The 121288-nt window shown below is 44.7% G+C and overlaps 1 protein-coding gene and 2 non-coding genes across 3 annotated transcripts; 1 reads left to right on the top strand and 2 right to left on the bottom strand.

Annotated features, from left to right (window-relative positions):
• The first annotated feature begins 23153 nt into the window (after positions 1 to 23153).
• On the top strand, positions 23154 to 23228 carry Trnat-ugu. The gene has a single exon. It is a non-coding gene; the product is annotated as a tRNA-Thr (tRNA).
• Positions 23229 to 36707: 13479 nt separating this feature from the next.
• Positions 36708 to 95834, bottom strand: LOC124716827 (luciferin sulfotransferase-like). The gene is made up of 6 exons (XM_047243380.1): positions 95633 to 95834; positions 68069 to 68168; positions 62953 to 63094; positions 50914 to 51034; positions 46030 to 46124; positions 36708 to 37019 (listed from the first exon to the last, which is right to left on the bottom strand). The coding sequence occupies exons 1-6, from the start codon at positions 95832 to 95834 to the stop codon at positions 36708 to 36710; spliced, it is 972 nt and encodes a 323-aa protein (XP_047099336.1).
• On the bottom strand, positions 82599 to 82673 carry Trnas-cga. The gene has a single exon. It is a non-coding gene; the product is annotated as a tRNA-Ser (tRNA).
• Positions 95835 to 121288: the final 25454 nt, after the last annotated feature.

Here is a 121288-nt window from a genome sequence, read left to right as displayed (position 1 = left end):
GTTATATGAGTATGCCTCCATGAATGATCTAAATCTGCACTACAGTACTTCATGCCATAACTAGGTAATGACGACAGAAAACATTGTCTCACTATGTGCAGGAATCCCGGTAATATAGCGCGAGCACAAGGGCGTTAAGACAGTAGTACAAATGATGATTTGGGGCACTCCTGGAGGTGTGATCGGATAGCCGAAGCGATCAAGGTGACCGCTCACAACAAGTAAGCTGTATAAATTTTCATTTGTCCTGAAATATTCTACAGCGAATGTGGAACCACAATCGCAATTTGGGAGTTCATTCTTAACGTTTCCTGAAGTTGTAGAGATGTGTGTCCTGAGAATTGTTGCTCCCCAAGACTTTTCACCTGGTCATCTTCGGGCACCTTGGCGTCGATCTGTAGTATAACTGCAGCATACAGACTAGTTTTCGGGTAGTTCCTTACAAATGTCAACAAAGTCAAATTTTGAATGACTTGATCTACTAATCACAATAACAGGACAAACAATAAGATTTATCATAGTGACAGAAGGGCATGACAGTGACTGTTACCTGTAGCAGAAAAGACTGTTTCCACAAGGATAGTTACTGTGTTAAAACGATGTCTTGGGAGCATGGTTTCAGGAAAAGTTGTGATGGGATCTCAATGAAACACAGCATTCATGGTGTTGCTACTACTTCTAGTTCTATTATGAATCAAATGTTGATGAACAACTAGAGCTAATGCTAAACTACCTATTTAATATGTACCAATGAGTCTACTTTGACACTGTCCACCACAGAAGGACAGGTTTACGTATGGAGAACACGTCCCTGTGCGTAATTCCGCCCACACCTTTGCAAAGTCTATATCATCGCCATCTTAGATTTCCTGCAGTCAGTTTCGAGCTTCAGGTTTCGACTGCACACGCAACTAGTACCACAGAGCTTCTCTTCAATGAGTGATGATAGGGCTATGGAGGTGCAAGTTGTCTGAACTTATATCATTTTTCTTATCTCTGTTCTGACTGAGGAATGACCATCAAAATGCGAATCAGTTCTCTTTCTGCTGATACCATCAATAACGAACTACACTACTGGCCATTAACATTGCTACACCACGAAGATGACGTACTACAGACGCGAAATTTAACCGACAGGAAGAAGATGCTGTAATATGCAAATGATTAGCTTTTCAGAGCATTCACACAAGTTTGGCGCCGGTGGTGACACCTACAACGTGGTGACATGAGGAAAGTTTCCAACCGATTTCTCATACACAAACAGCAGTTGACCGGCGTTGCCTGGTGAAACGTTGTTGTCATGCCTCATGTAAGGAGGAGAAATGAGTACCAACACGTTTCCGACTTTGATAAAGGTCGGATTGTAGCCTATCGCGATTGCTGTTTATCGTATCGCGACATTGCTGCTCGCGTTGGTCGAGATCCAATGACTGTTAGGAGAATATGGAATCGAGGGGTTCAGGAGGGTAATACGGTACGCCGTGCTGGATCCCAACGGCTTCGTATCACTAGCAGTCGAGATGACAGGCATCTTATCCGCAAGGCTGCAACAGATCGTGGAGCCAGTCTCGATCCCTGAATCAACAGATGGGGACGTTTGCAAGACAACAACGATCTGCACGAACAGTTCGACGACGTTTGCAGCAGCATGGACTATCAGCTCGGAGACCGTGGCTTCGGTTACCCTTGACGCTGCATCACAGACAGGAGCGCCTGCGATGGTGTACTGAACGACGAACCTGGGTGCACGAATGGCAAAACGTCATTTTTTCGGATGAATCCAGGTTCTGTTTACAGCATCATGATGGTCGCATCCGTGTTTGGCGACATCGTGGTGAAGGCACATTGGAAGCTTTAATTCGTCATCGCCATACAGGCGTACCACTCGGCGTGATGGTATGGGGTGCAATTGGCTATACGTCTCGGTCACCTCTTGTTCGCATTGACGGCACTTTGAACAGTGGGCGTTACGTTTCAGATGTGTTACGACCCGTGGCTCTACCCTTCATTCGATCCCTTCGAAACCCTACATTTCAGTAGGATAATGCACGACCACATGTTGCAGGTCCTGTATGGGCCTTTCTGGATACAGAAAATGTTCGACTGCTGCCCTGGCCAGCACATTCTCCAGATCTCTCACCAGCTGAAAACGTCTGGTCAATGGTGGCCGTGCAACTGACTCGTCACAATACGCCAGTCACTACTCTTGATGAACTGTGGTATCGTGCTGAAGCTGCATGGGCAGTTGTACCTGTACACGCCATCCAAGCTCTGTTTGACTCAATGCTCAGGCGTATCAAGGCCGTTATTTCGACCAGAGGTGGTTGTTCTGGGTACTGGTTTCTCAGGTTCTATGTATCCAAACTGCGTGAAAATGTAATCACATGTCAATTCTAGTATAGTATATTTGTCGAATGAATACTCGTTTATCATCTGCATCTCTTCTTGGTGTAGCAATGTTAATAGCCAGTAGCCTATATACATGGTCTGATCACATTAACGTGGCCACCTGTCAGAAGCCTGAATAACCACATCTGGCAGCACCGACGTGAATGGAGAGAGTCAGTGACGTCCTGGAAGGTAGTGACAGTGATGTGAAGCCAAGCTGACTCCAGTGCCACGAACAACTACGCTATATTTCACGGCTGCTGATCTATGACACGATCAGTGAGATAGAAGTGGCCTCACGGATTCTCTAGTGGGTTTTAATCCGGCGGGTTTGGTGGCCGAGAGAGCTCATCCTGGTGCTCATCGAACCGCACATGTACACTGCGAGCTAGTTGCATTGTCATTCTGATAGATGCCATCGTGCCGAGAAAAAAATCAATTGCATGCACGGGGAACAAGACCCTCACGGATAGATACATAATTGTGTTGATCCGGTGTGCCTTCCAGAATGCCAAGATCACCCAATGAACGCGAGGAAAACATTCCCCAGACCATAACGTTGGCTCCTTGGGCTTGGATTCTTTCTGCGATTGGTACAGAGGCGTACATGCCAATAGTCATCTGCCTGATGGAGCACAAAACGTGATTCAACTGAAAAGGCCATGTGTTGTACCAAGGAAGACAACCAAAGGGGTCCTGCTATGAAAATAAATGGTATGCCAGACCATAATTCCTGGTTGTCAGACCATATGGCGGGCGACAATCATGATGGAATCCCACTGCTGCCTAGGGCAATTCCAGACGCCTCTTCCGTCTGAAATCTCACTGAGTGGAATTTATCTTCAGTGATGAGTCCAACTTCGATATGAGTTCCAATAAGCAACGAAGACGTGTCTGGAGTCGTTCTGGACAGTGGTGGGCTACCAACCTGAGTGTGTCAGCTGTACTGCCCAACAACCAAGAGTTACTGTCTGGGGTGCCATTACTTTTCATGGCTCTGAGCACTATGGGACTTAACATCTGAGGTCATCAGTCCCCTACCTAGAACTACTTAAACCTAACTAACCTAAGGACATCACACACAACCAAGCCCGAGGCAGGATTCGAACCTGCGATCGTAGCAGCAGCGCGGTTCCGGACTGAAGCGCCTAAAACCGATCGGCCACAGCGGCCGGCCATTGTAGGACCCCTTTGTTTGTTGTCCATGGCATCCTTATAGCACAGCGGTACGTCGACGATATCCAAGCCCCGTTTGTTGCCCTTCATGCCAAACTATCTTGAGTTATATTTCAGCAAGATATCGCCCGCCCGCACACGGCAAGAGTTTCGACTCCTTGCCTCCGTGCATGCCAAACGCTACCTTGGTCTCCATTTCAGAAAGTTTGGAGTATTAATGGCAGGGCCCTCCAAGCAGCTCGGAATTTTGTCGATCGAACCCGTCAGTTGGGCAGAATTTGGCAGGAGATCCAAAAACTCTGTCGATCAATGCCAAGCTAAATAGCTGTTTCCACAAGTGCCGGAGGTGGATTAACGTGATACTGACTTGCTCGATTCGTGAAGCTCCTTCCTTGAACAAATCACCCAATTTTTCTGAAATTATAATCATTTGCTTGTCTGTACATGTCTATCACATTTGGCGTTTCCGTCCCATTCGGATAATTCCTTCGTGGAACGTCGGTGATATTTTTCTTAGATTGTATTGTTCTGGAGTGCAGCCTTTTACCGAATTGAAATGTGTGCAATAGATGATCAAAACAAGGAGAAAAGAGTCTTTTGAAATGAGGTGCTGAAGAAGAAATTTAAAGATTAGATGGACAGATCGAATAACTAATTAGGACTTGCAGAAGCGAACTGGAGGAAAACTGAAGTTTATGGCGCAATTTGAGCAAAAGAACCGATCGGTTGAGAGGACATTTTCTGAATCATCACGAATCGACAGTCTGTCCGTGGAGAGAAGTGCGGAAGGAGGGAAGGGCGGGGGTATAACAATTGTATACATCGCAAACGAATGAATACAGTAAGCAGGTTCAGAAGGATGTAGGCTGCGGTAGTTATTCGGAGATGAAGACTACAGAATAGAGCAGCTTCGAGAGCTCCATCAAACCAGTCTTCGGACTGAAGGCCACAACAAAAACGTGTGACCGAGAAAAATCTTTTCGATTTTAGGTTTACTCGAGTTCTAGAATAATAAACTGAACTGGAGATTTTCCTACATACCGCTTCTTTCAGCAAACAAGTGTCGCTATTTAGGAACCTAATCTGACGTACGTGCCCTAGTTCTCTTCAGCAGTGTTACGTCTACAAAGCGCGAGATAAGAGGGCCCCGTTCACTGGCGCACACAACCCGATGCGCTCTGAGACGAAAACATTCCGCGCGCCGCTTACTTACTTTACGTGGCGGAGAGGTAGCAATCTGCGCGCTGCTTCACAGGGATCCGAGTACCGTTCGAGCTATAATACCTCGGCCATATTAGCGAAAACATTACGTCGATGTTGTTGTTGCTACTGCTGTTGTTGTGGTCTTCAGTCCAAAGACTGGTTTGTTGTAGCTCTCCATGCTACTCTATGCTCTGCAAGCCTCTTCATCTCCGAATAACTACATTAACGCACAGCCTTCCAAATTTGCTTAATGTATTCACACACGCACATACACTTCCCTCAGATACTAAATTTGTGATCCTTTGGATTCTCCCTTCTTCTAGACAGGTTGTGCCACTAATTTCTCTCCTCCCCAGTTCTATTCATTACCTCCTCATCAGTTACAAGATCTACCCATCTAATCTTCAACATTCGTCTGTAGCGCCAGATTTCTGTTGTCTTCTTGTCTACGCTGTTTATCGTCCTTGTTCCACTTGCATAGATGGCTACAGTCGATACAAATACCGGGTGATCAAAAAGTCAATATAAATTTGAAAACTTAATAAACCATGGAATAATGTAGATAGAGAGGTAAAAATTGACACACATGCTTGTAATGACATGAGGTTTTATTAGAAGCAAAAAAAAAAAAAAAAAGTTCACAAAATGTCCGACAGATGGCGCTGGACTGCTATCGTGACGGGTGAGAGGTACGCCGATATGTTACAGAATCGCATCATCCCCAGCCTGGCTGATGAACACATGCTGGAACGTACGATGTTTATGCAGGATGACGCGTGAAAGATCTCCTGCGCGCGTCGTTTGGTGATGATCGTGTGTTTGGCCGCCAGTTTCGTCATGCTTGGCCTCCCAGGTCCCCAGACCTCAGTCAGTGAGTTTATCGGCTTTGGGGTTACCTGAAGTCGCAAGTGTATCGTGATCGACCGACATCTCTAGTGATGCTGAAAGAGAACATCCGACGCCGATGCCTCACCATAACTCCGGACATGCTTTACAGTGCTGTTCACAACATTATTCCTCGACAACAGCTATTGTTGAGGAATGATGGTGGACATATTGAGCATTTCCTGTAAAGAACATCATCTTTGCTTTGTCTTACTTTGTTATGCTGATTATTGCTATTCTGATCAGATGAAGCGCCATCTGTCGGACATTTTTTGAACTTTCGTATTTTTTTTTTTTTGTTCTAATAAAACCCGACGTCATTCCAAGTATGTGTGTCAATTTGTACCTCTATATCTACATTATTCAGTGATTTATTCAGTTTTCAAATTTATACTGACTTTTTGATCACCTGGTACTTTCAGAGAAGACTTACTAACACCTAAATTTCTATTTGGTGTTAACAGATTTCTCTTTCTCCGAACTGCTTCCCTTATCATTGGCAGACTTCATTTTATATCCTCTCTACTTCAACCACCATCAGTTATTTTGCTGCCCAAACAGCAAAATTCATTTACTACTTTAAGCGTCTCGTTTCCCTCAACATCGCCTGACATAATTCGACTACGTCCAGTTACCCTCGTTTTGCTCTTGTTGATGTTCATCTCAGGTCCTCCTTTCAAGACACTGTCCTTTCCGTTCAACCATCCTTCCAAGTCCTTTGCTGTCCCTGACAGAATTACAGTGTCATTGGCAAATCGCAAAGCTTTCATTTTTTCTTCCTGAACTTCAATTCCTACCTCAAATTTTTCTTTGACTTTCTTTCATGTTTGCCTAGTGTGGGACTGAATAACTTTTGGGATAGGATACAACTCCATCTCACTCCCTTCTCAATCACTGCTTCCCTTTCATGTCCATCTTATACCTGGCGTCTGGTTTCTGTACAAGTTGCAAGTAACCTTTCTCTCCGTGTACTTTATCTCTGTTACCTTCAGAATTTCAAAGATAGTGTTCCAGTCATCATTTTCAAGAGCTTTCTGTAAGTCTAAAAAGTAAAAAGAACACCATGACCACTTACATAATAACGTATTGCTCCATCTTTGCGATTCCGTACAGCAGCTACCAGCATGCCATGGGTTCGACAAATCATTAGGAGGCTTTCGATGTCATACAGCATCAGATGTCTACATACAGGTTACGTAATTCCCGTAAATTACTTGTCGACATTTTACGGGCGGAGTTGGTGGCTGGTAGACGCCCAGATGTGTTCCATCGGTCTTGACCCGGCGAATTTGTACGAATGCATGCTTTCGCGGCGCTATCCGTTAATAAAACATTCTCGGGTTTCAAGACGCGTCTAGTGGTTTACTGCCCACGGTATCTGCACGCCAACAGCTTCCATCAGCCAGCACAGAAACAGTCAGGTCTGAGGACCTAAGTACATCGAGCTGAAACCGTCTCAGACGCTGAAAACTTGCCAAGAGAATCGAGCCACTTACGCAGAATTTTTAAGGATAACAGTTACAACAACAAACAGATCTTACAAGCAGTCTCATCCAAGCCTCAAAGGAAGAAGACCTCTGAAGAAGACATCCAGCAGGTTGCATTCTTACCGTTGTGGCTCGACAACAGGGAATATTAGTCGCCGGCCGAGGTGGCCGAGCGGTTCTAGGCGCCACAGTCTGGAACCGCGCGACCGCTACGGTCGCAGGTTCGAATCCTGCCTCGGGCATGGATGTGTGTGATGTCCTTAGGTTAGTTAGGTTTAAGTAGTTCCCAGTTCTAGGGGACTGATGACCACAGCAGTTAAGTCTCATAGTGCTCAGAGCCATTTGAACCATTTTGAACAATGGCTGATTTGTTTATTCGTTATGCCAACTTCTGAGACGTAACACAGGCATCAAAGCAAGGCAATTCACAGTCTTCTAGATAATGTGGCTCCCAAGATGACTTTTCAACTTTGGCGTTTATACGAGGCAGTGAAAATTGTCAACTGTGTGTCGGATTTAAAAATATTATTTGAAAGTCTTACAACTGTCTGTTTCTACTTACGATATACCAAAATCTTCAGAAGGGTCTAAAGTACGCTACAGAATAGAAAACAGAAAACGTCAAATTTTCTCGTATTTGACGTACAATCACCTCTTAAATTTTGTCCATTAACTCTTTGTTTGGCACATACAAAAATATTATGCAGAAAAAGTGTTAAGTTACTCAAATTAGACGTATACGGTCACATGAAAAATAATACATGCGATTTTTTTTTGGCAGAATACACTGTCTTGCGTCTTAAGTATCATCAACCACAAAAGGTATACGGGTGCTACTATATAAATAATACATTGTTTTTCCTGTGGCTGAAAAAATGGTTGCATTTTGCAGCATTTTATGTGAAATGTCTTAAAACAATTCCTTTTAGGTAAAAGGCGCACTTCACAGATGAATACCACAGACGGCAAAGCTTACGCCTACCCTTTTATGCCATACTCTGGCCAGTGACCAAAACTGTCGTATCGTACATTACTCACTGGCTCAGTTGCGGCTGTTCCGTTCTTATTCTGGACTTCCTGTCCATCGAGTAGTGAAAGCCAGGCTTCCTCTTCCCAGGAAAGATCATTCCATCTGCAACGTCGCAAGTAAAATTCACTAACATATTTGTGTAATAACTCACTTTAAAGACTTCCTTTTTCCATTTAAAATCACTTTTAGTTACACAAGAAAAGACCAGCGACACGGAACAGGAAGAAACTGCTGCATCGGTAGCTGAGTCTCAAATAACCCTGAACGGTATCTGCTAAATTTCCACACTATTCGGAAACATTTCAGTAGAGAGAACAGAATATCGCTGTATTGAGACCTCAAACGTTGCTTGTAAATGTCATTGCCCATCCGAAGTCGAAATTTTAAACATGTTGCAGAAAAGAGTGTGCGGTTTTGATGTAGCTCGAGAGCAACATTGCTAAATAAATGGTTGAAGTAACAAGTGTTTTTAGTACATAGACATAATTTATTGATTCTAAAAGACAACTACACATTTAAGTGGTAATTTGTGATTGATTGCACAATGCCAATAATAACTGCAATCGAAATCTGGTTGCTATTCAGACGATTGTCCCCAGAATAATACACTACTGTCCATTGAAATTGCTACACCAAGAAGAAATGCAGATGATAAACGGGTATTCATTGGACAGATATATTATACAAGAACTGACATGTGATTACATTTTCACGCAGTTTGGGTGCATAGATCGTGAGAAATCAGTACCCAAACAACCACCTCTGGCCGTAATAACGGCCTTGATACGCCTGGGCATTGAGTCAGACAGAGCTTGGATGGCGTGTACAGGTACAGCTACCCGTGCAGCCTCAACACGATACCACAGTTCATCAAGAGTAGTGACTGGCGTATTGTGACGAGCCAGTTGCTCGGCCACCATTGACCAGACGTTTTCAATTGGTGAAAGGTCTGGAGAATTTGCTGACCAGGACAGCAGTCGAACATTTTCTGTATCCAGAAAGGCCCGTACAGGACCTGCAACGTGTGGTCGTGCATTATCATGCTGAAATGTAGGGTTTCGCAGGGATCGAATGGAGGGTAGAGCCACGGGTCGTAACACATCTGAAATGTAACGTCCACTGATCAAAGTGCCGTCAATGCGAACAACAGGTGACCGAGACGTGTAACGAATGGCACCCCATACCATCACACCGGGTGATACGCCAGTATGGCAATGACGAATACACGCCAAACACAGATGCGACCATCATGATCCTGTAAACAGAACCTGGATTCATTCGAAAAAATGACGTTTTGACATTCGTGCACCCAGGTTTGTCGTTGAGTAGACCATCGCAAGCGCTCCTGTCTGTGATGCAGTGTCAAGGGTAACCACAGTCATGGTCTTCGAGCTGATAGTCCATGCTGCTGCAAACGTCGTCGAACTGTTCGTACAGATGGTTGTTGTCTTGCAAACGTCCCCATCTGTTGACTTAGGGATCGAGACGTGGCTGCACGATCCGTTACAGCCATGCGGATAAGATGCCTGTCATCTCGACTGCTAGTGATACGAGGCCGTTGGGATCCAGCACAGCGTTCCATATTACCCTCCTGAACCCACCGATTCCATACTCTGCTAACAGTCATTGGATCTCGACCAACGCGAGCAGCAATGTCGCGATACAATAAACCGCAATCGCGATAGGCTACAATCCGACTTTTATCAAAGTCCTAAACGTGATGGTACGCATTTCTCCTCGTTACACGTGGCATCACAACAACGTTTCACCAGTCAACGCCGGTCAACTGCTGTTTATGTATGAGAAATCGGTTGGAAACTTTCCTCATGTCAGCACGTTGTAGGTGTCGCCACCGGCGCCAACCTTGTGTGAGTGCTCTGAAAAGCTAATCATTTGCATATCACAGCATGTTCTTCCTGTCGGTTAAATTTCGCGTCTGTAGCACGTCATCTTCGAGGTGTAGCAATTTTAATGGCCATTAGTGTAGATGCCAAATTGGTAGAGACTGCGAGGGTACACTTGGATGTTGGATGGGATGAAATAGTCCCGAATTGGTGCAGGACAAAGAGTGTGCAGGTTTGACGTGGTTCTGGACAAAGCTGGAGCAGGCTGGAGACGAGGCGTAACGGAGCTGCCAAATTCTACGGTCCGGTTCCACACGTCGACTTTGAGTAATGAAGTCATACCTAGGACAAAGGTGCTACGTATAGGCAATGTATGAAAGCAACATATCATTCTCGTAAGCAAAAGAATGTAGCATACGGTAAAATTACTATCACATTCACGCAGTTATTTACTTACTGCTGAATTATACCGAAACGAACAGAAGCCAACGAAAATAATTAAGAACAAGAATTAAAAACAAATTTTTATGTCTGGTAAGAAGCATTCTCCTAATTTACGCGACTATAAAGGCATAGAGAATGTTTAAATTGCATTACAGTATAGCCCAAGGTGAAGTCATACTGTTATAAAATAGCGTTAATTTTCTATTAGTCACTGAATCCAACGGGAGAAGCGCAGGAAAGTCAGGGTCTTGGGCGGGGAGGAACTAAAAGTATCAGAAAAGCGTAAAAATTAAATGAACGACAACAAATACGAAACAGTCGCATAAAATGTGGAGAAACCGACACACTAAATTCTAAAAGAAAAGCCAGTACGTGACAAACCAATATCTACAAAAAATGAAGAATATTGGAATTGCTAACTAGAGTTAACCTATGTAGATAAATTCCAGTTACAGACTCCAGCCGTTCCATGATTCATTCGTAAATTATTTTTGCAGTTGTATGCACTGAAATGTAATACCATTTCTACATTTTTAATTTCTCTCTAAAAGTACTACGGTGTATAACAAAAATTGGAATCGGTAACAGGAACAGATCCTCTATATAGGTCAATTCTAGCTACCGATTCCTATGTTAGTGTTTTGCAGTAGTTCAGAGAGCAACTGCACATGCAGAAATCATATAAGGCTTCATTTTAGTGCACACACGTGCTGAAAAAACGATCTGATTAATTAATGATCGAATGGCTGGAGTCGATAATTATATATGATGTCAATTCTAGTTACCGATTCCAACGTTTCGGTGGTTCGTAATTTTCCACATATTTTTTTAGTAAATCTGAGAATTATGTTCTTGTTGAAGGATTTCTTATTGATCTCAGAACTACTACGGAAAACTAATAAATATTGCAGGTACAGTTTCCAAATTTTTCTCTTTTTCGTTGTAATGAAGATAGCAATACCATATGTAGAAATCCTGTAACGTTTTAATGCGCACACTTGTTCTTGAAATTATCTAAATAACGAATAGTGGAATGTTTGGAGTCGGTAACTAGAATTAACCTATATAGGTCAGTTCCAGTTACCGATTCCAGTATTCGTTAGATCCTACTTTTTGTCAACTTCCGTTGCTTATGTACTCGTACCGTTAAATGGTTCAAATGGCTCTGAGCACTATGGGACTTAACTTCTGAGGTCATCAGTCCCCTAGAACTTAGAACTACTTAAACCTAACTAACCTCACACTAACATCACACACATCCATGCCCGAGGCAGGATTCGAACCTGCGACCGTAGCGGTCGCGTGGTTCCAGACTGTAGCGCCTAGAACCGCACGGCCACCCCGGCCGGCTCTCGTACCGTTAGATTTAACAATTAGTATTAAGAGTTGTCGCTGATTCATTATATATGACTTCACCATGCGCTATATTGTACTGTATTTAAAAGATTCTCTGTGATATTCTTACTCTCATTAATTATGACGATAATTTATTTCAGACATGTGTGCTTCTCTTTTTCTGTCCTTATTTATTTTCGTTACCTTTAATTCTAGTCGGTATAATTTGTGGCTAAGTAATTAATCACGTGAACTGCTTTTGTATGGTCGGCCGGAGTGGCCGAGCTGCTCTAGGCGCTTCAGCCTGGAACCGCACGACTGCTACGGTCGCAGGTTCGAATCCTGCCTCGGGCATGGATGTGTGTGTGTGTGTGTTGTGCTTAGGTTAGTTAGGTTTAAGTAGTTCTATGTTCTAGGGGACTGATGACCTCAGATGTTATGTCCCATAGTGTTCAGAGCCATTTTAACCATTTTGTTTTTGTAATTTTATCGTGTGCTACATTCGTTTACTTATGGATATGATCAGTTGCTTTCAAAGACTGCCTCTATGTAGCATCTCTCCCTCATGTATGACGTCATTGTTCAAAGCCGACGACTGGAATCGAACACTAGAATTGATCCAGATTTTGATGTAGCTCGAGGGCAACATTGCACAATAAATGGTTGAAGTAACAACTGTTCTTAGTACATATACACAATTTATTGATTCTAACAAACAACTACACATTTTAAGTGGTAATATGTGATTAACTGCACGATGTCAATAATACTGCAGTCGAAATCTGGTTGTTATTCAGACGGTTTTCGCCAGAATAAATGATGTCAAATTGGTAGAGACTGCGACGGTACACTTGGATGTTGGCTGGGATGAAACAGTCCCGAGTTGGTGAAGGACAAAGAATGTGCAGGTCTGAGGTGCTTCTGGACGAAGCTGGAGCAGGCTGGAGACGAGGCATAACGGAGCTGGAGCTGCCAGAGTCGTTGCCAGATGGAGTGTACATCAGACTGGTTGTAAATGGTGTTACCATTAGTGATGCAGCCAGAGGTATTTTACTTGATTTCAATATCATTTGGTGTACATACCATGCAACCAGTAGCTACTGATGTTGTTGGCCGTAGACGCCGAAGGCCTTAGACGGCGTAGACCAGAGAGCATGTGGCCTGTGGTGACGTGATGGACTCGCTACATCATTATGGGTTACTTCCTTCTGATGCCCAAGGTCAAACAGTTGAACTTATGTACTCCTTTATCGGAGCAGCTGTTCTTCCTGGAAATAATGCACTGTCGTGCTTTGTTTACCTTCTGTTTCCCACACCATTGAACTGGTGTATAACGTACACTGTCGAGCACAGTATTTTAATAACGCTTTGAAGCTTGCTGACATGTTTGTAGTTTGCGCTGGTGTGACAGCCCCCGACGATCATTGGCTTCAGCCTGCTCGCACAAGATTAGAAGTTTATCCTTGCTGCAAATAATTTTGTCTTCTGTCTTCTTTGTTTATCTACTGCATTTCTGTCCCAAATTTTCTGTGTTGGTTCTATTGCATACGCCATTAGACGGGCTGCTAGCAAATTTTCTTGTATAACAGCCGTGACAACTTTATGTGTAGCAGGGCACGGTTAATTGTACTTTTGTAGTGCAGAATTTGCTAATGAACCCAGTCTTCGATGTTCTGGAGGCGGAATGAAAAAGTTTTTGAAACTTGAATAGAGAAAGTGTATAGCGGTATCTTCAGACGAACACTTCGGTGGTGCGGTCGGTGACAGACATCTTTCACTTTTTGCTTTACTGTTCGCAGAGTTTCTCGTCGGCGATGCTACAAAGATGATTTGGTCCTTATTAGGTCGAGACTCAAAGAGTTGAGAATAAGAAACAGCGTGCACAAGCCACTCGGAAAATTCTGCCATACTGTGCAACAACCACCAACTGGTTACTGTAGTAACGCACCCCGTTGCCAACAGGGCTCTTCTGTCGTTGTTCATCTTCCTCATAGGTCGATATAGAGCCGTACTGTCTATCGGCATGAAGTACACTGCCTGACAAAAAGAGTCAATCACCCAGAAGTTCCAGTTTTGACCACCAGGTGCGAATTTGGCGCCGTGAATGCAAGAGAGATATACAGAAATGTTTCCATACGTAATGGATAAGGAATGGGACGTAAAGCATTAGGAATGGGAAGTGAACAGAAAAGATCAAACAAGTGACAAAGCCATAATGTTGTTTTAACGAGGGTAATCCCAAAAGTAGGGTCTCCTATTTTTTTTTATAAGTACATAGACCTGTTTATTTCTACAATGGTTTACATTAGTTTACAGCTTGAACATTTAGCTATTTTTCGACGTAATCACCATTTCTGTCAATGCATTTTTGTAGACGCTGTGGCAGGATCGGAAAGGGGTATTTTTGGTCGACTTTACGCCCACTGGGACCACAATTAACGCTGACAGATACTGTGACACTCTCAAAAAACTCAAACGGGCAATTGAGAACCGGAGAAGAGGAATGTTGAGCAAGGGCGTACACATTCTCCATGACAACACTCGCCCACTCATCGCTCGGCCCATGTCGTACCAGTTCGTCGCCATGCTGTTCAGAATGAACCTTTTCTTTCACCTCGTCGTCGGAGCTGAATCGCTTTCCGGCCAAATGTTCTTTTAACCTAGGGAACAGGTGATAGTCACTGGGCGCCAAGACAGGACTATAGGGCGGGTAGGTCATTATGTTCCACTGAAACTGTTGCAGGAGAGCAACGGTTTGCCGAGCGATGTGTGGGCGAGCGTTGTCATGGAGAATGTGTACGCCCTTGTTCAACATTCCTCTTCTCATGTTCTGAATTGCCCGTTTGCGTTTTTTTAGAGTCTCGCAGTACCTGACAGCGTTCATTGTGGTCCCAGTGGGCATAAAGTCGACCAACAATATCCCTTTCCGATCCCAGAAAACGGTTGTCACGACTTTACCGGCAGACTGTGTTTATTTGAATTTCCGCGGCTTTGGCGAAGAAGGATGCCGCCACTGGCGTGATTGTTGCTCGGTCTCAGGTGTAAAGTGGTATGCCCAGGTTTCATCACCCATGACAGTTGAGTCCAGAAAGTTGTCCTGTTCGGCTGCAAGGCGGTGAAGAAATGCGCGGGAAGCATCAACTCGTTGCCGCATGTGGTCCTCAGTCGGCATGCTTGGCACCCATCTTGCGCACACCTTCCGGTAGTTCACTGTTTCCGTTAAAATTCTGTGAGCGGTGCTTCGGGAAACCTCAGGAACCAACGTGCAGAGATCATCCAGGGTGATCCGCCGATCTTCACGCATGCTTTGCTCAACCTTCAACACTGTCTCCTCAGATATTGACGGTCTCCCGCTCCTTTGTTCGTCGCGAATTTCCGTCCGACCAGCTGCAAACTCTCTACACCACTTACGAACATTTTTGACATCCATGCACGATTCACCGTACACTTCCATCAATTGGCGATGGATTTCAATCGGCGCAGTGCCCTTTGCGTTCAAAAACCGAATAACTGCGCGTAATTCGCACTTGGCGGTAACATCCTACGGGAGCTCCATTCTCAACGGCTGCCAAGCCAAGACTGAGCGCCTCAGATCGGCGTGCGAATGTTTACACACAGCGCGTGAAGCTCTCTTCATAACAGTTGTGACCAACTGCCACACAGAGTTCTCTACCTATAAAAAAATAAGAGACCTTACTTTTGGGATTACCCTCGAATTATTAACCACCTCTTTCACAATTTGTTCAATATGAGCACTAGAGATGTCAACGAAATGCTGTAAGAGTGGCAGATTTGTACCTCGTGGCCAAAAATAGAACTAATTTTTTTCCAGCGTAAATCGGTTCCGCATTAATGCGTTAGCACATCTACCAAGTTTCGCTGCCATACCACAATTACAGTCCACACTGGATCTCTATGACTACATGCATTGTAATTTTAGCCACCCAGTACATTACACGTATACATATCAACGTTCAAGTGGTAGCATCAATATGTTCGATAATAATGTTGTATGAAATTGTAGTTTGTTTTCTACACCCTCTCCACCAGCCACAAAACTAATATGAGAGCCGCTTTCCTTCACCTCCTCCCTCCCCACCCTCAATCACATCATGCATAAGCTATTGCCATTAACATCGTGCTTTAATGCTTACCATTTTTTGTGGAGTAAAACAACTCAATGTCTCTGTTTTCATGTTGTGATTTTGCCAGATATAATGTTCCTAGGGCACTGACAGCTAACAGACAACTAACTCTGGACCATGAAACAAAGATGATGCCGACATGTTATAAATACACTGCCAACAAACAAACAAATGACAAAGCCATAATGTTGATTTTATTATTAATCACCTCTTTCACAATTTGTTCAATATGAGCACTAGAAATGTCAACGAAATGCTGTAAGAGTGTCATATTTGTACCTCATGGCCAAAATTAGAACTACTTTTTTCCAGCGCAGATCAGTCCCTCATTAACGCGTCTCATACCATTATATACAGAGTGTTCAGACGAAAATGCGGAAAGAGTAAAACACCCAGAAGCGGAGGAATAAGTGGTTGAGAGGCTATGTGATGTTATTTCGTGATAACAAAATCGAGTCCAATTTAAAAAGAACTTGGCAGCAGGAAGCCACGTTGCACCACCTCTGGCCTGGATGCGTGCACTGATTCGGTTGGAAAGGGTGTCATAAAGCCGCTGTACCCGCTCGTTAGGCAAGCTGACCTACAGCTGTGTTTTATATCCTGGATACTTGCACCAGGACACAACTGTCGTCCGAGTAGATCACACGCATGTTCTATCGGAAACATATCTGTGGATCTTGCTGTCTACAGTAATACCTCAACATTTAGCGATTATTCATAGAGACACGTTGAGCCATGGCGCTCAATGAGAGAGGTCGCTTTGAGTCAGCAAGAAGATCTTCGCTAGAATTAATTAAACAAAAACTTAGTTTCTACAGGGAATCATACAACGCTCTCGGAAAATGTCTTTCCGAGATTGATGTCTGAAATACTCCTCCGTGATACTGACATGGGGGAGTTTGGGTCAATAATTAAATCACTGAAGACTAAGGAGTCTCATGGGTATGATGGAGTACTAAGCAGAATATTAAAGTACTGTGCTACGCATGTTAGCCCTGTGCTCAGCAATATTTCGAAATCTTCCTTTAAGAATGGTCAGCTTCCTGAAGCCGCTTTATAAAAAGGGAGAAAGGGATAACGTAGACAATTTAGACCTATTTCTATGCCATCAATGTTTGCTGAAGTTATTGAAAAGGCTATGTATGTAACGATAATTAATCATTTTATATCACAAAATTGCTATCAAATGTACTGTTTGGCTTTAGATGTAGTTTAACAACTGAAAATGCTATATTCTCTTTTGTCTGTGAGGTACTGGATGGATTAAACAAAAGGTTTCGAAGAGTAGGCATCTTTTTTATTTAACTAAGGCATTTGATTGCATTGATCTCAAAACATTACTCCAGAAGTTGGACCATTATGGAATACAGGAAGTAGCTCACAATTGATTCACCTCTTACTTTAACAACAGACAGCAAAAGATCATTATTCACAGAGTTGAGAATCGTTGTCATGTGGGATCTGCCCCAGGGATCAGTGTTGGGGCCACTGCTGTTCCTTATTTATATAAATGATATGTCCTCTAGTATTATAGGTAATTCTAAAATCTTTCTGTTTGCTTATGACACTAGCTTAGTTGTAAAGAGTGTCGGGTACAACATTGGTTCTCTTTCAAACAGAGCAGTTCATGACATGAGTCTATAGCTTGTAGAAAATAAACTAGTGCTAAGTCACAGTGAGACTCAGTTGCCTGCCAGAGTGGCCGAGCGGTTCTAGGCGACCACTACGGTCGCGGGTTCATATCCTCCCTCGGGCATGGATGTGTGTGATGTCCTTAGGTTAGTTAGGTTTAAGTAGTTCTAAGTTCTAGTGGACTGATGACCTCAGATGTTAAGTCCCATAGTGCACAGAGCCATTTGAACCTTTTTTTTCTTTTTTTAGCTCAGTTTTTACAGTTTCTAACACACAATTCAACAAAACCCGACGTTCTAATTTCACAGAATGGACATATGATTAGTGAAACTGAACAGTTAAAATTCTGGGTTTTCAGGTAGATAGTAAACTGTCGTGAAAACCCCACATTCAGGATCTTGTTCAAAGACTTAATGCTGCCATTTTTACTATTCGAACGGTATCTGAAGTAAGTACTCGTTCGACACGAAAAGTAGTCTACTTCGCTTGTTTTTATTCGCTTATGTGGTTTGGTAGTATATTTTGGGGTAATTCTTCACACTCTCAAAGGATATTTTTGGTAGAGAAACCGGCGGTCTGGGCAATAAGTAGAGTAAGTTCGCGAACATCCTGTCGACCCCTGTTCAATAGTCTCAGTATTCTGACATTAGCCTCTCAATATATATATATATATTACTGTCGTTTCTTGATATCAGTATCAGCCTGTAACCAAGAATTAGAAGCCTTCAGTCAGTTAATACTAGGCAGAAATCCAATCTGCATTTGGATCGCACTTCCTTAGCTCTCGTGCAGAAAGGTGTGCAGTGTACTGCTGCATCCATTTTCGACAAGCTACCACAAGAATTCTAAAATCTTAGCAGTAATCCACGCGCTTTCAAATCGTAACTGAAGAGTTTCCTCATGGCTCACTCATTCTATTCTATCGAGGAGTTTCTTGAAAAATTAAGCTGATTCCTGTATTATATCGTTGATTGTCTTTACATAAATTTACAGCTTCTCTTTTTTGGGTTCATAAAGATTTTATTTTAGCTGTTATTACCTGCATGTTGTTATTTAGTGTACTGACACGTTCCATGATCTTGGAGATTTGTCCGTCAATTTGGTCCTAAGGAACTAGACGTGTTGTTGTTGTTGTTGTTGTGGTCTTTAGCCCTGAGACTGGTTTGATGCAGTTCTCCGTGCTACTCCCTCGCTGCCCCCTAATGCTAAATTTGTGATCCCTTGATGCCTCAGAACATGTCCTACCAACCGGTCCCTTTTCTTCTTGTCAAGTTGTGCTACAAACCCCTCTTCTCCCGAATTCTATTCAATACGTCCTCATTAATTATGTGGTCTACCCATCTAATCTTCAGTATTGTTCTGTAGCACCACATTTCGAAAGCTTCTATTCTCTTCTTGTCCAAACTATTTATCGTCCATGTTTCACTTCCATACATGGCTACACTCCATACGAATACACTACTAGCCATTAAAATTGCTACACCAAGAAGAAATGCAGATGATAAACGGGTATTCATTGGACAAATGTATTATACCAGAACTGACATGTGATTGCATTTTCACGCAATTTTGGGTGCATATATCCTGAGAAATCACTACCCGGAACAATCACCTCTGGCCGTAATAACGGCCTTGATACGCCTGGGCATTGAGTCAAACAGAGCTTGGATGGCGTGGACAGGTACAGCTGCCCATGCAGCTTCAACGCGATACCACAGTTCATCAAGAGTAGTGACTGGCGTATTGTGACGAGCAAGTTGCTCGGCCACCATTAACCAGACGTTTTCAGTTGGTCAGAGATCTGAAGACTTTGCTGGCCAGGGCAGCAGTCGAACATTTTCTGTATCCAGAAAGGCTCGTACAGGACGTGCAACATGCGGTCGTGCATTATCCTGCTGAAATGTTGGGTTTCGCAGGTATCGAATGAAGGGTAGAGCCACGGGTCGTAACACACCTGAAATGTAACGTACACTGTTCAAAGTGCTGTTAATGCGAACAAGAGGTGGCCGAGACGTGTAACCAATGGCACCCCATACCATCATGCCGGGTGATACGCCAGTATGGCGATGACGAATACACGCTTCCAATGTGTGTTCACCGCGATGTCGCCAAACACGGATGTGACCATCATGATGCTGTAAACAGACCCCGAATTTATCTGAAAAAAAAATGACTTTTGCCACTCGTGCACCCAGTACATAATCGCAGGCGCTACTGTCTGTGAAGCAGCTTCAAGGGTAACCGCAGCCACGGTCTCCGAGCTGATAGTCCATGCTGCTGCAAACTTCATAGAACTGTTCGTGCAGATGGATGTTGTGTTGCAAACATCCCCGTCTGTTGAGTCAGGGATCGAGACGTGGCTACACGATCCGTTACAGCCATGCGGATAAGATGCCTGTCATCGCGACTTCTAGTGATACGAGGCCGTTGGAATCCAGCACGGCGTTCCGTATTACCCTCCTGAACCCACCGATTCCATATTCTGCTAACAGTCATTGCATCTCGACCAAGACTAACAGCAATGTCGCGTTACGAAAAACAATCGCGATAGGCTACAATCCGACCATTGTCAAAGTCGCAAACGTGACGGTAAGCATTTCTCCTCCTTACACGAGGCATCACAACAACGTTTCACCAGGCGCCAACCTTGTGTGAATGTTCTGAAAAGCTAATCATTTGCATATCAGAGCACCTTCTTCCTGTCGGTTAAATTTCGCGTCTGTAGCATGTCATCTTCGTGGTGTAACATTTTTAATGGCCAGTAGTGTACTTTCGGAAACGACTTGCTGGCACTTAATTCTATACTCGATGTTAACTTATTTCTCTTCTTCTAAAACGCTTTCCTTGCCATTGCCAGTCTACATTTTATATCCTCTCTACTACTTCGACCACCATCAGTCATTTTGCTCCCCAAATGGCAAAACTCCTTTACTACTTTAAGTGTCTCATTTCCTAATCTAATTCCGTCAGCATCACCCGACTTAATTCGACTCGTTTTGCTTTTGTTGATGTTCATCCTATATCCTCCTTTCAACACACTGTCCATTCCTTCCAAGTCCTTTGCTGTCTCTGACAGAATTACAATGTTATCGGCGAACCGCAATGTTGTTATTTCTTCTCCATGGATTTTAATACCTACTCCGAATTTTTCTATTGTTTCCTTTACTGCTTGCTCAATATACAGATTGAATAACATCGGGGAGAGGCTACAAACCTGTCTCTCTCCCTTCCCAACCACTGCTTCCCTTTCATTCCCCTCAACTCTTTATAACTGCCATTTGGTTTCTATACAAATTGTAAATAGCCTTTCGCTCCTTGTATCTTACCCCTGCCACCTTCAGAATTTGAAAGAGAGTATTCCTGCCAACATTGTCAAAAGCTTTCTGTAAGACTACAAATCCTAGAAACGTAGGTTTACCTTTCCTTAATCTTTCTTCTAAAATAGGTCGTAAGGTCAGTTTTGCCTCACGTCTTCCAACATTTCTACGGAATCCAAACTGATGTTCCCCGAGGTCGGCTTCTACTACTTTTTCCATTCGTCTGTAAAGAATTCGCGTTAGTATTTTGCAGCTGTGACTCATTGAACTGATAGTTCCGTAGTTTTCACATGTAAACACCTGTTTTCTTTGGGATTGGAATTATTATATTCTTCTTGAAGTCTGAGGGTATTTCGCCTGTTTCACACATCTTGCTCACCAGATGGTAGAGTTTTGTCAGGAATGGCTCTCCCAAGGCCGTCAGTAGTTCCAATGGAATGTTGTCTACTCCGGGGGCCTTGTTTCGACTCAGGTCTTTCAGTGCTGTGTCAAACTCTTCACGCAGTATCGTACCTCCCATTTCATCTTCACCTACATCCTCTTCCATTTCCATAATATTGTCCTCAAGTGCATCGCCCTTGTATAGACCCTCTATATACTCCTTCCACCTTTCTGATTTCCCTTCTTTGCTTAGAACTGGGTTTCCATTTGAGCTCTTGATGTTCATACAAGTGGTTCTCTTATCTCCAAACGTCTCTCTAATTTTCCTGTAGGCAGTATCTATCTTACCCCTAGTGAGATAAGCCTCTACATCCTTACATTTGTGCTCTAGCCATTCCTGCTTAGCCATTTTGCACTTCCTGTCGATCTCATTTTTGAGACGTTTGTATTCCTTTTTGCCTGCTTCATTTACTGCATTTTTATATTTTCTCCCTTCATCAAAATTCAATATTTCTTGTGTTACTCAAGGATTTCTATTATCCCTCGTCTTTTTACCTACTTGATCCTGTGCTGCCTTCACTACTTCATCCCTCAAAGCTACCCATTCTTCTTCTACTGTATTTCTTTCCCCCATTCCTGTCGATTGTTTCCTTATGCTCTCCCTGAAACTCTGTACAACCTCTGGTTCTTCGGGGTTTTTCCAGGACCCATCTCCTTAAATTCCCACATTTTTGCAGTTTCTTCAGTTTTAATCTCTAGGTCATAACGAATAGATTGTGGCCAGAGTCCACATCTGCCCCTGGAAATGTCTTACAATTTAAAACCTGGTTCCTAAATCTCTGTCTTACCATTATATAATCTATCTGAAACCTGTCAGTATCTCCAGGATTCTTCCATGTATACAACCTTCTTTTATGATTCTTGAACCAAGTGATAGCTATGATTACGTCATGCTCTGTGCAAAATTCTACCAGACGGCTTCCTCTTTCATTTCTTACCCCCAATCCATATTCACCTACTATGTTTGCTTCTCTCCCTTTTCCTACTTTCGCATTCCAGTCACCCGAGACTATTAATAATAATAATAATAATATAATAATAATAATATAGATATGACGGTAGTATCTGTTCCCGAAACAACAGTTACCGTGGATGACCATGCAGCTTTGCTAGAAATGAAATGATAATTAAATGGACACCCTAGCTAATTAAATGGACACAGGCGTTGATGTACTTCATTGGGGACATGTTGAAAATGTGTGCCCCGACTGGGACTCGAACCCAGGATCTCCTGCTTACATGGCAGACGCTCTATCCATCCGAGCCACCGCGGGTATAGAGGATAGTGCGTCTGCAGGGGCTTATGCTTTGCACGCTCCCCGTGAGATCCACATTCCCAACATGTCCACAACACTACATTCGTAGTGCGCCTAATAGATGTTTACCCATCATACTCATTACTAGTGGCAGATTAATCTACCAAGTCCCGTACGAGTTCGGGCATAGCGTGTGCTTTCGCACAAGAAGGTCAAAGGCCGGGAAGCCATATTTTAACTATATATGACGGTAGTATCTGTTCATTTCTAGTATCTCTTCATTTCTAGCAAAGCTGCATGGTCATCCACGGTAACTGTTCTTTCGGGAACAGATACTACCGTCATATATAGTTAAAATATGGCTTCCCGGCCATTGACCTTCTTGTGCGAACGCACACGCTATGCTCGAACTCGTACGGGACTTGGTAGATTAATCTGCTACGAGTAATGAGTATGATGGGCAAACATCTATTAGGCGCACTACGAACGTAGTGGTGTGGACATGTTGGGAATGTGGATCTCACGGGGAGCGTGCAAGGGATAAGTCCCTGCAGACGCACTATCCTCTGTGCCCGCGGTGGCTCGGATGGATAGAGCGTCTGCCATGTAAGCAGGAGATCCCGGGTTCGAGTCCCGGTCGGGGCACACATTTTCAACATATCCCCAATGAAGTACACCAACGCCTGTTTGCAGCTAGGGTGTCCATTTAATTATCATTTCAATAATAATAATAATAATAATAATAATAGAATAATAACAGAATAAAAATAAATTTCGAGAGGTCCGGGGTGTGGCGCGAACGAGAAGCCGCCATCGGACGGCGGTTGCGAGAGGGAATTGAAAGGAGTGCTGACTCGGGCCCACACGGGGTGTAGAGACCGACCCGGAGTCAACTGGCGGCTGCTGCCCTGGTCGGCTGCGACTGTCCTTCGCTGAAGTGGCCCGTGGGGCTGTGAAGTGGTCTCGTCTCTATTGACACCATTGTGTAGGCTGCCCGATGGGACCAGTTCCTGCGACTGAAAACGGTAGACCTTGCTGCGATAGGACAAACCTGAGTGTAACGACTGTTTATAATGTGGCGAGTTGGATCTGACGAATCGAGCTTAATGCTTGGAACTGTCTAACAAGTAAAGTATGCTCAAGCATACGTTTGCATGTGACTTTGTGGTACAGTTTGGTCAGCCGAATTGCATTATCTAGTCGGTTAGTATTCACAACTGCAAACGCTCCCTTGCCATGTGGAACTTGCTGTGATTCCCCATTACACACATTGAACCTTATTGATGGAGATTGGAAGTAACTTGGTACAGCGCGGAGTGGCTGCACGGTTTGAGGCGCCATGTCACGGATTGCGCCCCCCCCTCTCTCCCCCCGCCAGAGGTTCGAGTCCTCCGTCAGGCATGGGTATCTCTGTTGTTCTTCGCATACGTTAGTTTAAGTCAGGGAACGATGACCTCAGCAATTTGGTCCCTTAGGAATTCACAAACATCTGAATTGATTTTAAACTGGTACATTCATGTTTCATTCTGATCAGATAACGGAGTTTAACCTTGTGTCAATTCTCATATGCCAAGCGCCCCTTTAAGCAATATAAGCTTTCGGTGTGGACAACTATTGGTTTTAGTGTACTACACCTCGGGTCCTGTAATTGGCCGCGTTTCCCTCCACGTTGTTGGGCAAGCAATTCAAGTTGTTTATGACGGTCCAAGTGCTCTGAGCCTATCAGTTGATGGAGGAAGGAAACTGCACAATGCACTAACTGTATTTGCAATATTGCTGTGACAAAGGAGAACGGGTTGGCGCCTTCGACTTGGTTTCTTATGGACTAAGTTATGTACATAACAGCTATGTTAAAGTTATTATGTTTAAAGGTTTGTTAAAGTGACTCGCTTAATTTGCTTGCCACTTGGCAACTGAGCTGCGTAAGAGCGTGCCTAGCTGTATTTTCTTACATTCTCTGCGAGTGCACAAAATTCATTTAATCACTTTTTATTCTCTGTCAATTATTACTATCCAGTTACTGAATGTGGGTTTTACGATTTTAGCCAGTTATGTGTCTTGATAAGTGATTGTCTCTGAAATGGAGTGACTAATGGCCTTATTTGTGTTGGCATTCTTGATGGTATAAATTTAATCAGTCATTTTCTTAAGGACAGTATTTGTAACCCTCCAGTTTTGGCACGAATTCGGGAACTTGCTAGTAGTTGCCTAAATAATGACTAAATACATTATGTGATCAAAAGTACCCGGACACCTGGCTGAAAATAACTTACAAGTTCGTGACGCCCGACCGACCCTTAGTCTTGAAGACAGCTTCCACTCTCGCAGGCATACATTCAATCAGGTGCTGGAAGATTTCTTGAAGATTGGCAGCCCATTCTACATCTACATCTACATCTACATTTATACTCCGAAAGCCACCTAACGGTGTGTGGCGGAGGGCACTTTACGTGCCACTGTCATTACCTCCCTTTCCTGTTCCAGTCGCGTATGGTTCGCGGGAAGAACGACTGTCTGAAAGCCTCCGTGCGCGCTCGAATCTCTCTAATTTTACATTCGTGATGTCCTCGGGAGGTATAAGTAGGGGGAAGCAATATATTCGATACCTCATCCAGAAACGCACCCTCTCGAAACCTGGACAGCAAGCTACACCGCGATTCAGAACGCCTCTCTTGCAGAGTCTGCCACTTGAGTTTGTCAAGCATCTCCGTAACGCTATCACGGTTACCAAATAACCCTGTGACGAAACGCGCCGCTCTTCTTTGGATCTTCTCTATCTCCTCCGTCAACCCGATCTGATACGGATTCCACACTGATGAGCAATACTCAAGTATAGGTCGAACGACTGTTTTGTAAGCCATCTCCTTTGTTGATGGACAACATTTTCTAAGGACTCTCCCAATGAATCTCAACCTGGCACCCGCCTTACCAACAATTAATTTTATATGATCATTCCACTTCAAATCGTTCCGCACGCATACTCCCAGATATTTTACAGAAGTAACTGCTACCAGTGTTTGTTCCACTATCATATAATCATACAATAAAGGATCCTTATTTCAATGTATTCGCAGTACATTACATTTGTCTATGTTAAGGGTCAGTTGCCACTCCCTGCACCAAGTGCCTATCCGCTGCAGATCTTCCTGCATTTCGCTACAATTTTCTAATGCTGCAACTTCTCTGTATACTACAGCATCATCCGCGAAAAGCCGCATGGAACTTCCGACACTATCTACTAGGTCATTTATGTATATTGTGAAAAGCAATGGTCCCATAACACTCCCCTGTGGCACGCCAGAGGTTACTTTAACGGCTGTAGACGTCTCTCCATTGATAACAACATGCTGTGTTCTGTTTGCTAAAAACTCTTCAATCCAGCCACACAGCTGGTCTGATATTCCGTAGGCTCTTACTTTGTTTATCAGGCGACATTGCGGAACTATATGGAACGCCTTCCGGAAGTCAAGAAAAATAGCATCTACATGGGAGCCTGTATCTATTATTTTCTGGGTCTCATGAACAAATAAAGCGAGTTGGGTCTCACACGATCGCTGTTTCCGGAATCCATGTTGATTCCTATATAGTAGATTCTGGGTTTCCAAAAATGACATGATACTCGAGCAAAAAACATGTTCTAAAATTCTACAACAGCACTGAGTGCTGCACTGGGGAGAGGTATTGATGTCAGTCGGTGAGGCCTGGCAATGAAGTCGGCGTTCCAAAACACCCCAGAGGTGTTCTATATCATTCAGGTCAGGACTCTGTGCAGGCCAGTCCATTACAGTCGTGTAACCACACCACCACAGCCCGTGTATTGTGAACAAGTGCTCGATCTTGTTGAAAGATGCAACCGCCATACCCGAATTGCTCTTCAACAGTGGGAAGCAAGAAGGTGCTTAAAACGTCAGTGTAGGCCTGTGCTCTGATAGTGCCACGCAAAACAAGAAGGGGTGCAAGCCCCACACGATCACATCATAACATCACCGCCTCCGAATTTTACTGTTGGCACTACACACGCTGGCAGGTGATGTTCACCGGGCATTCGCCGTACCCACACTCTGCCATTATATCACTGCATTGTGTACCGTGATTCGTCGCCCCACACAATGTTTTTCCACTGTTCAATCGTCCAATGTTTGCGCTCCATACACCATGCGAAGCGTCTTTTGGCATTTACCGGCGTAATTTGTGGCTTATGAGCAGCCGCTCGACCACGAAATTCAACTTTATTCATCTCCCGCCTAACTGTCATAGTATAAGCAGTGGATCCTGACGCAGTTTGCAATTCCTTTGTGATGGTCTGGATATATGTCTGCCTATTACGCATTACGACCCTCTTCAACTGTCGGCGGTCTCTGTCAGTCAGCAGACGAGGACGGCCTGTGCGCTTTTGCGCTGTACGTGTTCTTTCACGTTTCCACTTTACTATCACACCGGAAACAGTGGACGTAGGGATATTTAGGAATGTGGAAATCTCGCGTACAGACAGGCGTATGACACAAGTCACATCCAATCACCTGACCACGTTCGAAGTCCGTGAGTTCCGCGGAGCGCCCCATTCTGCTCTCTCACTATGTCTAATAACCATTGAGGTCGCTGATATGGAGTACCTGGCAGTAGGTGGCAGCACATTGCACCTAATATGAAAAACGTGTGTTTTTGGGGGTGTCCAGATACTTTTGGTCACATACTATATGTAAAGAAACCATGTTACTTAAAATACCATTTTCTTGGGATTTGTTAAAGCTTTTTATAATAGTGTTTTTAAGAAAATTTTTCTCTTTTTTCAAGAGATCAGTATTTTAAATATATCTGAGACTGTTGCAGCTGGGACCTAAAAAAAATCCTTAAGATTTCATTATCATAAATTCATGCTACCTCAAATTAAGCTTGCCATTTGTTAAATAAATTTTCTCTTAAAATTTTTTTTATGTTACTGTCGTTTCTATTGTTACCCGTGGGCTCCTCTTCCACACGAGAGCCCTTGTACTGGCCTTTATCTTCCCCCTGGTAAAGTTACGTGAGGACAGAGGACATCCCTGACGTACCGTTGTTCTGTCAAGAGTTCCCTCACCCACTACTAGCCCCACACTATAACGCAAATTGGGTGAGAATCCCGAAAAAAGTGGCCATAATTTTAAAAAAGTTCTGAGTTAATAAGTTTCGTTTAGTACATTGGCTAGAGTAATATTGGAACTATTGAATCCCAGTTTTAGAAGCGACCAGCTGTTACCTTTGATGGTTGAATTTCGTTTACATAAAACATTTTTGCTCAACGAAATCAGACCGAAATTCTTTTAAATGTGAGCTATTCCAGAACGTATTTGCTTACTTACGAATACTTCTTTCATTATTAATCAGTAATTAACAACCGGAATGCAAGCAAAAAAATTGTGAAATGTGAGTGAAAGAAGGAGATAAGTTTTAGTTTGCACGACATTCCGTTTCACGCCATTTGATTCCGCCCTTAAGTATGTACTATTATTTTCGCAAATCAGGCTTAATCACCAGATACTAGCAACAACTCCGACTTTGAGCCATTTTTAAGGCGAGAGTTGCAAAATACCGTTACTGAATCTGAGTAAATAGAATTAAAAATTTTACTAAAAGACGAATATAACACATACGCAAACATAATAACACAACATTTACTTTTATAACATTGCTAATAAGCTATTGCAAAATAAATATATAATTACCAACTGTATAAATATGTTTTAATATAATTACCAACTGTATAAATATGTTTTAAATAGATTAAAAATATGTAAAGTACTCTTTGCAAAACAAGTTTATTGTTTCGTATCCACAAGCTTTTCCTTGATAAATTTAACTTTGTTAAATTATATTTTACTATCACACACTTCTTCTTTGCGGTAACCATCTCCGAGGATAGTGAAAACTTCGTCGACGGAAGCTGTCGCATGCCGGTACCTGCTGCAGAGGATTACAAGAATCAGATGCTGAGTATTATGAAGAGGATACAAATGACGTTGAGGAAGAAGGAGAAAATGAAATGAAGATTAAGAACAAGAAGCAAAAGAGGAAGAAGATTAAGAAGACTTACACATCTGCCACTTTTTGTTATTAAAATATATTTTCTGTAAAATAGTAATCAAGGCGGTGTTGTAATAAAGTTCACCATTAAAATTGTAAACGTTCGCCGAAAACATTTTTGTCCACTTCATTAATTCTTTACAGATTTCGTTCACCATACTGGGTCCGCCATTTTGAATTTTTCAGTTTTGACGTAATTCCCTCCAGTACTACTTTATACATTAGTCGAGTCGATGCCATGTCGTGTTACGGCACTTCTGCGTGCTCGCAGGGATCCTATACAATAATAGGTAGGTGTACCACTTTCTCTGGCTCTTCAGTGCGGTTTGCTACCGTTGAGGAGGTTACACTTAAAAATTATCGAAAATGACCAATGTTATTGTTGTAGTCTTCAGTCCAGAGACTGGTATGATGCAGGTCTGTGCAAGCTTATTCATCTCCAAGTACCTCCTGCAACTTACATCCTTCTGAATCTGCTTAGTGTATTCATCTCTTGGTCTCCTTCTGCGATTTTTACCCTCCACGCTGCCCTCAAATACTAAATTCGTGATCCCTTGATGCCTCAGAACGTGTTCTACCAACCGATCCCTTCTTCTAGTCAATTTGTGCCACAAATTCCTATTCTCCCCAATTCTATTCAGTACCTCCTCATTAGTTACCCGATCCACCAATGTAATCTTCAGCATTCTTGTGTAGCACCACAATTCGAAAGCTTCTATTTTCTTCTTGTCAAAACTATTTATCGTTCAGATTTCACTTCCATGCATGGCTACACTCCATACAAATACTTCCAGAAAAGACTCCCTGACACTTAAATCCATACTCGATGTTAAAAAATTTCTCTTCTTCATAAACGCTTTCTTTGTCATAGCCAGTCTACATTTTATAGCCTCTCTACTTCGACCATCATCAGTTGTTTTGCTCCCCTAATAGCAAAACTCATCTACTACTTTGTCTCATTTTCTAATCTAATTCCGTCAGCATCACCTGATTTAATTCGACTACATTCCATTATCCTCGTTTTGCTTTTGTTGACGTTCATCTTATATCCTCCTTTCAAGACACTGTCCATTCCGTTCAGCTGCTCTCCCAGGTCCTTTCTGTCTCAGAGAAAATTACAATGTCATCTGCAATCCTTAAAGTTTTTATTTCTTCTCCGTGGATTTTAATTCCTACTACAAATTTTTCTTTTGTTTCTTTTACTGCTTGCACAATACACAGATTGAATAACATCGGGGATAAGCTTCTACTTTGTCTCAGTCCCTTCCCAACCACTGCTTCCCTTTCCTGCCCGTCGACTCTTATAACTCCATCTGGTTTCTGTACAATTTGTAAATAGCCTTTCGCTCCCTGTATTTGACCCCTGCCACCTTCAGAATTTGAAAGGAAGTATTCCAGTCAACATTGTCAAAAGCTTTCTCTAAGTTTACAAATGCTACAAACGTAGGCTTGCCTTTTCTTAATCTATCTTCTAAGATAAGTTGTAGGGTCAATATTGCCTCACGTGTTCCAACATTTCTACGGAATCCAAACTGATCTTCCCTGAGGTCGGCTTCTCCCAGTTTTTCCATTCGTCTGTAATGAATTCGTGTTAGCAATTTGCAACCGTGGCTTATTAAACTGATATAATTTTCACACCTGAAAATACCTGCTTTCTTTGGGATTTGAATTATTATATTCTTCTTCAAGTCGGAGGGTAGTTCGCCTGTCTCATACATCTTGCTCACCAGATGGTAGAGTTTTGTCAGGGCTGGCTCTCCTAAGGCCATAAATAGTTCTAGTGGAATGTTGTCTACTGCCAGGGGCTTGTTTCGATTTAGGTGTTTCAGTGCTCTGTCAAATTCTTCATGCAGTACCATAGCTCCCATTTTATCCTCATTTACTTCCTCTTCCATATCCATAATATTGCCCTCAAGTACATCGCCCTTGTACAGACCCTCTATATCCTCCTTCCACCTTTCTGCCAGCCGTTCTGTGCCTAAAACTAATATTCATACAACTGGTTCTCTTTTCTCCAAAGGTCTCTCTAACTTTGCTGTAAGCAGTATCTATCTTACCCCTAGTGATATATGCCTCTAAATCCTTACATTTGTCCTCTAGCCATCCCTGTTTATCCATTTTGCACTTCCTGTCAATGTCGTTTTTGAGACGTTTGTATTTTTTCTGTCTGCTTCATTTACTGCATTATTATATTTTCTCCTTTCATCAATTAAATTCAATTTCTCTTCTGTTACCCAAGGATTTCTATAAGCCTTCGTCTTTTTACCTACTTTATCCTCTGCTGCCTTCACTATTTCATCTCTCAAAGCTACCCATTCTTCTTCTACTGTATTTCTTTCCCCCGTTCTTGTACATCGTTCCCTAATGCTTTCCCCAAAACTCTCTACAACCTCTGGTTCTGTTAGTTTATCCAGGTCCCATCTCCTTAAATTCCCACCTTTTTGCAGTTTCTTCAGTTTTAATCTACAGTTCATAACAAATAGATTGCGATGAGAGTCCACATCTGCCCCTGGAAATGTCTTACAGTTTAAAACCTGGTTCCGAAATCTCTGTCTTGCAATTATATAATCTATCTGAAACCTTCCAGTGTCTCCAGGCCTCTTCCACGTTTGATTCTTAAACCAAGTGTTAGCTATGATTAAGTTATGCTCTGTGCAAGATTCTACCAGGCGGCTTCCTCTTTGATTCCTTACTCTCACTCTATATTCACCTACTACTTTTCTTTCTCTTCCTTTTCCTATTATCGTATTCCAGTCCTCCATGACTATTAAATTTTCGTCTCCCTTCACTATCAGAATAATTTCTTTTATCTCGTCATATATTTTTCAATCTCTTCGTCATCTGCGGAACTGGTTGGCATATAAACTTGAACTACTGTAGTAGTTGTGGCCTTCGTGTCTGTCGTGGCTACAATAACGCGCTCACTAAGCTGTGCGTAATAGCTTACCCTCGCTCCTATTTATTTATTCATTATTGAGCCTACTCCTGCATTACCCCTACCCGATATTTTATTTATAACCCTGTATTCACCTGACCAACAGTCTTCTTCTTCATGCCTCCGAGCTTCACTAATTCCCACTATATCTAACTTTAACCTATCCATTTCCCTTTTCAAATTTTCTAACCCACCTGCCCGATTAAGGGATCTGACATTCCACGCTCCGATCCGTAGAACGCCAGTTTTCTTTCTCCTGATGACGACATGCTCTTGAGTAGTCCCCGCCCGGAGATCGGAAGGGGGGACTATTTTACCTCCGGAATATTTTACCCAAGAGGACGCCATCATCATTTAATCATACAGTAAAGCTGCATGCCCTCGGGAAAAATTACAGCTGTAGTTTCCCCTTGCTTTAAGCCGTTCGCAGTACCAGCACAGCAAGGCCGTTTTGGTTAATGTTACAAGGCCAGATCAGTCAATCATCCAGACTGCTGCCCCAGCTACTACTGAAAAGGCTGCTGCCCCTCTTCAGGAACCACACGTTTGTCTGGCCTCTCAACAGATACCCCTCCGTTGTGGTTGCACGTACGGTACGGCTATCTGTATCGCTGAGGCACGCAAGCCTCCCCACCAACGGCAAGGTCCATGGTTCATGGGGGAAATGACTAATATAACCATTTAACCCAAAGCTATGTCACTATTCTGATTCATATATTTTGGCAACATAGTCCACGGAGAGCAGCGACCTTATACTATATTTAAAAATGAACAGTGGAGATCGCAATAACATTTCTTTAATGACCGGTTTCGGTTTACCCACAAGCCGTCTTCAGAATTTTTGGGCTCCCTATGGCTGGTGCTGGCGGCTCCTCAGAATTTTCGTGATAGTTTTTTTATTACAGAGGTCAGCTAACCCTCTGACCAAGCATGCTGAGCTATCGTGCCGGCGACCACTGAGCCATCTGGGACAGAACGTTGTCGTAACTGAGCGGAGTATCTCGGAGCGCATCATGGCACACCCAAACTCCCACCGAGCGCCAGCTAACCTCAGTCATTATCCATTTCCTCCATGCTCGCTACTGTGAGATTCACGCAGGAGATGGGACATACTTGTGCATCCACACTGAAGAAGGTGGACCCATTGCCCATCTAGGTTCGTCAGTTATCAGAATGTGTAGTGTCTGATCTTTTGGACTAACGATTGGAAATTTGTGGTAAGTTCTATGGGACCAAACAGTTGAGGTAATCGGTCTCTAGGCTTACGCACTAATTATTATAACAAAATAACTGACGCCAAGGACAACACACACACCCATGCCAAAGGGAGGACTCGAACCTCCGATGGGGGAGCCGCGCGAACCATGGCAAGGTGCCCTAGACCGCACGGCACTAACGACTGAATTTTATTCTAAGATGTAAATGTACACTCCTGGAAATTGAAATAAGAATACCGTGAATTCATTGTCTCAGGAAGGGGAAACTTAATTGACACATTCCTGGGGTCAGATACATCACATGATCACACTGACAGAACCACAGGCACATAGACACAGGCAACAGAGCATGCACAATGTCGGCACTAGTACAGTGTATATCCACCTTCCGCAGCAATGCAGGCTGCTATTCTCCCATGGAGACGATCGTAGAGAAGCTGGATGTAGTCCTGTGGAACGGCTTGCCATGCCAGTTCCACCTGGCGCCTCAGTTGGACCAGCGTTCGTGCTGGACGTGCAGACCGCATGAGACGACGCTTCATCCAGTCCCAAACATGCTCAATGGGGGACAGATCCGGAGATCTTGCTGGCCAGGGTAGTTGACTTACACCTTCTAGAGCACGTTGGGTGGCACGGGATACATGCGGACGTGCATTGTCCTGTTGGAACAGCAAGTTCCCTTGCCGGTCTAGGAATGGTAGAACGATGGGTTCGATGACGGTTTGGATGTACCGTGCACTATTCAGTGTCCCCTCGACGATCACCAGTGGTGTACGGCCAGTGTAGGAGATCGCTCCCCACACCATGATGCCGGGTGTTGGCCCTGTGTGCCTCGGTCGTATGCAGTCCTGATTGTGGCGCTCACCTGCACGGCGCCAAACACGCATACGACCATCATTGGCACCAAGGCAGAAGCGACTCTCATCGCTGAAGACGACACGTCTCCATTCGTCCCTCCATTCACGCCTGTCGCGACACCACTGGAGGCGGGCTGCACGATGTTGGGGCGTGAGCGGAAGACGGCCTAACAGTGTGCGGGACCGTAGCCCAGCTTCATGGAGACGGTTGCGAATGGTCCTCGCCGATACCCCAGGAGCAACAGTGTCCCTAATTTGCTGGGAAGTGGCGGTGCGGTCCCCTACGGCACTGCGTAGGATCCTACGGTCTTGGCGTGCATCCGTGCGTCGCTGCGGTCCGGTCCCAGGTCGACGGGCACGTGCACCTTCTGTCGACCACTGGCGACAACATCGATGTACTGTGGAGACCTCACGCTCCACGTGTTGAGCAATTCGGCGGTACGTCCACCCGGCCTCCCGCATGCCCACTATACGCCCTCGCTCAAAGTCCGTCAACTGCACATACGGTTCACGTCCACGCTGTCGCGGCATGCTACCAGTGTTAAAGACTACGATGTAGCTCCGTATGCCACGGCAAACTGACTGACACTGACGGCGGCGGTGCACAAATGCTGCGCAGCTAGCGCCATTCGACGGCCAACACCGCGGTTCCTGGTGTGTCCGCTGTGCCGTGCGTGTGATCATTGCTTGTACAGTCCTCTCGCAGTGTCCGGAGCCAGTATGGTGGGTCTGACACACCGGTGTCAATGTGTTCTTTTTTTCCATTTCCAGGAGTGTATTTGGTAAATGTCTCAGTTTTGTGCCCTCAGTAATAAATCGTTTCTTACCTACTTGACGAAGTATTTTAGAACCCATGCTCATATGAACTTTTTGCCACGTTTTGGTGACAAAAATTCGAGGGTTGTCCAGAAAGTAAGTTTCGATCGGTCGCTAAATGGAAACCACAGTGAAAACCAGAAAGGTTTATTTGCAACAGTTAGATACACCTTCCACGTACTTATCTACATAGTCGCCGCTCAAACTTCGAGTTTTATCGCAGTGTTGTATCAACTTTCCAATATCCTCATCATAGAAAGCAGCCGCCTGTGCTTTACTTCTCTTCGGAAACGCTGCAGGAGCGTCTTCATTGCCCCTGCAGTGTGCAGCCGAGAACTGGCATGAGGAAGGGACCGCTCGACAGTTGTGTTATGTGGGCTGCATGCCACAGGCGAAATCTCTAACCAGGCCCTCTTGGCGGGAGACGCTACTCCCTACACATCTTTACGTGCTCACTGTTCACTGAAAACTGTAAAGACCGACGCGACACGATCGACGGGCATACTACACTCATGCTCATAAATTAAGGATAATGCTAATACATGGTGAAACAACGCACTGGTGGGCGGTTTGCGCGTTTAAATCACCTCGACGTATAATCATGCGGCGCATTTGACCTGCGGTCGTCGCACGGTGGCGCTAGCAGCAGTCCACATACGCAGAGGTGTGTTGGTGCATGTCAGAGTATGGTGCAGCGAGTAAGTGTGCAGTCGTTTTCAGATGTGCTAATGGTGACTGTGTGTTGAAATGGCTCAAAGAACACATACTGATGACGTTATGAGGGGTAGAATACTAGGGCGACTGGAGGCTGGTCGAACACAGCAGGTCGTAGCACGCGCTCTCCGTGTGCCACAAAATGTGATCTCAATATTATGGCAACGATTCCAGCAGGCAGGAAACATGTCCAGGCGCTGCAGTACGGGGCGCCCACAGACTACAACACCACAAGGAGACCGATATCTCACCATCAGTGCCTGCAGAGGGCCACGGAGTACTGCAGGTAGCCTTGCTTGGGACATTACGCTGCCACTGGAACAGTTGTCTCCAGACACACAGTCTACAATCGACTGAACAGACATGGTTTATTCGCCCGGAGCCCTGCAAGTTGCATTCCACTGAACTCACAGAAGATCCCGTAAAACCTTGTGTCGAGAACACAGTACATGCTCATTGGAACAGTGGTCCGAGGTTATGTTCACGGACGAGTCCAGGTATAGTCTGAACAGTGATTTTCGCCGGGTTTTCATCTGGCGTGAATCAGGAACCAGATCCTTGAAAGGGACCTGTATGATGTTCATGGTTTGATGGTGTGGAGCGGGATTATGATTGGTGCCCCTGCATATCTTTGACAGAGGAACTGTAACAGGTCAGTTGTATCGGGACGTCGTTTTGCACCAGAATGTCCGTCTTTTCAGGGGTGAAGTGGGTCCCACTTTCCTCGTGATGGATGATAACGCATTGTCCCACCGAGCTGCCATCGTGGAGGAGTGCCTTGAAACAGAAGATATCAAGCGAATGGAGTGGCCTACCTGTTCTCCAGACCTAAACCCCATCGAGCACGTCTGGGATGCTCTCGGTCGACGTATCGCTGCACGTCTTCAAACCCCTACGACACTGCAGGAACTCAGACAGGCACTGGCGCAAGAGTGGGAAGCTGTACCCCAGCAGCTGCTCGACCACCTGATCCAGAGTATGCCAACCCATTGTGATACCTGTGTACGTGTGCATGGTGATCATATCCCACATTTATGTCGGGGTAAATGCACCGGAAACAGTGACGTTTTGTAGCATATGTGTTTCGTGACGGTTTTCTCAACTTATCACCAATACCGTGGACTTACAAATCTGTGTCGTGTATGTTCCCTGTGTGCCTATGCTATTAGTGCCAGTTTTGTGTAGTGCCACGGTGTGTGGCACTACATTCTGCAATTATCCTTAATTTATGAGTATGTATGAGTAGATACACTGCCCAACACATCTGTGCAAAGCTTTACCGGATTTTACCTGTGGTTTCCATTTCACGACCGATCGGAACTTACTTTCTGGACAACGCCTATAGTTTCTGACATGACTTTATACATCAGTAAATTCGCTCAACACTAGCCTTTCTTTAGAGATTTTCCACAAAAGTGTGTTTAATAGCCAGTAGTGTGTGTGCCCATCTACGTTGTACCGCTTAAATGGCGGAGTGCCCAGCGCTCCAGACGCTCCTGGAGAGAAGTGGGTGCCAGCCCAGCAGTCAGCGGGGCCCCGTGTAGCCACGGCCCTGGAGGCGCTGCTCGGTCCAGCGCTCCAGGCGTCGCTGAACGCCCTCGGAGAGCCGCTGCCCACCCTCGCCCACGACGCCGCGCCTCATGAAGGATCTTCCTGTGGAGGCAGCTGGCTCCAGCTGGTGCTCCTTGCGGATGTGCTCCACGGCGGAGCTGTTGTTGACGGCAGGGTTGTCTCGCATCCTGTCGAAGCTCAGATGGTCGACCAACTGGGCCACCATCTCTTCTGTGATCGGCTTCCCCAAAAAGGCAGCCGTTCTCCGTACCACCAATGCCAAGTCCTGTGGGTCAGACACACAGCTCAGTTACTCGTTTTTTATTCCAAGACCGTAGCTGTTTGCAGTGATGGTTCCTCCAAAATTTTACCAATGTGCTGCAATCCTATGGCCTGTCAAGAGTAATAATCGTAACTAAATTAAACATATTAATTTTGTGAATATGAACTGAACTAGTTTATTACATAAATTTCATAATCAGTCGTTTAACATTGCAAGGAATAAAACTCCGTCTGAACAGGTCTTGGAAGGCCCAACGGCTACCGACCGGCCGCCGTGTCATCCTCAGACCACAGGCGTCACTGGATGCGGATATGGAGGGGCATGTGGTCAGCACACCGCTCTCCCGGCCGTATGTCAGTTTCCGAGTCCAGAGCCAATAATTCTCAATCAAGTAGCTCCTCAGTTTGCCTCACAAGGGCTGAGTGCACCCCGCTTGCCAACAGCGCTCGGCAGACCGGTTGGTAACCCATCCAAGTGCTAACCCAGCCCGACAGCGCTTAACTTCGGTGATCTGACGTTCAAAAAATGGTTCAAATGGCTCTGAGCACTATGGGACTTAACATCTGTGGTCATCAGTCCCCTAGAATTTAGAACTACTTAAACCTAACTAACCTAAGGACATCACACACATCCATGCCCGAGGCAGGATTCGAACCTGCGACCGTAGCAGTCGCGCGGTTCCGGACTGAGCGCCTAGAACCGCTGGGCCACCGCGGCCGGCTGATCTGACGTTAATTGGTGTTACCATTGCGGCAAGGCCGTTGGCCTACGAGGAATAACGAAAATTAAAAAAAAAATAAAAAAGCATGGTAGCAGTCGGCACACTGCATCACTGTGCTATCGAACAAGCCCATAAATTGCTGCTGAAAAGTCGGTCGTACTCTACGTATAAATCTTTAAAGAGTGATTTACCTTTTCCTATGGCCTATTCAGGCGAAATATTCTAGGAACTTGAAAGGCGTATCTACCTGCTTCTGCTCGTATAATCTGAGACAAATCTGTGAGCCTATAGCGCCTCTGTTGATTCGCTCGATTTGATATTGTTAGCTGGGATATCAATAACTATTCTCCTTTTCGTTGATGTACTATGCCTGGTAGCTGAAAAGATGGACTCTTTTGTGTTTTGATTTTCATGTTGCCCTCCCTTTTTCCTTCCCTCCGTATCGGTCCTGGTTTGTTGGAATGCATGAAGGTGAGTTTGGGGTAAGGATACCGAGATCAGCACTGACGAGACATAGTGACGGTAGAGTTTGTCGTAACTTAACACTCTGAGCGAATTCAGCAAAGGGAAGCTAGAGCGAAAGTTAAGGCAAGTTAGTGTCAGGTTGGTCACTACCAAGGAAAACCTGACCACTGAATTTGAACAGAGAGCTGTTGCCCATCTAGTTCCGTGATATTGAGCAGACTTTGGCTGGTTTGCGAACTATGTGGTCGTAGTTCGATGCAGCTCCTCACATTATGGTAAAATGAAGGTATTAGAACGTATTGTTTCCTCGCGCACAACTCTAATAACGTTCTTTTCGCAGTCAACTTAGTCGTAAAAACTTTAAATGATGTTTTAATTATCTTTAGTTTGGTGAGTTAGATGGCAAAACAAGAGAGTTCATATGCAGTTTGGACCATCAGCTCACTTTCTTATTTCGATTACAGGGTGTTTTCTAAATGTCTCGTTGGGTGTAAAATTTCATTCCGTTGCTGGAACAGTGTATTACCGAGCGAGATGGCGCAGTGATTAGCACACTGAACTCGCATTCCGGAGGACTGCGGTTCAAACCCACGTCCGGCCATCCTCATTTAGGTTTTCTGTGACTTCCCTAAATCGCTTCAGGTAAATGCTGGGATGGTCCCCTTGAAAGGGTACGGCCAACTTCCTTCCCCATCCTTCGCTAATCCAGTGGGATGGATGACCTCGCTTTTGGTCCCCTCTCCCAAATCACCAACCAGCAGTGTATTTTTGTTTCATTACTTTAAGAATTTCAGGAAATTGGAAATTTGTGGTAAGGACTATTGGACCAAACTGATTAGGTCATCGTTCCCTAGGCTTACACACTACTTTACTTAAACTTACGCTAAAGACAACACATACACCCATGACCGAGGGAGGATTCGAACCTAGGATGGGGGGAGCCGCGCGAACCGTAAAAGTCGCCTAAGACATCACGGCTACCCCGCGCGGCAAGAATTTCAGGCTCATCTTTGTATGTATTACTTGGCCATATTCTGGCGCTACTTGCCACTAACTTGCTTAGTTACGCTGAAATTTCAGTGTAGTGTGATTCCGATTGTGCCACAGCACATCTAGAAGTGGTGGAAGTACAAAAGGACAAGAAAGTATCATTTCTAGATGTGCTGGTCGCAAGGGATGGCGAAAACCTGGGACACAGCGTGTATCGAAAACCGACACACACGGACCGATACCTGCACAGACTGTCAAACCACCACCCGAGCCAGAAAAGAGGCATGATTAACACGCTCGTAACGCGAGCAGGACGAATATGTGAGCCGCAGCACCTCAGAGGCGACATGCAACACCTGGAAAGTGTTCTGAGGAGCAATGGGCACTCCACAAGTTACGTTACAAATGCAACAGAGCCAAACACTCAGCGAAGCGACAAATCAGAAAGACAAATGTCGGGTACATCCTTGGTGCCATACATTCTGAGCCGTGTGCGGCTCGCGTTCATGCCGTTTGTTCTTTGGCATTTTTTCACATCAAGTGGCGTCTTGTTTCTTCCTTACTTACTGGCGTAACGAAGTTGTTGGCTTGCCTCCTTGAGTGGTAGCAGCAGCGCTTATCGAGACTAGTACTGTCGTACTATCTTTGGTGTGACCGCTAGCATTTTTGCGTGGTGGTGGTGGTGTGGGTGGTGGTCAGTCGGTTGGGACAGAGCAGCGAGGAAGTCTCTGCGGCGCAAAGCCAGGCCGGGACCGCTGGCGGCGGGCACGCGCTGTCGGATCGTGAGGCGCTAGCTGCGAGACCGACAGAGTTCGTTGCCCACCGAACCTGGACGCTGAAGTTGAGTGACCAGTTAACCTGTTATGAAACCTCAACTGCTGCGACATCTCGTCGTTCATTTGCGGGTTGTTACTCCCTGGGTCGTTTGGGCTAGCAGAAACGTATGACGTGTTGGAGTCGGTGAAATCTTGCAGCCGTCTTCCTATATTGTGATTAATTATTAAACTGACTGTTACTTGTTAGTGAAGCGCACCAGCGGTATTTTCTACCCTGTGGCCTTTAATGCCCCAGTTACCTGCCCTGGTCGTTAGCGTGGTTTTCTGGTAGTGTGCCTTTTCCTTGTCGTGCTGATGCTGTCCGGCACAGCGTGTAGTTCGGCAGTCTTTTAAGTTATTTGGTTCATATTTTGCTTAGAGTGGTTATTGTTTCCTTGGCTGTTTTTAGACGCCAATTTATGAAAATGTAGTGCTGTTCGTATCCTTGTCCTCGGCCAATATTTTCCATCGTTGTGCCATTAGTCGGATGAAAGGGAATTGGTTACATTATTGGTCAGTCCTTGGGCCGTCCGTAGTTTGGGTTGCCATCCGATTATTTAACTTCAACTCTTGGCTGCCTGTCTCATCTCACCTTACGTTTGAGCTATCTTCTCAGGCCGACCCTTGGAACACTTCTGAACACCACTTATTCTGTTTGTTTTAGATTGTGATTTTCGTTTTAGTTTGAAGTATTGTGTGAGGCCTTCGGCCGTGTATTAATTCAGTTCTTTTTAAATATTACATAAAAGCCTTCAGCCATCTTAAATTAATTTTAATTTAAAAAATATTTTTATTTTAAAAAATATTTTTTGCTTAAAATTTGTTCTATCTGAAATAGTTTGTAATCCATGCCCTAAGCCGTTAGTTGTTCGATCTGTTATGTGTGGCTTTCAGCCGAGGATATACGTGAACCCCTTTTAATAAGGCCGTCAGCCCTGTGTATTCTTTAAAGGAGAATTTTTTATAAGAAGGAAGGGGTTTATTTTAAATTGCTTGTCTGACTTGGTGTTCAGGCCTTTAGCCGTTGTTTCAAATTTGTTTGTGGCCTTCAGCCGTGCAATAAGTTAATATTTCATTATTAGGCTGTGCTGTTGTAAGTTTAAAAAGAAATTTCTTGGTTAGAAAAAGTTGTTCATTAATGCTTTTTAATTATAGTTATTCTTCGAACATGTAGTGTAGGCCTTCAGCTGCTAATTGCTTTCAATTGCATTTTTTAAAATTTTATGCTCTAGTTTTAATTGCTTTTGATTTCTAAGCCAGGCCTTCAGCCGTTCTTGTTTTTCGTGTGGTTTTGGGCCTTCAGCTCAGAAAGCATCTCAAGTTTACTTTAACTAGGCCTTCAGCCGTATTGTCTAATTGTGATATTTTGAAGCAATGTGTAAATAAGTGGTTCTTAGAAAAATAAAGTTATGTGTTTGATTGTGAAGAAAAATAATGTTATGTGTTTGATTGTGAAACTCACAGTAACTGTTTAAGCCCCATCCTCAATCGTAACCTTACCCTGTGCGCTCTCTGAGTACCTACCAACGAGGTTTCACATTCCCAGACTGACGGACAGAATCGGTCGTATATTGCGCAAACACGGAGTAAAGAAGAGTTTCAAACCGACAAAGGAGGTCAAAGAGCGTCTTAGATCGGCAAATCAGAAAAGGGACCCACTTTCAATGTCGGGAATGTACCGTATACCACGCACATAGGGAAAAGTTTATGTCGGAATGACTGGACGATCAAAAATGGTTCAAATGGCTCTGAGCACTATGGGACTTAACTTCTAAGGTCATCAGTCCCCTAGAAGTTAGAACTACTTAAACCTAACTAACCTAAGGACATCACACACGTCCATGCCCGAGGCAGGATTCGAACCTGCGACCGTAGCGGCCACGCGGTTCCAGACTGTAGCGCCTTTAACCGCTTGGCCACACCGGCCGGCTGGACGATCAACACCAGGATCAAAAAACGTAAGCGACATTGCAGGTTGGGGCAGGTGGAGAAATCGGCCGTGGCAGAGCACGCACTGAGTGAGGCCGACCACGTAATAAAATTCGCCGACACGGAAGTTCCGGCTGTAGAGAAGCACTATCACACCCGCTTGTTCAAAGAGGCTATGGAAATACAAAAACACGGGAATAACTTCAACAAGAAAGAAGGAAGCCTTAAGGTAAACGGATCCTGGCTTCCCGTGCTGTAGCGAACGACCGTCCCAGGTGGCAAGAGGAGAACCGCACCGGAAATGACCGCCGAGAAACCCTCGCCAGCAATGGAGAGTGAAGCTTTGAGAATACCACTGAATAACACTCGTGCTGCAGTAAAATCATCAGATGAACGTCGCAGAAGAACGCGAGACAGAAGCCAATAGGCAGTGTCACTCTGAGCTCACAAAACTGGTCTCGGACAGTGTGGTGTTTGTGACCTGTTTTCTTAGAACACAGCATCACCATTGGGGAACAAACATCGGACCATTGTATGGACCTGACCAGCCTACATAATACTTAGCTTTAATGCGACCTTGCTTAAAATCCGTTCATCACAAGAATAAACCTGATGTAAACAAACACAAACGCGATGATTGGTCAGAAGCCATAGCACACGTACACTGATGTTACGCTATTGCAAGTAGGTCCTACTTATGTATTACATATCTTATTACTAAGTTACATTAAATGGAACTTTAAGATAATCCAATGTATTAAGAGACATCAACGTTTTTCTTAATCACGCTTTAGCTACATAGTTTTTATTTCAAAAATGGTGTACAGTCACAGCCTCTGCAGCGTTGTAGTCTGATTCTCGCGCTGTTAATGCGCAGTATGAAAATGGCTGAGGCTGCTTTTTGTTCCGTAGTGAAACATGCGCATGGAACACGGTTAAAAAGTGCCGAGAAATAGGCTATTCTTAATGTTTTTATATATTTTCAGAGATAATCGGCTTTGAGGTTTTCCCAGCGTTGTATATACTTCAGCTGGTGAAGAAACACGCATTGAACATGTAGTGCCGGCAGCGGTGGCCTAGCGATGTTATTCAATCTGTACATTGAGCAAGCAGTGAAGGAAACAAAAGAAAAATTCGGAGTAGGTATTAAAATCCATGGAGAAGAAATAAAAACTTTGAGGTTCGCCGATGACATTGTAATTCTGTCAGAGACAGCAAAGGACTTGGAAGAGCAGTTGAACGGAATGGACAGTGTTTTGAACGGAGGATATAAGATGAACGTCAACAAAAGCAAAACGAGGCTAATGGAATGTAGTCGAATTAAGTCGGGTGATTCTGAGGGAATTAGATTAGGAAATGAGACACTTAAAGTAGTAAAGGAGTTCTACTATTTGGGGAGGAAAATAACTGATGATGGTCGAAGTAGAGAGGATATAAAATGTAGACTGGCAGTGGCGAGGAAAGCGGTTCTGAAGAAGAGAAATTTGTTAACATCGAGTATAGATTTGAGTGTCAGGAAGTCGTTTCTGAAAGTATTTGTATGGAGTGTAGCCATGTATGGAAGTGAAACATGGACGATAACTAGTTTGGACAAGAAGAGATAGAAGCTTTCGAAATGTGGTGCTACAGAAGAATGCTGAAAATTAGATGGGTAGATCACATAACTAATGAGGAAGTATTGAATAGGATTAGGGAGAAGAGAAGTTTGTGGCACAACTTGACTAGAAGAAGGGATCGGTTAGTAGGACATGTTCTGAGGCATCAAGGGATCACCAATTTAGTATTGGAGGGCAACGTGGAGGGTAAAAATCGTAGAGGGAGACCAAGAGATGGATACACTAAGCAGATACAGAGGGATGTAGGTTGCAGTAGGTACTGGGAGATGAAGAAGCTTGCACAGCATAGAGTAGCATGGAGAGCTGCATCAAACCAGTCTCAGGACTGAACAACACAACAACAACAATCGGCTTTGAGGTTTTCCCAATGTTGTGTAAACTTCAGCTGATGAAGAAACACGCATTGAACATGTAGTGCCGGCAGCGGTGGCCGAGCGGTTCTAGGCGCTTCAGTCCCCATGTGTTGACTCAGGGATCGATACGTGGCTGCACGATCCATTACAGTCATGTGGATAAGATGCCTGTCATCTCGACTGCACGGTGTTCCGTATTACCCTCCTGAACCCACCGATTCCATATTATACTAACAGTCATTGGATCTCGACCAACGCGAGCAGAAATGTCACGATACGATAAACCGCAATTGCGATAGGCTACAATCCGCTCTTTATGAAAGTCGGAAACGTGATGGTACGCGTTTCTCCTCCTTACACGAGGCATTACAACAACGTTTCACCAGGCAACGGCGGTCAACTGCTGTTTGTGTATGAGAAATCGGTTGGAAACTTTCTTCATGTCAGCACGTTGTAGGTGTCGCCACCGGCGCCAACCTTGTGTGAATGCTCTGAAAAGCTAATCATTTGCATATCACAGCATCTTCTTCCTGTCCGTTAAATTTCGCGTCTGTAGCACGTCAACTTCGTGGTGTAGCAATTTTAATAGCCAGTAGTGTATAAAGGTGAACACTTACACAACAATAGTGCGAACCATTCTTGACTACCGATAGAGTGTATGGGATACCTACCTGGTCGGATTAAGGGAAGACATCGGAACAATCCAGAATTAGCTCAGTAGTCATTAGACTTCGTGAGAGAGCAGAATGGGGCGCTCCGCGGATTTGACGGATTTCGATCGTACTCAGGTGATTGGGGGTCACTTGTGTCATACGTCTGTACGCGAGATTTCCACACTCCTACATATCCCTAGGTCCATTGTTTCCGATGTTATAGTGAAGTCGAAACGTGAAGGGGCACGTACAGCACAAAAGCGTACCGGCAACTTCGTCTATTGACTGACAGAGACCGCCGACAATTGAAGAGGGTCGTAATGTGTAATAGGCAGGCATCTATCCAGTCCATAACACAGGAATTCCAAACTGAGAAGTGAGAAAACTTGGATTTCATGGTCGAGCGGCAGTTCATAAGCCACACATCACGCCGGTAAATGTCAAACGACGCCTCGCTCGGTGTAAGGAGCGTAAACATTGGACGATTGAATAGTGAGAAAACGTTGTGTGGAGTCACCAATTACGGTACACAATGTGGCGATCCGATGGCAGAGTGTGGGTATGGCGCATGCCCGGTGAACATCGTCTGCCTTCGTGTGTAGTGCCAACAGTATAATTCGGAGGCGGTGGTGTTAAGGTGTGGTAGTGTTTTTCATGGAGGGTGCTTGCAACCCTTGTTGTTTTGCGTTGCACTATCACAGAAAAGGCCTTCATTGATTGTTTAAGCACCTTCTTGCTTCCCACTGTTGAAAACCAATTCGGGTAGGGCGATTGCATCTTTCAACACGAGCACCTGTTCATAATGCACGGCCTGTGGCGGAGTGATTGCACGACAGCAACATCCCTGTAATGCACTGTCCTGCACAGAGTCCTGACCTGGATCGTATAGAACACCTTTGGGATGTTTTGGAACGCCGACTTCATGCCAGGCCTCACCGACCGACATCGATACCTCAACTCAGAGCAGCATTCCGTGAAGAATAGGCTGCCATTCCCCAAGAAACCTTCCAGAACCTGATTGAACGTATGCCTGTGAGAGTGCAAGCTATCATCAAGGCTAAGGGTGGACCAACACCATATTGAATTCCAACATTACCGATGGAGGGCACCACGAACTTGTAAGTCATTTTCAGCCAGGTGTCCGGATAATTTTGATCACATAGGGTATGTGTGGAGCAGATGAATCGTTGCAACTCATTGGTTTCTTTTCAATAGCTTCTAGAACCCACCTTATTGCTTTTTCTCCCAAAATGTTTACAGCATTACCAATGAATGTGCTTCGCTAAGAAAGTAAATGCAACCGATGACAGATTTTCCCTATTCACAATAGCTTAGCATGCAATAAAAATAGAAAGTATCCTGTTTGTATCCTTTGTTTTCTTTGATATGTTACTTTTTAGGCAGATTTGGTATCAAGCACAGACGAAACTTTAAAGCGTAACCACAATTGTCTTGCGGAACGTATACGTACCTCTTTCATTTCCTCGTAGCTGTAGAACAGGACGTGGGGCTCCTGGCGCATGTTCCAGAAAGGAACCACGTGTTCCCAGTACGGAAGGTACATGGCTGGAAATAAAATAACATACATTGTAATTCTGTCAGAGACAGCAAAGGACTTGGAAGAGCAGTTGAACGGAATGGACAGTGTTTTGAACGGAGGATATAAGATGAACGTCAACAAAAGCAAAACGGGGATAATAGAATGTAGTCCAATTAAATCAGGTGATGCTGGGGGAATTAGATTAGGAAATGAGACGAAGTAGCAGATGAGTTTTGCTATTAGGGGAGCAAAACAACTGATGATGGTAGAAGTAGAGAGGCTATAAAATGTAGACGGGCTATGGCAAGGAAAGCCTTTATGAAGAAGAGAAATTTGTTAACATCGAGTATAGATTTAAGTGTCAGGCAGTCTTTTCTGAAAGTATTTGAATGGAGTGTCGCCATGTATGGAAGTGAAATTTGAACGATAAATAGTTTTGACAAGAAGAAAATATAAGCTTTCGAAATGTGGTGCTACAGAAGAATGCTGAAGATTAGATGGGTAGATCACATAACTAATGAGGAGGTATTGAGTAGAATTGGGGAGAAGAGAAGTTTGTGGCACAACTTGACTAGAAGAAGGGATCGGTTGGTAGGACATGTTCTGAGGCATCAAGGGATCACCAATTTAGTATTGGAGGGCAGCGTGGAGGGTAAAAATCGCAGAGGGAGACCAAGAGATGAATACACTAAGCAGATTCAGAAGGATGTAGGCTGCAGTACGTACTGGGAGATGAAGAAGCTTGCACAGGATAGAGTCGCATGGAGAGCTGCATCAAACCAGTCTCAGGACTGAAGACCACAACAACGACAACAACAACAACATAAATACAGGGTTACTAACTACGATTTTAAAGAGATTACACGAAAATAACTTGGTCTACTTTTAGCAGTAATTAAGGGGACGTCCCTTACTTACGTCAGCTCAAAATGGGGTGCGGGAGGAGTGCGGCAAAATCTCAGCGAATCTCATTCAAAGGGGGGCGGTCAATAAAAGCCTCAAGTCAGCCTTTAATTAAGAGACTATACATTATTATAATGGATCAAGTTTCGTTTTATAAAATTAATCCAGAGCATTAACAATATTAAAGTGACAGCAATCTTTATGGCCTGAAATGAACTGAAGAGCGGTGGCAAAATATAACTTTAATTATACAAATAACCAGTTACTGAGAAGTAGCAGTTACTGTAAAAACCGCTCATCTGTGCCTAGCAGTTGATTTGATGACTGCCAATAGTGTGTAGTGCCACCTGTTTATCCTAGTGCGTACTATGCCTTGGCGTTATCTGAGATCTGACCACCGACAAATGAACAAAGCAGGGGGACCGACCATCTATGATGTACTCTACAGCTCATGGAAATAACTGCCAGACTGGGCGTCATTTGTTTATCGAAGTGTGTGCATTCGATTCATGCTATCTAATTGTGTAGAGTGGCCATAAGTAATTTGTGGGACTGTGAGAATAACCATCAGTAGATGAGTATGCCTATAAGTTATTTTTTTGTGGCAGTTACTTTTAGCTCACAGTTATTTTTCTCTGGCAGTTACGGGATACCACTACGTTTAACATGGAAGCTGATAACTGTATCCTGGACTCCGGTTTCTTTTTAGCTTACAATGAAATGACATAAATAAGGTGACAGAGAATTGCAGCCATAAACTACAGCATTCCTAGAATGAGGACTAATATTCCGTCTTTAGCAGTAGCTCACATTTAGCACCTTCACTGTCACCTTCTACTGGTGGCAGTTCAGCATGCACATTTTCTTCTTCTGCAGCCTGAGGTTCCTCATCATCATTTTCCAGACTCAAATTAATCATTCAGTAAATCCTTGATGTGTGTTCCTTTCAGGGTAAATTACGTGGACAGAAGATCAGTCCCGAACAGCGACATCGCAGAAACGTTCACTGCCTTGTTGTTTTTGTCAGTTCCAGCCTTATAAACGCATCCTTAGGGAGTTCAAGATCTTCCTTTAGAACAGACACCAGATGTTTGCCGTCATATTCTTGTATCTACTGCACTACTATTTATCTTTCATGTGTGGCTTGCAGGTGAGATTAGGGTCGGGAACGTGACCCAACCCATCCACTCTCCACGAGAAATCCGCGTGTTCCTAACCTATACCCATTCTGTTGAAGACATGTTACTGTATTTATTGTTGTGATTCTGATACTTAAGTGTTTTCTCGAATTCATTTTCCATATACATCTTATATTCAATATATTCATCGCTCCCAATATTGTCAAAAATGTAACTTGTATGTTTGCCCATTAACTAACTCACTGTGTTATTTTTTGCCTGAGGGTAGTAAATTTCTTCTGGTCTGAAGAAAATGTTATTTGGTACATTGCTTGCTGAACTTATTGTTATTTGAGCATTTTTCTCCCTGGTCCACCTCCAGTTGATAATCTTATCTCCACATGTGTACCGACGAGGCACACTTAAACCGATGGCAAAGAGACGCTCATTAGTGCCGATGATGTTATTGACTACCTTGTACCACGCTGTTCTCACGTTAGACGAAAGAACATCACTACTGATGTTTTTCCAGACCACATTCCATGCTATTCCAGCATATTTATTTTCTATGTTATTTTTCCTTTCAGCTAAAATCGTCTCTGTTGTAACGTTTTGGGAGTTCAAATGTTCAAATGTGTGTGAAATCTTATGGGACTTAACTGCTAAGGTCATCAGTCCCTAAGCTTACACACTACTTAACCTAAATTATCCTAAGGACAAACACACACACCCATGCCCGAGGGAGGACTCGAACCTCCGCCGGGACCAGCCGCACAGTCCAAGACTGCAGCGCCCTAGACCGCTCGGCTAATCACGCGCGGCTTTTGGGAGCTTTTTGCTGTGATAGCTTAGTTTAAGATAAAACTCCCTACTATGTTTTAGTTTAAAACTTATTTTTTGTATATTCCCAGAGACTGGAGTAAAACAAGTATTTTCATTCCTTCACGGAAGTAACCGCCGGCAGTCAGGGGGTTTTACTGAGCTCACAAATAACTAGATTGGTATTGTCCTTAATGTGATCCACTCCCTACCACTCTTGCAGTTGCCGTTAACCTGTATGCAGTAGCTGTTAGCCAGAATCAACTTGCGTGGCTACCAAACCAAATAAAAACAGTTAAATATCTCAACGTACGTTCGCATATTTAGTTACAGCATCACAATAACACAAAAAATTGAAAAATATTAAGTAACAAAAAAGTTCCGAAATGGGCTGTGATTTCACACAGCAGGGTCGACGCGCTACGAGGCATTGCTAATTGGCTGCCTTAAGAGACCGGACTGCCTAGAGATTAAGCAGCGAAAGTCCCAGCCATAAGAAATACATCAGTACATCGGAGGAAAATTATTCTAAGTAGGAGTTAGCGGGTATGCAATCAGGAAAATCTAGTAGCTCTTGTTCTGCGGGTGAAGGGAGTTGACTGTATCCCCATTTGGGGCATTCGGTTTTCTTTTCTTTTTTTCTTAAACTAACTACTACAAAAAAATAGCAGTTATCGCCATAACCGATACTCTGAAACAATCATTTGCCCCATCTCTAGAACTGAATGCTTTACACTTGTGCATGCCGAGGATTCCCCAATTTGAAACAAGTGTCAGATTTCATTCGGCGAGTTCCCTGCCACGCCGGTCTGAATCATTGTGTGTTAGTCAGTGAGGCAGCCATGATGCTCTGCGACGCGTATAAAGCCGATGTTACTGCGTGCAACATGAATTTGTATCAAAACTTTCACAACGTGCATGTTCAGCAGCATGTGGACACGTGGAAAGACACGTGCGAGCAACAAGTTATTCGTTTGTGGAAGGAAGCTAAGCTGTAGTTCACAGACAAGAATTCTGTTAGTGATAATATTCTAGATAGTAACCAACAATGTACCTTGCTCGTAGATTTAAGAACCGTCGTTCTACGTAAAGACTGACAGTGTATTTTGCTTCATGACTCAAGAACTGTTCTCGGCAGTGGCCAACAATGTACCTTGCTTGTAGATTCAGGAACCGTTATTTTCAAAAGTTACAGACAGTGTTACTTCCTTGTAGATTCACGAACGCTTACCCTTGATAATGGTTCAAATGGTTCAAATGGCTCTGAGCACTATGGGACTTAACATCTTAGGTCATCAGTCCCCTAGAACTTAGAACTAATTAAACCTGACTAACCTAAGGACATCACACACATCCATGCCCGAGGCAGGATTCGAACCTGTGACCGTAGCAGTCGCGCAGTTCCGCATTGAGCGCCTAGAACCGCGAGACCACCGCGGCCGGCTCCTTGATAATGACCGACACTGCACTTGCCTGTAGATTCGAGAACCATTATTCTCGATAATGGCTGACAGTGTTCCTCCCAGGCCGGCCGGAGTGGCCGTGCGGTTCTAGGTGCTACAGTCTGGAACCGAGCGACCGCTACGGTCGCAGGTTCGAATCCTGCCTCGGGCATGGATGTGTGTGATGTCCTTAGGTTAGTTAGGTTTAATTAGTTGTAAGTTCTAGGCGACTGATTACCTCAGAAGTTAAGTCGCATAGTGCTCAGAGCCATTTGAACCATTTCTTGTTCCTCCCATGCAGATTCAAGAACTGTTATCTTGTTTCGGAGAACCTGCATTAAATCAGGACTATCTTTTCACTCAGAAGCTGTTTCAGCTGCTAACACTGTTGTATACTTTCCCTGCAGTAATAAAGTTTCAATTGTTCCCGGCTACCTGGGCTCTTTGTTGCATCGTCCACAACGGGATTCTTCAATAACGAACCGAAACGATCCTACAGGTTGTCAGTTCATAATTGGAAGCTTGTCACTTACGTATGTCTTCCATGAAGCACTCAGCAAACTCGTCCAGGCTGAGGTGACACTCACCCCACAGCTGGTAGTGGTGATAATAGGACACTATCATGTCCTTCAGGTTCCTCATCATGTACATTATCTGAAACACGCAGCGGACACAGTGTGTAAAACGTGGTGGGTCATTGGAAGTGAGACTACGGCATAATAGATGTAAAACAAAGGGTTGGGCTAGGGATAGGAAGATGCTGAAAAAAAAGCATTTTCCTGCCATGGGCAGTGCATTAAGGGGAAGTTTGCTATCTTTTGGTTTAAAAAATATATTTTTTAAAAAATTGCATTTTTGGATCCATAAAACTGTTTAGAATCCACCCCTGAAACGGTTTTTCCGAACACGGAACGGAAATGTTTGCTATTCGCGGTTGAACAAAAAAAACTGCACCGGCCTGAAATCGGCCTTTTTCGCGCACCAGTTTTTTTCTTTCGGAGGGCGATTTGTTGTACCGGTGTTTGGGAGGAAACACAAAATTCAAATGAGAGTTTGAAAGCGTGTGTTTGGAAGTTAGCCCCCAAGCATGGGGTGCGAAGACTGTGGAGATTGCGACTTTCCTGTCAGTGAGCAGCTTCAACGAAGGGTATTCAGCAATTCTGAAGATCATGACAACGATGGACGTCACCCTGGGACTCTATTCGACGCAGTTCGCCAAGCATTCGGCGACCACCGGATTCAAGCGGCCGAAAACCGCTTGCCAGCGGCCGTACGAGCGGCTATGGAGCAGCGCAGGATGGCCCAGATCGATCAGAACGCCCTCTATGACAAAGAGGAAGGACTAGTTTATGGACCCGGAGTAGGAGATTGAACGTACGTTGCACAATATTGCATTTATCTGTAGTCAAAACTTCAAACGCCTTTTTCTCGAAATGACTTTTTTTTATCACGCGGTATGGTAATACCACGCGATAAAAAAATAATAATTTCGAGAAAAACGCGTTTGAAGTTTTGACTACAGATAAATGCAATATTACCATACCGCGCGATAAAAAAAAGTCATTTCCAGAACAACGCGTTTGAAGTTCAAATCTACTGAACCGATTGGCATGATTCTTTGTTTCCGACGAAGCTAAATAAATTTTCAAGGAGTTGTACCACTTTTCCACGTTTTGTATTAGTGCGAAATATGGGAGAAAGTGTCACAGAAATGATACAGGATTTGGGATGGACATCATTAAAAGAAAGGCGTTTTTCGTTGTGACGGAATCTTCTCACGAAATTCCAATCACCAACTTTCTCTTCCGAATGCGAAATATTTTGTTAACACCGAGTTACATAGGGACGAACGATCACCAAAATAAAATAAGGGAAATTAGAGCTCGTACGGAAAGATGTAGGTGTTCATTCTTCCCGCGAGCTATACGAGATTGGAATAACAGAGACTTGTGAAGCTGGTTCGATGAACCCTCTGCTAGGCACTTAAATGTTATTTGCGGAGTATCCATGTAGATGTAGATGTATTCCGATCCATGAACTATGAATACTTTTTCTTGGCCAATGAAGTCGGAAAAGCGAAGAAAAAAAAAACTATTTTCTTCAGATGGCCTCCATTTAGTTTGCTGTGGTCCAAATAACTTAAGCGAGATATAACTCCTAAAGAATCTTACATACTTCACTAACGACAGCTCAGATTTGATTTCAGACGAGGCGACTGGCCTGTGACATACAGAGGGTGGAGATCTACATCGAAATTAAGTTTCGTTCCGACGGCACTTCGGCCTTTGCTCTTCGACATTTCTGGTCGAAAAAATTCCAGTTCGTAGAGGAAATATCAATAAACATTTTGACCAAATTTTTCATTGATATCTATAATACATCTCGAGAAAAAAAATCTCAAAGTACACGCTTTTTTCGGGCCAAAGATAGTAGTCTCTGTTTAGGGTGCACCACTGCAAAGATGAGCCATATGGATATCTGTGCCAGTGGTGTTGAGAAACAGCTGAAATTGCCAAAACTGCACAAAGCTCCATACTTGATTATATATTGCTTATGCGAATGAGTTAGCCCCTCTCCTAATTACTGTGTAACGTAGATAGCTATAGGAAGAAACAGCGTCCAGTGTTCAGAAGAAAGCACAGGTCACAATAGTCTATAAGAACGGTACCAGAAGTGATGCACAAAACGGTTCAACATCCTAGACATCAGTTTGAGGCAGAATCTTATAATACATTCTGAACTCAAAAGTAAAGAGGTGTCTCAAATAGAATGACAACTCTCTCGCGTCCACCCTACATTTCGAAAATATCGGTTATGTGAAACCAAACTCGCACTTCTCGCACGTGAAATACCCAAAGCCTTGGATCGTGAAAGTAGGATAGATACAGTATTTCCTGATTTCAGAAAATATTTTGACTGAGTATTAAGTGTGAGCTTATTATTAAAAGTACGACTGTATGGGGTATCAAGTGAAAGTTTTGCCTGGATACAGCATTTTCTGGTGGGGAGGACTCGGCAAGTTATCTTGGATGAAGAGTCATCGTCAAATGTGGAAGTGACTTCAGGTGTGCCCCAGGAAAGTTCGCTGGGACCCTTGCTGTTCATGTTCTATATTAATCATCTTGCAGACAATACAGTAGCCTCGCATTTTTCGGAGACGACACCGCTATCTACAAGTAAGTAAAGTCCGAAACAGGTTGCACAAATACTCAGTCCGATCTCGATATGACTTGAAAGTGGAGCAGAGATTGGAAAATTGCTTTAAATGCTCAAAAACGTAAACTTTTGGGCTCCACAAAACGGAAACACGTATTATCCTATAACTATAATATCAATGAGCCACAGTCGGAACACGTCAACTCATAAAAATGGAAAGGTCATATAGGTTCGGTTGCGCATAAAGCAGGTGGCAGACATCCGTTTGCTGATGGGACACTTAGGAAATGCAGTTAGACAAAGAAGAAGATTGCTTACAAGTCACTCGCGCGACCCACTCTAGAATACAGGGTGGTTATAATTAAATTTTCGCTACTTGAGTGAGAAGCTATTTACCGTATGGGCACCCAAATTTATAGAAATTATCCAGAATGAGGTTTTCACTCTGCAGCGAGGTGTGTGCCGAAACGAAACTTCCTGGCAGATTAAAACTGTGGCCGGCCACGGTGGCCGAGCGGTTCTAGGCTCTTCAGACCGGAACCACGCGGCTGCTGCGGTCGCAGGTTCGAATCCTGCCTCGGGTCCTAGGCGCTTCAGTCTGGAATCGCGCGACCGCTACAAAAATGGTTCAAATGGCTCTGAGCACTATGGGACTCAACTGCTGAGGTCATTAGTCCCCTAGAACTTAGAACTAGTTAAACCTAACTAAGCCGGCCGAAGTGGCCGTGCGGTTAAAGGCGCTGCAGTCTGGAACCGCAAGACCGCTACGGTCGCAGGTTCGAATCCTGCCTCGGGCATGGATGTTTGTGATGTCCTTAGGTTAGTTAGGTTTGACTAGTTCTAAGTTCTAGGGGACTAATGACCACAGCAGTTGAGTCCCATAGTGCTCAGAGCCATTTGAACCATTTGAAACCTAACTAACCTAAGGACATCACAAACATCCATGCCCGAGGCAGGATTTGAACCTGCGACCGTAGCGGTCTTGCGGCTCCAGACTGCAGCGCCTTTAACCGCACGGCCACTTCGGCCGGCGCGACAGCTACGGTCGCAAGTTCGAATCCTGCCTCGGTCATGGATGTGTGTGATGTCCTTAGGTTAGTTAGGTTTAATTAGTTCTAAGTTCTAGGGGACTGATGACCTCAGATGTTGAGTCCCATAGTGCTCAGAGCATGCCTCAGGCATGGATGTGTTTGATGTCCTTAGGTTAGTTATGTTTACGTAGTTCTAAGTCCAGGGGACTGATGACCTCAGATGTTAAGTCCCATAGTGCTCAGCGCCATTTGAACCATTTGAGCAGCAGTAATCGATCTAACAACTGCGCCAGACACTTGTTGTCGTATGTAAGCGTTGCCGACGCAGCTCCGTATTCTACCTGCTTACATATATCTGTATTTGAATACGCATGCCTATACCCATTTCTTTGGTGCTTCAGCGCAGTTTGCTCGTGGTGTTATTACACACTATTTAACCTTTTGGCCGTTTTATGGACGATTTAACTCGTCGTTGTCCGCCACTCCCCAAGAGCTGAATGTATCTTTAACTCCGGCCTCCAGGTTTTACTTAAGCACTGTTGACGTGTTTACATGTCTCTTTCCACCGACCCTCTCACTGCTGCGGACGAGTTACTTCTATATCTCGGTGAAGAAAAAAGTTCGAGTATTTATCATAAAGCACACACTCCTCTTTGCCTGGTATAACTTGCAAAAAAATGTCCTTTCGATATTTTGAACCGTTTATGAAATACGATTGTTATGAACACAAGATTCCTGATGCACAGGGACGGAAATGAGCGCATCGTTCGAGGCCGTCCACCGGGTATTCAAACCAACATCTCAAAAACGAAATGAGATATCGTTCTGCTCTCGATTTTAAATAAAATTCCGGTATCTCATCTACAAGGGGGAGTAGGAAATAAAGTTTCCCCTGTCGACTGTGGGCAGAGTTGTGTGATATGGGCGAAAGGCGACCCGGCAGGTGAACGCGCACGTGCAACACACCGATGCACCATTGGGTAGAGGTCGACCGAGATCAAGCAGGTGGCGCTGTCGCAGTGCCTGCGCAAAGCGGAGGCCAGCCGCTCAGTCTTTTCCCGGAGCTATGGAGAGAAGGTACGTTTTGGAGTCGTGGTCAAAGGCGGAAGTGAGAGCTGTTATCCGCCATGAATGGGCACGTGGAGTATCAGGCACAGAAATTCATAACCGCCTTGTTGAGGTGTATGGGTCACGGGTGATGTCGAGGCAAATGAGGCGGAGATTGTGCCAGCAATTCAGTGGTAGACGTCAGCACTTGCAGGACACACGGAGACCTGGACGGACGCGCACGGCCACTACAGATGCAAATGTCAGGAAGGTGAATGACACGATTAAAGCGAACCGGCGTATCACCATCGATGGAGTAGCGGCAGAACTTGGAATCGGACATGATCGAGCTCACAAGATCATCCACGACATTCTTCGATACAGGAAGGTGTCAGCACAATGGGTGCCCCGCTAACTGACCCCGACACACGTGGAACAACGCATGGCGTTCAGCCTGGAACAGCTCGTGCGTTACCACGAATCTGGCAATGACCTTCTGTTTCGGATTGTGACGGGGGATGAAATGTGGGTCCACCATTACACGCCCGAATCCAAGGCCGCATCCGTGGAGTGGAAACATCACCTGTCCGAAAGAAGTTCAAAAGCACTCCGTCTGCAGGTAAGTGTTACTCACCGTTTTCTGGGACGCCAAAGGAGTTTTGCAGCTGGACTTTCTGGAGGATGCAACCACCAATGCTGCGTGGTACTGTGCCACTCTGTCGAAATTCAAAGAGGTGATTCGGAAAAAGTGGCCTGGCCTTCTCAGATCTGACGTTCTGCTGTTGGAAGACAATACGAGACCACACACGGCTACGGCAACGCAAAACCATATTGCAATTCTTGGTTGGGAGCGCCTACACCATCCGCCTTACAGTCCCGATCTCGCACAGAGTGACTTCTATCTGTTTCCTGCTTTGAAGAAGACTCTCGGCGGAAGGCGCTTTGGCAGCAATGCTGACGTCAAACAAGCCGTTCAAAGCTTCTTCAGTATGCAACGCCCTGATTTCTTCCTGGAAGATTTTTGAAGCTTATAAAGCGGTATGACAAATGTCTCAAAGGACTTGGAAATTATGTAGAAAAATAAAGATATGTCTTATCTTTAATGTCTCATTCTCTTTTTTTTTCCTTTCACACACAAGATCTGACCACAATCGACCGGGGAAACTTATTTTCCAACTCCCCCACGTACATTTCATACATAGCAATATATGGGCTAAAATCAACCATACATGAAGTTTATGTACTGCATTTTTACCCCTGCACACCCTTTATAATTTCTTGCAATGCTTCATTTAATTTGATGCAGCACAGTAACTATGATGAATAACGAAGAGAAAATCAAAATGGTTCAAATGGCTCTGAGCACTATGGGACATAACTGCTGTGGTCATCAGTCCCCTTTAACTTAGAACTAATTAAACCTAACTAACCTAAGGATACCACACACATCCATGCCCAAGGCAAGATTCGAACCTGCGACCGTAGCGGTCAGGCGGTTCCAGACTGTAGCGCCTAGAACCGCTCGGCCACTCCGGCCGGCGAAGAGAAATTCAGTCCGTTATCTAGCAGAGATATCACACTGTAAGCTGTGCAAAAATCATACTTTTTACTGAATAGTTTTCCTAAATTTAGGGGGACGACTATTTCGTAGCGACCGGAAAGCCATCTCTCTGCACAGGCAGCAGCGTTAGGCGGGCAGTGCCATGACAACAACGCTGCTCTCAGTGCAGAATCGAGAGAGGGCGTCTGTAGCGGTCAAAGGGTTAACACAGGGTGTTCGAAAAGGAATCAGCTTATTTCACGAAAAAACAAACACCGTCCAAACAGGCCTTCAAGGTCCAATGGCACCGACCGGCCACCATGTCATCCTCAGCCCTTAGGTGTCACCAGATGCGGATACAGAGTGGCATGTCGCCAGCCCACTGCTCTTCCGACCATTGTCAATTTTCGTGACCGGCGCCGCTACTTCTCAGTCAAGTGGCTCCTGAATTGGCCTCACAAGGGCTGAATATATCCTTCTTGCCCACAGCACTCGGCAGAACCAGACTGTAACCCATCCCAGCGTGAGCCAAGACGTACAGCTCTGAACATCGGTGATATGACGTGAACCGGTGTTACCACTGCGGCATGCCCATTGGCCATCCTATTTCTCAAGACTACAAAATGTACTATATGAATCAAAATAGAACTACTTAAACCTAACTAAGCTAAGGACATCACACACATCCATGCCCGAGGCAGGATTCGAACCTGCGGCCGTAGCGGTCGCGCGGCTCCAGACTGAAGCGCCTAGAACCGCTCGGCCACTGGGGCCGGCGCGGCTCATGTGGTTGCCGGTAGGCACTCGCTGGTGCATAACTTCAAAATGCGTTTACATGAGCAATATGCCACGTGGGGCAGCCGCGTGGTCTAACAAGGAGACGGCACGACCTTGTGATCGGGGATTTGTCCGCAATTTTGTGTGGTGAAAGAGGACCCCTAACGCCTCACTACTCGGAAAATCCCGAGAAAATTCGATCCAAAGTTTCTTAGGTGCCTTATGAGTATGAAATGTTAGTATAATGACGAACCGCCGTCTGGCCAACATGGATAGCGCTCGAACCCTTACGCCAGAGGTCTCGAGTTCGATTCCTCTTCTGGCACTTTTTTTTCCTTCTGTTGCTTGCAAAATTGCAGCGCATTGTTACAGGAGAACCGTGAAATTAATTCCCGGGAAGACTGTATAAAAATTCATTCTATAATTCACCACCAATTATCGTCACCAATAATCCGAGGCATGAGTCAATATGCCTGGTTTGCCTCAAAATTATCAGAAACTCAAAACATTTTCGTAAATGTTAATGGGGCAAGTTTTTGTACAGATTTATTGCAAACGTCCTGTGATTGTAAAAAATCTGCTTTTATATGTTTCGCAAGATGTCGCAAAAATTATTGCTTTGTTTGTTTTTACGATAATTACCACTGCGGTTCTTGTTTATAATTATTACATGTATAAAAATTGAATGTTTCCCAATCGACTTTGTTATTCTGATTAAAAACCCAATGTCTTTCCTCATATACTTTACAATGAAAAATGGAAAACCCACAGCCATGAATTCTGTTGTTGGACAAAAAGAAAATACTTTTTATTCAATAATGTAACTAATTTGTTAAATATAATGTACGTTTGTGAAACTTTCTGAATAATTGGTGGAATAACCAAAGAAAATGAAACAGAAGGAAAAAAGAAAGTGCCGGAGGAGGAATCGAAACCGAGACCTCCGCCGTAAGAATTTGAGCTCTAAACATGTAGGCCAGGCGGCGACTCGGCAATGGACTAAGATTTTATACTCATAAGGCACCTAAGAAACTTTGGATCGATTTTTCCCGGGGATTTTCTGGGTAGTGCGTCCTAATATATTAACCACGTGACGTGTTAGGGGTCGTCTTTCACCACACAAAATTTCGGACAAATCCCCGACCCCACGGTCGTGCCATCTCCTTGTAAGTGTGACGGTACGTCACATAAATATTGAAATTTTTATCGGTTGTAAAAAGTGAACAATACTGTGAAGTGTTAAGGGTGAACTAAAAATTATTTGTAAAAAGCTTAAATATTTTATGAACATAATTAGTATAAAAGATACAGTTAATGTTCTTGAAACAACTGATATGCAGCGATAATTTAAAAGTAGCATCTTTATTTAAAACATGTCTATGAAAATAAAAAAGGATCGTAAAAGAGACGCGATTGTTCGCCCGAGGAGGAAGGACGTACTTTATGGTACTCACACTGTTTTGCTTCACGATACGGAAGGCAGCCATTGAGCGGCTACACATATTTTATGTAAGTTATTCGGTATTATGTTAAAATAAACTAATTATTGTTTCCACAAAATGAATTTCTTTGTAATAGTTGTCACCTCAAATGGTTGCAGCGGCTAATTATTTTTAATAAGCATTTTTTTTCAGTAATTTGCGCTGCGGAAAGCTCATCTTCCGATGCAGCCTCTGGTCGGCCATTACACGCCGAAGTATTAATTTATTTTTCAAAGTGTTAACAGTAAATGTAAATGCGAGAGATTTCGTTGTAAGAACCTTTCTAAACTGCAACAGATAATTAATTTACGTTAAAGTTCATTTTTAGATTATACAGATCCCATAAGTTCAGTAAGTTTTATCTTGGCCGCAGCAATCGAAATTCTCTCGAGCCTTGCTTTGCAATCAATAAATAGAAATTAACAAAATTACATTCAATTCAGTTAACGGCAACTATATTCTAGTCATCACGTTCAAAATCTAAAGTTGGTACATGAATAACAGCGGCCCTTCTTGAACCCGTTTCATATTTACTTATGTACGTAAGTAAAAGTGATAAGAAAATATAATATCCCCGAGAGAAATAATCATGCTCTAACAAAAGAAAAATTCTTGCTGATAAAATAAAAATTAACATGGGTGTGTGTGTGTGTGTGTTGTCCTTAGCGTAAATTTCTTTAAGTTAGATTAAGTAGTGTGAAATTCTAGGGACCGAAAACCTCAGCAGTTTGGTCCCTTATAAGCTAATCACAAATCTCAATTTTCATGGGCAATATTTTACGGGAATGTGTGGCCACAGTGGTGCTGCCATCAACAATTATGCAACACACGGTGATACTGCAGTATGGCTCGGCAACATCGCTGATGGAGCATGTAGTCGCCGAAGTGTGGCCGAGATGTGGCCGAAATTGTCCATTAAGGGTGGAGTACATTTCGTTTGGCTGAGCCACACCCACCTCTGCCCTGTGTAAACGCTTCTCTCCCACTGTCTGCCCTGTTTCCGCTTTCTCTCGCGGAGCGTAATCTGATCGGTTAAACAAGTGTTGTTCCTGAAGCTAGCATCTTCACTGCATCACTGCCGCAGTTCTTGAAATTAAGGAGGTTGTTGGATGTGTAGGAAATCAGTTCGAAGACACCCTTATTGTCATAGAATCGAGTAATGCACTGGAAAATCTAGAAAAGCAGCAATGGTACTCCAACAGTAACCGCTACGTGCTTGATGTAATTAAGTTACTCTACCAGTGTGAAAGCCAAAGGACACTCTATTATCTCCTGTAACGAACTGGCGGACCAGCTGGCGAAACAAAGTGAGGCTAATGGCCAACCTTACTACACTTGCCTTCTACATGAAGATTTTTGTTGTTTGTGTAAAGAAACAAGTTCTTTAAGACTGGTCACAGACGTGGCAGATCTCACAACAATACAAAGGGAGACTTATGGTGCTATACAGCCGAGATCGCCAACATGTCCTAATTCAGAATACCAGTATAACGAAATTACTTCCGTACGTGATGTCTTCTGCTTCCCAGTAACAACAAATAATGGCGCAGAACAATTAGTAAAAACCTGTATTGCAGATAATTCACCGGAATAGCTCCAGGCTTATACAGACTGCTCGAAAACGTCAGATAATGGTAGAGGGGTTGCGCTTTCCTGTGCCCGAGCACAAATCTCAAGGAATTGATACCGCTTCCTGGTGAAACTTCTGGTTTTTGGGCAGAAGCTGTAGCTATACTCGCAGCTTTAAATTACTCGCAGACCCTCGCAGTAAGAAGCATTTTGATTTTAACGGACTGCAGAAGCTTGCTCCAAAACTTGCAGACACCTGCCATTCTCGAGAAATCTAACCCACTGGTAATGGACACCGTGAAAGCTACCAACGAAAACGAATATATCGGAAAGAAGATAAAATTTGTGTGGATCACAGGACACTCTAACATGAAATCATCGATGACTTAGCGAAAACCGCTGTGCATCACGGAACTTTCATAAGTACCGTATTACAGTCGTCAGACATGAAGACTACGAGTACTTTATGTAAGAGAACAAAGCGACAATGGAACGACGAATAACTGCTTTGATACGTTTTTTTGCCAGCCATTGACTTTGTTCCATCCGTCGGCAAGCCTGCACATTTTTCCAGGTGACATCGTGTTCATTGAGATAATTATTTAATGCAGTAAAAATATCGTCTGCTGTTGTATGCAGTAGTTCACATCAAAAAAGAAAATCAGATAATAATCGTGGGAAAACCAACATTATAGCGTTTTTTGATATGTCTGTGCTTTCATCCAATTGTAGAGCGTACATGTTACTCATGCAAAGTCTAGCCAGCAATGTTTCTTCGATGTTAACTGACATATCAGTAATTCGTATTTGAACAGTATTATTTGAGAGCGGGACAGTTCCTATTACCTTAGCAGCTGCATCACCTAACGTTCTCTTGCAAAGTATCACTGCTGATGGCAGGATAAGTTCCACAACAACTGTGTCGTTTTTCCCACATTTAGCAACAAGCTGAGCCACCTCGTAAGACGCAAGAGTTACATTTTCATTTACATTTGCACCACAGTGTTTGGTAATTGTTTTACGAGATGTTTTCAACTCATCTAATTTATTTTGGAAAAAATCTAATGAGTTAGTTTTGTGCTCCGGGTGCTTTGTTTCAAGATGGCGCCGGAGTTTCGCTGGTTTCATACATTCATTCGAAAGGCTTTCATAGCAAATTACTCACTGAGGTTGAGGCTGTTGCTCAGGCCCAGTGAACGTAAAACCGATTTCCAAATAATCAGAGTTATATTTTCTAATTTTTCCAGTAAGCTTAACACTTATCTTGGAAGGGTTATGTTCAAGGGACGCCGACGATTTAGGTTCAATGGACCCTGACAACTTTTGTTCGAGAGTCATTGACTTACTTGCTTGAACAGCAAATGCATTATCTTCCTCTCCATCTGTAGGCCTTTCTCGTTTTAACGAACCACTTTTTAAGCAACGGTCCATTTTTAACTAAGCGAACTGTAGCTTCCACGAAAAACAACGCTTTACAAACACTACTGTTTAATACAGAATACTAAAACTGTAAACAACACGGCAAAAAATTAACAATGGCCGATTGTCGTCTGAAATGCGAATTTCTGTGTAAAGTGACTGTCAGTTGTCAGCTGCAAAGAGGCAGCGCGCGCAGTCTAACGACATACAGCAGAACTATTTGCTTCTATCTAATTCTAGTTTTGCGCTAGAGTGTGCTAGTGTCAGCTGGCGCTAAGAAGACGCAGGAGTTGGCGTTCGCTAAAGCTCTGCTCATGCAGGCAGCGGCCAAAACGAAAAACCTGTTATCATACGTAATATATTCAATATATTTTTATTCTAATAGCATCTTGCGGACCCCTCTGGCATAGCTCGCGGACCCCTACGGCTCCGCGGAACACCTGTTGGGAACCACTGCGCTAGCGAGATTAGAGTTGGTAGTACGAATTAGGCCAGTCGAGAGACAGGAAAAAATTATAAAAAAATGTTGAATGAGAAGAGGGAGTTGCTTACCCTGGGCTTGACAGTTCTGATCTGCCTCGGCAACAGTTCCAATGGTAAGTGACTCTTGATCAGTCTCGGTGACTTCATATTTTGAACGTGGTCTATCGAGTGGGGCAGTTTTACACTTAAGTTAGGCATAACAGACGTTATTCTGCAACAGAAAACATAGAGGACTGATGTACCAATACGTAATATAGGCAAGAAGGCAGGTAAGCTTAAATAGGCACTGTGTTTCAGATAGGATGTTTTACTGTGTAATGCGCAAAATGCTATGTGAATAAATTATTTATTTACGAGGGGCATCCAATAAGTAATGCAACACATTTGCGCCTGTGTGCCCACACGGTACCACTCTAGTGGTCGACGCCGGGGTCAACGTCTTCTATCAATAACCTCCCCATGGTCCGCGTACTGCTGCCCGCGGAGTGCATCAAATGGCTCTGAGCACTATGGGACTTAACATCTGAGGTCATCAGTCCCCAAGACTTAGAAGTACTTCAACCTAACTAACCTAAGGACATCACACACATCCATGCCCGAGGCAGGATTCGAACCTGCGACGTAGCGGTCGTGCAGTTCCAGACTATAGCGCCTAGAACCGCTCGGTCACACCGGCCGGCGTGCGGAGTGCATCCTTGATTGGGTGAAAGAGATGGAAATCGGAAGGTGCGAGATTCAGGCTCTAAGATGGATGAGGCGGAACAGTCCAATGAAGTACTGTGGGCTTCCCTCGGGAGTGGAGACCTGAGTGGGGCTTGCCTTGTCATGGAGAAGGAGAGGTATTTTTGTGACGATGAATAGGCTGAGGTTGTTCCTTCAATTTCCTGGGGGTAGCACAATATACCTGACAGATGATCGTAGCACCATAAGGGAGAACAGAATAATCCCTTCAGAGTCCCACAAGACCGTCACCAACTGAGGGTGTAGCTTTGAACTTGAAACGTCCCCTTTGAAAAATTATGAATGACAGTGCTGGAAAAAATCTTACTGTATTTGATTTTCAAACAGCTGAGCAAAACTGAACGTACTCAGACAGTCCTCTCACCACTTATTCTGATCATCACTAAACTGACACACAATATTTTTAGCGCAACGCAGTCTGACTTTCAATAATCCCTGCAAAAGAATGGCCCTGACTAACAATAACCTATACCTTTCATGAATCACTTACCTCACAAAAAAACTTCGTTACTCGAACTACTGCAATACAGCGAGCGCCAATACTGACAGCTAAATAAAAGGTTCTAACTACAGAAGGCACTAACTACTGATAGGCATAGTTAGCAAATGAAAGATTTTGATAAAGAACAAACAATGTATTTACCTTAATAGTGTTCAAAAGACATAATATATACTTCAGTTCATGACATCCAGTCTTACACTTTTCCTTTTTCTGACGGACACACGTCCAGATCGTCCGCTCTCAAAACTCTCGCATATCTCTCCCCACATCCGCCACTACTGGCGGCTCACTTCCAACTGCCCAACGCTACGCGCTGTTCACATCCAGCTGCCCAACACTACACAAGCGAATATTCCAATAATGAGTCCAACCAGCCACAGACTGCACGCAATGCAGTCAGCGATTTTCATACAGAGAACTACGTGGCGTTACCAACATAAGAACCGAAACAGCCTACTTAAAAACTTTTCCTTAGGAGGAAGGGTGCTATGGCGCCACTCCACGGATTGCCGTTTTGTTTCCGGTTTGAAGTTATGAACCAATGTTTCATCGCCTGTGACGATGTTCGACAAAAAATTGTCACGATCAGCCTCGTAATGCGCAAGCAGTTTTGGACAGATAGTTCTTCGTTGGTCTTTATGATCTTTCGTTAGGCGACAAGAAACCCTGCGGGCAAATACCACTAAGTACCTGAACCGGTGGTCGAGGTTGTCAGCACTGCCAACATAAATGTCCAGTTGGGTATCATTGTGTTTGACTGTGATACACTGATCACTGAGAAAGAGAGTGTCCGCACGTTCCAACATTCCAGGGGTGACAGAAGACCGTATGCTGCTGGCCGGCCGGCATGCGGGATATTGGACAGGGGATGTCAAATTGATTCCATATTTTTAGATTTCCAGAAGGCTTAGACACCGTTCCTCACAAGCGTCTTCTAACCAAACTGCGTGCCTACGGAGTATCACCTCAGTTGTAAGACTGGATTCGTGATTTCCTGTCATAAAGGTCACAGTTCGTAGTAATAGACGGAAAGTCATTCAGTAAAACAGAAGTAATATCCGGCGTTTCCTAAGGAAGTATTATAGCCCCTCTATCGTTACTGGTATATACACTCCTGGAAATTGAAATAAGAACACCGTGAATTCATTGTCCCAGGAAGGGGAAACTTTATTGACACATTCCTGGGGTCAGATACATCACATGATCACACTGACAGAACCACAGGCACATAGAAACAGGCAACAGAGCATGCACAATGTCGGCACTAGTACAGTGTATATCCACCTTTCGCAGCAATGCAGGCTGCTATTCTCCCATGGAGACGATCGTAGAGATGCTGGATGTAGTCCTGTGGAACGGCTTGCCATGCCATTTCCACCTGGCGCCTCAGTTGGACCAGCGTTCGTGCTGGACGTGCAGACCGCGTGAGACGACGCTTCATCCAGTCCCAAACATGCTCAATGGGGGACAGATCCGGAGATCTTGCTGGCCAGGGTAGTTGACTTACACCTTCTAGAGCACGTTGGGTGGCACGGGATACATGCGGACGTGCATTGTCCTGTTGGAACAGCAAGTTCCCTTGCCGGTCTAGGAATGGTAGAACGATGGGTTCGATGACGGTTTGGATGTACCGTGCACTATTCAGTGTCCCCTCGACGATCACCAGTGGTGTACGGCCAGTGTAGGAGATCGCTCCCCACACCATGATGCCGGGTATTGGCCCTGTGTGCCTCGGTCGTATGCAGTCCTGATTGTGGCGCTCACCTGCACGGCGCCAAACACGCATACGACCATCATTGGCACCAAGGCAGAAGCGACTCTCATCGCTGAAGACGACACGTCTCCATTCGTCCCTCCATTCACGCCTGTCGCGACACCACTGGAGGCGGGCTGCACGATGTTGGGGCGTGAGCGGAAGACGGCCTAACGGTGTGCGGGACCGTAGCCCAGCTTCATGGAGACGGTTGCGAATGGTCCTCGCCGATACCCCAGGAGCAACAGTGTCCCTAATTTGCTGGGAAGTGGCGGTGCGGTCCCCCACGGCACTGCGTAGGATCCTACGGTCTTGGCGTGCATCCGTGCGTCGCTGCGGTCCGGTCCCAGGTCGACGGGCACGTGCACCTTCCGCCGACCACTGGCGACAACATCTATGTACTGTGGAGACCTCACGCCCCACGTGTTGAGCAATTCGGCGGTACGTCCACCCGGCCTCCCGCATGCCCACTATACGCCCTCGCTCAAAGTCCGTCAACTGCACATACGGTTCACGTCCACGCTGTCGCGGCATGCTACCAGTGTTAAAGACTGCGATGGAGCTCCGTATGCCACGGCAAACTGGCTGACACTAACGGCGGCGGTGCACAAATGCTGCGCAGCTAGCGCCATTCGACGGCCAACACCGCGGTTCCTGGTGTGTTCGCTGTGCCGTGCGTGTGATCATTGCTTGTACAGCCCTCTCGCAGTGTCCGGAGCAAGTATGGTGGGTCTGACACACCGGTGTCAATGTGTTCTTTTTTCCATTTCCAGGAGTGTATTAACGGCATAGGAGACAATCTCAGCAGCCGTCTTAGATTGTCTGCAGACGACGCTGTCATTTACCATCTTGTAAAGTCATCAGATGACCAAAACCAATTGCAAAATGATTTAGAGAAGATATATGTATGGTGCGAAAAGTGGCAATTGACCCTGAATAAGCAAAAGTGTGAAGTTATTCACATGAGTACTAACAGAAATCCGCTAAATTTCGATTACGCAATAAGTCACACAAATCTGAGGGCTGTAAATTCAACTAAATACTTAGGGATTACAATTACAAATAACCTAAATTAGAACGATCACATAGATAATATTATGGGTCGAGCAAAGCAAAGACTGCGTTTCATTGGCAGAACACGTAGAAGGTGCAGCAGGTCTACTAAAGAGACTGCTGTCACCACGCTTGTCTGCCCTATTCTGGAATACTGCTGTGCGGTGTCGGATCCGCATCAGGTGGGACTGACGGATGACATCGAAAAAGTACAAAGAAGGGCAGCTCGTTTTGTATTATCGCGAAATAGTGGAGATAGTGTCACAGACATGATACGTGAATCTGAGTGGCAATCATTAAAACAAAGGCGGTTTTCGTTGCGACGGGATCTTCTCATGAAATTTCAATCACCAGTTTTCTTATGCGATTGCGAAAACATTCTTTTGGCACCCACCTACATAGGGAGAAATGATCATCACGATAAAATAAGAGTGATCAGGGCTCGCACAGAGAACTTTAAGCGCTCCTTTTTCCCGCGCGCCGTTCGGGTGTGGAACGGTAGAGAGACAGCTCGAAGGTGGTTCATTGAACCCTCTGCCAGACACTTTATTGTAAATAGCAGAGTAATGACGTAGATGTAGATGTAGACGCAGGTCTGCGCTACCTTGTCGCGATGATACAGACGCCTCGCCCAACGACTCACCGTGCTTTTGCTCATTGCCAGTTATCTGTAGACATTGTGCTCTGGTTGTGCGCCAAAAGAAAGTTTAAAAAAAGCTCTGCTTGGAACGCACCTCCGTCACAGACGCCATATTGAAGGCTCCATACAGCGACCCCCCCCCCCCCCCCCACCCAATCTGTCTAAACTTTATGAAACTACAGGGGCTGAAGCGGGAATATCCCACGATGTCCCGCAAAGTTTTTCAATCGAAACTGGTCGGGAACAAAAATGTATTGCATTACTTACTGAATATCCATCGTACATCACCTATGCGATAGTAAATATAAGGTCTATTTCAAAAAATATAACTCGTCGCTGTAACTTGAGGAAAATAACTCAATAAGCCATGTTCAAAGCTCTGCAAGTGTAACGTTACTTACACAAATCTATCTAAATAAACATTTCCTCCACTCACTACTTTGCAAGTTACAGACAAAACCACCTTACCTCAAACACCCTGCACGTTTATACTTACTCTAGGAACGGAAATCTTTCACTAAGCGGTATCTGCTTCGCCTTCTCCAAGTCGCAGTCATTCATGAGTAACCAGACCATTTCCTGACTCCACGTAGTTCCTGTCGCAAAAAAATACAATATGGATAAACAGATCTATTTCGCAGCAAACAAACGCAATGCAAATGGTTCAAATGGCTCTGAGCGCAATGGGACTTTACGTCTGAGGTCATCAGTCCCCTAGACTTAGAACTACTTTAACCTAACTAACCTAAGAATATCATACACATCCATGCCCGAAGCAGGGTTCGAACCTGCGATCGTAGCAGCAGCGCGGTTCCGGACTGAAGCGCCTAGCCGGCAGCGGTGGTCTCGCGGTTCTAGGCGCTCAGTCCGGAACCGCGCGACTGCTACGGTCGCAGGTTCGAATCCTGCCTAGGGCATGGATGTGTGTGATGTCCTTAGGTTAGTTACGTTTAAGTAGTTCCAAGTTCTAGGGGACTGATGACCTAAGATGTTAAGTCCCATAGTTGTCAGAGCCATTTGAACCATTTCTGAAGCGTCTAGAACCGCTCAGTCACAGCGGCCGGCCAAACGCAGTCAAACGTTGATAAAGCGCAATAGTATGATGGTGCTAGAACTAGATTTTTCTCTCTGAGCACAAAAATACCACGAATCTTCTGCTTCAGTCACTTTTATTTATTTACCACAATCACTTTTCTGCTGACACAATCACTTCCCCCCCCCCCCCCCCCCCCCCATGAACCATGGACCTTGCCGTTGGTGGGGAAGCTTGCGTGCCTCAGCGATACAGATGGCCGTACCGTAGGTGCAACCACAACGGAGGGGTATCTGTCGAGAGGCCAGACAAACGTGTGGTTCCTGAAGAGGGGCAGCAGCCTTTTCAGTAGTTGCAGGGGCAACAGTCTGGATGATTGACTGATCTGGCCTTGTAACATTAACCAAAACGGCCTTGCTGTGCTGGTACTGCGAACGGCTGAAAGCAAGGGGAAACTACAGCCGTAATTTTACCCGAGGACATGCAGCTTTACTGTATGATTAAATGATGATGGCGTCCTCTTGGGTAAAATATTCCGGAGGTAAAATAGTCCCCCATTCGGGTCTCCAGGCGGGGACTACTCAAGAGGACGTGGTTATCAGGAGAAAGAAAACTGAAATTCTACGGATCGGAGCGTGGAATGTCAGATCCCTTAATCGGGCAGGTAGGTTAGAAAATTTAAAAAGGGAAATGGATAGGTTAAACTTAGATATAGTGGGAATTAGTGAAGTTCGGTGGCAGGAGGAACAAGACTTTTGGTCAGGTGATTACAGAGTTATAAATACAAAGTCAAATAGGGGTAATGCAGGAGTAGGTTTAATAATGAATAAAAAAATAGGAGTGCGGGTTAGCTACTACAAACAGCATAGTGAACGCATTATTGTGGCCAAGATAAACACAAAGCCCATGCCTACTACAGTAGTACAGGTTTATATGCCAACTAGCTCTGCAGATGATGAAGAAATTGATGAAATGTATGACGAGATAAAAGAAATTATTCAGGTAGTGAAGGGAGACGAAAATTTAATAGTCATGGGTGACTGGAATTCGTCAGTAGGAAAAGGGAGAGAAGGAAACATAGTAGGTGAATATGGATTGGAGGGAAGAAATGAAAGAGGAAGCCGCCTTGTAGAATTTTGCACAGAGCATAACTTAATCATAGCTAACACTTGGTTCAAGAATCATAAAAGAAGGTTGTATACCTGGTAGAATCCTGGAGATACTAAAAGGTATCAGATAGACTATATAATGGTAAGACAGAGATTTAGGAACCAGGTTTTAAATTGTAAGACATTTCCAGGTGCAGATGTGGATTCTGACCACAATCTATTGGTTATGAACTGCAGATTGAAACTGAAGAAACTGCAAAAAGGTGGCAATTTAAGGAGATTGGACCTGGATAAACTGACAGAACCAGAGGTTGTAGAGAGTTTCAGGGAGAGCATAAGGGAACAATTGACAGGAATGGTGGAAAGAAATACAGTAGAAGAAGAATGGGTAGCTCTGAGGGACGAAGTAGTGAAGGCAGCAGAGGATCAAGTAGGTAAAAAGACGAGGGCTAATAGAAATCCTTGGGTACAGAAGAAATATTGAATTTAATTGATGAAAGGAGAAAATATAAAAATGCAGTAAATGAAGTAGGCAAAAAGGAATACAAACGTCTCAAAAATGAGATCGACAGGAAGTGCAAAATGGCTAAGCAGGGATGGCTAGAGGACAAATGTAAGGATGTAGAGGTTTGTCTCACTAGGGGTAAGATAGATACTGCCTACAGGAAAATTAAAGAGACCTTTGGAGAGAAGAGAACCACTTGTATGAAAATCAAGAGCTCAGATGGCAACCCAGTTCTAAGCAAAGAAGGGAAGGCAGAAAGGTGGAAGGAGTATATAGAGGGTTTATACAAGGGCGATGTACTTGAGGACAATATTATGGAAATGGAAGAGGATGTAAATGAAGATGAAATGGGAGATAAGATACTGCGTGAAGAGTTTGACAGAGCACTGAAAGACCTGAGTCGAAACAAGGCCCCGGGATTAGACAACATTCCATTAGAACTACTGATGGCCTTGGGAGAGCCAGTCATGACAAAACTCTACCATCTGGTGAGCAAGATGTATGAGACAGGCGAAATACCCACAGACTTCAAGAAGAATATAATAATTCCAATCCCAAAGAAAGCAGGTGTTGACAGATGTGAAAATTACCGAACTATCAGTTTAATAAGTCACAGCTGCAAAATACTAACGCGAATTCTTTACAGACGAATGGAAAAACTGGTAGAAGCGGACCTCGGGAAAGATCAGTTCGGATTCCGTAGAAATGTTGCAACACGTGAGGCAATACTAACCTTACGACTTATCTTAGAAGAAAGATTAAGAAAAGGCAAACCTACGTTTCTAGCATTTGTAGACTTAGAGAAAGCTTTTGACAACGTTAACTGGAATACTCTCTTTCAAATTCTGAAGGTGGCAGGGTTAAAATACAGGGAGCGAAAGGCTATTTACAATTTGTACAGAAACCAAATGGCAGTTATAAGAGTCGAGGGACATGAAAGGGAAGCAGTGGTTGGGAAGGGAGTGAGACTGGGTTGTAGCCTCTCCCCGATGCTATTCAATCTGTATATTGAGCTGGCAGTAAAGGAAACAAAAGAAAAATTCGGAGTAGGTATTAAAATTCATGGAGAAGAAATAAAAACTTTGAGGTTCGCCGACGACATTGTAATTCTGTCAGAGACAACAAAAGACTTGGAAGAGCAGTTGAACGGAATGGACAGTGTCTTGAAAGGTGGATATAAGATGAACATCAACAAAAGGAAAACGAGGATAATGGAATGTAGTCAAATTAAATCGGGTGATGCTGAGGGGATTAGATTAGGAAATGAGACAATTAAAGTAGTAAAGGAGTTTTGCTATTTAGGGAGCAAAATAACTGATGATGGTCGAAGTAGAGAGGATATAAAATGTAGACTGGCAATGGCAAGGAAATCGTTTCTGAAGAAGAGAAATTTGTTAACATCGAGTATAGATTTAAGTGTCACGAAGTCGTTTCTGAAAGTATTTGTATGGAGTGTAGCCATGATGGATGTGAAACGTGGACGATAACCAGTTTGGACAAGAAGAGAATAGAAGCTTTCGAAATGTGGTGCTACAGAAGAATGCTGAAGATAAGGTGGGTAGATCACGTAACTAATGAGGAGGTATTGAATAGGATTGGGGAGAAGAGAAGTTTGTGGCACAACTTGACTAGAAGAAGGGATCGGTTGGTAGGACATGTTTTGAAGCATCAAGGGATCACAAATTTAGCATTGGAGGGCAGCGTGGAGGGTAAAAATCATAGAGGGAGAGTAAGCAGATTCAGAACGACGTAGGTAGCAGTAGGTACTGGGAGATGAAGAAGCTTGCACAGGATAGAGTAGCATGGAGAGCTGCATCAAACCAGTCTCAGATCTGAAGACCACAGCAACAACAACAATCACTTTTCTGCTGACACTTACAATCTAAAGATACTTGTTGTCAGAAAGGCGATAGACGTAATCTGTGTACTGGGGCCAGGAAACAAACGTGGTATCTTTACTGTCTGTGGGCCAGCACTCTACAGACGCAGCTATACAAGCACAACTCACGATTCGTCCTCTCAGCTGGAAAAGCAATTGTCCCTGGTTTGAGTTCCGGTAGACCACATAGATTTAATATACTGGGCAGTTTGAATAAAACACTTCTTATCAATTAATGATTTCTTTGTTTTTGTAGAAGCTCAAAAAAGGCGAAGTTGGTAAAGAACGAACAGCGCTTGTGCTGGGGAAGTGGCCTTGCGCTGTACCTGACGCACAGAATGTGTGGCTAGGGCCTCCCGTCACGTACACCGTTCACCGGGTGCAAGTCCTTCGATTTGACGCCACTTCGGCGACTTGCGAGTCGTTGTTGTTGTTGTGGTCTTCAGTCCAGAGACAAGTTTGATGCAGCTCTCCATGCTACTCTATCCTATGCAAGCTTCTTCATCTCCCAGTACCTACTGCAACCTACATCATTCTGTATCTGTTTAATGTATTCATCTCCTTGTGTCCCTCTACAATTTTTACCCTCCACGCTGCCTTCCAATGCTAAATTGGTAATCCATTAATGCCTCAGAATATGCCCTACGAACCGATCCCTTCTTCTAGTCAAGTTGTGCCACAAATTTCTCTTCTCTCCAATCCTATTCAATACCTCCTCATTAGTTATGTCATCTACCCGATGGGGATGAAATGATGATGATTAGGAGAACACAACACTCAGTCCCTGAACGGAGAAAATCTCCGACCCAGCCGCCGGGAATCGAATCCGGACCCTTAGGGTTGACATTCTGTCGCGCTGACCACTCAGCTACCGGGGGCGGACACGCACAGAATGACTGACAAAGAATGCCTTGAGTGCGACGCTGCAAAATGCCCCCACATATCGTCTACTATGGAACCGATATTTTGATCAGACAGAATGGGCATATTATAAGGGAGACGGAACAGTTCAAGTTCCTAGGCGTTCGGATAGATAGTAAGCTCTTGTGGAAAGCCCATGTTCAGGATCTTGTTCAGAAACTAAATGCTGCTTTATTTACCATTAGAACAGTATCTGAAATAAGTGACAGTTCAACACGGAAAGTAGTCTACTTCTCATATTTTCATACGCTTATGTCATATGGTGCCGGCCGGGGTGGCCGAGCGGTTCTAGGCGCTACAGTCTGGAACCGTGCGACCGCTACGGTCGCAGGTTCGAATCCTGCCTCGGGCATGGATGTTTGTGATGTCCTTAGGTTAGTTAGGTTTAAGTAGTTCTAAGTTCTAGGGGACTGATGACCTCAGAAGTTAAGTCCCGTAGTGCTCAGAGCCATTTATGTCATATGGTATTATTTTTTGGGGTAATTCTTCTGATTCAAAACGAGTATTTTTGGCTCAGAAACGGGCTGTTCGAGCTATGTGTGGTGTAAGTTCGAGAACCTCTTGTGCACCCCTATTCAATAGTCTGGGAATTCTGACATTGCCCTCACAGTATATAGTTTCTCTAATGTCGTTTGTTGTTAGCAATATTAGCTTATTCCCAAGAGTTAGCAGCTTTCACTCAGTTAATACTAGGCAGAAATCAAATCTGCATGTGGAATGCTCTTCCTTGACTCTTGTGCAGAAATGAGTGCAGTATTCTGCTGCATCCATTTTCAATAAGCTACCACAAGAACTCAAAAATCTTAGCAGTAGCCCAAACGCTTTTAAGTCTAAACTGAAGAGTTTCCTCATGGCTCACTCCTCCTATTCTGTCGAGGAGCTCCTGGAAGAGCTGAAAAATTAAGCAAATTCCAGTGTTACATTGTTGATTTTCTTTATTAAAACTTACGAATTGTCGCCTGAATATGTTACTTATATTTTATTTTATCTGTTTCTACTATCGTGTTACAATTTCATGTATTGACTCGTTCCATGACCATGGAGACTTCTCCTTAATTTGGTCCCACGGAACGATAAATAAATAAATAAAAATAAACCACAATATTGGCTGCTAATGGCTACAGGGGGCAGGACTGGAGGCATCCAATGCTGAATACATCATGAAGCTACGGAGCGTAGTTGAACTGCTCAGTCGACGAGTAACTCACAACACTGCTAGGGATGTTGATACAAAGCAGAGCAATGGCAACGATAAGCAAATCAGACATCGCATTATGGCTCTGAGCACTATGGGACTTAACGTCTGTGGTCATCAGTCCCCTAGAACTTAGAACTACTTAAACCTAACTAATCGAAGGACATCACACACATCCATGCACGAGGCAGGATTCGAACCTGCAACTGTAGCGGTTCAAATGGTTCAAATGACTCTGAGCACTATGGGACATAACTTCTGAGGTCATCAGTGCCCTAGAACTTAGAACTACTTAAACCAAACTAAGGACATCACACACATCCATGCCCGAGGCAGGATTCGAACCTGCGACTGTAGCGGTCGCGCGGTTCCAGACTGAAGGACCTAGAACCGCTCGGCCACAATGGCAGGAGTGAGAAAGAGATGGCAGCTGAAATATTAGCGTTTCTGCAAGCGAATGTGTGGTGTCGTATACGCTCGATTGTGCAGACAATGTATACTACGAGTCTATGATGGTTGTTTGGATGATTTGGGGGAGGGGAGCAAACAGTGAGGTCATCGGTCCCATCGGATTAAAGAAGACTGGGAAGGAAGTCGGGCGTACCACTTCAAAGGAACCATCCCGGCGTTTGTCTGGAGCGATTTTGGGAAATCACAGAAAACCTAAATCAGGATTGCCGACGCGGGTTTGAATGGTCGTCCTCCAGAATGCGAGTCCAGTGTGCTAACCACTGCGCCACCTGGCTCGGTGGTACAACGATGACGATACGTGCTTAAAAAGTGAACGTGATATTGAAACAGGTGTCGAGCCAAGTACTTCATCATCCTTGTCGAACGGAAAGCCACAAACGTAGTAAAGGACAATCGTTGTCGAAGGAGCGGGTGCTGAACACAATTCCGTACATGGAAGATCACACGCAGCATAGTAAAAAGAAAAGAATTATCAACAGATTTCGAGGAAGTCCGCAGCAATATGACGGTGTAGTGCATACGAAATACTACAGATATTCAAAATAGGAGAAGATGTTCACACGTTTCAAGGGTGATCGATATAATTTACGGCATGTACCTGATAATGACCTACTATGCTATGCACATCAAATTGCGGGCGACATGGATTACTATGAACTCAAGCCAAACAGTGGATGGTTGCATAATTCCAAACAGTGTTACAGAACTGAAATACGTAAGATATCGAAATTCCAAACAAAGCGTCAACTTGACGATGCACAGCAAACTGTGGAATCGGCTCAAAAATTTGTAGATGAGATATGGAGACTTATTCCATCGTCCAGTAAGGAATTCGTTTCCAACTGATCGGAATTTGAAGAGGGAATGCATAGGAAAGGAACCCTGGAAATTAGAGGTACCAAGAGAGTTGTATCAAGATCAATTAATATAAGTGCCTTAACGTATTCGTGTATAATTATGATAACTGTTAATCTGGATGGTAAATTGGCCGGGAAGTTATTTTGAAACTTCTTAATTTATTTTTACTTGGACTGGAATACTGAGAAGCTGAAACTTGTTTATTTAGTTCTGAAACTGCTGAGTGAAACTGAACGTACTGACACTTTCCTTGTTTTTATCATTTCAACACTGACCTTCATAATTATTCCTGACAAATACAACTCAAACTTATTCATTTGTTACCCACAATATACAAGGATAACGCAATCTGACTATTAATTAACACAAAAGAATGACCCTGGATTAGAAGAAATCCAAACAATAACCCATACATTTCATAAGTCACTTACCTCACGGAACATCTTCATGACACGAACTACAGCAAGTACAGCAAGCATACAGCCTGCTAAATGAAAAGATTCTAAATACTGTAGACTTTAACTACTAATAGGCATGTGGTTAGCAAAGGAAAGATTTTGTTACAGAGCCAACAATGTATTTACACTACTGGCCATTAAGTTTGCCACACCACGAAGATGACGTGCTACAGACTCGAAATTTAACCAACAGGAAGAAGATGCTGTGATATGCAAATGACTAGCTTTTCAGACCATTCACACAAGATTGGCGCCGGTGGCGACACCTACAACGTGCTGACATGAGGAAAGTTCCCAACCGATTTCTCATACACAAACAGCAGTTGACTGGCGTTGCCTGGTAAAACGATGTTGTGATAACTCGTGTAAGAAGGAGAAATGCGTACCATCACGTTTCCGACTTTGATAAAAGTCGGATTGTAGCCTATCGCGATTACGGTTTATCGTATCGCGACATTGCTGCTCGCGTTGGTGGAGATCCAATGACTGTTAGCAGAATATGGACTCGGTGGGTTCAGGAGGGTAATATGGTACGCCGTGCTGGATCCCAACGGCCTCGTATCACTAGCTGTGGAGATGACAGGCATCTTATCCGCATGGCTGTAACGGATCGTGCATCCACGTCTCGAACCCAGAGTCAACAGATGGGGACGTTTGCAAGGTAACAACCATCTGCACGAACAGTTCGACGACGTTTGCAGCAGCATCGACTTTCAGCTAGGAGACCATGTCTGCGGTTACCCTTGACGCTACATCACAGACAGGAGCAACTGCGATGGTGTACCCAACGACGAACCTGGGTGCACGAATGGCGAAACGTCATTTATTCGGATGAATCCGTTTACAGCATCACGATGGTCGCATCCGTGTTTGGCGACATCTCGGTGAACGCACATTGGAAGCGTGTATTCGTCATCGCCATACTGGCGTATCACCCAGCGTGATGGTATGGGGTGCCATTGGTTACACGTCTCGGTCACCTCTTGTTCGCATTGACGGCACTTTGAACAGTGGACGTTACATTACAGATGTGTTACGACCCGTGGCTCTACCCTTCATTCGATCCCTGCGAAACCCTACATTTCAGCAAGATAATGCACGATCGCATGTTGCAGGTCCTGTACGGGCCTTTCTGGATACAGAAAATGTTCGACTGCTGCCCTGATCAGCATAACCTCCTGCTCTCTCACCAACTGAAAATGTCTGGTCAATGGTGGCCGAGCAACTGGCTCGTCACAATACGCCATGAACTGTGGTATCGTGTTGAAGCTGCATAGGCAGCTGTACCTGTACGCGCCATCCAAGCTCTGTTTGACTCAATGCCCAGGCGTATCAAGGCCGTTATTACGGCCAGAGGTGGTTGTTCTGGGTACTGATTTCTCAGGATCTATGCACCCAGATAGCATGAAAATGTAATCACATGTCAGTTCTAGTATAATATATTTGTCCAATGAATATCCGTTTATCATCTTCATTTCTTCTTGGTGTAGCAGATTTAATGGCCAGTAGTGTATCTTCAGTTGTGCAGAATTGTGGTGTCGGCGCTTGTTACCGTTCGCCTTTTGTTCGTGAAATAAAAGACTTCCACAGCTCCAGTGGCTGTTTGCAGAAAAAGAGGTAGTCTACCAACCTGTCGTCACAAGTCTTTAAAAATAAATGGGAATGATAGAAGAGAGGGATGAGAAACCTCGATACGTATTACGCAGTCGCGTAAGTGACGTGCAGCCCAAATTTCCTACGAATCATTGCAATACCCTGCAGAAAGAATTTAAAGATTAAGTTTCACACAAAAGATAAAATAATTACAGCGGTCAACAGACGGGATTCATTTTTCTGTACATAAAGAAGCACTTTGTGTTAAATTTGCTGGCATGGAGCTCGTGAAAAATTGGTGGCACGAGTAGTAAAATATCTGAAGCCACGCGCATCATTCCACTGTCAGTTGCAACAATTTTCGACGGAATTGAACGGAGAACATATACACTCTATACAAGGGGATTTTTTCTAACGTGTACAAACTCTACGGATTAATCGAAGAGAGGACAAGGAACAAAAAAGGTCTAATGAACTTATGTGCAAAGTGTATGGTTTCCATGATAGAGACCATTTATTCAACCATACATTATTACAGAGACTACTGTCTAATACGCGCCGTACCGTGCAGCCACAGTTACAGTATGCATGGTTTCCTCCTAGAGGGTGGTACTGTTCCTCATACGTCATGCCCTAGCGCTCTGTCCTGCCACAGTAATTGGTAATGTTCCGTCCGATTCACTTCTCGTGCTGACTAACCTTGTAGGGGGTGTCACACTGCGTTGTAAGCAATGGTTCTGTATTCGAATCAAGAGCTTGCCGACATGGTGTTTACTTACGGAAGGGGAAATGGCAATGGGCGGCGGGCAGCAAGGCTGTATCAGGAGACATATACCCGCCGACAACGACAGCATCTAATGACTGCAACAGTGAAACTTCCTGGAGACTCGAACTCGGGACCTTTGCCTTTCGCGGGCAAGTGCTCTACCAACTGAGCTACCCGAGCACGACTCATGCCCCGTCCTCACAACTTCACTTCTGAAAGTACCTCGTCCCCTACCTTCCAAACTTTACAGAAGCTCTCCTGCGAACCTTGCAGAACTAGCACTCCTGAAAGAAAGGATATTGCGGAGACATGGCTCAGCCACAGCCTGGGGGATGTTTCCAGAATGAGATACTCTGCAGAGCAATGTGCGCTGATATGAAACTTCCTGACAGATTAAAACTGTGTGCCGGGCCGAGACTCGAACTCGGGACCTTTGCCTTTCGCGGGCAAGTGCTCTACCAACTGAGTTACCCAAGCACGACTCACGCCCCGTCCTCACAACTTCACTTCTGAAAGTACCTCGTCTCCTACCTTCCAAACTTTACAGAAGCTCTCCTGCGAACCTTGCAGAACTAGCACTCCTGAAAGAAAGGATATTGCGGAGACATGGCTTAGCCACAGCCTGGGGGATGTTTCCAGAATGAGATTTTCACTCTGCAGCGCAGTGTGCGTTGATATGAAACTTCATGGCAGATGAAAACTATGTGCCAGACCGAGACTCGAACTCGTGACCTTTGCCTTTCTCGAGGTACTGGCGGAATTAAAACTGTGAGGACGGGGCGTGAGTCGTGCTTGGGTAGCTCAGTCGGTAGAGCACTTGCCCGCGAAAGGCAAAGGTCCCGAATTCGAGTCTCGGTCCGGCACACAGTTTTAATCTGCCAGGAAGTTTCATATCAGCGCACACTCCGCTGCAGAGTGAAAATCTCATTCTGACTGCAACAGTGTTTCGCCGTTTATCTGAGACAGGGTGGTTTCAGGAAGCAGGAAATCATGAAGGACGTACCCGACTTTTAAATGGCTCTGAGCACTATGGGACTTAACTTCTGAGGTCATCAGTCCCCTTGAACTTAGAACTACTTAAACCTAAGGACATCACATACATCCATGCCCAAGGCAGGATTCGAACCTGCGACCGTAACGGTCGCGCGGCTTCAGACTGTAGCGCCTAGAACCGCTCGGCCACTCCGGCCGGCGACCGAACTTTGCGGCCAGTCTTCCTTCCACGTCGCATAACAGGCCGGAACTATCGGTGTTTCTGGCGGGTGACTTTACCTCTCCTGCTGGAAGAAGTTCCATCGATGATTCGAAGGATTATGTGGCTGCTACATGATGGTGCTCCAGCCCACTTCGCCGTTAACGTCCGGTCGCATCTCAGTCGTGTCTTCTCTGGTCGATGGATCGGACGAGGGGTCCAATTGCATGACCTTATCGTTCACCGGACCTCAACCCGTGCGACTTCTGGTTATGGGACCATCTCAAAAGTATCGTGTATGCAGAGCCCATTCCAATAGTGGAGACACTGGAGCAGCGCATTCACGTTGCCTTGGACACTGCTCGGACGCAGCCTTGCCGATGTGGACGTGTGAGACAGAACTTTCTGCGGCGTTACACGCATGTGTTGAGACACATGGAAACTATTTTCAACACATACTCTAACTGTGGCTGCGCGGTACAGCGCGTATTAGACCGCAGTCTCTGTAACAACGTATGATTGAATAAATGAACTCCAGCATGGAAACCATGCATTCCCGGACACAAGTCCATCAGACCTTTCTTGTTCCGTATCCTCTCATCGATCGATCCCTATAGTTTGTACACGGTGGACAAAATCACTCTGTGTATTACGGACAAGTACGCTGCTTATGTCAAGGGACATGCCTGGAACGATTTTTCGATTTAAAACTCTCTGTTGTTGGATTTCAAATGCCTCAAATGGCTTCGTTACAGGATCATTTAGTAATCGCGGAAGCGTTACGGAGATGATAGATAAACTCCAGTGGAAGACTCTGCAGGAGAGACGCTCAGTAGCTCGGTATGGGCTTTCGTTAAAGTTTCGAGAACATACCTTCACCGAAGAGTCAAGCAGTATATTGCTCCCTCCTACGGATATCTCGCGAAGAGACCATGCGGATAAAATCAGAGAGATTAGAGCCCACACAGAAGCATACCGACAATCCTTCTTTCCACGAACAATACGAGACTGGAATAGAAGGGAGAACCCATAGAAGTACTCAGGGTACCCTCCGCCACACACCGTCAGGTGGCTTGCGGAGTATGGATATAGATGTAGATATAGGGACTTTACATCGGAGGTTGTCAGTCCCCTAGACTTACAACTACTTAAACCTAACTAACCTAAGGACATCAGACACATCCATGCCCGAGACAGGATTCGAACCTGCGACCGAAGCAGCACCACGGTCCCGGACTGAATCGCCTAGAGCCGCTTGGCCACAGCGGCCGGCTTGTTGAATTTATGGAGCAGAAATGAGTGCAGGAACGAAAATTAGAACATCCAGAATGAATTGCAGATCACGTATTTTAAGTGGACTTCACCACACACTGCTCACGGTAAGACATTGTAAGGTGAGAAACAACTTCGCTTTAATTCGACAGGGATGCATTTAAAAAGAAAATTGTGTTGTAGAAGTGGGCTCTGAAGAACACAGTCCAGTTCTCAAAGGTCACTGGCGTTACAGAAAACAGGAAGTTTTGACAGTTAATTTTGGCCTGGAAAGTATTGCACGGACAGTTTGCTAAATGTTTTGAGGAGACTGCCAGTGTTACATCTACTTTGGAAAAGTTTTCGAGACCGTTAGCAGTTTCAGTTGAAAGCGTCCCTGTCCATGAGCTGATTGATCCGCAGGATAATTTCCGTTTCAAAGGAAAATCACTTTAACGTTACAGCTGTCCAGGACGTCTACGTTGCTTTCTTCAGGTAGTTTCTACGTCTCCATATTGAGGTTGCAAAAGTGCTGCTATATTTCGACCCATAGCTGTGTGTCAAAGACATTTTTTTTCTACTATGAAACTAAGTAAGTCACGATTACGCAGCAACCTTACTGCGAAAATCTGTGAATTTGTCTGCATCTGTCCTTATACCGATAAGTTGACCAGATAAAAATTCTACGTCTTTAGTGGACCAAAAATGAATAACTAATACGGAAAATTGCAGTTGTTTGTGATGTATGTGCTTGAGAAATGTGAAATATAAAACCAAGTCGTACATAGTGCGACTGCTTTGCATTTAAATGGGATTGCGAAATCAGCGACTATTTTTAGACTTTTACGTACATCAGCACCTTTAAACCATACATTGTAGACTCAGTCTTGTTCGCCTTACCTGCATTATGAGACGTTACAACTAGAGGCATATTAGAACCAAAATAAGATGTTCCAATGTCCCTGGAGCGCCGGACAGCCACGCCATCTATGGCGCCTTTCCACGGTTCGCGCGCCTCCCCCTGTCGGAGGTTCGAGTCCTCCCTCGGGCATGGGTGCGTGTGTTGTCCTTAGCGTAAATTAGTTTAAGTTGGATTAAGTGGTGTGTAAGCCTAGAGACCGATGACCTCAGTAGTTTGGTCCCATAGGAACTTACCACAAATTTACAAATTTTTACAATTGACAAGAACAGGGGAAAGAATATAGTACAAGAAGAATGGGCAGCTTTGAGAGACGAAAGAGTGAAGGCAGCAGAGAATCAAGTAGGTAAAAAGAAGAGGGCTAGTAAAATCCTTGGGTTGACCAGAAAAGCGGTAAGCAATGACGTCACTTGTGCTGAAAGATTCAGGGCCAAGCTTATCTTTAAATACACCACAACGTACTATAGTAGCTGTTATCCACCCACAACCATGTTACGCAGCATCATTCTTCGTAAAATGAGATTTTCACTCTGTAGCGGAGTGTGCACTGATATGAAACTTCCTGGCAGATTAAACCTGTGTGCCGGGCCCAGACTCGAACTCAGGACCTTTGCCTTTCGCGGGCAAGTGCTCTACCAACTGAGCTACCCATGCACGACTCATGCCCCGTCCTCACAACTTCACTTCTGAAAGTACCTCGTCTCCTACCTTCCAAACTTTACAGAAGTTCTCCTGCGAATCTTGCAGAACTAGCACTCCTGAAAGAAAGGATATTGCGGAGACATGGCTTAGCCACAGCCTGGGGGATGTTTCCAGAATGAGATACTCTGCAGCGCAATGTGCGCTGATATGAAACTTCCTGACAGGTTAAAACTGTGTGTCGGGCCGAGACTCGAACTCGGGACCTTTGCCTTTCGTGGGCAAGTGCTCTACCGACTGAGCTACCCAAGCACGAATCTGTCAGGAAGTATCATTCTTCGTAAATGTAAAGTTCAGAACACCCCCAACAAAAAGCTATGGGTGTCTGTGTGAGGTATTTCTGGGCATCTGCGTGAGTCGCAGCACATGATTTGCTGCGCAACTCTGAGCCATTTGAAATATGGCGGCAGTTCAGAATCTGGCTGTGGTAACAGCAGCGGTGCTGGTTTTGCTCGACCGCTGCCGGAGATTTTGTGCACTTCCGGTTGCACAAAGGCGCCGATAAGGCTTCTTGTAAGCTATAAATAGCAGTGCGTAATCAGTATTGGCGCAGAGCTCGGCTGCTGCACGCGCAACTGCATTGGACGACTCAAGGGATGCAGCATTGTTATAGGAGAAGGCGCTCGGGCGTCATTGTTTACAAGTCACTTGACAATATAACAATGCGTTCAGTTTCTCCTTCCTCTCCCTCAGACAGCGTCAGAAATTTCTAAAGACGACTACAAAAAAATGTTTCGAACAGTGGAAGCACTGGTGGGACAAACGTATCAGTTGTAATGAAGAGGATTTTGAAGGAGACATGGTTGTTTTGCAAACAATTTGAAAATAATATAGCTTTTAAAAGATAATTCCGGTTTTTTTTGTGGTCATAGGTTTCCGATACTTCCTGATTACTGCCGACTGAAGACGTACGAGATGCAACAGTAGAAGAACCAAACAGAAAAGGCGGATGGGATATGTAATTTATTGCTCCTCCTCTTTTGTGCCTATCAATTTTCTATTGGTACGATCTGCTGTGTAAACGAAAAAAAGAATAACCCTTCTGCGTCTCAGTAATAATATTATGTAGATGTCAGTCGTTTTTCGTATAGAAAGCTATACTCTGTTCATCCAAATTGAACCTAGTGTAAACAATGTATGCTCTGCTACTAGCCATAGTTGCTTTGCTCAAAAAAATGGCTCTGAGCACTATGGACTTAACTTCTAAGGTCATCAGTCCCCTTGAACTTAGAACTACTTAAACCTAGGGTGACCAGATGCAATTGTTTAGAAAGGAGGACAAACAGCTTCAAAAAGGAGGACAAAATAAGAAAAAAGAGGACACATCAAACGGGTCAGCTGCAGATGTGGATACCACCCGTCAGTTTTGGACAAGTCACGTGACTGCTGGGAATTACCGGTACAACTAGTAGTTAATTGTTACTGATAGTCAGGTGGTGGTTAACTGAGCAATATAAAAAGAAAATTAAAAACATTGATCGTGGTGACAGTGTGGCGTCAATTGTTTTGTTATGTCAACAACACGGAATTATTTACAAAGCGAAAAACGTAAGACCATTCACCTCACTTCATTCGACGCACCGCTACCAACATCTGCAATTCAAGCAGCAGCTGACGACATGTAAACTGCACTTTAACCTTCCGAATACAAATAAATTGAATGACTACGAAACAGTGAAATAATACCATGACAGCTAATCTGTCGAGTTATTTCTTACCTTTATTGGCCACTGAGACGTACGTTCCAGCTCCACATACCTTACATTCCGCTTCAAATTCATTTCTCCCTTTCTTGAATGCCGGATATTTGCAGGAAAGGACATCAGAAAATGTACACTTTCGTTTAGGCATAGCCAAATATTTTACGTAACTCACTCGGTTAAAAATTACACTCACAAATCACACGTGCACTACAGGAAGCCAAGCCTATACAAAACGAAGATACGAAAACAAAATTTTAAATAATCGATATTTGCATTCGCTTATAGATCGATCAACAATAACATCGACAATCCTGGTGCCACCTACTAACACCGCCTTCGTGCGTGTTTATCACGAAAGCTGTGCCAATAGTTAAAGTATTTAAGAAATGAGCAATACAACGGGACGAATTGTAAATTTAACTGTATTACGCTCAACTTTGCGAAAAACCCGGACACTGTAAAAATCCGCCCGGACTCCGGACAAAGAGCTAAGAAGGAGGACATGTCCGGATTAATCCGGACGTCTGGTCACCCTACTTAAACCTAAGTAACCTAAGGACATCACACACATCCATGCCCGAGGCAGGATTCGAACCTGCGACCGTAGCGGTCACGCGGTTCCAGACTGTAGCGCCTAGAACCGCACCGCCACCCCGGCCGGCTTGTTTGCTCAAACATCTGGCGTCATAAGACTACTGGAATTACGCGTTACTTAGGTTTAGATACTTTGTTGTTGTTCTAGCGGGAACGAAACGTCGACGCTAATAAAAGCAATGAAAGTCTTAAATTCATTTCCTACGAAGTATGTTAAATGTTGAACCGACCCAGTTCCTGTATGAAATACGTGTCGTATTCAGAGTGTAAGTGTATTAGATTTTTATATTTTTTTTAGAAAAAGTGTATCGGGACATAATTCCAGGCTACTGTTGATACACGTGTTGGCTATTTTCACCACATAATCCATTGCATGTGGTGAGACGTGACACAAGCTTGTTTATGTCCTCCTCGAAGAACTCGCACACCACCTTCTTCCCCCGTTTCAGATCCTCTTTCTGCGCCTACTGGTAGGTCGAAATTTCAGTTTCATTCATGTTTGCCCTGAAGGATGTGAAAACATGATACTCTGAAGACGCCAAGACAAGGGAATAAGCGGGATGGTTCAAAAAATCCCAAGCAAATGAATCCAAGAGTGCCTGGTGGTTAAGCCTGTGTGAGGACGGGCGTTGTCGTGCCACAAGCAATCTCCTCTCGCCAGCATTTCCTTTCTTTCGACTTTGAATGTTCCATTTGACTTTTGTAGGGTCTCATACTATCGTTGGGCTTCGATGGTCTCCCCTCGAGGCAGAAATTCGATCGAAACGATGGCCTTTCGATCTCAAAACGCAGGGGCCATAATTTCTTTGCACGAAATTGGGGTCTTGAATTTTTTGACGCATGGGGAAATTGGTGTGACGCCACTGTGACGACTGTCTTTGTGTCTCAGGCGTGTCATGAGTCACCCAAATGGTTCGAATGGCTCTAAGCACTATGGGACTTAACATCTCATGTTATTAGTCCCCTAGACTTAAACCTAACTAACCTAAGGACATCACACACGTCTATGCCCGAGGCAGGATTCGAACCTGTGAGCGTAGCAGCAGCGCGATTCCAGACTGAAGCGCCTAGAACTGCTCGGCGACAGTGGCTGGCAATGAGCCAATCTCCAGCTCAGAAAATCCTCACCTCCATCTCAGAAAATCCTCACGTTCCAGCTCAAGACGTTCAAGAAACGCGAGGGCGCTATTGACACGATTTTTCTTGTGCTGCTCTGTCAGCTGTTTTGGGATCCATCTCGTGCAGTTTGCAGTATCGCACGTTTTCTGTGAGTTTCTCTTATAAGAGAGTTCTGGAGCGTTAGGAAACATCGCAGAAATTTCTACCACTGTTAATCGCCGGTCTTCACAGTTTCCTAGGTTTTTTTGCACCGATTCATCAATCAAAATAGAAAGTCTTTCCACTCCTGTGTTCTTCAAAAAAAAAAAAAAAAATGGTTCAAATGGCTCTAAGCACTATGGGACTTTATAGCACCTGAGGTCATCAGTCGCCTAGACCTTAGAACTAATTAAGCCTAACTAACCTAAGGACATCACACACATCCATGCCCGAGGCAGGATTCCAACGTAGCGGTCGCTCGGCTCTAGACTGTAGCGCCTAGAACCGCTAGGCCACTACGGCCAGCTATGTTCTTCATGAACTCTATGCACCACTTCAACACACTCGTTCTGTTCATAACACCTGCGCTCTAAACCGTTTTCATCATCGGAAAAAATTTCGGTTGGCGTTATTCCTTCCGCTAGTAGGAAGTTGAACGCAGCACTTGGCGGTATTTCTTACCGACAGCTTTCACGCAACTGGACACTACAACTTCAGTTTATGTATTACTGTGTTCTTGCGATGATCGTTCTGGTCACGGAATCCCCCCCCCCCTCCTGCCACTCAGTGTTGCCAAACCTAAAAAAAGAAACAGCCCGTTATGGTTACAGTACAGTTACTTTCTGGACACGACTCCTATCGACTCGACGGTCTGTTTCACTGTGCTTCATCTTCATTAAAACTACTGACAAAATTGAGGGACAGTCAATAAGAAACAGAGTTATTGCATGTAAAACATAGAAAATGATGTGTTATATTCATAGTAGTTGTTAGTTCCTCAATAAACCGAATGACAACAGCTCCATTTCAAATTTCAGATTCTCGTTAATAGCAACTTTTGTCAGGATGTGCGAGTGTAAACAAAGTACTAAAAACACGGTTGCCAGGGACAGTAATGCGTGCAGTGTTCGTGCCAGAAAAATACCTTTCAGGTGCGATTTTTACGACTCTGAGGATGATGCGCATAACTATTCCTCACACAGGGGTCCTGAATATGTGGTAATGACCTAACGCTGAAAGGATGCCAGACAAAAAAGAAGAATCATCTAAATGTGAATATTAGGTGTAAGCCTTGTAAGGGGATGTATCTCATTTAAAGAAGGAGGGAGCAATGAATATCTCACGTCAACATATTTTAATTTCAGGAATATACATTATTATAACGGATAATGTTTTGTTTATGTAACTAATCTGGAGCATAGAAAATACTAAAGTGCCCAGCGGTGTTTATGACTTCTCTGAACTGAACCTTGCCAGATTTGAAGCAAGTGCCGCAAAAGTGTTGAATTTGATTTGGGGAGTTCTCTGCCACGTTGGTCGAAATCAATGAGTGTCACTAAGGCAGTCTGAGTATTCTGAAAAGCATATAAAGCTGATGTTAACGTATTCAGTATGAATTTGCATCAAAACTCTTACAATGTGTATGTTAAGCGGCATGCCGGTAAGTTGAAACACACATCCGAGCTGAACGTTTGTGGAAGGAAGCTAAGCTGAAGTTTAACAACAAGAATTCTTGTACTGATCATGTTAAACAAGAGAGTGAAACGCTACATAATCATCCGCTTCAAAGGTAGGTACAAATAAAGTTTTCTTTCATCTGGAAAGTAAGTAGAACTTCAATCACGTTTAGTGTGTTTTTAATATACCAATAAAACGTCCGCCCCCGGTAGCTGAGTGGTCAGCGTGACGGAATGCTACTCCAAAGGGCCCGGGTTCGATTCCCGGCTGGGTCGGAGATTTCCTCCGCTCAGGGACTGGGTGTTGTGTTGTCCCAATCATCATCATTTTATCCCCATCGACACGCAAGTCGCCGAAGTGGCGTCAAATCGAAAGACTTGCACCAGGGGAACGGTCTACCCGACGGGAGGCCCTCGTCACACGACATTTCCACTTACCAATAAAACGTAAATTTTTCAGGATTCGTTCAAATACCATTTCCATGGATCCTCTGTTCGTCCATCCTAAAATTACTTAGAGTTAGCGTGTTTAAAGTACAGTGTTAAAACGCTGTTTAATACACTTTATAAATTAAACTTGATTTTATTAAGGTGTTTCAATTAATGTTGAAAACAAATCTAAAAAATTTCTTTTTTTACGTATTTTTACTCGACTCACGTAGTGCAAGCGAGAGAGGGGGGGGGGGGGGGGGTTCAATTTGATCACATCTTACAAAATTTCGCTAAGGGGGGACGAGGGGGTTCAAATTTTAAAGGAAAACCCCTAACATAATTAACGGACGTTCTGTAACTTACAGACGTACAGGTCAAGCCGCTTTCGTCAGCCCATTAAGGGATCATACGCATTGAGCAACCGCTCATTTCACGCTCACGCTCTCATATTACACGAAAGTTATATCGTGAAAATAACTAAATACCTAAATTCTTTAACCACCAATACGATGTTTGCCGTTATTTTATCACAACAAATCGTACCAATAACGGTTCGTCCTCGAGACATTCAACGAGCTGGTGCTTAAATACAGCGTACATTCCTAGCGTGTAACGTACTGTTATAACATAAAATCCAAGGAATATGTGCTTCATCTCAACATGACAAATACAGTATGGCGTCTTGCTTTGCGTTTGTGACCGAGGGAGCGTTCTTGCTTCCTATTGGTTCTATTTTATGTGGCACGTTGCCGAAATATCGCAGAATTTACTTTGTGTTTCAATTGATGAAATAGCTTCTCCACGAGAAATGGCAGGAGGTGACGTCACACAACTCGTAGAGCACCACGTCCACGTTAACCAACTCGTCCCACCTGCCGACGGTATAACACTGCAGTCGCTGACGTAATGCAGAAACTGAGCAATTTACCTGACAGGCAAAACGCCATTGTCATTGGTTTTGGGTCAATGGCGGAAGCATTTCCGAAATGAATAAGTTTGTAAACTGTTCGCATGCCGCCATGGTTAGACTATATCGTTCATGGCAAAGTGATGCTATCCAAAGTTGGCGTCAAGGCAACTGTGATGCACCATGGGCCATTGTTGTGTACTTAGATCCGCGTAGTCAGCGCGTACACAACTTTCCCACTAGAGCGCGCCCCGCTAAGCACAACAGCGCAGGCGCAGCGCTCGTCCGTCTCCGCACTACGAGATGGCGCTGCCTTAGAGACGGACCAAATTCTGCATCCGCCGATCCACGTATTAATATGTAACGCAGCCAATGAGATTGCTGCTAACGTAGAACCTTTTCTCCTCGCGGATCACACTCGCGCAGTGATACCTGAACGCGTGAGGTGTTATAACAAGTGTACAGACCTCTCATCAGTCAGTCTGCATGTGTCTGCACCGGTCTGTACCAGTCTGCATTAGTCTGTGGTCAAGTTTCAGTCTGCACCTAAGAAGGTTATCATATTCCTGTACATAGCCATGAAGATAAATGTATAAACATGTATCAGGGATATGTGAGAATAAGATTAATGTACCAAGACCAAAGGAACTTCAGATTGTCAATTGTAAATAGCATCCAGAATCAAGTTATGTGATGTTTATGCTTGTTATTATTTTAATAAATGTTTCTGAAAATTAATCAAGTTCTGTTTAAAGTTGGTCGCCGTCAATCTGCTACTCTAAGCGTGCAAGTGGCATTTCTATCGTCTGACCTAACGGCAGAAGATAAACACGCCATGATAAGACCACGAGAAATATTGCTGACACTCGCCTACTTCGTTAGAGCAACAAGTCAAATAATCTGATGGTGTCTGTACCGAAGGTCTTACAGTACGCACACCACTGCCGTAGATGACACGGACAAACAACGCCTGCGGAGACGTGTACGGACGAAAGGACAAGTAAGTCTTGGGCAACTGACCGCCCAGTGAACCAAGGGAACACCAGCAGTGTCTCCTCAACGACCGTTCAGCGAATGTTTGAAACCCATGCTGACTGCTGTCCATCGGCGTGACGTATCACAATTGTACGACCACTGAGTGACAACAAGTGACCTTTTCAGATGAATCGCGTTTATGCTACATCGGACAGATGACCCTTGGCGTGTGCAGGGAGAAACGCCTGAAAGCAATCACCTTGCAACAATATGGGGTATGGTCCACGCCGCAGGAGGGAGCGGTATAGTGCGGAGGATGTTCTAGTAGCATTAGCTGGGTGATCTCGTCATTCTGAAAGGCACAATGGATGAACATTAGTATGGTTCAAATGGCTCTAAGGTGACGTAACTTCTAAGGTCATCAGTCCCCTAGAACTTAGAACTACTTAAACCTAACTAAACTAGTGACATCACACACATCCATGCCCGAGGCAGGATTCGAACCTGCGCGGTTCCAGAGTGTAGCGCCTAGAACCACTCGGTCACCCCGGCCGGCAACACTATTATACATCAATCCTTGTGGACCATGTCCACCCCCACATGGCAGAAAATCCACAGAGATTCTGGTTGTATGTGAACTACGTTAGTGGCTAGAAACAATCAGTGCCTTTTCTCCGCGATACCAATGGAGATACTATAGAAGACAGTGCTGCCAAAGCAGAATTACTAAACACAGCCTTCCGAATTGCCTTCACAAAAGTAGACGAAGTAAATATTCCAGAATTCGAATCGAGAACAGCTGCCAACATGATTAACGTAGAAGTAAATGTCCTCGGAGGAGTGAAGCAACTTAAACCACTTAATAAAAGCAAGTCTTCTGGTCCAGACTGTATACCAGTTGGGTTCCTTTCGGAGTATGCTGATGCATTAACTCCATACTTAACGATCATATACACCCGTTCGCTCTGCGAAAGATCCGTACCCAAAGACTGGAAAGTTGCGCAGGTCACACCAATATTCAAGAAAGGTAGTAGGAGTAATCCACTAAATTACAGGTCCATATCGTTAACGTCGATATGGAGCAGGATTTTGGAACATATATTGTGTTCGAATATTATGAATTACCACAAAGAAAAGTCTATTGACACACAGTCAACATGGTTTTAGAAAACATCGTTCTTGTGAAACACAACTAGTTCTTTATTCGCATGAAGTGTTGAGCGATATTGACAAGGGATTTCAGATCGATTCCGTATTTCTGGATTTCGGGAAGGCTATTGACACTGCACCACACAAGCGGCTTGTAGTGAAACTGCGTGCTTATGGAATATCGTCTCAGTTATGTGACTCGATTTGTGATTTCCCCGGCCACTGTGGTCAAGCGGTTCTAGGCGCTTCAGTCCGGAAGCGCGTTGCTGCTACGGTCGCAGGTTCGAATCCTGCCTCGGGCATGGATGTGCGTGATGGCCTTAGGTGTAAGTAGTTTTAAGTATAGGGGACTGGTCACCTCAGATGTTAAGTCCCAAAGTGGTCAGAGCGATTAGAACCATTGTGATTTCCTGTCACAGTGGTCACAGTTCGTCGTAATTGACAGAAAGTCATCGAGTAAAACAGAAGTGATTTCCGGCGTTCCCCAAGGTAGTGTTATAGGACGTTTGCTGTCCCTTACGTACATAATCGATTTGGGAGACAATCTAAACAGCCGTATTAGGTTGTTTGCAGATGACAAGATCGAAACAAATCGCAAAACGATTTAGAAAACACATGTGAATGGTGCGAAAAGTGGCAGTTGACCCTAAATAACGAAAAGTGTGAGGTCATCCACATGAGTGCTAAACGGAATTTGTTATACTTCCATTACACGATAAATCAGTCTAATCCAAAAGCCGTAAATTCAACTAAATACCTAGATATTACAATTACGAACAACTTAAATTGGAAGGAACAAATAGAAAATGTTGTGGGGAAGGCTAACCAAAGATTGCGTTTTGTTGGCAGGACACTTAGAAGATGTAACAGATCTACTAAGGAAACTGCCTACACTACGCTTGTCCGTCCCCTTTTAGAATACTGCTGCGCGGTGTGGGATCCTTACCAGATAGGACTGACGGAGTACATCGAAAAAATTCAAAGAAAGGCAGCACGTTTTGTATTATCGCGAAATGTGGGAGAGAGTATCAGAGAAATGATACAGGATTTGGGCTGGAAATCGTTAAAAGAAAGGCGTTTTTCGTTACGACGGAATCTTCTCACGAAATTCCAATCACCAACTTTCTCCTCCGAACGCGAAAATATTTTGTTGACACCGACCTACACAGGAAGGAACGACCACCACGATAAAATAAGGAAAATCAGAGCTCGTACGGAAAGGTATAGGTGTTCATTCTTTCCGCCCGCTATACGAGATTGGAATAATAGAGAATTGTGAACGTGGTTCGATGAACCCTCTGCCAGGCACTTAAATGTGATTTGCAGAGTATCGATGTAGACGTAGATGCAGATGAACATGCAGTTCGCTTTTCCTCGGCAAGATGTCATCTACCAGCAGGACAATGCAACGTGTCACATACCTCGCAGTGTACACAAGCGGTACTAAGAACATTAGGATGCGTTACCTTACTCTTCTGGCCACCAAATTCCCCGGACTTAATCTTAATCGAGAATGTGTTGGAGTACATCAATCGCACTATACGCTTTTGGTTGGATTGTTTGGAGGAAGAGACCAAACATCGAGGTCATCGGTCTCATCGGATTAGGGAAGGACAGGGAAGGAAGTCGGCCGTGCCCTTTCAGAGGAACCATTCCGGAATTTGCCTGGAGCGATTTAGGGAAATCACGGAAAACCTAAATCAGGATGGCCGGACGCGGGATTGAACCGTCGTCCTCCCGAATGCGAGTCCAGTGTGCTAACCACTGCGCCACCTCGCTCGGTACTCTATACGCGCTGTCGTGTCCTGACATAGCTGGGAAAGGGGAAAAAAGGGGTTACTGGTCAGTCTGCGCTCTCGAGTGGTACAGAGCAGAAGGTAGAAAGACAATTCACAGTGAAGGCGTTTGATTGTTTTCTTCTATCTGAGCCAACACTGGTACAGGCATTTACTAGAAAAGCAGGTGGTGAGACTCGGTAGGGAGCGCGTTGTGGAGACTCTTGGACAAACAGAGTTTTGAAACAGTTTTTTATTCCAGACAGGACTAACTAAGACACTGGAGGCTAGTTCTAGGGTTAGAAAAATCACGAATAACACTGTTACAACAGAAACCAGTGCAGAAGTCCCAGGAGTGGATGCTAACCACAGTAGCAAACACTAGCAGCACCTTAAGGCAACAACTTTGTTGTAAAACAAAACATACTGAAAGTGACACTGTTCACGGAGTCACTCCAAGTAAGAGAGAAGACTTACGCGGAGCTGGACCGAGGCTGGAGTCGACGGACGCGGATTCGGCTCCCAGATCGTCTGACTGAGAACTCTGCCAAAATGCGGAATCTAGGGATTTTAAAGAGTCGTGTGGGGGCACTGTTTTTCCCATTTGAAGTCAACCAGACAATCCCGCAGGTCTATTGAAGGCGCCTGCCAATCGCCGTTTAGTTAAGTCCCCTTTACCGCTCCTAAGGAGGGGATGTTAATGCGGTTGCATTAAGTCCTTATTTGGTATCAGCATTGTTCAGCTGAAAGGTAAACGTAACTGCTCTGCTAGATAAGGCTTGCAACATTATTGTTATACGTCATTTAGCCCCGCCCCTCGGGCTCCCCGGAGTAGGGACTGCTAGGTCAACAGTTTTTGGCGCTTTCGCTCCCTTTCTAACGCTTGTGAACCTACTGACGATGCTGTTCTCAGGGCTGGTATCAAGCTGGCTTCATACGCTAGTACGTGCCTGTTGGTTACAAAGTTCTACGGTGGCAACCTACCACAGCGTCTAGACGACATATGAAGCTACATGTTAATTCCTTCAAGAGTAACTAGCGCCCTGGGACGGCGTCTGGGGGCGTCTGCATTTTTGCAAGGCTCTCCCCTCACAGTTTACTTCATGTAACAATATCTCTCCTAGTTTCGTCTGCCCTCAGCATCGTCTCTGCTTCCGCGCCTTGGGACGCCTCCATTCCCACAGCTTCAAGATTACAGTAGCAAGCAATAATCAATATATTACAGCGCGATGGATACTCGACTAAGAGACCGGGCACAGCTGGCCATAGTGTCAGTATGACTCCACATTCCCGCCGGTACCTTCTAGAACTTCACTGAGTCTCTTCTTGCACATCTCACAGAGGCCCTCACTGCGAAACGTGGCTTGCAATTTTTCCTCCTATCTATGTGATTATGTAGTTATGTAGTTCTCAATTCGATCGAGCAATCAATCATTCATAATAGGAAACACAATCATAACTCAGTCACTCAAAATGATTCAGAAATTTTACTTGTTAGAATGAAATCAGGCGATGATTCTTCTTCTCTGCAGGCTCGTGCTTTGCGGCAGTCTGCTAATCTGTACAAATAAAATGCCTCGTAATTTTGGGAGCGTTGTATAATCTACATCTACATCCATACTCCGCAAGCCACCTGACGGTGTGTGGCGGAGGGTACCTTGAGTACCTCTATCGGTTCTCCCTTCTATTCCACTCTCGTATTGTTCGTGGAAAGAAGGATTGTCGGTATGCTTCTGTGTGGGCTCTAATCTCTCTGATTTTATCCTCATGGTCTCTTCGCGAGATATACGTAGGAGGGAGCAAATACTACTTGACTCCTCGGTGGAGGTATGTTCCCGAAACTTTAACAAAAGCCCGTACCGAGCTACTGAGCGTCTCTCTTGCAGAGTCTTCCACTGGCGCTTATCTATCATCTCTATGACGCTCTCGCGATTACTAAATGAGCCTGTAACGAAGCGCGCTGCTCTCCGTTGGATCCTCTGTATCTCTACTATCAACCCTATCTGGTACGGATCCCACACTGGTGAGCAGTATTCAAGCAGTGGCCGAAAGAGTGTACTGTAACCTACTTCCTTTGTTTTCGGATTGCATTTCCTTAGGATTCTTCCAATGAATCTCAGTCTGGCATCTGCTTAACCGACGATCAACTTTATATGACCATTCCATTTTAAATCAGTCGGGAGACCTCAGGTCAAGCGGATATTTGGCTTTGATGAAGTTTAACCTTCCGAAGAAGTAATGGAGCTGTTGGATTATTAAATGCGGGTTTGTATCCAGTCTTTCGGAAGTTCCCTTCTGATTAAGAATTAAGAGAATTAATGATATTCATCGATATATTGCGTAGTTCTTAATCAGAAGGGAACTTCCGAAATATATATATACATATATATATATCCCTTTTAATCGAAAAATTTCGTATCAGTTATCTTTTGTCATAAATCTCAATATTCAGATTACAATTCTTCAAACAATGCTCAGACTAATCGGCACGATGATAATCTCGGAAGCTTTTTTTTCTAACAACCACCAGAGAGAGTACTACAAAGAATAATTATGCATTCATGGCATAGCTATTGCATGAAACTACTTTGCGCATGGATTCTGCGAGTATGAAGATAGAAAATAAGTAAACGTCATTCAGGGGTAGAATTGTATCAGAATAATTCATCGAATATAAAGAGATATTACAGGCTATTCAGGCTTTTGACACGTGGTCACATTATCTGAGAGTACAGTGTACAAAGTGGTCTGTGGGAGGGCTGGTGTAGCACTGTGAAACAGTCTGCAGTTACTCCTTGTGAAGTAGTTGGGTAGAGAGAGAGAGTGAGGACTCAGCTTTTCTCTCTTCCCGTCACTGACAAAGTAGAGCGGCGCTGAAGAGAGCAGAGCTGTCGGCACTCACCGCACTTGGGCAGCGTGACGATCCACACGTCGTCCGGTCGGACCTCCAGGTCGAGGATCCTCCGGGCGTCTCGCATGTACCTGGCCGGCATCACGCAGCCCGGGGGACGGACGCGAACGTGATCGTCCCTCAGCGGCCCGCGTATACTCGACACGAACTTCACCGCCAGCGGCGAGCGCAGCTTCTCCGCCCTCAGAGACATTTTATACCCTCACCTGTAACATTGTGAGCGTGGGGTTGATCTGAGATTCTGTTGGTTGGTTGTTTCGGGGAAGGAGACCAGACAGCGAGGTCATCGGTCTCATCGGATTAGGGAAGGACCGGGAAGGAAGTCGGCCGTGCCCTTTGAAAGGAACCATCCCGGCATTTGCCTGGAGCGATTTAGGGAAATCACGGAAAACCTAAATCAGGATGGCCGGACGCGGGATTGAACCGTCGTCCTCCCGAATACGAGTCCAGTGTCTAACCATGAGATTCTGTCATTCTGCGCAACGGATTAATCTAAGATGTACCCTTTACCCTGTGGCTCCTGCAAGATGCAATTTTAAAGAAAACTTCTCATGTTATTAATAGACGTTCTCTAACTTGAGACATATAGAGCAAGCCGCTTTCGTCAGCCCATTAAGAGATCTTGCGTATTGAGAAACCGCTCATTTCACGCTCACTAACTGCGAATTGGAGGTAAAAAGCGATGCAGTCATGTCCAATTTGTAAGAAAACAGTCGAAACGCAATTCGAGGTGCATTCAAGTTCTAAGGCCTCCGATTTTTTTTCTCCGGACTGGAAAGAGATGGAAACATGCGCATTGTTTTAAAATGAGGCCGCGTTCATTGTCAATACGTGCCAGAGATGGCGGCACCGTACAGCAGATGGAATTTTACCGCCAGCGGCGAGAATGAGAACTGTTTTAAATACTTAAAATGGCGACGTTTTCCTTACTTGAACAGCGTGCAATCATTCGCTTTCTGAATTTGCGTGGTGTGAAACCAATTGAAATTCGTCGACAGTTGAAGGAGACATGTGGTGATGGAGTTATGGATGTGTCGAAAGTGCGTTCGTGGGAGCGACAGTTTAATGAAGGTAGAACATCGTGTGACAACTAACAGAAACAACATCGGGCTCGCCCAAGCCGGTCTGACGACATGATCGAGAAAGTGGAGAGAATTGTTTTGGGGGATCGCCGAATGATTGTTGAACAGATCGCCTCCAGAGTTGGCATTTCTGTCGGTTCTGTGCACACAATCCTGCATGACGACCTGAAAATGCGAAAAGTGTCATCCAGGTGGGTGCCACGAATGCTGACGGACGACCACATGGCTGCCCGTGTGGCATGTTGCCGAGCAATGTTGACGCGCAACGACAGCATGAATGGGACTTTCTTTTCGTCTGTTGTGACAATGGATGAGACGTAGATGCCATTTTTCAATCCAGGAACAAAGCGCCAGTCAGCTCAATGGAAACACACAGATTCACCGCCACCAAAAAAATTTCGGGTAACCGCCAGTGCTGAAAAAATGATGGTGTCCATGTTCTGGGACAGCGAGGGCGTAATCCTTACCTATTGCGTTCCAAAGGGCACTACGGTAACAGATGCATCCTACGAAAATGTTTTGAAGAACAAATTCCTTCCTGCACTGCAACAAAAACGTCCAGGAAGGGCTGTGCATGTGCTGTTTCGCCAAGACAACGCACCCGCACATCGAGCTAACGTTACGCAACAGTTTCTTCGTGATAACAACTTTGAAGTGATTCCTCATGCTCCCTACTCACCTGACCTGGCTCCTAGTAACTTTTGGCTTTTTCCAACAATGAAAGACACTCTCCGTGGCCGCACATTCACCAGCTGTGCTGCTGTTGCCTCAGCGATTTTCCAGTGGTCAAAATAGACTCCTAAAGAAGCCTTCGCCGCTGCCATGGAATCATGGCGTCAGCGTTGTGAAAAATGTGTACGTCTGCAGGGCGATTACGTCGAGAAGTAACGCCAGTTTCATCGATTTCGGGTGAGTAGTTAATTAGAAAAAAATTGGAGTCCTTAGAACTTGAATGCACCTCGTATATAGCGACCTTAAAACACCAAGCAAGGCAGAGTTCGAAACTTCAAAAGCGCGAGCAGCCTAAAATGATCAACAACCTACAGCAACTCCTGTGTAAGTCAGCATTGTCTTCTGTCAAGCTTATACACAAAGGAAGTCTTACAAAGTTTGCGTCGACATACCTCTCGCTAGGGTAATTGGTTTCCACTGTACATATGTTTACACATACCAATGTACACTTGTCAGAAAACAACACCTAGAACGACTAGAGACAGGATGTTCATATTCACAGGACATGTACATTAGTATGTTCTGCAGAAATAATTAGCATTTGAATCATGTCGGGCCGCGGTATCAAGGTCAACATCGACATCGCTGCATAACATCACCTACCAGTAAAATGTGCCTGCGGCTATCGTCGTTATAAACCGACGGTAATGAATCCGTGTGATTTGAGAAGACGTGCAGGCTGCCTCGCAGACGTATGCGCGAACTGTACCGTCAAATCAGTGAGTATAAAAGACGGCGCATTATTGGCCTGTGATGGATCCATCCAGGAAATTGCTGCTCGTGTGGGACGAAGAGTTTCGGCCGTGAAACGGGCGTGTGCAGAATGGATCACGGAAGGCCGTCGGACACGATGAGATGGGTTACATCACACCACCTCGACCACCACACCAACCCCCACCCCCCACGAGAAGATCGACACTTACAAGGGGAGGCCGCCAATTGTGAAATTCAGATTCGATTCATACTGCGCATAATAAAAGCTCATGGCCAGAGGTGTAATGTGGCAAAGCACCAAGATGCACTTCTCAGCCGTTGTCGAGAAAATCGACAGTTAAAAGAAACCGTTGCGGTGAAATACTCTCTACGATTAATAATCTTCTACAGCGTCGTGGCGCAGCGGTAAGCGCTCAGGTTCGTAATTCGAAGGTCGCCGGTTCGAATCTCGCGCCATGAAATTTTTTTATTATTAGTTTTTTGTAATTCAAATATATATATAAACTATTAATGAATTGCTTATGCATGTTGATGAAGGCGGATCGCTCTCCAATTGTACCGCCTCCATTTTTCCGTTTGTTTAACAGGGTGTACCAAAGCTCTCCCGTCCGCACTGATTTTCGACGATGTTATAAGTTGCGCTAGGGACCGTATCTACATTCTTTCGAAGTTAGCAGGCAACTACGCTATTATGCGGCGGCTCGTTTCGGCCCATTCAACATCTGTCATTCAAGTGTAACGAGCGAGTAACGGAGTTTATATTTCATACCTGCCACAGCAAGTTTGTGTTCGTGGGGTCTCTATTCTAATTCGAACGTTTGACTTACGCTATACGTATTCGTTTCAGAATATTGTTTCTACGTCTTCCGTTAACTATACGTGGTTAACATTATGAAGATAATTAATAACATTTGTGAAATACAACTTTGTTTGCGGAAAACATAATGATGTTCGAAGTCGCCAGTTTTTCCACGACAAACGACTTTCAACAACTTATTATATGCATAATTGTTGCAACTGATTGCCGGGAATTATATATTTGAATTACAAAAAACAAATACTAAAAAAAAAGTAGCATGGCGCGAGAATTGATCCGACGACCTTCGGATTACGAATCCGACCGCTTACCGCTGCACGACGGTGTAGAAAATAAGTAATCGTAGAGAGTATTTCACCGCAACGGTTTCTTTTATCTGTCGATTTCCTCGACAACGGCTGAGAAGTGCATCTTGGTGCTTTGCCACATTACACCTCTGGCCATGAGCTTTTATTATGCGCAGTATGAATCGAATCTGAATTTCACAATTGGCGGCCTCCCCTTGTTAGTCCGAATGGCAATGCAGGACAGATCTGCATCTTCCTCGGCTCTGGTGCAATAGTAGATTAGTGCAACACATCGTACACTATCAACGGTGACATCCGCCGCTGTTTCTTACGGCATGGGTTACTTGCTCCGCCTACCATTGACGAATGTGCAGAAAAATGCTAGACGGTAATGGTATGCGGAAGGACGTCACTGGGGACAGGAATGTCATCAGACAGTGTTTACGGACGAATCGAGCTTCTGTTTGTTTGAAAATGATGACCGTATTTTGGTTCGCCACAGACAGAGTGAGTGGAATCACAGTGACTGCGTTCGCACAAGCCATCAGCGCCAGCTCAAGGTCTTATGGTGTGGGTACAGCCGCAAACCATAGTTGGCGCGTGTCCGGGGCACTGACCAGTGTGACCTACGTGAATGACGTCCTGCGACCCGCAGCCATAGCCTTACGGCGCAACGCCCCAGATGCCATTTTTCAGCAAGACAATGCATGACCACATGTTGCTGCATGAACACGTGCCTTCTTAGTGTCACAGGATGTCAGCCTTTTGTCCTGCCACGCAAGATCACCAGTGTGGTGTGTGGAGTTGATCTGCTATTCTGTTATTCTGTGCAACAGATTAATCTGAGATGTACCCTTTACCCTGTGGCTCCTGCAAGATGCAATTTCCACCCCCACACTACTATAGAAGTCAGACAGACGCTCCTAACGTTCTAAAGAGAAATGCCTGAAAAACTTTCAGCAATAAATATCTTCTGGAGTTGTCTGCTGTAAGGAAATGACACAAAAATTCACAAAATTTCTTACGTAACCAGTGGGATACTTGGGTACTGGAGTAGTGCTAGTTAGTGTAAGAAAAACATGAAACGAACGAAAGTTATTATTTATTCTGCAAAAATTCTGAGAAATCACAATGGCACTTTTAGATATGAATTGAACAAGTTACATCCTGGTTCTTTTCGGAATGTGGAGTTACCTCTCAAGGATAGGATTCGCTAATGAAATTTCTATACAAAGTTTAAGATGGTTGTTGACTTGGCAGAATGGCTGAGAGGCGCACCTACTCAGCTTGAATAATTATCTGTTAGAATGTTGGTAGGTACGGTCGACGCTGTCGCGTGTGAAATGCAGTGAAGTGTACCATTGTGGAGGAAATATGGGGCTCGCAGTAACTGTAGCGCACAATACCATAAGCTGCGATGACTGCTGTCTGCGCCGCTCGCTGCTGACAAATAAGATAACTCTCGTTCTATCTGGATTGACCTTCGCCAATCAAACTCTCTCTATGCCTTGATGAAGTCAAGGATTCCTATTCGCCCCTAGTCTAACTATTGGCGTGGTACACCGGTCAGATAAACAGTCCACCACAATGCCACTCAAAAATTTGCTTGCAGGCGTTTAACTATAAGTCTGTCTGTTTACACCGCACAATAAGCGTGTCATCCAACACAGTGAACAACGCTTAATCGCATGGACTCAATATAGAGTTGCACTTCGATTCAGTCTCGACAGAGGTGCTCTCCCAGTGAAGTACTGAGGAGAGACTTGTTCCTCGCTCCACGCCAGACGTGAAGGGGTATATCTTTCGGAATCTTCCATTACTCCTTCAGCTCAAGGCGTCAGAAATATCGTCTGCTAATCAGCATTGCTCTTCTAAAATGGGAAAATGACGTTTCGTTTAAGGCGACCAATCCAGAAATCTGTAGTATCGGCGTTTGGCGTTTGCTGTCTCCCTGTGAATATCTCTGAAACCGTGGGCGATGTGTAAAGAATGCGTAGGCTGACCACTCCCACACAATGTCGCACAATCTGCTTTTAAGCCAAACACGAGGTCGTTCCTCCTTTCCCTCGGGCGAACGCTGTCCGCTCCACGGGCGGCCAATGACAGACGTAGATGGGTTGGGACTGGCCTCCTGGCATGTGGTTGCCTCTTTCCAACTATAAGCTCCTGTGACCGTCGCGTCTGGAATGTATTTGTGTACGCCAGCCTCGAGTATTTCAACGACGGTGCGCACTTGCGATTTATTAGTTATTTGCATATCGTTTACATGAATTCATACAACATTGACTTTATCTTATCGAGTTTGGCTTCGAATGAAGCGTCTTGATGTGTGGAATATGATTGTGAGGGTGGAATATGTAAGCAATGAAGGTCAGGAGACAACATGAAACGTACGCGATACTGATTCCCATCAGCTGTCTAATTCTTGTTGTACCCTTGAGTCTGAACACTGGTTTCATCCAGCTCTTCACGTTATAATACCCAGCCTCTTAAACCTGCGTAAGTAGGATGAGGACATATTCAGACAAATGTACTTTGCGTATAACCAATAGATTTGACGGACTGTCAAAGTTTTTGTGAAGAGGAGCCTCTGGTAGCTGTGGGTGTAGGAAACGCGCAGCAGTCCTCAGCAGCTAGCAAGCCTATGTCAGCTACAAATTCTCACAGAAAGAAAGAGGTTCTGCTGATAGGTAGATCGCATGACAGAAGTGTTGGCTAACAGTTGCAGGAAGTGTTGCTGAGTGAGTGACAGGTCACCAGCATTGTGAAGCCTGGTGCAGGGTTCGCTCAGGTGACTGTTAACATAGGGGATATACACTACTGGCCATTAAAATTGCTACAACAAGAAGAAATGCAGATCATAAACGGGTATTCATTGGACAAATATATTATACTAGAACTGAAATGTGATTACATTTTCACGCAATTTGGGTGTATAGGTCCTGAGAAATGAGTACCCAGAACAACCACCTCTGCCCGTAATAACGGCCTTGATACGCCTGGGCATTGAGTCAAACAGAGCTTGGATGGCGTGTACAGGTACAGCTGCCTATGCAGCTTCAACACGATACCACAGTTCATGGCGTATTGTGACGAGCCAGTTGCTCGGCCCCCATTGACCAGACATTTTCAGTTGGTGAGAGAGCAGGAGGTTATGCTGACCAGGGCAGCAGTCGAACATTTTCTGTATCCAGAAAGGCCCGTACAGGACCTGCAATGCTGCTGTAAACGTCGTCGAACTGTTCGTGCAGATGGTTGTTGTCTTGCAAACGTCCTCACCTGTTGACTCAGGGATCGAGACGTGGCTGCACGATCCGTTACAGCCATGCGGATAAGATGCCTGTCATCTGGACTGCTAGTGATACGAGGCCGTTGGGATCCAGCACGGCGTTCCGTATTACCCTCCTGAATCCACCGATTCCGTATTCTGCGAACAGTCATTGGATGTCGACCAATGCGAGCAGAAATGTCGCGATACGATAAACCGCATCGCGATAGGCTACAATCCGACCTTTATCGAACGTGATGGTACGCATTTCTCCTCCTTACACGAGGCATCACAACAACGTTTCACCAGGCAACGCCGGTCAACTGTGCTGAAGTAGTTCTGGAGGGATCTCACACCATGAATCCTGCATGGCTGTGTATGACAAATCGGTTGGAAACTTTTCTCATGCAGCACGTTGTAGGTGACGCCACCGGCGCCAATCTTGTGTGAATGCTCTGAAAAGTTAACCATTTGCATAGCACAGGATCTTCCTCGTGTCAGTTAAATTTCGCGTCTGTAGCACGTCATATTCGTGGTGTAGCAATTTTAATGGCCAGTAGTGTAAAAACTGCATCGCTAGAAGTACTCAGGGACATATCGAAAAGTGCTTATGAGAAGTGCTTCGAGCATTGGAAGAAGCGTGGCACAAGTGTATTGTATCTGAGGGGGATTACTTTGAAGGGGACAACACGGATATTGACGAATAAATAAATATTTTTTCATAAAAATATGAAGTCACCTTACTTTTTGAACACACCTCGTAGATGTGGAACTGCTAGAGAAGGAACTAATTCTCTGTAAGTCGCTGATATTAATATACATGAATTGCACGGACTAGGGCGGACTACACAGACAGAGAGCTTCGTGTGGTTCTGCACGAAATCTGCGTTTCTACTTACGGTGCTGCTGTATTTGTTGTAGATGTCTGTTGTACCGCACCAGCACTTGAAGTGTAATCGAGCCAGCCTCACACAGCACTGGCCTTGCCTTCTCGTCGCTTGAATGGAATTCCTGATAACTCTGGCAAACAATGGCACGTGTATGCGAACTTTACGACTCTCCTACGCCGTTTCGCGTAAACAGGTGGTTGTGATAAACGAGATTGCCGCATGAATGGTCGAAATACGTTCACGGTGCTACATTTATCCTGATTCCGCAAGACAGTACACAGTGATTTTGTACTTTATTTATGCAATTTCAGCATTTCTGGGCAGCCACAAAATTTTGAATATATGAGGAATCGAACTGAGTATAAACTCTTTTCCTTTGCACCAGCAGAAAACGACCCTCGGAGTGATTTCCAGTAGGTTATTAATTTTTCGTTTACCTTTTGGGCCTTTTTTGGACTTTATTTTGAGTTCCTCGTGGAAATCTTCCTTAGACATGTGTTCACTAAAGTTAATCTCATATACACTGAAGAGCCAAAGAAACTGGTGCACCTGCCCTATATCGTGTAGGGCCCCTGCGAGCACTCAGAAGTGTCGAAACACGACGTGGTATGAACTCGAATAATGTCTGAAGTAGTCCTGGAGGGAACTCACACCATGAATCCTGCACGGCTGTCCATACATCTGTAAGAGTACGAGGGGGTGGATCTGAACAGCATGTTGCAGGCCATCCCAGACATGCTCAATAGCATAATGACATTTTCACTCTACAGCGCTGATATGAAACTTCCTGGCAGATTAAAACTGTGTGCCAGACCGAGACTGGAACTCGGAACCTTTGCCTTTCGCGGGCAAGTGCTCTATCAACTGAGCTACCCAAGCACGACTCACGCCCGGTACTCACAGCTTTACTTCTGCCAGTCCTCATAGCTTTAATCCCGCCAGTACCTCGTCTCCTATCTTCCAAACTTTACAGAAGTTCTCCTGCGAAGCTTGCAGAACTATAGTTCAATTCTTTTATCTTGACGGTTCGCGCATGCCCACCCAGACGCGGGAGACTGCTGCGTTGCCAATTGCATGCGCCAAGAGAAGCAGCGCCATAGTATAGTTCGCAAACTTAACGTTTAGGGGGGAACGCGCAGTTTATTAAGCGAAGCCACCACGGCCGCATTAACCCTTTCGCTGCTATAGAGACGTGCTCCCTGCATTCCTCGCTGTGCGCGATTTTGTCATCACTGCACTGCTCGCCTGTGCAGACACATAGTGTTTCGACTGTTTTGACACACTTTATCATACGATTTCACAAAAACTATTTGGCCCAAAAAATTTGATTTTTGCACATCTTCTTGACTGATACCTTCCCCGCATAAATGACTTAATTTTGTTTCGATGTTCAATGCAGTTATTGTGCAGCATTAGATGTAGTAAACCATTGCACGATTTTTTGGTGAGTTTGCAGAAGTAAAAGTCCATAGCGTATACTTTCCGTATGGTCGATTTTAGTTGCCACTTGAAATTTCAAAAAATTACATTCAAACGAATAAAATTCATGAGGTAAGACACTTCGATATTGTTTTTAAATAAAGAAAATATTAAAAGATTTGAACTTAGAATCTTTTGGTTAGCAACCAAACGCTTTAACCATTACGCTAACGCAGCTCATCACCCAACATACCTCCCGGAGGACTTTATACTGTGACGCAAAATACCGACAGACACTTGGTATGACTATGAATTATTCGCGTTTCGCCAAAGTACAATAGAAAATAAACAATTACCGCTGTTCTTTATTGCGAAAAAACGGTTAGTGAGAATGATACAAACACCTTTCCTTGCTATCGCCTGAGTTAGGAGGCTTATTACTTGTCTGGTTTAATTAATTAATAGAATATGAAGCAATTGGTATAAAGAACGCTTTTTCCAAACTTTCTATAAAAGAAAGTCTGCTATCAAGACATTGCTTTTGTTCAATTACTTTATTTATCACTGAACGTTTCTAAAACTGAAAACACTCGTCCATGCTCTGCACTGCAGTCGTGCTCGGGCAACGTCGTTCTCTGTTCATTGTCTGACTGTGTTTCGTGACGTCAGATGCGCAGAACGAACCTAAACTCGGCCGCCGTCGTAAATGACGCGCACTTTAACACTCCTGAAAGAAAGGACACTGCGGAGACATGGCTTACCCACAGCCTGGGGGATGTTTCTAGAATGAAATTTAGACTCTACAGCGGAGTGTGCGCTGGTGTGAAACCTCCTGGCAGATTAAAACTGTGTGCCAGATCGAGACTCGAACTCGGGTCTCGGTCCGGCACACAGTTTTGATCTGCCAGTAAGTTTCATGCTCAATAATGTCTGCGGAGTCGGGTGGTCAGCGAGTGTTCCTGGAGCCACTCTGTAGCAATTCTGGAAGTGTGGGGTGTCTCATTGTCCAGCTGGAATTGTGAACTGAATGTGTAGTCCGTCGGAATGCACAATGGACATGAGCGGATGCAGGTGATCAGACAGGTTGCTTACATACCTAGGACCTGTTAGAGTCGTATCTAGACATATCAGAGATCCCATATCACTCCAATTGCACAAGCCCCACACCATTACAGAGCCTCCACCAGCTTGAACAGTCCCCTGCTGACATGCATGATCCAAGGATTCATGAGGTTGTCTCCATACCCGTACACGGCCATCCGCTCGATACAATTTGCAACGAGACTCGTCTGACTAGGCAACATGTTTCCAGTCATGTCGGCTAGACGGGCCCAGGCGAGGCACACAGCTTCGTGTCGTGTAGTCATCAAGGGTACACGAGTGGGTCTTCGCCTCCGAAAGCCCATGTCAATGATGATTCGTTGAATGGTTCCCACGCTGACACTTGTTGATGGTCCAGCACTGAAATCTACAGCAATCTGCGCGAGAGTTGCATTTCTGTCACACTGAATGATTCTCTGTACCCATCGATGGTCTCGTTCTTGCAGGATATTTGATGTTTTACCGGGTTCCTGATATTCACGGTACACTCGTGAAATAGTCGTACGGGAAAATGCCCACTTCATCACTCCCTCGGAGATGCTGTGTGCCGACTATAACACCACGTACAAACACACTTAAATCTTGATAGCCTGTCATTGTAGCAGCAGTAACCGATCTAACAACTGCGCCAGACACTGTCTTATGTAGGCGTTGCCGACCGCAGCGCCGTATTCTGCCTATTTACGTATCTCTGTATTTGAATACTCATGGTTGTGCCAGTTTCTTTGGCGCTTCAGTGTAGTTCCTCCAGGAATCCTGATCAGTTAGAGTAGTTGCGACCTGATACACCGCAACGACTGGTCGGAATTTCCTCGGCTCTTCATATCTAATATCTTTTCGTTGGGCTGTCTTTTCTATGTTTTCCTTTTATCTGCTTGTTTCCATTTCTAAGATGACTATGTTTGCTGCGTATCTCGTTGCTTTTATTTTTATTTTTTCCTGTCTGAGACTAATTGTTTTAGTGATTGTTTCACGTATGGTCTTGGCGTCTTGACTATTTTTCGATTTGAAGAAGAGAATGCTCGACTGTTTTGATTTCGCTTGCTGTATGCGTTCTTCTACATTGCTCTTCGGTTTTGAAGCTGAGCCTGCGGCCACAACTGCCGCAAAAGATAGTGGAGTTGACTTACTTTCTCTTCTTAATCTTTGATTTTCTGCTTCCAGACAGTAAATTCGTTCCAGCGCATCTGGTGTATTAGCATTAACTACTTCCTTACCTGAACGCTCGTTTTCCTTTCTTAACTCGTCATTCTGCCCTTCTAATTTTGCTTGAGTGATGACGAGTACCCAAATTTCACTGTTGCTGGTATAGTTGTTAAGATTCTTTTATGGCTCAGTTCATTTTGAAGTTCCGCAAGAATATCGCCGACCACGGCGACCATTTCTGCAGTCGACGCATCTCAAGATGTTACCGATGCTGCCATTTCACCAGACGTACTTTGTTTTATAGCATCAGTTTTTCTACCACTCGGTGTGCTGCCATTCTGTTTCCCTTCTGAAGTAACCGTGATTATTATTTTTGGTGATCCGCTGTCGCTACAAGGACTAGCGGCGGCTGCCGGCTGCAGAGACCAAGTAGTTTCCTCCAGTATCCACGCTTTCACGTGGACATGGAGACAGCGCAATCGGAGAGGCACAAAGCGCGCGTCCCAAATTCTTCACAATGTAACATGTCGGGAGTAAAAATCACTTCAAATTTTCTAAAATATAGTCAATTTCTAGCCTATTTGGCTGTAATGTAGAAACAGAAAACACGGGGCACAAAAAAGTGGTCTCTAATTTATTATTTTTTGCAGGACGAGAATGAAATTTTTTGTGAACGTACTTGGAACATTTAGCTATAAGTTGGAATATATAAGTATTTTCTTTTATTTACACGTGAGCCATAATGGACCGTGAAGGAGATGTCAGGTTGCCACAACAGTCGGTAATGGATTTCCGACAGCCGTTGTGGCCGAGCGGTTCTAGGCGCTTCAGTCTGGAACCGCGCGACCGCTATGGTCGCAGGCTCGAATCCTGCCTCGGGGATGGGTGTGTGTGATGTCAGGTTAGTTCGGTTTAAGTAGTTCTAGGTTCTAGGGGACTGATGACCTCAGATGTTGAGTCTCATAGTGCTCAGAGCCATTTGAACCATTTTTTTCGACGGATTTCCTCTTCAAGACCGGTGATGACTCTGTCACATCGATTCACAAGAAGTAGCTCCCAGTTTACGGAGAGGACACAGTGGATCGCAGCAGTATCCAGCGGTGGTTGCTGAGGTTTAAAGAAGGTGATTCTTCTCTACTGGACAATCCACAATGCGGTAGACCATCGAAGGCAGTGAATGATGTGAATAAGGAGACCATTGATCAAATCATTCAAAATAACAGATGTGTGACGACACGGCATCTTGCTGAAATGACTCGTTTCTCATTGGGTAGTGTGGTATCACTGGTACAGCACCAGGGTGTTGAAAAATGTGGGCACGATGAGGAAGAATGTGTGTGAGCGTCTCATGAAGACCTTTACTGAAGAGTGGAAACAGTGTTTTGACGGCGTCATTACCCAGCATGAAACATCATTCTTGTTGTCCGAACCTGAGAGTAAAACACAGTCCATGGAGTGGCGTCATCCGAGTTCCCCTCGAAAGAAGAAACCAAGACTTTCACGAACAGCAGGCCGAAAGGTGATCGCCTCCTTCTTCTGGGATCAGTGTGGTGTCATTTTCATTGACTTTTTGGAACCTGGCTCCACAATTAACCGGGACCGTTACTGTTTGTCATTGGACAAGCTGCGACGTGCCATCAAGACCCACAGACCACAGCTTCAGAGTCAGTATATCAGACTACACCATGACGATACCAAACGCCATGCAGCCCTGATGACGCAGGAGGAAATCAGGAAAATGGGTTGGAAAATTGTTCCTCATCCTCCCTACAGTCCGGATTTGGCTCCGTCTGATTTTTACCTCTTTGGTCGTCTGAAGGCCCACCCGCGCGGTAAAACATTTCATAGTGAGAAAGACCTTATTTCCTGAGTCAAGCGATGATGTAAAAGTCAATCCCCAGAATTTTACGAAAGTGCATTTACAACGTGGAAAGGACGCTGGGCCAGATGCGCCACAGCTGCTGGAGTCCACATTGAGTAGGCTCAATGTATAGCTAAATGTTCCAAGTATTCTCCTCCCGCAAAAAATTAAAAATTAGAGACGACCGTGTAAAAATTTTTGAACGCCCTTTGTATTGTGTTGTATTGTATTGTATTGTATTAAACTGGGGACTTAGAAACGCCAGAGAGGCCTCGTCCCGCCGTAGCCCTCAGTGGTTCACTGACCCACAAAAGGCCACAGCAGTCCACCCACCCCACCGCCGCCCCACACCGAACTCAGGGTTATTGTGTGGTTCGGCTCCCAGTGAATCCATCCCTGGGAACGTCTCATACCAGACGAGTGTAACCCCAAATGTTTGCGTGGTAGAGTTGTGGTGTCACCGCCAGACACTACACTTGCTAGGTGGTAGCCTTTAAATCGGCCGCGGTCCGTTAGTATACGTCGGACCCGCGAGTCGCCACTATCAGTGATTGCAGACCGAGCGCCGACACACTGCAGGTTAGTCTAGAGAGACTCCCTAGCACTCGCTCCAGTTGTACAGCCGACTTTGCTAGCGATGGTTCACTGCCTACATACGCTCTCATTTGCAGAGACGACAGTTTAGGATAGCCTTCAGCTACGTTATTTGCTACGACCTAGCAAAGCGCCATATTCAGTTACTATGTCTTCTGAACAGATAATATTGTGACTCATCTACCGTCAAGAGCGACGTATATCATTAATGGATTAAACTATCAAACTAATTATGTCCGCTTTCTGAATTCTAATTCCTTGTCATGTGCCAGACCTCACGTCAGTATAGTTCTTCCCTCCTCACGCCAACCTGCGTGAGCTAAAACGCGTGCATTTCGGCCTCCACTAGTAACACGGTGTTGGCTCTTCTGCCAACACAACAAGAGTAATTATGGTGTACGCGTATGTGGAAACGGTGTTTGTGCAGCAATCGCCGACATTGTGTAACTGAGGCGGAATAAGGGGAGCCAGCCGGCGTTCGCCAAGGTAGATAGAAAACCGCCTTAAGGGGGGTAGGACGTCAAACGGGCCGCCTTGGAGCAGGAGAGACACCACAGGACATTTTAATTTCCACTGTCTATACTTTTACGAATAAATTCATAAAACTTTGGCAGCATGTCCAAGAAAGGATTAAGGATTCACAATGATAGCAGTGGAAGTTAAAAAAAATAACAAAATAATTTTTTTTACATGTGAAAGTTCATCATTTTTTTTACTTCTATTGGCTGCGTTTGTTGCTATAGGCACACGTTTCTTCATAAGAGAGATTCTTCGATGGCTTTTGCACAGCATACAAACCATACTTACAGGTGTATGAAACTCTAGAAATTATTTAATTTATGAAACAATGAGTGTGCTGTTATATTTTAAACTTCATGTTAAAAAAACCTCAAATTTTATAATTATCTCAATTTTTACGGAAAATTCTAGAGTTTCATACACCTGTAAGTATGGTTTACAAGTTGTGCAAAATTCATCGAAGAATCTCCCTTACTCATGAAGAAAAGTGTACCTATAACAACAAATGCAGCCAATGGTAAGTGAAAAAAGGTGAAATGCAAATGTCAAAAAAATAAATTATTTTCTTATATTTTTGAACTTCCAGCACTGTAAGTGTAAATCCTGAATCCTTTCTGGTAATTATGACAAAGTTTTATGAATTTATTTTTAAAAGTATAGACAGTGGAATTTAAAATGTCCTGTGGTGTCTCTCCTGCTCCAAGTCGTTCCGTTTGACGTCCTACCCCCTTAAAAGCGATCCACAGACTGGCCGGCACACGGGACCTCGACACCAATCCGCCGGGCGGATTCGTGCCGGGGACCGGCACGCCTTCCCGCTCGGGACGCAGCGCGTTAGACCACCAGGCTAGCCGGGAGGGCTACTTTGATTGTTGCTAATCACATACAGACGCCGTTGTTGCTGACTTGTCTGCTGTTTCTGCAGTCGCTGACGTCTTTCACCACTGAAGCCGATGTCCTCGTTGGTCGGCTGTTTGACCGCTGTTGACGGTGCAGCCGCTGCTGTTAATGTAAGCCGCGCTGGCATTACGCAAGCGGCACGCTACGACCCGGGCGGCGGTGTAACAGCTGTTACACACAGGCGAAATCACGAACAGTATTTACACGTCTTTTATGACTACAGTATCAACCGCACGGACTGCACTCACTTAACAGCGGCATCAATGACACTACATGCTCTCGCCTCCCGAGCGCGAAAGTTAGCGGATTCCGTTTCCCATCGTACATTGAAGCGCCAAAGAAACTGGTACTGGCATGTGCATTCAACAACAGAGATATGTAAACAGGCAGAATATGGCGCTGCGGTCCGCAACGCCTACATAAGACAACAAATGTCTGGCGCAAAAGTTGATCGCTTACTGCTGCTACAATTACAGGTTTGTACGTGGTGTCATAGTCGGCGCACGAGCGATCCAACGCAGGATCTCCTAGGTAGCGATAAAGTTCGGATTTTCCGGTACGATCATTCCCCGAGTGTACCGTGAATATCAGGAATCTACTAAAACATCAAATCTGCGGCATCGCTGCAGCCAGAAAAAGATCATGAAAGAACGGCACCAACGGCGACTGAAGAGAATCGTTCAACTTGAGAGAAGTGCAACCCTTCTGCAAATTGGGCCATCAACAATTGTCAGCGTAGGAGCCATTCCACGAAACATCATCGATACGGGCTTTCGGAACCGAAGGCCTACTCGTACACCCTTCATGACTGCATGACACACAACTCTACACCACGCCTGCGCCCGTCAACGCCGACATTGGACTGCTGATGACTGGAAACATGTTGCCCGGTCGGACGAGTCTCGTTTCAAATTGTATCGATGGGATGGACGTGTACGGGCATATAGAGAGCTTCATGAATCCATGGACTCTGCAGGTCAACAGGGGACTGTGCAAGCTCGTGGAGACTCTGTAATGATGTGGGACGTGTGCAGTTGGAGTGATATGGGACCCCAGATGCGTCTAAATACGACTCTGACACGTGATACGTGCTTAAGCATCCTGTCTGATCACCTTCATTTGTTCATGTCCATTGTGCATTCCGACTGACTTGGGAAATCCCAGCAGGACAATGCGATACCCCACACGTTCAGAATTGCTGCAGAGTTTCTCCAGGAAGACTCTAATGTGTTTAAACACTTCTGCTGACCACCAAACTCCCCAGACATGAACATTACTGAGCATACCTGGGATGCCTTCAACGTGATTTTCAGAAGAGATCTCCACCGCCTCGTACTCTTGCGGATGATGTAAAAGTCAATCCGCAGAATTTTACCAAAGTGCATTTACAATGTGGAAAGGACGTTGGGACAGATGCGTCACAGCTGCTGGAGGCTACATTGAGTAGGCTCAATGTATAGCTAAATGTTCCAAGTATGTTCACAAAAAAATTCATTCTCCTCCTGCAAAAAATTAAAAAATTAGAGACGATTATGCAAAATTTTTTGAACGCCCTTTCTATTGTGTTGTATTGTGTTGTATTGTATTGTATTGTATTAAACTGGGGACCTAGAAACGCCAGAGAGGCTTCGTCCCGCCTTAGCCCTCAGTGGTTCACTGCCCCATAAAAGGCCACAGCAGTCCACCCACCCCACCGCCACCACACACCGAACTCAGGGTTACTGTGTGGTTCGGCTCCCAGTAAATCCCTCCCCGGGAATGTCTCATGCCAGATTAGTGTAACCCCAAATGTTTGCGTGATAGAATAACTGTAGTGTACGCTTATGTGGAAACGGTGTTAGCACAGCAATCGCCGACATAGTGTAACTGAGGCGGACTAAGGGGAGCCATCCCGCATTCGCCGAGGAAGATCGAAAACCGCCTTAAAAACCATCCACAGGCTGGCCTGCACACCAGACCTCGACACTAATCCGCCGGGCGGATTCTGCCGGGGACCGGCACGCACGCCTTCACGCTCGGGAAGCAGCGTGTTAGACCGCATGGCTAGCCGTGTGGGCTACTTTGTTTTTGCTAATCACATACAGACGCCGTTGTTGCTGACTTGTCTGCTGTTTCTGCAGCCGCTGACGTCATTCACCACTGAAGCCGATGTCCTCGTTGGTCAGTGGTTTGTCCGCTGGTGTAACAACGGGCGGCGGTGTAACAACTGTTACACAAAGACGGAATCACGAACAGTATTTACACGTCTTTTATGACTACAGTATCAACCGCACGGACTGCACTCACTTAACAGCGGCATCAATGACACTACATGCTCACGCCTGCCGAGCGCGAAAGATAGTGGATTCCGTTTTCCAGTATAAACACATTGAAGAGCCAGAGAAACTGGTCAGACATGCGCATTCAACAACAGAGATATGTAAACAGGCAGAATATGGCGCTGCGGTCCGCAACGCCTATATAAGACAAAAAGTGTCTGGCGCAGTTGTTGATCGCTTACTGCTGCTACAATGGCAGGTTAACACGTGGTGTTATATTCGGTGCACGAGCAATGCAACGCAGGATATCCGAAGTAGCGATGAAGTTCGGATTTTCCGGTACGATCATTCCCCGAGTGTACCGTGAATATCAGGAATCTACTAAAACATCAAATCTGCGACACCGCTGCAGCCGGAGATAGATCATGCAAGAGCGGCACCAACGACGACTGAAGAGAATGGTTCAACTTGAGAGAAGTGCAACCCTTCTGCAAATTGGGCCATCAACAATTGTCAGCGTAGGAGCCATTCCACGAAACATCACCGATATGGGCTTTCGGAACCGAATGCCTACTCGTACACCCTTCATGACTGCATGACACACAACTCTACACCACGCCTGCGCCCGTCAACGCCGACATTGGACTGTTGATGACTGGAAACATGTTGCCTGGTCGGACGAGTCTCGTTTCAAATTGTATCGATGGGATGGACGTGTACGGGTATGGAGACAGCCTCATGAATCCATGGACCCTGCATGTCAGCAGGGGACTGTGCAAGCTCGTGGAGGCTCTGTAATGGTGTGGGACGTGTGCAGTTGGAGTGGTATGGGACACCTGATACGTCCAGAGGCTACCGTGACAGGTGACGCGTTCGTAAGTATCCTGTCTGATCACCTTTATCCATTCATGTCCTTCGTGCATTCCGACGGACTTCGGCAATTCCAGCAGGACAATGGGACACCCTACACGTTCAGAATTGCTGCAGAGTTTCTCCAGGAAGACTCTAATGAGTTTAAACACTTCCGCTGGCCACCAAACTCTCCAGACATGAACATTACTGAGCATACCTGGGATGCCTTCAACGTGATTTTCAGAAGAGATCTCCACCGCCTCGTACTCTTGCGGATTTATGGACAGCCTGCAGAATTCATTGTGTGAGTTCCCTCCAGCACTACTTCAGACATTAGTCGAGTCCATGCCACGTCTTGTTACGGCACTTCTTCGTGTTAGCGGGGACCCTACACGATATTAGGCAGATGTACCAGTGTCACTGGCTCTTTGGTGTACGTCTGTTAATACAAGATTTTTGAAACCCCCTCAAATGTACATAAACTATTTAATTTTTGAAACTTCCTGACAGATGAAAACTGTGTGCCAGATCGAGACTCGAACTCGGTACCTTTGCCTTTTGCGAGAAAGTGCTCTACCAACTGTGCTACCCAAGCACGACTCACGCCTCCTCCTCACAGTTTTACTTCTGCCAGTACCTCGTCTCCTACCTTCCAAACTTTACAGAAGCTCTCCTGCGAACCTTGCAGAACTAGCACTCCTGAAAGAAAGGATATAGCGGAGACATGGCTTAGCCACAGCCTAGTGTATGTTTCCAGAACGAGATTTTCACTCTGCAGCGGAGTGTGCGCTGATATGAAACTTCCAATATTTCATATATAACAAACTGTCATGTAATTATTTAGGATTACACAAAGCATAAAACAAAAACACGTAAGATGTTTCTAGTTATTCTTGGGCAGTGACATGTTCCTTTCCTTGTATCTTCCGTCTCCTGTACGAGAAATTACAACCAGACACGACGCATGTAATAACCATTTTGTCAAAACTCTAAAGGTAAAGTAGTTATGACAGTTTATCCGCTTTTCCTACGACTGTTTTATCATATTGCTATAATAAAGTGCTGGCTTCAGTAACGCCGATGATACTGTATGCGGTATTGCTAGTTTATTAATGTATGTCTGTGTCTTACACACAGACGAAATCACGAACTGTATTTACAAGTCTTTTATGATCACAGTATCAACTGCACGGACTGCACTCACTTAAAGCGGCATCAATGACACTACATGCTCTCGCCAACCGAGCGCGTATGTTAGTGAATTCCGTTTTCCACCATAAATATGTGATAAGACCGGAGCGGTCGTTAACGGACTACCGATACGGAGGCCATCTTACTGTCAATACGGTAATTGCGTTAGAACGGTAATAAGTATTGGTCATGTTTCTGCAATTTTTCAAACAGACAGCGTTATCGTGAGTTAAGCAATTCAGAACACGAAACCTCCTGGCAGATTAAAACTGTGTGCCGCACCGAGACTCGAACTCGGGACCTTTGCCTTTCGCGGGCAAGTGCTCTACCAACTGAGCTACCCAAGCACGACTTACGCCCCGTCCTCACAGCTTTACTTCTGCCAGTATCTCGTCTCCTACCTTCCAAACTTTACAGAAGCTCTCCTGCGAAACCTGCAGAAATAGCACTCCTGAAAGAAAGGATATTGCGGAGACATGGCTTAGCCACAGCCTGGGGGATGTTTCCAGAGTGAGGCGTGAGTCGTGCTTGGGTAGCTCAGGTGGAAGAGCACTTGCCCGCGAAAGGCAAGGGTCCCGTGTTCGAGTCTCGGTCCGGCACACAGTTTTAATCTGCCAGAAAGTTTCATATCAGCGCACCCTCCGCTGCAGAGTGAAAATCTCATTCTGGAAACATCCCCCAGGCTGTGGCTAAGCTATGTCTCCGCAATATCCTTTCTTTCAAGAGTGCTATTTCTGCAGGTTTCTCAGGAGAGCTTCTGTAAAGTTTGGAAGGTAGGAGACGAGATACTGGCAGAAGTAAAGCTGTGAGGACGGGGCGTGAGTCGTGCTTGGGTAGCTCAGTTGGTAGAGCACTTGCCCGCGAAAGGCAAAGGTCCCGAGTTCGAGTGTCGGTCCGGCACACAGTTTCAATCTGCCAGGAAGTTTGATATCATCGCACACTCCGCTGGAGAGTGAAAATCTCATTCTCAATTCAGAACAGTTTCCATAAAGTGTGGCTGGTCATTATCCCTTGTTGGTGTTGGTAACTACGAATATCAGTGTATCCCAAATTAAAATTTTGTTCATGTTACTTTAACATCTAAGCTCGCTCGAGTGTGTTTTGTCCAGCTGGTGCTTCATTATTCAATCCTCATCATTCTACGAATTCAGAGTCACGTCAGTGATTATCCAAATTTATCTTTCGCTCGTCTTTGAGCTGGTGACCGTAATATATTTTGCAATTTAATTTTATTCCATCATTATATTATGCAAGTGAAACTTCGTGGTTCCATGAGACCTCTTCAAGTCTCAGGCGTGTATGATGCATACATGCAGACAGGAGCGACGAATTAAAATGTGTACCAAGGCTGGGATTCAAACCAAGTCTCATGCTCGCTAAGCAGACGTGTGAAACACTGTGTCACCCTGGCACAGTGGCATTGCACAACTGCCTCCCTCGCCAATTCTCGTAGTGTGAGGCATGAATGGAAATTTGAATTGCCGAGGGAGGCATACTAGGGTAGTCCGTGCAGTTGTACAACGTTACTGTGCCAGGATGGCGTAGTGGTTAGGTCACCTGCCCACTGAGCCGGAGACCTGGGTTCAAATACCGACCTTGATACAAATTGTAATTCGTCGCTTCAGTCTGCATATATATCTCATAAATTACAAAAAATTATTTGCTATCTACAGTGAATCAGCAACTTGTTATCATTTCTACAGTGTAAGGTAAAAGTCTGGATACACCCTTGTAAAAGTCGAAGGGCGAAAGGAATAATAATGGCTTCTAATACGGAGTGTCTCAGGTAGGGGGCGCAACTTGTAGGAACTATGGCGACAAAGGTAGCCGTCTTTAAATCCACCTACTTGGATGTGGGCTATCTGTTTGAAATGGGAAGGGCATCATGTAGCACATCATTTTGGACCTCCGCTTTCTCAGGAATATACATGCAAAATCTGTTTTAAGGTATCTATATTTCTGTAAGTGTTACTATCTGTTTAAGTTTAGGACACTCGTCAGACATCGTAGCATATGCTCAATATGACCTCTTTTGCGCTGGAGTCTTTTTTGCCACTCCTGTTGCACACGTCGCATGATCTGTGGGTCAAGAGAGGCACACTCTTCCTCAATACACTGGCGAAGGTGGGCTACATTGTAGATTTTTATCTCATGCACAGTTGATTTCAAATGTCCTCACAGATAAAAGACGAGAGGTGTAAGATCAGGGGACCGTGTTGGCAATTCAACAGCAGCCATCCTGCCTACCCAGTGACCTCCAGACTGTTCATCCAGAAACTGACTTCAGTAGCCCAATGGGGAGTTGCACCATCTTGTTGGAGTAAGGCTGGGATTCAACAGCGTTGGAAGCACGGAATCACGGAGCATGTTAAAGTACCTCTCCCCATTCAAGGTTTCATCAATCACCTCTGGATCCACGATGCTTGTGAGCCAAATCCCACACCAGACCATCACTTTTTCACAACAAACACCTTCACAGGAATCCACACACGAGGGGTTTGCATCTGATCAGTAACGATGATTGTTTGTATACTTTTCCTTGTACATAAAAATTAGCTTCGTTAGTGAACAACACCTGTAGTATGAAGTTTAGATTCCTGTTACACCGATCCAGAGCCCATTCCGCAAACTGCACCTGCCGATCAGGTTCATGCTCCGAGAGATGATGATGCAACTGTAATTTTTACGGTTGCGATTGGTGTGTGTGCAACACACACCGAATTGAACGCTGACTGACACCGGATATTGCTGATAACCGGCGCGTACTGCAATGCAGTAACTAACGATGCCACAATTGCTGTTGCAGTCTCCTCGTCAGTGGCTGTTCTTGGACGACCGCTGTGCGGCGTCTTGCCTACCATAGAACCTGTTGGACGAAATTTGTCCAATAGCTTAGATACTGTCATACGTGAAACGTCATTTCTCTCAGGATGCCAGGCATTGAAGCCGGTAGCAATCACTCTGGTACTTCGTCCACCATTCGTTAACACAATTTCAGTGCATTGTGGGTCACCTGCAACAATAAACAGAATTGGTCACCTTCATGCAATTTACGACTTTAACAGGTCGTACTTCTACTCAAATGGAGATATCTTAAAACAGATTCCACGTGTGTATTCCTGAGGAAGAGGCGGTTCAAAATGATGAGCCACATGACCCCCTTCCAATTTGAAATGCGTAACCCAAATCCAAGATAGCGGACTTAAAGATGGCCGCCGCTGTCCCATCGTTCCCTATAAGTTGCGCCCCCACCTACAGACACCATTATGATTCCTCACACTGTTCTACTTTAGTAGGGGTGTATCCAGACCTTTGCCTCACTCTGTATGTATATCAATCGTTGTTGTTACCCATGCGCTAATGATCGGTCAATAACTACCTGCATTTTCTGCTCAACACTGTTCTTCGGAATTGATTCTTTGTTTCCATTAACTACGGACCATTAGGTACATGTGTCACGAAAGTTTTTATACACTAGAGAGTGCAGGTACCTTGTAAAGTGAGCATTGAGGTGGCTCACCTAGGGATGTCATCCGTCCCGACATATCGGGATCGTTACCCTTGTGAATCTTCTTGTCCCGACATCTCCAGAGGACCCAATTTTGTCCCGATTTTGCAAAACACTGTTATGAGCTTTGTTCAAGTAATGAGGTAACGCCATATGTTAGCGCAACATATAAAGGCAGCCTCAGATAGTTTTATTTATGTCAACAAGTTTATGTCGACAAGGTCTTCTCACAAAAGGCGTTGCATGTTGCGTACCCTGTATCGATCGTCTGGATCTAGCGCCATCATTCGAGAGAATACCAGACTTTTCGAGTAGAACGGTGCTGAAACTATTTTACTAGTGCCACGCGGAAGAATCGGGCAGTTCCCATTTGAATAGCGATCCGAGCAGATGATTCTTTCTAAACTAATACGAACAACGAGTGCACGTTAGTAAATTTTGAAGTGTTTACCGTGGTTATATAGAATGTGAAGTTACGGCAAGATAAAAGGAATAAAAGTGAGATAGTGTTAATACTTGCATCCTTCTTTACCTCCTCTGCATTACTGCAGATGACGTGTCACTGAGCACACTTGTACTGTGCATGCAGTACACGTGAGGTGCCTAGTTGTTTCCACTGCCCTCTGTGGAATACATAAGTTCTTGTACACTTCACTAACCTGCTTTCTTCATGATGATGATGTCTCCAACGCAGAAAACAGCACGCAGGTCGTGGATTCTTTTTCTTGAGGCTGAAATTAACTTCGCAAGGAACTGCTGCTACGAATAAACTGTAACTCATTTGGGATGCCACTCGCGTTTTTATTCATATAGATACGAGAAACTATCCTTGATCACAACGTATTGAATATATCTTTCCACAGTCATTATATCTGGCTAAAATAACATGAACACATCCTGCCACAGACAACATGTCTGTCTACTGGAACCGTCAGAACTGGAGAATAAAATTACATGAATCAAATACTACTATTACAGACAACATGTCTGTACCTAGCGACGGTCGGAACTGTAGTAAATAAAATTGCATGAAACAAATACTGCTATAACAGACAACATGTCTGTCTACTGGAACGGCCAGAACTGGAGAGCCGGACTGCCCGAGACACTTCGCGCGCCAAGGCAGCAAGGCGTGACCCGAACACCACCGAAGTGCTTCGACAGTAATATCGTCAGTCCTTTGTTTTAGTAATACTTTGATTTTAATAATTTTGAAATGACTGATTGATAGCTGGGTATTGAGAGATGTTTATTGAAAAAAATGAAGTAATTTGGATGGCAGGTTTAATTAATAATAGCAACTAAAGTTTAACGTTTTGGCGCTCTACCGCCGAACACAGCAGCCAATCACAGAGCAGCAGCATCATGCAGGCGGTCTTTCTCACGGGAATGGTAGCGAATCCAACATCTGTCACCGGTACCTCATCCCACATTGCGTCCTCTCTATGCTTCTTGCATCTCCACTGCCCTGGGAATAGCTTCCTGGAGCCTAATATGATGGCTGAATAAGCCAGAAATATTACAAAGTGTATAGTGACATATACTTCGATGACTAAAGAGTTACTGTCGACTGTTTATCGTCTAATAAACTTATCATAGCTTACAAAAAATGCCTAAGGATGGCAAGAGAAAGTGTCACTTTTCGAATGATCACACAAAACGGTGGTCTCTTGTCAAGAGAGGACATACGGATCAGGAAGTGTTCTGTGAGATTCGCAGCTGTTTCATCTCAGCAACTCACGGAGGTGAGGCAGATGTGAAGCATCACGTTTCTGCAAAGAATCACACAAATAGATTCGCTGTGGCATTGACATCAAAGCTGATTTCTACATCCATGAATGAAGAAGATACCCAGGAAGAACTGCTCATTGCTGCTGCAGAACAAACAACAGCTTATGAAGTTGTCAAGGATCATCAGTCCTTCAATATTCAGTTGAAGGAGTCTGATAGTTGGTCAAATGTTTCTTGTTAATGAGCTCTGAAAAGAACGGTTTCTGCTATTTAGTTGATATGTCATTGCCAGGAGCTCCTAAGGATAGTCTGGCTGCCTTACTATTCAACCTATATCTATCTGATCTACCTGACACTTCATCCAGAAAATACTGCTTTGCCGATGACCTGGCTCTAGCCGTAAAACACCAAGAAATGAAGACAACAGAAGAGATTCTAGCCAATGACCTGTCTGCATTAGATAATTGCTTCAAAATCTGGAGACTCCAACCCAGTGTGAGTAAAACAGAAGTGTGTTGCTTCCATCTAAATAACCGGCTGGCGAACGTAAAACTGGAAGTAAGTTTCAGAGGCAGAATTCTTCGTCATAATTGGAACCCAAAATATCTTGGCATCATCATGGATCGTACACCATGCTTCAAACAACACCTTCTTAACTTAGCTCAAAATTTGAGGACCCGAAACAACATCCTCCATAAGCTATGCGGAACTACCTGGGGATCTTCAGCAACTGCCCTGCGATCTTCAGCTCTGGGCTTGGTGTACTCAAGTGCTGAG

The sequence above is a fragment of the Schistocerca piceifrons genome, chromosome 9, assembly GCF_021461385.2.
Source record: "Schistocerca piceifrons isolate TAMUIC-IGC-003096 chromosome 9, iqSchPice1.1, whole genome shotgun sequence".
Lineage (NCBI taxonomy): Eukaryota > Metazoa > Arthropoda > Insecta > Orthoptera > Acrididae > Schistocerca > Schistocerca piceifrons.
The sequence above is the reverse complement of the archived record's forward strand: the minus strand, read 5'-3'. Positions and strand labels throughout refer to the sequence as shown.

Coding starts and splice junctions, on each gene's coding strand:
- LOC124716827 (XM_047243380.1), bottom strand. CDS start 95,834: ATGTCTCTGAGGGCGGAGAAGCTGCGCTCGCCGCTGGCGGTGAAGTTC. Junction 63,095..68,068: donor GAAAGATTTCCGTTCCTAGA/GTAAGTATAAAC, acceptor TTTCTGTTGCAG/AATAACGTCTGTTATGCCTA. Junction 46,125..50,913: donor GTGCTTCATGGAAGACATAC/GTAAGTGACAAG, acceptor TTTTATTTCCAG/CCATGTACCTTCCGTACTGG.